The sequence below is a fragment of the Bos taurus genome, chromosome 16, assembly GCF_002263795.3.
Source record: "Bos taurus isolate L1 Dominette 01449 registration number 42190680 breed Hereford chromosome 16, ARS-UCD2.0, whole genome shotgun sequence".
NCBI lineage: Eukaryota > Metazoa > Chordata > Mammalia > Artiodactyla > Bovidae > Bos > Bos taurus.
In genome coordinates this window covers 2,925,025-3,067,183 of record NC_037343.1, presented here as the reverse complement: position 1 = coordinate 3,067,183, position 142,159 = coordinate 2,925,025, and the positions used below count along the sequence as shown (strand labels likewise).

General features: G+C 48.3%; 3 protein-coding genes and 1 long non-coding RNA gene across 11 annotated transcripts in view; 2 read left to right on the top strand and 2 right to left on the bottom strand.

Annotated features, from left to right (window-relative positions):
* The window catches only part of NUAK2 (NUAK family kinase 2), a 17,886-nt gene extending 16,178 nt beyond the window's left edge, over positions 1-1,708 (top strand). The window contains 1 exon segment of the mRNA NM_001372082.1: positions 1-1,708. This exon segment is cut by the window's left edge and continues 79 nt beyond it. Within this exon segment, the coding sequence (NP_001359011.1) occupies positions 1-681 (681 nt within the window). The 3' untranslated portion in view covers positions 682-1,708.
* Positions 1,709-22,668: 20,960 nt separating this feature from the next.
* Positions 22,669-60,513, bottom strand: TMCC2 (transmembrane and coiled-coil domain family 2). 4 transcript variants are annotated; one of them, XM_024976535.2, is made up of 6 exons: positions 59,846-59,934; positions 58,785-58,868; positions 48,008-48,520; positions 25,733-26,676; positions 24,256-24,391; positions 22,669-24,018 (listed from the first exon to the last, which is right to left on the bottom strand). In XM_024976535.2, exons 3-6 carry the CDS (start codon positions 48,491-48,493, stop codon positions 23,707-23,709), a joined length of 1,878 nt encoding a protein of 625 aa, XP_024832303.1. In that variant the 5' UTR covers positions 48,494-48,520; positions 58,785-58,868; positions 59,846-59,934; the 3' UTR covers positions 22,669-23,706.
* LOC132342435 (uncharacterized) lies at positions 53,641-58,773 on the bottom strand. Its single transcript, XR_009490806.1, has 2 exons — positions 57,599-58,773; positions 53,641-56,496 (listed from the first exon to the last, which is right to left on the bottom strand). It is a non-coding gene; the product is annotated as an uncharacterized lncRNA (long non-coding RNA).
* A 21,505-nt stretch (positions 60,514-82,018) lies between the features above and the next one.
* DSTYK (dual serine/threonine and tyrosine protein kinase) lies at positions 82,019-141,836 on the top strand. Of its 5 annotated transcripts, XR_009490761.1 has the most exons (14): positions 82,024-82,485; positions 102,251-102,636; positions 115,325-115,994; positions 119,719-119,951; positions 120,352-120,435; positions 121,090-121,266; positions 122,099-122,228; positions 122,575-122,731; positions 123,170-123,302; positions 124,916-125,029; positions 127,041-127,155; positions 128,536-128,670; positions 129,104-130,485; positions 131,396-131,826. XR_009490761.1 is itself a non-coding variant. In XM_059875443.1 (13 exons), exons 1-13 carry the CDS (start codon positions 82,221-82,223, stop codon positions 137,116-137,118), a joined length of 2,694 nt encoding a protein of 897 aa, XP_059731426.1. In that variant the 5' UTR covers positions 82,020-82,220; the 3' UTR covers positions 137,119-141,818.
* The last annotated feature ends 323 nt before the right edge of the window (positions 141,837-142,159 follow it).

Here is a 142,159-nt window from a genome sequence, read left to right as displayed (position 1 = left end):
AAGACGTCAAATCCCGCAGAGGGGGCGAGGCAGGGCCCTGAGCCCAGCCCCAGCCCCTCCAACCCGGGCCAGGCCGGCCCGCTGCTCCCCAAGAAAGGCATCCTCAAGAAGGCGCGCCAGCGGGAGTCCGGCTACTACTCCTCGCCTGAGCCCAGCGAGTCTGGGGAGCTCTTGGATGCCGGGGACGTGTTTGTGAGTGGGGATACGAATGCCGGGAACGTATCTGTGAGGGGGGATACCATGGAGCACGAGCCCCCTCCAGCCTCGGGGCGGCTGCCGCATCGCAAGGGCATTCTCAAACACAACGGCAAGTTCTCGCATGCGGCCCTGGAGCACACAGCGCCCACCACCTTCGGCTCTTTGGATGAACTGGCCTCCCCACACCCTCCAGCCAGGGCCAGCCGCCCCTCAGGGGCCGTGAGTGAGGATAGCATCCTGTCCTCTGAGTCCTTTGACCAGCTGGACTTGCCCGAACGGCTCCCTGAGCCCCCACTGCGGGGCTCTGTGTCTGTGGACAACCTCCTGGGGCTGGAGGCACCCCCGTCGGAGGGCCCCGGAAGCCGAGGCCTGAGGCGCTGGAGGCAGGACCTGCTGGGGACTAGCTGCTTTTCCCTGCTGGACTGCCCGGAGGGGACAGAGGACGGCCAGCAGGGACTGAGGGTCTGCTCGGAGCTCAGCTGAAGGGGGGTGCATTGCCCATGCGGGCAGGCTTTGAGATGCAGCTGGATGCACCCTGAGGGGGAGACTGCCTTCTTCCCTGCCTCCCAGGACCCGCATCCCAGCCCAGAAGGCTGAGGTGGCTTCAGTTGAGCCCTGGGGAGGGCTGGATGTGGGCAGTGGGCAAGTGAAGTGCGTTGAGGGTTCAATGTCTTCAGCCCCGTGGAACCAAGAAGGTAGCCCTAGAGGGGAAATGAGTAGAGAAGCAGCGAGGAAGGCCTGTGGCTGAGTCTAGGTTGCCTGTTAATTTCCAGGTTGCCTTGCCCATTGCCCCCTCTGAGGGGGTCGACGCCTTCTTCTTGAGAATGCCTTTGGCAGTTTGAGGCCACCCTTACCAGGACGAGGGGCGGCATCCCCCTGGAGGGTCTGGGCTGTTTAGTTCTTACCCCTGGACTTGTTAAACAAAGGCTGGCGCCGCAGCCACTGAGCCACGGAGGCCCAGCCAGGGTCGCTGCCGGGTGCCCACCCGTGTGCGGGCACAGGGTTGCCTGTGCCCTCCCCATAGTAGGGCTGCAGAGAGCTGGAAAGAGCACTCTATTAGTGCCTAGCTCCAGTAAAGAGTAAGTTTGTGTGTGATGCCATCCTGCCAAGGTGGGGCTAGAAGCTCTTCATTCACATACACATTCCCATCTCCACCAACTGTTGCAGGAAGGGGGACCCCTTCCAGGGCCCAAAACTGGGCTCTTGTCTAACACTCAGAAATGAATTGTCCGAGGAGACACATGCGCTGACAAAGCAAGAGATTTTATTGGGAAAGGGCACCCGGGTGGAGAGCAGGAGGGTAAGGGAACCCAGGAGAGCTGCTCTGCCACGTGGCTCGCAGTCTCGGGTTTTATGGTGATGGGGTTAGTTTCCGGGTTGCCCTTAGCCAATCATTCTGACTCAGAGTCCTTCCTGGGGGTGCATATCTTGTTCAGCCAAGGTGGATGCCAGAGAGAAGGATTCTGGGAGATGGTGGGACATGTGGTGTCTCCTTTTGACCTTTCCTGAATTCTGCCAGTTGGTGGAGGCTTATTAGTTCCGTGTTCCTTACCAGGATCTCCTATAAAACAACTCATGCAAATGGTTACTATGGTGCCTGGCCAGGGGGGGCGGTTTCAGTCAGTGTGCTTCCCCTAACAGAACCACTCAAACTGGAATGTGGCCCTCCCCGCCAGTTTTCCCTGGGGTGTCTTGGGAATGGTCTCCTAGAGTGTGCCCTTCCATACTTAGCTGAGCAGTAAGAGAACACAACCTCTGTTTCCTCAAAGATTCTCTCCCCTTTCCCATCCTCCAAACTTGGAAAGTGAGAGTGAAAATTGCTCAGTCACATCTGACTCATTGCAACCCCATGGACTGTAGCCCACCAGGCTGCAATTGCAGACAATTCCCAGTCCATGGAATTCTCCAGGAAAGAATACTGGAGTGGGTTGCCATTCCCTTCTCCAGGGGATTTTTCAGACTCAGGGATCAAATCCCACTCTCCAGCTTTGCAGGCAAATTCTTTACAGTCTGAGCCACCAGGGAAGCTTCACTTTACTGTCACTGTTTAATTCCTGCATCAGGAATTAGCAAAGGACACCCAGGGTCTGGATGAGAACGCCCACATCCCTCACTCACCAGAGGGTTTAGGAGGCTGCCTGTAGGCCCCGTTGCTGATCTGTTTTATCAGTGTTTTGTGGTCCTGCCCATCAAAGGGCATGGAGCCATGCACCAGGATGTAGAGAACGTCCTGGGACCAGCTGTCCCCCTGAGGGAGGGTCAGCCAGGAGGTCCTCATGCTGTAGGGCAAATGGAGTCGCTGCTATGAATCTAAAAGACTTGAAAAGGCTCAGGCTGCTAATGGACTTCATCTCAAGGGGCTCAGATTCCCCTGGACCCCACTTTGGACCTCAAGGACTCTGAACTTCTCCAGCCTCCAAGCTGCTCCTGCTATTGAGAATGGATGTATCTGTTTCTCCGGGCCTTTAGGGCCCTAGAAAGTTCTTATTTATTTTAATGTTTTCAGCTCTGTGTTTTTAAAAAAGCAAATCTTACTATTTTCAATAATGTGAATGCTGTGTTCTGGGGAATTCCACTGTGACATCTAAGTTCTGTGTACATGGAGGTATTATTGCAGTGCTTCCCTACTGATTAAAGGCGGGGGTGGGGATCTTTTGTAAATCTACATGTCCCACTGCACTATCTGGAGGGGGTCTCTGGCTCCCTCACTCCACGCCCTGATTCTGTCTACCTGATGGTCCCTCTTCCCTCCTGTGACTAGAAAGAACCACCCCATTAAAAATGAGAATGGTGATTGGAAAATAGCTTCAGTCATTCTGTTTGGGGAGTGGGACACAAATCTTTGAGTTTTCTCCTAACACACTTCCTTGGAGTCGCTGGGGTGAAAAATGGAGACCCTGCTTAATGAAAGCAAAACACACAATAAAAACCCGGCTCTTAGCTCCAAAAGTCTCCCGGCTATACCTCCATCAGCAGTTCTGCCCTTGTAAGCGCACAGAGGGGAGAGAGCCCTGGACTGAGCGTCCCAACTTGCCCTTTCTGCCTTTAGCACTGAAGAGCTGGGTTTGTCAAATTATAGAGCCCTTCCATTCCTCCCCATCCAGCTCTGTCCCCGGCTGCTTGAAGGCACCCCCGCCACCTTCATTCTCTCCTTCCAAAGAAATCCTTTTCCCTTTAGTGCAGGGCAGCTTCTCCTTTCTCTGCGCCCAACTGCCTGGCTCCCGGAGGATGTAAAGAATGCCTGGAATGCCCCCCTCATTGGCCAGCCCTCTCCACCCCCTGCAGAGCATTCCCCAGACGCCTGTTCCATTGAGAAACTCCCAGGCTCTGAGGGCCAGGATGAAAGGGAGGATAAGCACAAAGTGCAGGCCAGCAACCGGCTGGCTCCGGCTCCAAGCAGACTCCCTCCCCCATGCCTTACCCACCTCTGCTGTGCACAGGCCCCCAAACAGCCCCAGTCCTGGCCAGCTCCAGCTGCCCGCTCCGTGCACACCTGCTCTCCCGCCAGCGTGCAGTGCCTGCTGGCGTGGACCACCTGCCCTCTCCTCCCCTTTCTTGCTTGTGTGAAGCTGGCAAAGTTGCTGAGTCTGGGAAGGAAGTGAGGAGGCCAGGTAATGTGGGGTCAGGATGGGAGAGGAAGCAAACTGTTCAGGCTGCAAATGGGATACTTCAGTCTGATATCTTTGTTTGTGGTCCAAATGGATGCCAGAGCTCTGGGCCAAACTCTGGGTAGACACAGGAAAAGCTTAAGAGAAAATCATTACCCAAGAAGCAGAGAGTTCAGATGTGGAATCACTGTGTTCATTTATTCACTGACTCAGGAAAAAAGTGAAAGCTCTGTGAAAGACAGAGGTGATTGCTCTGTTGCTGGTGTGACACAGAAGATCGTAACCCTAAAGAGGATGCAGACTGAGCAGCAAGCCAGCATGTATTAAAAATAAAGTTCAGTAGAAAAATTGTCAGTTCAGATAATGGTGAAGGGGAAATGGGGGTGGTGGAAAAGAATAATTGCAATTTAGGAGGTAACGGGCTACCATTTAAGTGCTTATGTATCAAACACTTGGTGATGGTGGTTTAACCGCTAAGTCATGTCCAACTCTTGCGACCCCAGGGACTGTGGCCCACCAGGCTTCTCTGTCCATGGGATTCCCAGCAAGAATACTGCAGTGGGTTACCATTCCTACTCCATGGGATCTTCCTGACCCAGAGATCAAACAGTGTCTCCTGCATTGAAAGTGGATTCTTTACCACTGAACCAGCAGGTGAAAGTGAAAAGTGTTAGTTCACTCAGTCATGTCCCGTTCTTTGCGACACCAGGTTTTCCATGGGATTTCCCAGGCAAGAATACTAGAGTGGATTGCCACTTCCTCCTCCAGGGGATCTTTCCATCCCAGGGATAAAACCACATCTCTTGAAATCCAGGTCTGGGGGAATGCCAAATCTCAGCAGGAGTAGGCGATGTGGGATTTATTTAGTCTAGATAGGCTGTGGAGAGTTGGGAGAATACCAGTGTATATCAGTGAATGGAACTACAAATGTACAGGCCCCGCTCTTGTCTAGGCACAATGGAGGTAGCAGTTATTTCTGCCCCAAATGCCTTCCCCTTCCCTCGAAAGCCTCAAAAGGGAGCTGGAAAAGCAGAGGGTGAGTGAGAACAGGGAGAAGCTGGTGTGGGGAGCCGGGATCGGAGAAGGGACACCACAGCTCCAGCAGCACATCCTACCAGCACTGCTGGGGGTGGAAAGTCTAAGAAGGGGCTGTGGCTGTGAAAGTCGCTCAGTCATGTCCAACTCTCTGCAACCCCACGGACTATACAGTCCATGCAATTCTCCAGGACTGAGATCTTTTGTCCTCTTTGAGGTTTGTTTGCTTAATCTCTTTCAATCCAGGGGCTGGGAGGGGTGGGCAGGAGAGAGGAGGAGGCGGGCAGGCCGCTGGGGAAAGAGACTCTGAGGGGAAGAGAGTATCTATTACACCAGCCCCTACGGAGACCCAGGCTCTGGGGATGTGGATTCCATATTGCTGGGCCCTTCCCCTCACCTGCCAGATGCTTCATACCAAAAACATTCCAGAAAGTAGACTCAGAGAGATGACTCTGAGCCCCAGGGGGGAAGTCTGGGGCCCTAGGAATATTTAGTGCCACATCAGCGCTTCCGGAATGTGAATAACCCAGACAACCACCGGGGGGCAACTCTGGGAGACAGGAAAGGGCCTTCAGAAACCAGACCAGAAAGTCTTGGTCAGAATTCTCTCCACGCCCTCAGCCCTTCCCTGGGGCAAGTCCATCCAGGCTGTCCCTGGGTGGAAACCCCCTCGCTGGGGAGCATGGAAGCTCCACTTCATGCAGTGGGGAGACCCCCCCAACCCCGGCACATCAGGAGGAGCCGTCCGATCCCCCAGGGACCCCATTCAGTTGGGCTGCCTCGGACCCTTCTGGTGGGCTGGTGGGAAGGGGAAATGGCAATTCAGATGGGTGGGGAACAGCAGTCCTCTCATGAAATAGTGCCCACACTCCACCAGAGCTTCTGCTCAGTTCTGCCAGTCAGAACCTGGAGACTCACTGAGAGCCAGAGCGTGACTGAGCTGGGAAGGACCAGGACAAAGGGTTAGCTGAGCAGCCTCAGCATTTATAAGAGACTGGGGCTGGGGCAGGAAGCTAGGGAGCACTTAGATCTCCAGTGGAGATGAAGGGTATCAGGAGTCTGGAATTTCGGAAAGACATGTGAGTTGGAGATAAAGACAGGAGTTGTTAGGAAAGAATTTCTGCTTTGGGTGGAAAGTCAGCTTAGTTGATCTCTGAAGTCCCTGAGTTCTAAAGATTCCTGGATTTCATTGACTAGGAAGGACTTCCCAGGTGGCGCTAGTGGTAAAGAACCAGCCTGCCAATGCAGGAGATGTGAAAGACACGGGCTCCATCCCTGGGTCGGGAAGATTCCCTGGAGAAGGGCATGGAAACCAACTCCAGTATTCTTGCCTGGAAAATCCCCATGGACAAAGAAGCCTGGTGGCCTGTAGTCTGTGGGGTCGTGCAGGAACAGACGCAACTAAAGCAACTTAGCATGCACACACGCATTAGGAAAGCAGTTATTCTGTGGCTGATCAGTTTGTGAAAGCTCAACAGTGGAGGAGATGGTTATTGCTGAGTCAGGAAGGCAGTTTTGCCCGTATGCAACTGACTTTCTCCTCCTAAGGAAAACACAGGCTTCTTCCAGGGATGGAAGGAGAAGACTGCGGAGGATCGTCCTTTGTCTTCCTGTACAAGAGGGCTGTGCTAAGACCTCAAAACCATGCAGCCGTGAAACTTCATGACCGCACACCTTCTAAGGTTTTAGAGATTTTATAAGCACATTGGAAACGTCACTCTTGGGCCAGGGTTCTGCCTCTGACATTGGCAAAGGGGAGGGGAGTTGCCTTGTACAACCCAGGCCCCAGAGAACAAGCCAGCTCCCGGATTCCCAGTTCTCTTCCGCTGTTTCAGAACTTCCTGCTTCAGATCATGGGCAAGCTTCCACGCAGCCCGCATTTTAACAGGCCTGGTGAGTGGCTCTGATGACACCAGAGTTGGAGGACTGACTCCAAGTGAGGGCTTTTAACCTCTCTCTACAGAGCTGCTGCCTTTAGAGAAATGTCACGCCACTGGGCAGGCAGCTTCCTCTCTGGGTTGCAAGCTTCTTTATCTCTCTCCCTTTTATTCTGCCTGGTTTTGGCTCTAAAATCTTCCTTACTGATTGTGTTTCATAAGCAGGTGGCACTAGAGGTAAAGAACCAGCCGCCAGTGCAGGTTAGACATAAGAGACCCAGATTGGATCCCTGGGTTGGGAAGACCCCCTGGGGGAGGGCACAGCAACCCACTCCAGTGTTCTTGCCTGGAGGACCCCACGGACAGAGGCGCCTGGGGGGCTACAGTCCATGGGGTCGCACATAATCGGACACGACTGAAGCCACTGAGCACAGCACCCCATGCTTCTCAGGCTTTCCCCTCCTCACTCCAGCTAATCCCCTGACTCAATTTCACCCTTTCCCCTCTGGAGATGTTTAGGTTGAGTTGGGGGAATGAGTCATCCTAGAGTTGGGGAGGGGGCTTCAAGTCCATAAATGGGCAAAAACTTTGATTTCAGGTCTCACTCTCCAATTCCTACCCCCACAGGAATTCCCCAGAGAAAAGGAAGCTGTTGGGAGAGGGGAGTACCGGCTTTGACCAATGAAATTCTAGAAACAATAGCTTTTTAGGAGATAGGAGACTGACTCAGCTTCCCTAATAAACAGAAAAGCATAGTGGGATTTTCCCAGCCCGAGAGGCCAAAATCCCATTTCCGGGTGGAAGCGAGGGCCCAGCCGGTTCCACCTACTCCCTGCTCATCCCTGCTTTCCCTCCTTGGAGGACGCCAGCTCCCAGGGGTGCTGACCCAGCTCCCCAGCAGGGCTGACCACATGCCTCACCCAGCAGCAGGGGGAAGAGTGCAGTGACCTTTCAAGGTTCTCTGGCTGGATTCCGAATCCGCCTCCAGCCTGATCTGCAGTGTCTTCCTGGTCCTTTGGCTTCCTACTAAAGCAGGTCGGCCCCTGGCATGGAGCCCCACTTCTGCTGTAGGACCCCTGGCTTGGCTCTGTCTCTAAGCGCAGTGCTCTATGAATGGAGAAGCCGTGGGCTGGGTGGCACCTGGGGGGAGCTGGCTGGTTCCTCCTCAGAGTCTCACGTGGTGGCCAGGTCCCCTTTAAGATGCTTTTTCAATTCAGGGTCTGGGCCTCACGTGGCTGCTCAGACACCTTGCTAGCCACAGACCGAGGAGACTCAGGGCCAGACTTGCAAAAAATCTCCAGGAGATGAACAGACACAGCCAGAATGTCAGTTTGTTGGTTTGTAAACTGCTGTCAAACCAACTAGGCCTTTGGGTTGCTGATGAGCGTGTTCACCCTTTGCTTCCACATGAGGGGAAGCTGAGATTCAGAGGGAAGCTTACTCAGAGAACATGGAAACTGGGCAGAGAACACTGTGGCCATGAATGGCCTTCGTGGTGTGGCAGCCTCTCAGCCAGGACGCACCAGGTGGCTGGTTCAGGGTGCCCTCCCCCAGCAGACCTCTGGAGAGCCTCCCACACACACTGCCCCAGAGACAAGCTCCCTGGCTTAGCACATTCCTCCTGTAGGCAGAGCCCAGTGCAATCACTTAGACAGTCACTTTCCCAGGGCACTCACGTCAGCTCTGCTGCCCCGGGATATCACAGGATGACTCCTGAACGTGCTTTGTAAGCAACACCTCCCCAAAGAAAACGAAGGAGTGGGAGAAGGTGCTCAATAAATGTTTAATAAAGGGCCTCCACCTGCTCCCGTGGCCCCAGCCCCTTAGAAAAGGGGATCTGATAGTTACATCAGTGAAAACTCACCCCCTAATAAACCCATCAACACGTACCGAGACCTTACTTTGTTGTAGGCGCCATGGAAGACACAGAGGCAGTCAAGACAGGGCTCCCTCCCTCAAGGAATGTGTATATAATAAAGTTGAAGGCATAAAATAACACCCACAGGATGACCGTGAACAGCACAGATGTGAGCGTGCTAAGGCTGTGTGTCTGGTACAGGAAATGTGTCCAGGTTCCCCTGGACTTGGTTGTAATGGGACCACTCGTGTGGCTGAGGGGTAGACCCCTGGCTGTCTTGGGCCCCCAGGCTTTGGTCACTAGGTTGGTCAGAAAAGGAATAAACGCCCATAACTAAGGCTCATGGTGTTCCGGCCCCAAGGCAAGGTCTCCCTGAGTCCACTCAGCAGAAATGGGAGGGCCCAGCGGTCCTTCCCCACAGCCACTAGTCATGGCAGGAAACGAGGGTGAGGGCCAGAATGAGCAGCCGGCACTGGGCAAGGACAGCTCCCGCCTCGCCAGCCATGCGTGAGGGCGGGTTGGGGCATCGAACATGCTGGTCACTGACCATGTCCTGAGAAAGGCATCCACTGTTTCCTCCCTGCCTGGAGGAGTTTGCCTTCTTTAGTCTCTCAGAGCCTCAAGATGAAGCAGAATTGTCTCTCTCTAAGCCAGCTTGGTCTGCTTCACAGCTTGTGTGCCATTTGCTAGGTCCCGAGGTCCCGAGTCTTTCCAGGCCCATTTTTTTTCATCCCTGCTAGGGCACCAGGCAAGAGCCAGCCTCAGTCTCCTCCCACCCCCACCGCTTAGCTCAGAAATGAGAACCAGCTTGGAATCACATTCAACCACGTGTGTGCTGTGCCATACTGCACCCACCCCAGACGGAAGTCCAGTACTGGCCACCACTGAAGGAGCACCAGGTCTCCAGGGGTAGTCGGGGTCCCCTGGATCCCCAAGTCCTTTCACAGGATACGCAAGGTCAAACCGTTCTCATCATAATGTGAAAATGTCATTTGGCTTTTTGCTCTCATTCTGTCATGAGTGGACAGTGGAATCTTCCAGAAGCTTCACAGTGTGTGAATTATAGCAAACTGAATGTTGAGGAGGTACAAGAATCCAGTTCTGCACAATGTGGACATACTTAATACTATTGAACTGCACACTTAAGACAGTTAAGATGGTAAATTTTATGTATTTTATTACTGCAATTAAATTTTTTAATTAAAAAAATCTTTCTCTTTTTCATTTAACCAACCATTAAAAACATTTGCAAAAACGTAGAACAATGCTACTCTTCTAATTTTTTTGTTTTGAAAAATATAGCTTTTTTTGTAAAAAGTGTTTTGTATATATAAACGTGTAGTAAGTTATTATTACCATTGTTTTTTAGACTGTTTTTTTTTAATAAATTACTATTTTAAAATTTATGTTTTACTTGATAATATGGTAAACATCATTTCACCTAGATAAAAGCTCTTTGAGTGTCCTCAATGATTTTTTAGAGTGTAAAGAGACCAAAACATTAAAAACTGCTGCTCTACCAGTAAGGAGTATAGCAGGTAGGGTTGCCAGACAAAATACAGGATTCTCTTCTCAGTTAAGTTTGAATTTCAATTAAACAATGAATAATTCTGTAGTGTAATATTACCTAAAACATACTAAACTAAAAGAGTATGTATTATTTATCTGAAATTCAAATTTAAATGGGCATTCTGTATTTTTATTTGCTAATCTGTCAACCCTGACAGCAGGAACGATTTAGGTCAGGCTTAGAACTTGAATCAGATTTTGGGATCCTGACCCAGAAACAGATGGAGAATTTCTGACAACTTTTAACAAAAACGAATGGGCCTGAGGGCCCTAAATGCTTAAGGTTGGAGGTGCCAACCTGGAGGGCGTATGAGCAGCAAAGATCTTCCCTGGGCTGGCCTGAGGTTCACTCAGCCTCCAGGAGGAAACCCAGGCAGCTGGAGGATGAGCAAAAGCAAAGGAAAGTGAAACTCATCATCGTGTTGTTGTTAAAAGGAGGACGTGATACTGGCTGGGTGAAGGCTGGGTGGGGGCCGGCGAGGACTGAGGTCTCTGGAGGATGTCAAAAACAGGAGGCAGTGAGGTCACTTAGCTCTGCTAAAAATAGCTGTGGCTGCCATAGGGGTGAGTGCGGTCAGGCAGCCAGGGGTGAACCTTCGTGTCTGGGTGGGGCTGTGCAGAGGTGCAGCTGGGGTGGTTGGGGTGTCAGGCCAGGTGGCAGGAAAACCTAAGAGGCATATTTGGGGCTAGAAATAAATAGAAACAAAGAATTAGTCTCAGGAGCAGCCCAGGGGAGCAAGGCCCACCCCTCCAGCTAAGAGAATGAAGACCAGTCACAGGTTCCTCCTCCCATCAGCAGGGGGAAACTTTAAGAAGCTCTTTCCATAAAGAGAAGCAAGGGTACCCCAGAGATAAGACTAGCAGAGAGGTTAAGATGCTTTTTTTTTTAATGACCTTTAACTACGTAACTGAGCATCTACTGTGTACTTGGCATTGTATCCAGCCTCGAGGATCTCAATTTGGATAAAATGTGATTCCTGCCCTCCAGAGCAGTGGAGGAAGTCCAGTAGAGAAGACAGGCGTATAAAACCGACACGAATTTATGAATTCATTGTGCTAAGAGTCACCCACCCACTGCAAACCTGGGCCTCTGCCTCAGCAACCACCAGCCCAGGCCAGGCTACAACCCAGCTGAGGACAGAGAACCGCCCAGAGGCTTGCAGAGCAACGCTCCAAGTTCCAGACCCTTTCTCTCCCCACACATCTCTGCTGGTTGTTTGGAGCAAAGGAAAATAATCCTAGTTTGGGGAAAGACATAAAAATGACAGTTTTCTTTCTTGAACCTTCTCTCTCACCCCATGCCAGCCTGGGAAAAACTGTTAGACGCTTCTTGAGAGGGTTTCTAAAGGCCATTATTGGCCTCTGATTAAAGGGGCGTGTGTAAGCAGGGCTGGCCTTCTTTGACCCTGGAGGTTTCTAAACCTCCCAACCTGAAGTCACACAACAGGTCGAGACAAAAGACGGTTCCTTGCTTCTGGTGTCTAGCTTATTGAATAACATGGATTGATCCCCTGTTGCCAGGGGCCAGGGGAGATGCTGAGTCCAGAGCCCTGGCCTGCTGGGCACAGGCCATTACAGGGATCAGTTAGTGACCAGACAGTGCCTGAGGAGGGTGTGAACACAGGGCTGGAGCAAGCCCTGCATCACAGCCAAGGGGGGAAAGCTTCTTGGAGGGATTGAGCTGGGTGTTGCAGGCAGAGAAGTTTACTGGGTCAAGTAGAGGTGTTTTACAGGAGCCAGAATTCCTTGACAACTTAAAACTGACCTCAAATAGTTGTCTGGTGCCTATACGCAAACCTTAGTCCTTCAGGTATTCTCTGGGTCCTGACTCCCACTCTTTCCCGGGCCCATTTGATCTGCCCAGGTGTCCGCACCCCAGGGAAAGGCAGGGTCCAAAGGCTCTTTCCTGGTCCACTGGGTTCCTGGGGTTCAGGCTCTAGGCCTGGTTTCTGCCCTTGTCTCTCTTCTCCCTCAGGCCACAGCCTGGCACTGCTTTGCCAGAATGGAGGCTGTGAGAAGCACAGCTCAGCATGGAGGCAGCTGGGTGTGTCTTCCTGGAGCAGCGGTGGGAGCCCGCTGGACCCGTCAGGACCAGTCAGGACCAGTCTCCCCTGTGGCCAAATGCATCCATTCCTCTGTTGTGTTTTCCCTGCTGGCAGACAGACTGTGGGGGCTCTTCTGAGGCCCCGTGTGGGTAGGAGCGTGTTGACTCTGCCCAGATTGTCTACATGACCTTAGTCAAGTCCCTGGACCTTGGCATCCTATTTGTTCAATTGTAGTCTGTACTCTGGGCTTCCCAAGTGGTGCTAGTGGTAAAGAATCCGCCTGCCCATGCAGGAGACATGGGACGTGGGTTCGATCCCTGGGTAGGAATACCCCTGCAGGAGGAAATGGCAACCCATACAAGTATTCTTGCCTGGAGAATCCCATGGACGGAGGAGCCTGGTGGGCTATGGTCCATAGTGTCGCAAAGAATTGGACTTATGGAGAAGGCAATGGCATCCCACTCCAGTACTCTTGCCTGGAAAATCCCATGGATGGAGAAGTCTGGTGGGCTGCAGTCCATGGGATTGCTAAGAGTCGGACACGACTGAGCGACTTCCCTTTCACTTTTCACTTTCATGCATTGGAGAAGGAAATGGCAACTCACTCCAGTGTTCTTGCCTGGAGAATCCCAGGGACGGAGGAGCCTGGTGGGCTGCCGTCTCTGGGGTCGCACAGAGTCGGAGATGACTGAAGCAATTTAGCAGCAGCAGCAACAGAGGCAACTTAGCACGCAGTCTGTACTCTAGGGTCTGTCTGGTGCCATATGTGTGAACATGCTTTGTGAGCTATAAAGCACAGCACTGGTGTGAGAGTCTATTAACTTGTGGGAACCCTCAGACCCCACAGTTAGAACAGGAAGGCTACCTCAGAGTTTATTTTTCAGGCACCATCTTCCAGCTGGGGATTCCTAACCCGGGATCCAGATGTTCTTCAGGGAGTCCTGGTGTCATTTGCAGGGTGCATTTTCATTTCAGAAGGTACATTTTCTGGGAAGAGGGTGCCGAGTTTTTCATCAGACCCTCAAGAGAGTCCACAATGAAGACCTGTTGAGAGCCATTGCCTGAACCTGGGGCTTCATCCCTGCAGATACTCTGCCAGGGAACCCTGACCCAAGGAGGCAGAGGGGCCTCCAAATCGTTGGAGGCCACAGTCACACAGGCCGGGTGACCTGTGTACCCACTCAACATGGACATGGCTAAACAGCCACATGAGTCCAAAATCGCCAAAGAGGTGTGTGCTGACCCCAAGTTCAATGCAGACCAGCAAGACAACAGAGCTCATGGGCTCTACACCATGCCAAAATTTCGGAGGCAATGATTCTGTACTATTCTCTGTGCTGGCCTGATTTTGGCTGGAAAGCCAAGTCCCATTCTAGAGACCATGTTACAAGAAAAAAGCAGATAAATGGAAATGATTCCAGAGGACATAGGCCAAGGTATCAAAATGTTTTAAATCCAGTCTTCTAGGAGGAATGACTTTGGTTGAGAGCAAAGAGTTATAGAGTAGAGGAAGACTGGGAGTGGATATTAAATTCTTGAAATAGTATCTAGTGGATTCTATAGGGAGGCAGATAGAAACTCAGCAAAAGGGAAATGTTTTTTAACAGTGAGCTCAGTCCTTCAGGGAGTAGACAGACTGGAACTCTCCACTTATTTGGTCTGGCGGAAGGGAATAAATTGTGGGGTCCAAGCTCTATCCCAGAAGAAGAGACAATGACCACTCCTCCTCTGGGATTCAGGGAGAGTTGGTGTTGCCTTGTAGAGGCGAGAAGGGGCAGGGCAGGGAAGAGCAGGCCAGATATGGGACCCTGTGTCTGCTTTCACAAATGAATTCTTCTCTAACTGCCTGGATCCCCTGCAGTCGAATCCCTCCCTCCTCAAGCCTGATGTTCTGCAGAGGGCGGCACCCAGGGCTGGGTGAGGACAGAGGAAGGGACTAGGCTCCAGCCCCCTTGACAGACAGGCTGGGATGCTCTGGGCCAGGCCAGGGGTGGGGATGGAAGATGGCTCATTGGTGAGTCACCCATGGCTATTGTCTGCTCCCGTTCCCTCTGGGGGAGGGTGGCTGGGGCAGACGAGGCCTCTGGCCAGCTGGGCCTGTGAGGACAGGTCTCCCATGCCTGGCCTCACAGCTCCGGGGCCCCTCCTCACCCACCACCCAGCAGGGCAGGGCCCTGGACCGTGTTGAGGGGAGTGTGTCCACCTCCACCACTCTTCACTAAGGGCGGGGGTCACACAGGACAGCCCAGGGGTGCAGCCTGTGGGAGAAGCTGCCCGGCCCGTCTGGCACAGCCGAGGAAGCTGGCGGGCGTGCCCCCTCTCTGGTGGCTACACCTGAGCCTGCCCGGCGCGCCCTCTCCACCACACCCATCCCAAACCTCCTTCCAAACTTGCTCTCATCAAGCAGGCCTGTTGAGCGCCACGCCCCGCCGCAGGGCCCCAGGGGAGCCTGGGGTGAGCAACATAACCATGGGTTGGCCCCTCACCAGGGCCTGGTCTGCTCCGAGAGGCAGGCAGGCCTCCCACCTCCAGGCGAGTCTGGGTCCCTGAGGCCTCCTGGGGTTTGAGGTCGCAAAAGCGCAGAATGACGAGACAGTCACGATTGTTATATGTTCGGAGACACTGAGGCCCTCAGAGAGCAGATGCAAGCAGCAGGCTGCCCAGTCTGCTGCAGGGGGGACTGCTGTCCTCTGGGCCCGGCAGCCTCTGACCGGGGAAAAGCCAGAGGGGTGGGGCCGCCGTACAGCTCTGCTGCTGCCATCCTTGCTTCTTGGCTTCTCTGTGGGCCCATGTGAAGGTGCTCCAAGGGACAAAAGAGAGGGGTGGCCTGTGGGGACAGCAGCGTGGGCTCCAGAGCCAGACACACGCAGTCAGAACCCCGGTTCCTGCCACCTCCTACCAGCGGGAACTTGACCGCTGGTCTCATTGAGTTTCAGTTTCGTCACCTGCAAAATGACAACTGCTTAGCATCTCGAAATGCAGAATGTATTTCAGCACGCATCTAGCGTCTCACGGCGGAAAAGGCAATGGCACCCCATTCCAGTACTCTTGCCTGGAAAATCCCATGGGCGGAGGAGCCTGGTGGGCTGCGGTCCATGGGGTCGCTAAGAGTCGGACACGACTGAGCGACTTCACTTTCACTTTTCACTTTCATGCATTGGAGAAGGACATGGCAACCCACTCCAGTGTTCTTGCCTGGAGAATCCCAGGGACGGGGGAGCCTGGTGAGCTGCCGTCTATGGGGTCGCACCGAGTCGGACACGACTGAAGCGACTTAGCAGCAGCAGTAACAGTAGCGTCTCACAGAAACCCTTTGAGGTGAACGCTGTCTCCAACCTTCAGATGAGAAAACAGGCTCAGAGGTCACATCGGCCGTCAGGATCTTGGGAACCCCATGAGCGGTAAAGCTGGGACATCACCCACGACAGTCTGATCAGGGCCTGCGCTCTGGGCCGCCCCACTATTCTGTGCTTGTCCCCGCAGGATGGCTGGGAGAGATGACGGGTCAAGTGAGTGAAAGGCCGCAGCACCCCCGCCCCAGGCCCTGATGAGGTGTCGCAGGGCGCAGAGCTGGGTGAGGGAAGACGAGAGAGGGGCTGCCGGGTCCAAAGCAGGATCCACTGAAATGGCGCTGGGTCCAGGGCCCGCAGCACTTCCGGTTAGTGGGAGGGAGGCGCCGGAAGTCCGCTGGAGGCAAAGCCAACGCAATGGCTGCCCTGTGGTTAAAGCGGCCCCTCCGTGTTCCTGAGCCTGGGGCGGAGGAAAACCAGACTCGGGAACCACGTGTGCCAAGCTACCCCCAGGGCTTTCCTCCGGCAAGGGACATTTTTACTCTCTCTGCCCTCATACTGTTTGCAGTTTTTACACCAACTGTGCATTATTTGAATTTTCTTTTAAAGAAAGAATAAAGATGGGTGGATGGCATCTTCTGTTTTGGAGTTTTCTCCAATTTTCTACAACAAACACGTATTAATGATCTTCAGGAAATGCTATTTAAATGAGATTATACGTGTAGTGTCTAGAGCGGCACCCCTGCCATGATGGAAATGTGCCCCATCCATGCTGCCCAGTACGGCAGGCACTGTCTGCATGTGGCTCTCGAGACTGGAAATGTGGCCAGTGCAGCTGAGGAAATGAATTTTTAATTTTATCAAATCTTTATTAATTTACATTTAACTTAAATAGGGCTGGGCTTTTGAGGGTTCAGTAAGACAGACAGTGGATGATGCTGCTGGACTTTGGAAGTAAGCTTTCTGCCCTGTCCCCATCCGAACCCCTCCTGACAAGGGCCTTCTTCCCACCTTCCCTCTCCTCCCTGTCTGCAGTGCTTCCTCTAGTCAGGGTGGAGTCTGGACCCCCTCTGCGTCCCTCAACCACCTAACCTTCCTTCTCCAACCCTGTACAGAGTACAGGGGCTCCTCAGTCAGACCCTTCCAAGTGTCTGTGTCATCTGCAGTGAGAGCGCAGACTCAGCTGCACCTCACTGTGGCCATGTCAAGCAAGTCACTGCCCCCTTCTGGGCCTCAGTTTCCACATCTGTATAATGGGAGCATTGGCTAGAAATTTCATGAAGGCCTCACGGCCCTTCACTTAGCTGCTGAAGTCACAGGCTAGAATAACTGGGCATGGCCAGGAGTACTGGGCACTGCTGAGCAAGAGGGACTTAGGGGACAGAAAGGACTGTCTGGCTGGAAGGCTTCCAAGGCATGGGTGAAACGTTTGTGATGAAGGGTGTGTCATCAAGGGATGAGAACTTTGCTAACCCAGCCCTCCTCTGGCAGCTAGATGCTCTTTATATCATAGCTTCATTGTAGCAGTTCCCGAGCTCTATTGTCATTTACCTTGTTTTTACCTCCATCTTTCTGGATAGATTTTGAGATGTTCAAAGGGAAAGAGTTTGTCTAGTTCACCTCAATATCTTCCATCTCTGACATAAAGACCTTCGGTGAACAGATGAATACATCGTCTCTTTGGATCTTCCCTCGCCTTTTCCCTCTGGGGTTGGCAATAAGCTCTGTGCCTCAAAGGACTCAAGCTGGGGAAAAATAGAAAGTCAATGAAATTTGCAGAAAAAATTTTTTCCCTTTCTTCCTCCTTGAAAATGTTTTTTCCTCAATCTCTCAAACTCTAACCTTTTTTTCTCTGGCAGAGTAAATAAAGTGCTCTGAGGGATAAACTAATTCATACTAACATGTGAAGGGCTCAAGATTTACTCCTCCTAGGGGCACCTGCATTTGTACATGTAACAAGCAACACTTAAGCTGACTGTGGGTATCAGGTTTCAATTACAGGCAGTGGCATTGTCAGCAAGCCTGGGTTTGTCCTGGGGCTGCCGTTCACCAGCTGTGTCCATGAGTAAGTTCCCCTCACCCTTCTGAGGCTCAGTTTGCTATCTGTAAGTGGAGTCTTATGACATCTCTCTAGTCACCCTCTAGGGTTATGATGGAGATAAAATTAATCCATGCACACAAAAAGCATTGTGAGCTGTGAGTTCCTGGCTAAGAAAAGGGATTGATATTGCCATGGCTTTGGGCCAGGGTAGGGCCTCCCCACGCCCTCAAAATCATACCTGAGCAGATGACGGCTGTGCATGGAAGCCACCTCCTTTTTGATCTTATAGCTACCAAGCAGAGAAGAAAACCCTGGCACCTCTCTCATCTTTATCCCCACCGCCAGGGGAAGGTAAGAGGGAGGCCAGGAGAGACTTCAGGCCCAACCCGGCTCTCCCACGCACCCTCAGATGCCTCCCACGCACCCTGGGCATCAGCACTTAGGACCCCAGGGCTGGAGCACTAGTTTCCTGACTCCTGTCTGCCTGCGTTCCTGCTCACAGACCTCGCCCAACTCAACCCTCCCCTCCACCACTCGAGTCTGCTTCACAGAGACACATTCTAAATCTCCCAGACTCACCGGCCTTGTCAGTCTCTCCATCCTAAATTCTCCATTTGTGTGAAGATAGGGACCCTAAGGCCCAGAAAGTTTGCATGATATTCCCAGTACCACACAGCAGAGTTGAATGTGAGCCCCCGAGTTCCTAGTTTTCCAGATTGTCCCAGCTCTCCCTGCCTTATCTCCCCAAACTCCCCACGCCTTCCCTCTCACTTCCAAGCACAGACAACCCCTCTGAGACCCCCAAGCCTCAGAAGTTCTGGAGTGGGGTTCCCTTCCCCTCTTTCTGCTCCTTCTCCCTGGAGTGGCCTTAGAAGCCCCTTTCCCAGGTGGTCTGCCCTCTGGGATGAGGGCCGGGAGTATGACGCCTGAAACACGGCATATTCCTGCAAGCCTTCCGTGATGCCTCTGCCTCACCTGCGAAACCGGGACCTGACCGAAACCATCTGCTACAGGACACTCCCCCTGCTTGCCTCTCGCCTGGCGGGCGTTCTTGCCTTTTGCTTGTCCTGTGTTTGGAGAATCCTCTCCAAAGGTCCCCATCAGAGTAGAGCTCTCACTCCCTGGGCCTCCCCCACCCCCAGCTCTGCTGCAGCAGTTATCTCTTCCTGCCTCTGTGTGTGTGTGTGTGTGTGTGTGTGTATGCGTGTGTGTGTATGCGTGTCCCCACACTAGGCCGTGGGCTCCCTATGGATATGGACCCTATGTTGCTTTCCTTTTTGTCTCCAGTGCCTGGCACAGAGTAGGTGTTCAAAACTGCGCTTCTGAAATTTCACTGAACCCAAGGCTCAGGGAAACTGGGGGCCACCCACCTGGACTCCAGGCTGCCTGACTGTGATAGGAACTCCAAGACCAGTGAACGAAGAGGAAGGAACGGGAGCCCCACTCAGCCCCTTCTTTCTCAGCATGTGTGCTGCCGTTTTCCAGGTCTCTCCATCCCTGGCCTGGCCTGGCCTGGCCCTGCCTGGCTGAGAAGATGAGGAGGGAACCAGACTGAGATACACGACAGGTCTGTGCTGGTGACCTGTCTCTTGCATGAGTTTTTTTAAGGCCCAGTTTCGTGGGAAGTCCTCTCCTCCTCACCTCCATCTCAACTCTGAGTGCTAAGCCTGGGCTGGGCTCAACTCGAAAAAGAACAAAGGGACCCAAGAAAGCAGCACCAAGAGAATTCAGCCTTCCTTAGGAGCCCAGAGATCAGAGTGCCCAAACCAGCCGGAGAGCTAGATCTTTCTAAAGCCTTTACTCTAGTCTTACCAGCAGTACACTGAAATTGCTCTAAGAACAAGGCAATCAAAGAACTTTCTAGCTGGGAAGCTGGTGGGCCGCAAGGCAGCTCCCAGCTCCTTTGGGAGGTTGGCTCCAACGCTTCTGCCTGAGGGCCCCTGCTGTCCCTTCTCAAGCCCTGCCCAGGCCTGTCCCAGAGCAGGTCAGAGCCTTCCTTGGGGACCCCGGGTGGCCTGCTGCCCCAGGGAGACACCCAGAGCTTGTGGAATCTCCTGTGGAAGCAGAGCCAATCAGTGGGTGGCTCCCCAGAGGCAGGGTCATGGCCAGGGTGGCCCGTCCAGCACCCCTGGGCCCAGGACAGTTAGCCTTGGGAGGTGGGGCCCCAGGGATGGGCTGCGGGGGGGTGCACGCCTCGGGGAGGACCCATGTTGGGAAGCAGAGCTGGCGTCCACAGCCTGGACCGTCCTTGCAGGCGGCTGGATGACTCAGGTCCTGCCGGCAGGTCTGGATGTGCTGAGGCAAATCCAGCCTCCCCTCCCTCCCCTCTCCTGTCTCAGCACTCCAGGTAGAGGCCGGGCCTCCTCCTTCCTGCTCCACTGGGAGGGTGGCTGCAATGCGTCAGCCTGAAGGCCACCGCCGGTCACCTTTTCAAGCCCTGCCCCAGAGCAGGTCAGAGCCCTCCTCCGTGGGGGACCCCAGTTGGCCCAGCAGCACCCTGACATGCATCTGCCTCAGGGAGAGATTGGGAACCTGGAGGGTGGGCACCCACATTTCACATCTTCTCTGAGCCTCACAAGCACCCTGCCCCTTGGCCAGCCCCGGTGTCCTTATTTCAGACGAACGACAGAAGCCCACGACCTCATAGCTAGTGCTGAGTGGCTGAGCGTCCACTTAAACCTGGGCCTCCAGATGTGGATTCTCAAGTGCACACCAGGGCCCACGGTCTCGGGGAGGCAGGGCCTCCCACACTCAGAGGACCTGGGCCAGGCAGGCCTCACCTAGTCCTGTCTCAGGCTGGGGCCTGATTCCTTGGGACTGGATTTGTCTGTAGGTCTTAGGGTAAAGGTGTCTGGAATAAGCAGGTTCTCAGCTACCAGGGAAGGGGAGCCGTAAGCTCCCCTACTGGGCCTTCAGGAGTTGAAGTCCACGACCTCCTCAGTCACCCTCGGCCTCACTTGTATCTGTGGGGTCTGCTGTAGACGTCTCTTGAGCAGTTCTGCACTTGAATATCCCTTGACTTCAGAAAGGAGGAGGAGTCATAACTGCCTTGGGTTAGTCCTTTACCATGTTCTAGGCACCAGACTAAGGTCTTGACACACAGAATGTCTTCTCCCCTGCACCCCAAACCTGCGAGCCAGGTATCGTTTGCATTCCTATGGGCAGAGGAGGAGGCTAACGGAGACACCGGGGACCTGGTCTAACCTGAGTGGTGGTGCTGGATTTGAGTCCAGGTCTGCAGGCGCCAAAGCCCAGGCTCTTACACGGGGAAGCTGACCCTACCTGTGGGCCCTGCCACACGGATCCAGCAGGCGCCCTGGCTAAAGCTCCCCTCCTCCCCCACCTGGGGCTCCAGGTCTCTTCTCCCCACCCTGGAATCACCCTTGAGTAACCCTGCGTGGGGAGGGTTAGGTGGCGCCCTCTGCCTCCTACCGTCGGAGGCCTTTGGTCTTGGCCCAGGCTGCACCTGCTGCAGCTCCAGTCTCCACGCGGCTGGCACAGCAAACAGGCCAGCTCCAGGCCGGCCAGCTGCCCACCAAGTGCTGCTGGAGCCCTGGCCCCAGGCAGTTCTGCCCCCACCCTGGGTGGCCGAAGCCGCGGGAATATGCCAGCCAGGCCGAGCCCTCCGAACCCCAGTGTGGGGCTTGGGGCTGAGAGGACATGCGACCTGGGACAAAGGCTGCCTGCTGTTCTGCAGTCCAGAGAACAGCGGGCCCTGATTCAGCGTCTCATCCTGAGGCAGGTGGTTCAGACAACAGCAACTCATCCACTGTTTACAGAGCGCAGAGAGGCTCGGACATAAACACAGAAGGGCAGTGACTGTCAGAAGAAGGAAACTCAACTCCTGGTCAGGCTAGGCTTTACATGAAGGCCTTTGTCACAAAGAGGCCAACATAAGGCCCACCAGTTCCTCTTTTCTGCAGAAGATGGCTCTGTAGGTGGGTGCCGTCCCCCTCCCCAGGCTGTTTGCTGTGTGGCCTCAGGATCTGCTGAGAATGTCCCCCTTTCCCCCTCCCACTCTGTGTGGACTGCGGCTGGCAGTGACATTGAAGAACCAGTGCAGAGAAGGCGCCTGACCTTGGGGAGGAATGTGTGAAATGTTGGCAGCCACCCCCCACCTGGGGCCCAGGAATGCGGGTTCCTGGCCCAGCAGCCCGTGGCCACCAAGGGAGGTGCATGTGTGGCCGGAAGAGAAGGTGGGTGCGGGGCCCAGGAATGGCATTGTTGGAAGGCCCTGCAAGGTCACGGGGTGAGACTCCCGCCTGGTTACAGAAGGTGAAGCTGAGCCGTCTGGCTGCCCTCCTGGAGGTGCCAGCCCAGCACGCACTCTGATCCAATTAAGGGCGCAGTCCCTCACCCCTAAAGGCCCCTGAAGCCCACGGCCATGGGTACAGCTGTGACTTGACTTCTCAGACCTTCAGAACCAGATGTCAGAGCCCTTCATCCACCCATGTTACAGATGCAGAAACTGAGGCCCAGAGAGACAGGAACTGGCCACAGGAGCACTGACTATGAGCCAGGTCTTGGGGCGGGGGTGCTTTTGCTACACCCCTCCCACTTGCATGAAGCCGGGGGCGTCTCCTGCTCACAACAAGGGGACTCAGGTGGGCCCACCAAGCTCCCACAGGTTTCCAGATGGGAATCCAGCGCCTTCCATGGGTGCCCTTCCCTGTCAAGGCAGACACTGAGGGCTTGGCCTCTATGCTCCAGCTCCTGGTGAGCAGGGGAACCTCAGCTCTGGCTACACAGCATTAATAAGGCCAAGCCAACTCCAGCTGATGCTCCTCTCTGCAACTGAAACCCAAGGAAGTGCTGAGTAAGGACACCGCTGCCCTCTTGTGGCCATGCCTGGGCATGACTGCTGTCCTCCGGGCCTCCAGAGGCTTCTCTCTGATTCCCCTCCTCCTAGAAAGCAATGGGGGCCAGACAGGGTGGGCATCATCTCACCCGCCTATCACCAAGGCCAGCGCTTCAGCTGCAGAAAGCAAACGGGAAGGCTGGATCTGTCCGACGTCAGATCTGAGAGGAAGGAAGAAGGTCTCGGGCCCACAGGTGAGGCCTAGTCTGTGTTACCCAGAATGCTGGAATGTTGGGAGCAACTCGGTGGTTTCCATGGAAACAGCCTAATCGATCAACACTAGACAGGGTGGTTTGAAAATCTGGAGGATTTATTTCTCGGGAAGGTCCACAGCAACTGGCAGGCACTCCCCTCCCCTGTTCCCAGGAGGTTCTCGCTCCTCTGGTGAGAGATCCCCTCTCTTCTCAGAAGTGCCCCTGGGGAGACTGGGATGTGGAGAGAAACCACACACAACACTCCAGAGCCTTAAAAAATACAGCCACAACGACCTCCCCCACGCGAGGACACACATAGAAAATAAACACGTATAAAAGAGGCCAGCCCCACCCCAGCCAGGACCACCCAGAGCTAAATCGACGGAAGTGCCGACGGCCAAGACGCGGCCCTGGCTTCAGAGAGGGCACCCAGGAGGCGGGCAGGGGACCTCTCCCTGGAGCTCAGGACAAGGTGCCAAGGAACAAATAAATAAATAAATAAAGCCCTAAGAGTGTGGGCTGAGGCTTGGGGCCCCCGGGGGCGTCTTCCCTGAAGAGCAGATCCAGTGACCAGCAGAAAGAGAGAAGAGGGAAAACACCATCACAAAGCCGCACCCACCCGGCCTACAGAGCCGGCATCCTCAGATCCCAGAAGGGCCCCACCCAGGACCCAGCTCTGGAGGACGGAGGGGTGAGCTGGGGAGCCTCCTGGGCCAGGGAGGCCACCCGTGCTCCTGCCTTCATCCCGACCATCTCCACGAGCCGGGGCTAGAGCTGTCTCCAGCGTGGGCTCCCCACCAGGAAAGCTCTCTTCGGCCTTCCTGACCCCAGGCGTCTGCTGGGAGAAGTTCTGCTGTGACTGTAAACAGTCCATCCGGGTCCTTAGCTCCGCGTGGCCACAGGCATCTCCCCAACCTCCTGCGGGAGATACACTCAACGCTCCCTTCAGCCCAACAAGGAAAAGGCATCAGACAGAAGAAGCACACACAGAGAAGGGGGCAGAAGTCGCCAGGACAGACAGTTTGGGCAGGAGGTCAAACTGGACACGTGAAGACGCCCCACAGACTCAGGAGCCCCAGGGTCCCCCCTGGAGCAGCAGGGGCCAGTGGGGAGCTGGGGGGAGCACGGGGCCCTCAGCTGGGCAGCAGCACGTGCTCTAGGAGGTAGGTGAGGGAGTCCCAGTGCTTCCAGAGCAGAAGGAGGACGAGGGCCAGGAGGGCGGTACTGGAGACGCGCAGGCGGGTCTTCATGAGCGGTGTGATGAAGCTGGCGACGGTGGACACGAAGACCAGCAGCACGGCCATGAGCGCCAGGATCACGTTGATGAACTTGCCCAGCAGGGCCCGCGCGTTGGCGTTCTCCACGCCCTCCAGCTGCACCACCTGCTGCTGCTGCTGCTGGAGCTCCAGCTTGGTGACCCGGGTCAGGCAGGACTCCACGGCCTCCTGCAGGGGCACAGGGCGGGTGAGCTTAGGATGGGGAGACCTCCGGTCCGAACCCCACCTGCCCCTCGGGAGGTGACAATGCTCAGGGCGCACCCCTCCGGAGGGTGGTCAGCTGCAGCTAGGGGCCCTGGTCCTTTAATGCTTACTATTTGGAGAGGCTGAGGGGAAGTGGAAGTCTTGATTAAGGGGAAGGGGCGGAAGCAGCCCACTCCCAGCTTCCTCTCGGGGCCATAGTACCTGGATGTCCCGGGCCCTCTCGTAGGACTGGTAGGCCACTTTCTCCTCCATGCTGGCCAGCTCCTGCTTCAGGTTGGTCATCTCGTTCTGGTGAAGTTCGGTCAGGTCGTTGAGCTGTTCCTCCAGCCGCTCGTACCTGCAGGAGGGAAAACACATGACACCAGCCCTGGCTCCCCGTCTCCCAGCTCCTCCCCAGGGTCAAGGTCACTCATTCTCAACAATGACTCAGTCCACCCCGTGTGTCCAGCCCTGTCCGATTTTAACAGCAACAAGAAAGCGACTATGTACACAGCAGGCTTCCCAGGCGGCGCTAGTGGTAAAGAACCCGCCTGCCGGTGCGGGAGACATAAGAGACGTGGGTTCAACCCCTGGGTCGGGAAGATCCCCTGGAGAAGGAAATGGCAACCTACTCCTGTACTCTTGCCTGGAGAATCCCATGGACAGAGGAGCCTGGTACCCCGTAAGGTCGCAGAGTTGGGCACAACTGAAGTGACTTAGCACACACATGTATACACACAGCCCTTCTTAGAGGTGGGCTCTGTGGTAGGCACTTTATCCACATTGCCTCCTGGGGTCCTCCTCACAAATCTTCGGATAAGGACTAGCGCCATCTGCACGTTACAGACGAGAAGACTGAGGCCAGAGGCGCTGGGGACCGCCTGAGAGCACGGAGGTCACGGGAGGGGGTCGGGGCCTGACTGCCCACAGCCTGGGCCCTGGGCCTGGGCTAAGGTGCTCCCCTGGGGACAGGGACACAGACGCACAGTCCCTGTCCCAAAGGCACAGATATCAGAGGACGACTGTTACGTGGGGGTACTGAGTTTTCAGGCAGGTTTCTCCCCCCATTTTCCAAACCTTCTTCAAATATGTCAAGGAGGAAAAGTGCTCTATCTAAAGAGCAACTCTCCAAGGATCCCAAGGAACAAAAGCAGAGCCAGCAGAGGGAGGGGGTGGGGGCTCCAGCTGACCCCAGGCTGGCTCGGGAGCTCTGGCCTGATGTTCACACGGACCGGACCGCACCGGACACCTGCACAGGGCGCCGTCCTCACAAACCCTGTGAGCTGGGATTCGCGTTATTCCCACTTCACAGAGGAGGACCCCAGGTGCAGACAGCAAGTACTTTGTCCAAGGTAAAGAGTGGAAGAGTAGAGCTGGGATCCAAACCCAGGGAACCTGGCTCTGGGGTCAGTGCTCTTAGCCAGAGTCTCTCCAGATAAGAAGCTGGCCCCTGCCTCGGTTTCCCCTTTTGTACAACCACCATGTAATCAAGTAGGGATGCCACAACGCTTCTTCCAGAGGCCCCGTCATCCTATCTTCCAATCGCCCTGGAAGCGGGTGGAAGGCTCCTCGGGGGCCTCCTCCTGGCCCCTTCCAGCAGCCCAGGGCTCTGGGAGATGCTGCGTCTGCTTCCACCACCGAACCTGAAATTCGGCCCCTCTCACAGGCGGGGCGGGGCGGGGCGGGGCGGCGCACCCACCTGTAGCGCTCCTCCTGCAGGCACTGGGTCATGTAGGTGTAGTCCCTCTGCAGCTGCGCCTTCAGGTCCTCCATTGAGTCCTCTAGGTGTGACTGGCCCTCCTTGATCTCCCGCAGCTCTTCCAGCACAGCGTCCACGTTGCCAGGGGCCCCGTACAGCTGGCCGGATTTGGGGCTCCCCGGCGCGGCGGCGGCGGGCCCAGCCCCAGAGTTGCTGCCCGCACCCGCTGAGCTGGCGCTGGCGCTGGAGCACTCGTCGTCGCTGGCGTACTTGGGGCTGGACACGAGCGTGGCGCTGCCGCTCAGCGCCCGGGCCGCCTCCTCGGGCGGCCCGTCGTCCAGGGGGTCCTTCAGGTGCGCGATGTTGTCGGCGCTGCCGAACTTGTTCCGGATGAGGCTGGCGAACTCCCGGGGCTTGGATACCACGGCGGAGTGCGTAGCCTGCGAGAGGCCCGAGAGGCTGCCCTTGACGCCCTCCACCACGCCACCCCCGAAGCCGCTGATGCCCGCGCGCACGTTGGCGCCCACGTCCTTGAGGCCCTGCTGCATGTCCCGCAGCACGTCCTTGGGCTGCCGCGACGGCCCGTTCTGCTCGATCTCCCTCAGGCGCCGGCGGTAGTGCTCCAGCTTCTTGTGCAGCTGGGCGATGGTCTGCGCCGACTTCTGGTTCTTCTTCTCGAACACCTGCTTGATGCGAGACGCCTGCTGCTTGTCGGCGTTGTTGGCCAGCTTCAGGTACTCCGCCACGTTGTCGTCCCGCGCCTCCTGCTCAATCTTGATCTGCTCCGTGATCTTCAGGATCTTCTGGTGCAGGTGCTCGATGGCCGCCTTGGTCCGCTGGGGGTCCGGGGCCCCGTCTGGCACGTCCAAGCTGATGGGGCCATCGGCGTCACCATGGCCAGGGCCGCCGGCAAGGTTCAGGGCCAGGAAGTCCCCCTTGTCGACCTGGGGAGGAAGGCAAAGGAAGCTGCAGTCCATCAGGAAACCGAGGGAAGGGGGGCCCACAGGAGGCTCTCCTGGGTCCCCGGAGCCTCTGGACTTGGTTTCACTCTCTGGAAAATGGACGCAGGAGGAATAGGAAATTTTTAAGGAAGGAGTCCAAGAGAGTCCCAGCAGTGACAACAGAATCCCCTCCCGCTGTCATTTATGAAGGGCGTGCACACCTGCCCCCTGCCTGATCCCTACAATGTCCCTGCCATGCAGTTAGGCAGACCTGCGCCTCCTTTGGCGCAGAGAGTTCAAGCAAGTTGGCTGCGGATAAACAGCTACAGGAAGACAGAACCAGCAGCCCAGGATTCTTGCTGCCCCATCACATGGACCAAGCAGGCCTGAGGCTTCACCGTTATTCCAGGTTATTTCTCAAGGAGCAGACACACCGTTCCTCTGGACTCAAGTGTCCACAAGGCTCCTGCCTGGAGCAGGCCTCCCTCTCAGGCTGACCGGAGCCTCACTCGGGCCCCGAGCAGGCCTCCCTCTCAGGCTGACCGGAGCCTCACTTGGGAAGCACCCCCACTTTCCCATGTGGGCTTCCCGGGTGTGGCTCAGCAGGCCGCCCAGCTCTGCGGACACCTCTCCCCGTTCTGCCCTTACCTTGCTGCTCCCTGGAGTCGTCAGCAGCCTCTTGCGCTTCATGGTGGCGGGGGCGCCTGGGCCCGCCCTGTCCCGCAGGAGCAGACGAGGAGCACACCCCCCTGCCTGCCAGTGGGGTCTCAGGGGGCTCGGGTCCCAGAAGGCACCCACAGGGCGAGGGACGCGGGGCCCAGGCGAGGGGCCTGGGGACACCTGCCGCCCAGCGTGGAAGGAGCTGATTGGGCAGCAGGGAGCGGACAGTGCCTTTTCCTCTCCGGCAGGCGGGCTCCCTGGGTGCATCAGGGCAGCACAAAGAGAGGAGCCCAGAGACGGAGACAAGATGGGGAGGTGGAGCAAGGGGCAGGAAGGGGCACAGAGGATGGGCGAGGGGGAGACAGGCTGGAGGGAAACAGGCAGGCCTGGAGCCCCACTCTCCAGGGCCGGACCCCCCTCGGCCTGCTGCAGGACCTCGGTCCACAGCCGAGTCCCCAAGTGTCTTATCACCATGCAGCAACGGAAGCAGCAGGAAATGGCTCAACCCCATGTATTTTTACACACAGCACACCCCAGGACGGCGGCCGGGTCAGGTCGTTCGCTCTCTATGCGTATGTTGTGGTGGGGGCAGGATGAGGTATACGTGGGGGAAGGGGTTAAACACAGACAAAGCGGCCCCTTCAGCTCACGCAACGGAAGCAGCCCGTGCCAATTACAGGCAGAAGTCACTGGGCTCCATTTCTCGCAAGGTACAAAGTTATTGGAAAACACCATGCAAAACAACAGCCCTGCCAAACTCAGGAGCCAGGGGAGGGTGGCTCCCCTGTGGGCTTCCTCTCCAGCCTTTCCAGGTCATGGTACCACTGGGGATGCTGGGAACAATACCATCCCTTCCCATCCCTCCTAAAGTCGGGACTTTCCTCGTGTCCCCATGCCCTCTGCCAGGTGCTGGTATCTTCATGACTTTGTACACCAGACGAGCCCACACTGATCCCAAGGACCACTCACTGCATCACACGGACTTCAGACAGCATCCTGCAGTTAAACTCCTTCCACCTGTGCTGTTCCCTACAGTGATGGCAAACAGCCAGCCTCTGGACTTTCCTGATCCTCGGTCTTCCCCCCTGTAAAATGGGGACACTCGTATCTCTTCTCAGGCCTCTGGTGAGGGGCATGCCACGTGATGTCCAAGGGCACTTGGCATAGTGTGGGCACACAGAGGTACTCATCTGTGCTGGCTGGGTCTGGCAGCACAACTTTGTGTGGTAGAGGAAATGAAGTTAAATTATTTAAAAGATGATACCAAAAAACTCACTCATCATTGAAACTATGAGACAAAATTAAATTCTACATGCAACACAAGTTTTAATACTAACTCGTTATTGATTGGGGGATTTTTGCAGAAACTAATGCCTGTGCCTGGCAATTTGCTGCACAGTGATATTGAAACCTCTCTGGTCAATAACATTCAGGTAAAAAAGATGTTGAAAGTGTTAGTCACGCAGTTGTGTCCAACTCTTTGCAACCCCATGGACTGTAGCCTGCCAGGCTCCTCTGTCCATGGAATTCTTCAGGCAAGAATACTGGAGAGGGTAGCGATCCCCTTCTCCAGGGGATCTTCCTGACCCAGGGATCAAACCCAGGTCTCCTATATCGCAGGCAGATTCTTTACCACCTGAGCCACCAGGGAAGACAGCACAGGCAAAGCTATGGTTTTTCCAGTGGTCATGTATTGATGTGAGAGCTGGACCCTAAAGAAGGCTGAGTGCCAAAGAATTGATGCTTTTGAACTGTGGTGTTAGAGAAGATTCTTGAGAATCCCTTGGACTGCAAGGAGATCCAACCAGTTAATCCTAAAGGAAATCAGTTCTGAATATTCATTGGAAGGACTGATGCTGAAGCTGAAACTCCACTACTTTGGCCGCTTGACATGAAGAGCCGACTCATTAGAAAAGACCCTGATGCTGGGAAAGATTCAGGCCAGGAGGAGAAGGGGACAACAGAGGATGAGATGGTTGGATGGCATCACTGTCTCAATGGACATGAGTTTGAGAAAATTTCTGGGAGACAGTGAAGGACAGGGAAGCCTGGTGTGCTGCAGTCCATGGGATCGCAAAGAGTTGGACACGATGTAGCGACTTAACAACAGCCAAAGATGTATTCATACGTCTCTGGTCAAGAATGTGTTAAAGAATTTGACCCCTTTATAAGGCCACTTTCCAAAGGTGCTTTCCAAAGAGACTCAACACTTTTTCTCTCTTCCGCTCTCTTCACAGGAGAAAGAACAGCCAGAAACGATTGTGATCTGGCTGCCTCTCTGGCTGGTGCTCAGCTGGGCCCTGGGCTTGTCTTTATAAAGAGGAGCGCGTCAATCCACCCACTGGAGGAGTGTGGGAAGACCTAATGAGACAAGGACTCAAAAAGCCTGCGAAAAGCAGAAGTTCTTGGGATTACAAGGGAGTGTAAGACGGCAAATTCCCTGCCTGTCCTGGCTCCAGCCTGGCAGCTCTGAGCCTTTTACCCCTCAATCTGGCGGCTGTCTAGCTTACAAGTAGAAAAGCAGAGTTGAAATTGGCTGTGAAATCCCCGTGAATGAGAGGACAGACACTCCAGGAAACCAGCAGGGCTTGGTGGTGAGCTCCTCCTCACCAGCCGGCCCTCTTCTCTGCTGTGGGGCTCAGACTCAAGCCTGGGGGTCCTGCAGCAGGGCCCCAGCTCCCTCCTGCCCCTCCACTGAGGTCTACAATGCCTGCAGCCTCTGGTCACCTCAGGTTACAGAACACCCCACTTTCTTCCTCTGTCTCCCCCGAGGGAGGCAAGTAGGAAGTTCTCCACTCCCTCACGTCCCCCAAGCCGCAACACCCTTTTAGGACTAAAGAAAAACAGGGTCCCCAGGGAAAGAGAGCCAAGGAGGCTGCAGACAGACGGGCAGAGGCTCAGAGAAGGATTATGGTTTAACAAAGGAAGGAAAATTAGAGCGTTAGGAGGAAAAGATGAGAAAGCTGTTAAGAGGGCTGCAACAAGCAGCCCTGGAGGAGAATGAGATTTGCCCACAAAAAGTGAAGAAGAATGGCAACGAGACAGGATGCAGGACCCACTCAGGCCACTAGAAAGGGCACAAAGAATGCAAGCGGACACCGGCTTAGAGCGCTGGCTCTGTCCCCCACCAGCGGTTTGCCTTCGGATATGTCATTAACTTTCCTGGGACTCAGCTTTCTCGTCTAGGAAAAGAAGGGGTAATTCTACCCACATCGACAGATTGTCAGGGGAATGAAACGAGACTGTGAGGACAATGGCTGGGGCACAGCCTTGGGGCACAGAGACAAGCCGCAGGCAACTGACAACACACAGCCGCCAGGACAGCTGCAGTTTAAAAAGGGAGATAACCAGGCTTGCCGAGGATATGGGGAAATCAGAACCTTCGTACCATGCTGGTAGGAATGCAAAGTGGTGCATCCACTGTGGAACACAGTTTGGAGGTTCCTCAAAAAGTTAAACACAGACTTATCATATGACCCAGCAACTCCACTCCTAGCTACACCCGCAAGGAATTGAAGGTGGGTATTTAAACACACACTGGTGCACATGGGTTCCCAGAAGCACTGTTTACCATAGCCAGAGGCTGGTGGACACAAGTCAAACGTCCACTGATCACTGGTAAGCAAAACTCGTACAGTCACACCATGGAATATCACTTGATTGTACAAAGAATGAAGAAGGACTGACATACGCCACACCACGGATGAACCTCAGGAACACCAAGTAAAAGGAAATAGGCACTAAGGGTCATATTCCTTTTATATGAAATGTCCAGAATAGTTAAACTCTTCATGACAGAAGGCGGATCAACGGCTGCCAGGGGCTGGGGAAGGGAGAAATGGGGAGCGGCCGCTTAACGGGTCCGGGATTCCTCTGGGGATGATGAAAGGGCTCTGGCGCTGGACAGAGGGGACGGGGCGGCACAGCCTGGGTGTGCGAGGCCTGGTCCTAGCCTGCCGGCCTGCGCTGCAGGTCCAGCCCATGTCCTGTTACAGAGCGGGTGGCAGGAGGGCGTCAGGCTCCTTCCTCTTACAGCCACATTCTGAACATGGCAGAAGCTCTAACTCCCTCAAAAGAGGAGCAATCCAGATCACCGAGCTCCAGGTCGCTAGCAGGAGAAAACTCCCAGGGCCCACCGGCCCCGGAGCACGGCGCTGGGTGGGCTACACGGGCCCCAGCCCTCTGTCCAGGTCCAGCCACCGGCACCAAGGCCTCCTCTCCCCACTGTCCCATCTAAGAGGCCGGACGCTCTGCAGGTACCTGGCCCCACGATGAATCCCTGAGCGCCGTCGGGTACGGGGAAAGTTCTAAGAAGAGGTGAACCATAGAGGGTGAGCCTGCTTCTTCCATGACCCCTATCCACACAAGGCGGCCAGGAGGCTACCAGCAGGCAGTGGTGCTCCCTGCTCAGGGTGACCAACAGCCAGGGCTGAGGCCACAGACACCAAGGTCCCAGAACTGCTGATGAACATTCTGGAAGAGCCAAAGTGGGGGCACTGCCTGCGTCTGGGATACAACTCTCCCCACTCGTCTCCTTGCTCTGGTGAGACCCCTCCACACACCCCCGAGAGCACCCTCATACAAGGCTTCACAGCGCCTCAGACTCTCCTCCCTGCCCCCTTCCAGCAGCACCCAGTGAAGCCAGATCAGGCGCTCCGCCAGATTACAGGGCTCCCGGCCCAGGATCCCCGGGGCCTCCCAAGACCCCCAGCTCCTCCGGGGCCTGAGCTCACGTCCTCGGGTTAACCCCACTGGACACGGGTCTTCCTCCCACACGCTAGCCCAGCAGCCTGGGTCTCTGAGGCTCTCATGAAGCCCGTCCGTGCAGAGGGAAAGGGCACTAGCGTGTCAGGGGTCGGTTTCCCCAGCAACAGTACATCATGAACATTCTTCAGGATGGACCACATACGCAGTCACACCTGCAAGGCGTGCGTGCTCCACACCTGCGCTCCCAGGTTCCCAGGGCAGCACAGAGCTCCCCGCTGCGACGCCCCTTCTCTGGGGACAACAGCCCTGCCTACATTTACAGAGTGCTCCCGGCTTACAAAGGGGTCCCCAGAGCAGGCTGACACAGAAGTTGGGGCCTTCCTGTTCTAGCTCCCTGTTCAGGAATCGAAAAGCCAATGCTAAGGTCTCTTTTAGGGAAAAAAAGGGGGGAAAAGCATTGGGGCTCCTCTGCTTCCCTTTAGTAGGTCAGGGTGGCCCCGACATCCTGGGCCAGGTGGCCTGTGGTCCCCTTCCAGGGTGGAGAGCAATGGAGTCAGGCGTCCATCCCATCTTGTCCGTGGGTCTGGCCAGGCGGGCTGAGCCCACGCAGGGTACCACCTCTGGGCAAGGCCTGGGCAGCAGAGGCCAACAGCCCCGCAGGCAAGGGTAACGGGGCTGTGGGCCAGGGTGACTCAGCAGAGATGCCTCCATCTGCTGACTTCTGGCCCCGTGACTGTGATCTGAGCACCTTTCTCAGTAGAGCACGCGGATTCCTCTTCCACTGGCTCCCCGAGGGAAAGGGAGGGGAGTCAGGCTGGGGTGGAGAGGGGCAGTCATGGCCGGCTAACACCCCTCTGCCCAAACAGGCAGGTGCCCCTGTGATGAAGCTGGGAGGGAGGCAACCTGACGTCTCCCATCCCAACCTGACGCTCGGGCCAGAACGGGCTGGGAGGAGGACGCCAACACTGGGCCCTGAGTCGGCGGCTGGCCCGTTCTCCAGGATCAGCAAGCGTGGCTTGCGGGCTTTCTCCTGCTGCTAGGGACAGGCAGGCGTGTGAGGCCACTCACCCCAGCTCTGGAGCATAATGACCGCCAGCCCAAGCCAGTGGGGGAGGGCCGGGAAGGCAAGAGCGAGGAGGGGAGGGAACCACCTTCCGCTGGCGCCTGGGAGCCGAAGCGGCTCCACTCCCACGGGCAGGGAGGCCAGTGTTTCGATAAACGGGCACACGAGGAGGAGCGCACACACGCACCTGGGTCTGGAGAAGAGGAGGATGAAAAACTCCTGCAGTGAGGCCCCAGGGATTCGAGGGTGCGCGCCAAGGGGGGCTGGCTCCTGATGCAGTGCCCCGTCCTCCTGACACCCCGCCCTCAGCGGATTAACCAGGAGCTTTACCCTGCCGCCAGGGACTGCAGGGCCAAGTCCACACAGACGGGGAGACTCACTGCCTCCCCGTTCCGTGCAGTACCCACGGCCTCCAGGCAGCAGGCATTGAGGCTTTGATCAGCCTTCCCCAGCAGCCCACGGGCGCCTGCCCACCCTGGTCCTAGGGGCAACTCTGCCTGGCAGAATGTCATGGCTCTCACCCAGCCATGGGATGCCAGTCCTTTCCTTGAGGCCCACCCCCGGCTCTGGTCGGAACCACACCCTCAGCTTAGCGGCCTCCTTTCAGCACTGCTGAGCACAATGGCCTTCTGTCCAGCAGGCGGCCTGCGATCCCCTCTGCCTGCTCACCCCTTCCGCCTAATTTCACGGCGGCTCCTGTGGCCTGAGCGGAGTAACACACGCTGCTGGTTTCTGCAGGGCTCTGTGCCAGAGTCCCCTCCCCCAACCCCAGGGGCCTTCCAGCGTCCAGCGGCCCAAGCGTTGAGGCCTGCTGGTCAGCCTTGTCCCCCTCCCATCTTTCTCACACAGACACTAGAGGAAAGGGGCTGTACCCCGAGAGAATGTGGGGAACCCGACTCATCTGACAAACTGCGTCTCTCCCGCCCCTGCCCCTGCCAGGGCCTCACCTGTGTGGGCATTGCTTCCCACAGCCGGGCTGGCGACGGGGTGCCAGGGGCTCTGAGGGCCCAGCCTTCTGCAGGCAGTGCCAGGCCCCCAGGGTCACAGTCCCGGGGCAGCACTGGGCTGGCCAAGGGAAGCCGGGCTCTGCGAGCAGGTGTCCCGGAGCTCCCGGGCTCTGCACCCGCCATCTCCAGTCTGAGGCCAGGCCTGGGGATTAGGGGCGGATTGCTCAGGGACATCCCCCCCGCCCTGGGGCTCATGGCTGCTCCTTCCCATCTGGGAGGAGGAAGGGAGATCACAGAGCAGAGCGGGGGCACTGAGCTCTGATGAGGGGCCCCCTCCACACCGCCCATCCCGAGGCCAGCTGTTGCCACTCTGAGTCCAACGTGCAGGAGGACATCTGGGTGTGACCCACAGCAACTCCTGCCTGGAAGCAGGTTACACGAGCACGTGGTGACGCGGTTCCTGCATCTTTCACCCGCCCAGACGCATGCTCAGCCTCTCCCACCTCTCATGGGAGAGAGACCCTCTCATGGGTGCAGACGCTTCTCGCCCTCAGAAAGCCCTGACAAACAGGCACGGCACCACTGATTCCCTTCATCAGCCTCAGAATAGAAGTGCACCTCCTAGCCAGGCTTCCGGGATGGAGGCAAGCTCTTCAAAGCCATAAAGGCTGGAGCCTGGAAGGGACTCCCTGACAGATCCCAACATGGCCGGGTCAGCCTGAGGTCCTCTGCACCTCTCCCTGTGGCCCTGCCCACAGCTGAAGGCACCCTCACTCCCCAGACATCCTTCCTAATCAAGTGGCTGTCTGACTTTCTCTTCTCTGAGGTTCTAGACATCTACTTTCTGCGCTGGACACCACTGGATTCCGCTTCCCATTCCTCACCCCACCCCCCAGCAAAAGCACCCAAGATAAAAAGATGGATGGCAAACTCACAGCCTTCTCCTCTTCCTTGGACTTCATCTTGCCAGTCCCAGCAGGAAATCCAGCAAGCGGCCAGCAGAGGGGGCCAGAGATCCACAGGTGGGGCGCACACGCCGTGAGGAGGGCACGGGGTGGCCGGCGGGGTGCAGGGTCTGCTGGGTCCAAGGACAGCCTCCAACAGCAGGATCACCAGTCAGAGATGACGCAGATTCTGTGCCCACTGGGGGCTGACGAAAGACTTGGGGCTTAAATATGAAGGATCGGCATGGATCATGCTGACGGGGCGGTCCCCGGTTCAAGAAGGTGCACCCAGATAAGGGCCCAGTGCTATCTCCAGGCCCCAATGCCAGGGCCCTCAGCCAAAACACCAAGAGCATGAGTCCCCACACCCCGGGCTGGGGGAAACCTTACAAACATTTGTGGTGGCGATGACCTGGGGTCCGCGAAGACAGGAGCCCAGCGAGGGCACAGCACACAGGTCCCAGTTTGGGGGCCAGCTTAAGTGGGAGACCCAGGTTTGATCCCTGGGTCTGGAAGGTCCCCTCGAGGAGGGCATGGCAACCCATTCCAGTGTTCTTGCCCGGAGGATCCCATAGACAGAGAAGCCTGGTGGGCTACAGTCCATGGGGTTGCAAACAGTTGGACACAACTGAGCAACTAACACTTTACTTTTTTTTCCAAGCATGTGCGTCAGGGACACACGGGGTCAGGAACACCTTCAGCAGCTCCCCTCATCTGTAAATGACCTCCCGCCTACGGCACTCGATTTTCACTTCATGCTTCTCTGGTGGCTCAGACAGTAAAGCCTGCAGTGTGGGACACCCAGGTTCAATCCCTGGATCAGGAAGATCCTCTGGAGAAGGAAATGGCAGCCCACTCCAGTACTGTTGCCTGGAGAATCCCATGGAGAGAGGGGCCTGGCGGGTTACAGTCCATGGGGTCGCAGAGTCGGACACAACCCTCTTTCTTTCTTTGGGCACTGTGCGCTGCTCCTCTTGCATAAATGAGTCGTAATGCTCTGAGACAAGCAGGGGTCAGATCTTAACTATATCTGGCCCTTCACTGTGCCTAGCATAAGACGTGTGTATAAGGACCACCTAACCTACCCCACTGAGCAGAGATGGAAGGCATGCCATCTACTGCAGTCTGTCCGAGGTAGCCCCGGAGGCAGCCTGGACTTCTCAGTCAAGACGTCCCTCCTCTGCCCGCCTCCTTTCTAGGCTCTGCCAAGCTAGTCTTTGTAGCCTTTCCTTACAAGCGTAACAGTGGGAGGGAAAAAGAAGGCAGGAGCCCAGAGGCGAGGAGGGGGCTGAGTCAGCTGAGCAATGGGGCTCTCGCGACACTGTGCAATCTCACTCCCGGCTGCTGGTGTCAGAAAGGCTCAGAAACACCAGGAAGAAGTCCCTTCCAGGCCTCACTGCACCACCAGGAAGATCCTGAGTAGGCGTCTGGCATCCCCCTGATGGGAGGCTCAGCTTGCCTGCAGGGACACCTCACCCACCAGCACAATAACTGGAGAGCGAGAGAAAGGAGGGCGGAGCTCAGGGCAAGAGAAGAGACAAACAGGAGCCGGGGGCGTCTGCCAGGCAAGCCAGCCGGGCAAGGTTCCTTTTCCTCAAGTGTCGGTTCTTGTCCTTACGTGTCAAGGATGCAGAGCTTCCTGTTCTAGGGGTGAGGAGCAGAAGCCCAGGGCACCGCGACACGGTGGGGTCCCATACCAGCTATGGGACCTGGGTCAGGTCGGTACAGGTGAGACGCAGTGTCCACAACTGCACTGGGAGAGCAAGTGGAAGCGGGGCTTGGAAAGTCCCAGCAGGAGGGAATGTGTTGCAGGAAGACATCTGGCTCCCTGGGGGGCAGACCTGTCTTTCAGTGGCAAGGCCGAGGGTCAGGTCCGAAGGCCCGAGGTAAATCCGCACCCCGCAAACTCACTCCTGCTGTGCCCTCCACAAGCCCTGTTCGCACCTCTTCACAACAGCAAGAAGAGGTGGCAGCACCCATAAAGCAGCGGCTTGGAGAAAGAAGCCTCAGGGACGAGACCGGTGGTGTCAGGAGCCGGAGGAGAGGGTGGGTGAGCTGAGCCCTGAAGCCTCTGCAGCTGAATCTGTTTTCTTAGCTGCAAAACTGTACATACGACTGTTACCTCCCAGGGCTACACTGGGGATCAAAGGGGAACATGAGTAAAAATACCTGACGCATCTTACGTTTTACTGAAATACAGGAGTCCTGAGGCCCCTTCACACGAGTATGTACACACCCCCCCCACAGTCACTCTAGGAGGTGCGTGGAAGCGTGCACTTGGGACAGACGAAGCCAGAAAGTAGTTACACGTGGAGCAAAGCTGAGAGAGGGGCAGGCGGACATGGAAGAGTTGCACTAAAGCAACAGGCCCTGTGAAGACAGGAGCCCCAAGCATCGGTCCTTGCACAGAGAGGAGGTGCCCCGGGTACCTGCCACCAACTCCTGGACACCCTGCCACCTCCTCTCTGGCCTGGCAGAGACAGGCCCCATCTGAGCGGGGCAGGGCAGTCGCTGGCCCTTTGTAGGCGTGCCTGGCTCTCTCCACTTGCCCGCATTAGCCCCAGTCCTGAGGCCACTGATGGGCTCCCATCGTCCTGGAAGGGGCCGGCCTTCCTCTGCACGCCCCGCAGGCCTCAGCCCTCTCTTTCCCTGGGTCCCCTTTAGCTTCCACTTCCTCTCATTTTCACGCTGTGCCCCCTTTTTCCTTCCATTTTTTCTTCCTTTGCCCTTACTATTTGGAGAAGGCAATAGCACCCCACTCCAGTACTCTTGCCTGGAAAATCCCATGGACGGAGGAGCCTGGTAGGCTGCAGTCCATGGGGTTGCTAAGAGTCAGACACGACTGAGCGACTTCACTTTCACTTTTCACTTTCACGCATTGGAGAAGGAAATGGCAACCCACTCCAGTGTTCTTGCCTGGAGAATCCCAGGGACGGGGGAGCCTGGTGGGCTGCCATCTACGGGGTCGAACAGAGTCGGACACGACTGAAGCGACTTAGCAGCAGCAGCAGCAGCCCTTACTATTATTCTTCAGGTTCCCCACCCCCGCCACCCAACACACACATTTTAAACCTTATTTCAAATCTTCCTACTTAGTTTTCTTTCTCTTGGGGGAAAAAACACACACCACACACACATTCTGAAGGGTGGGAAACCTGAGAAGTCATAGGCTTTGGGAGCAAAGACAAATGCTGAAGAGCAGCTAAATTTAGTCATTTCAAATACCAGGTGAGGCCTTAAAAAAAAACTTCAGGCTTCAAATGTGCTGTGAAAATCTCCCAGTTAGGATTCCTCCATAACAGGCGAGCCGCTGCTCCAGGGTCACCTCTCAGAAACGAGGGGCAGGAAGTGGTCAGTCCTCAGCGGTCCCTCCCCTAACTCTCTTACAGCCAGCCAGTCAGTGCACTTTCTTAGAAACTCAAGCCACCCAGGCGCCCTGCTTCCTCCAGGGAACACACAGGAGAAACGGGCATCTTCTTCAGGGTGAACTGGAACAACCAACGTGGGTGCACTTCCCAGGAGCACGTGGAGAGGCTCAGCCACACGAGCTGGGAAAGCAGGCCCGGAAGGCCAGGGTGGACTGCTGCTGGGCACGCAGTCCACACCGCCTCGCAGCTGCTTCCAGGGAGGGGGGACCATCTCTTCCGCCCTCAGGCTCCCGGCCTGTCTAATGCCACGGACACTCATGTTACAGAGTCCTGCTCAGGCACGGTCACGAGCCAGATGCTGGGCAGTGGAGACGACCACACACCTAAGGTCACTTTTAGGAAAATCAGAATTGGTGCCAGGAAGGTAGGAAAAAGGGATGATTCCATGCCTCCTATGGCTGCTCGACTTCCCTGGGGGAGGCGATACCGGGGACAGGCCTGGAAGAAAGTGACCCAGAGAGGAAGCAGCCTCTCCTTTTGCGGGAGTTTTGAGGAAGCAGAGCGCCCTCCACCCCACCCTACTTGCCAAGAAAAATTTAGAATGACCCCTTTCTAGAAGCAGAGGGCTGAAACACAGAACTCTCGGGGCATCCTGTTGACTCAGGGCATCAGAGTTTACCACGAACTGACGGGAATTCAGGGAGAAATGTATGTGGAAGCAAAGCAGTCTGCAAACTGCAGCGTGTTCCCCAACGCAGTGCCAGTGCCAGGAGGGCTCAAAGGGACGCGTCAAAGGCCAGGGCTGGCATGGAGTGGGGGTGCCCACAAAGCCAGCAGACAGGCACAGTGCCCAGATTATATCTGCGTCTGAAGCCGCCTTCTCAGGCACTGAAGAAACCTTATATAATGAAGTTAACATTACAGAGCACTTTCCTTTCCAGGGCAGGGTTCGCCTTTCTGGCCACCCAAAGGAGGCCTTCTGGTTACAGTATCACCTAGGATCTGGTTTAGCTTCTGCGGAGCACGCTGAATTATTCACTAATTATGGATATTGGCCCAGCTCGGGGTCCCAGTGGTGGGGCACCTGAAGAGGCTGAAAAGGACGCAGCGAGCACACTTCCCAAATCTTTGGCCTGAAGGAAGGCCAAAGAGACGAAAGACGCAGGCGCAGCAGGCTCAAACTGTGGAGGACACGGGCATAGGGGCTGCAGCAGTGGAGGGGTAGGGAGGCAGAGAACAGTCGGGCCCGCCGCCTGTCACACCCCTGGGGCCTGTCACTGGAGAGGGAAGGAGGTCAGAGAAGGCTCCTGTTCCCCGGAACTTCGCCCCTGCCCCCAGCCCCCGCTGCAGCTTGGGGGAGCCCTGGGTTCCTCGGAGCCTGGAAGGAATGCAGTGCGGTGTGTGCAGCCTCCCTGCTCCCGTTTCAGGGTCCTCTGCCCTGCAGCACAGGTAGAAAGCCTAAACTGTGCCTTTGAAGAGCAAGAAGAGGAGGAGCAGGGATCAGGTAAACAATACTGTATTTCCATTGCCTCATCTGGCACCAGAGGGGACCAGGGTCAGGTTTCGCATCCCAGGGATGGGCTGGATTCACAGAGGAATGTGCCCGGTGGCGGGGGGAGACCCGGGCCAGCTCCTGTGACCCGGCCCACACCACCAGTGCCGGCTCCCCATCAGCGGGAGCCGAAGACACAGCCTCCTCTTGCTGCTGTCGTCAGCGCAGGCGTTGGGGGCTGACACCCAAGCCCTGGGCACACCGCCCCCTGGGCACTGGGCCGGGTGCAAGGGGCTGAGGCTCCTGAGGGGGAAGGTTGGGCCTGATGGGGCCTCTGGCCTGTGTCTGAGCTGGAAGCACCTCACCCCCCTGGGGCAGGGCTTGGAGTGCCATCTAGGCATTGCCAGGTAAGCTGGATGTTATCTAGCTTCACCTCCATACCCAGGGGGGATGCTGTATTTCCAGAAGCCAGAGCTAACCTGGGGAGCGCTGGGTACTTTCTATCTGGAAAGAGTCGTGGATGTCAGTGCAGAAAAGATGACTAAAGGCTAGTTCCAGAGGCCAGCAGCCTCCTGGGCCAACTGAGCCCCAAATCCTGCTCTAAAGAGGCTGCTGCTTACAACCTTTGCTGTCAGAGCGGGGAGTACGGGGCAGAGTCCTCTGTTTTCCTGACCCCTCTCTTGACTGCAGAGGACCCCTAAAGGGCACAGGGATTTCTAAAGGAAGAATGTCTCAACTCACCAGATACCACAAACACACTGGGAGATAGGGGCTTTTAATCACTGAGACTGGAGAAGGCAATGGCACCCCACTCCAACACTCTTGCCTGGAAAATCCCATGGATGGAGGAGCCTGGTAGGCTGCAGTCCATGGGGTCGCTAAGAGTCGGAAGCAACTGAACGACTTCACTTTCACTTTTCACTTTCATGCATTGGAGAAGGAAATGGCAACCCACTCCAGTGTTCTTGCCTGGAGAATCCCAGGGACTGGGGGGCCTGGTGGGCTGCCGTCTATGGGGTCGCACAGAGTTGGACACGACTGAAGTGACTTAGCAGCAGCATGGAGGCACCGGCCTGGGCCTGGCGAGTGGCCGGCAGCCAGAGGCCGCCAGGTTGGGCTGGGTGCCCCCCATCTGAGGAGCCTCCCCACACACAGAGGAAGCAAGGACGGAAGAGGAGGTGACAGAGAGGGCAGCCGTCCTCCCAGGCACCGGTGGTGAGCTCGGGCTGGCAGACCCCGCGTGCACACAGGGACTCTGACACGGCTCTGAAGGTGGACACTCTGGTGTGGACGGGCAGGCAGATGGTGCCCTCAGCCTCTCAGGGAACCTGGCCGCTCACACATGTCAGCAGACCTTGCCGACGAACAGGCCAGCCTCCCCGCGCTTGAGGGGCATATTCGGAAACCTCTCTCAGCAGAGCGGGCCCCACCCACCTCCGAACCGGCTCCCAGCCATAAATAAACCAGGCCCCTCGACGCCTGCCAAAATCTGTCTACTTGGCAGCAGCCTAGGCCTGAGGGCGGCCCCTCACTTGGCATTCCTGCCAGTAAACAGGGTTGCTTGTTTATGCCCCTTATTTACCATGGCAGAGCGGAAATTTTGTTGTTGGATAAATCTGGCCAGAGTGTACCAAACAGGCTGTCCAGAGCTCTGGTTTACACGATGGGCGGACCCCCCAGCCTTCCCATCTGGGACCTGGAGATAACACCTCGGTGAGGTCACGGCGAAGGTCCATGACGACATCATCTCCACGCCCTCCCCACAGCGCTGGGCCTCTCTCCCACCCCACCTGCCCTCAAAGCCAGGGGCCACAGACTGGCCTGTTGCTAAAGTTCTCCGGCCAATGGGCAATCTGTGCCAGTCTCCTAAGGCTCTGGACACCCTCTGTGAGCTTCAGACACCCACCCCCCAACCTGTGCCATGCCTCGTCCTTAGGGGGACCAGCCTCTCTGCACAGACAGGGCAGGATGACCAAGGCAAGGTCAGGGCCAGGCTGGCAGAGCCGGCTGTGAGCTATGAGCATGCCAGGCTCTCCCTCTCCAGAGACCCTCCCACCGCAGCACCCAGCTCAAGCCTTCCCTGAAGCAACAGCTACGGAGAGCTTCTGAACAGGGCCAAGAGGGAAGCAATGACCCAGCCCAACTTGGGAGAAAGGGAAAACAATCTCTGACCCCTTCGACGACGAATCCACTCTCTGGAAGTCTAGGAGCAGGTTATCAAGGCAGGACAGAAGAGCTGCTGGGCTTTCCTGACAGCGCACTACATTTTCTGAGAACTGCTGCTCAGCAAAAGAGAGACTGGGAAGAGGGCTGAGACTTCCCTGCCGAGGAACCAAGCGGCCTAACTACTGCCACTGCACGCACCACTGGTGGCTCCTGCTGAAACCGCCAGGGCCTGGATTTCCAGAGGTTAAGCCCACACGCAAACGGGAACCCGATGTCACTGCCTGCTCATCTGCCGGTGGCCCAGTGCACCAATGGCGATAACTTCACGTATCTGCTTTCTAGATTATAAGAGTGGTGATCTTGCTCAGTGTCACACCAATAGTAGAAAGCAGAATGGCGAGGCTGAGGTGATAATCTGTTTCTGTTTTGAAAGGGGAATCATTTAAGGCACAATCTTGAAGTGGATCTGGAGGCAAACCACACCAGGGCTGAGCTGCCTCCTGGGACTACAAACCCCTCTCTGTGCCTCTGCTGCACCCTGCCTTCCATGGGGCTCCAGGTGCCCCACTTTCCTAGGGAGGGGCTGGGCTGAGCCTCTCAGGACAGCTGAGGAACTGAAGCTGCCTCCAGGGTGTACGGGCAATTCAACCCCTGGCAGGGCCAGCTCTGGGCTGAAAGGCAGCTGCTGGTTTCTAAACAATGGCAAGGGGTGTGGGTAGTGGGGGAGGCTTATGAATTAAAAATAGATGCTAGTAATCACCAGGGAGCTTGCAGAGAGCATGTGGGGCTGTGTTTACTAGAGAGAGAAGAATCCCTTCTATTCACGCCCAGAGACCAGGGCGGGACTACCACCAGCTTCGCACACCAGCCAAGGGCCTCTGGGTTTGAGGGAGTTGGCTGACCACGCAGGGTTCACTGACGCCTGGAAGACCCCTTTCCACAGGACGTGAAGGCATCCTCGCTTCTCAGCATCCCCCAGGGCCACACCCATTCCTAGGGGACAGTACCGGGTCAGAAGGGATGTACACAGAAGGGGAAACAGCAACCAAGAGATAAAGTCACTGTCCTTGGGAGGAGGCAACCCGCTCACCACAGGTGTTGCATAAAAGGTCCCTGGCGGTATTAGAGACTTCAGATCTGTTTGGTCTAGTGGACGAGCTAGAAACACAGGATCTAGTCGCCTCTCTGCCACAGACTAGGCAGGTGCCCTTAGGCAAGCAGCCTCCTGATTCCTCTAGACCTCAGTCTGCTCATTTATAAAATGGAGATAACAGTACTGCTCTGGCAACTTCACAGAGATGTCATCAGGATTAATCAGGCAATGGAATGGGAAAGACTAGAGATCTCTCCAAGAAAATTAGAGATACCAAGGGAACATTTCATGCAAAGATGGGCACAATAAAGGACAGAAATGGTACAGATCTAACAGAAGCAGAAGATATTAGGAAGTGGTGGCGAGAATACACAGAAGAGCTATAAAAAAAGATCTTCGTGACCCAGATACCCACAATGGTGTGATCACTCACCTAGAGCCAGACATCCTGGAATGTGAAGTCAAGTGGGCCTGAGGAAGCATCACTACAAACAAAGCTAGTGGAGGTGATGGAATTCCAGTTGAGCTATTTCAAATCCTAAAAGATGATGCTGTGAAAGTGCTGCACTCAATAGACCAGAAAATTTGAAAAACTCAGCAGTGGCCACAGGACTGGAAAAGGTCAGTTTTCATTTCAATCCCAAAGAAAGGCAATTCCAAAGACAAACTACTGCACAACTGCACTCATTTTGCATGCTAGTAAAGTAATGCTCAAAATTCTCCAAGCCTGGCTTCAACAGTAAGTGAACCAAGAACTCCCAGCTATTCAAGCTGGTTTTAGAAAAGGCAGAGGAACCAGAGATCAAATTGCCAACATCCGCTGGATCATAGAAAAAGCAAGAGAATTCCAGAATTCTACTTCTGGTAGAATCTACTTCTGTTTCATTGACTACGCTAAAACCTCTGACTGTGTGGATCACAACAAACTGTGAAAAATTCTTATAGAGATGGGAATACCAGACCACCTTACCTGTCTCCTGCAAAACCTGTTTTCAAGTCAAGAAGCAACAGTTGGAACCAGACATGGAACAACAGACTAGTTCCAAATTGAGAAAGGGAGTACATCAAGGCTGTATATTGTCACCTTGCTTATTGAACTTATATGCAGAGTATATCACGAGAAATACCAGGCTGGATGAACCACAAGCTGGAATCAAGATTGCTGGGAGAAATATCAACAACTTCAGATATGCAGATGACATCACCCTTATGACAGAAAGCGAAGAGGAACTAAAGAACCTCTTGATGAAAGTGAAAGAGGAGAGTGAAAAAGCTGGCTTAAAACTCAGCATTCAAAAAACTAAGATCATGGCATCCAGTCCCATCACTTCATGAGAAATAGATGGGGAAACAATGGAAACGGTGACAGACTTCATTTTCTTGGGCTCCAAAATCACTGCAGATGGTGACTGCAGCCTTGAAATTAAAAGATGCCTGCTCCTTGGAAGAAAAGCTATGACCAATCTAGACAGCATATTCAAAAGCAGAGACATTACACTGCTAAGAAAGGTCTGTCTAGTCAAAGCTATGGTTTTTCCAGTAGTCATGTATGGATGTGAGAGTTGGACCCTAAAGAAGGCTGAGTGCCGAAGAATTGATGCTTTTGAACTGTAGTGTTCAAAAGAAGATTCTTGAGAGTCCCTTGGACTTCAAGGAGATCCAACCAGTCCATCTTAAAGGAAATCAGTCCTGAATATTCATTGGAAGTTCTGATGTTGAAGCTGAAACTCCAATACTTGGGCACTTGATGCCAAGAGTCAACTCATTAGGAAAGACCCTGATGCTGGGAAAGATTGAGGGCGGGAGGGGAAGGGGACGACAGAGGATGAGATGGTTGGATGGCATCACCAACTCAGTGAGCATGAGTTTGACCAAGCTCCAGGGGATGGTGAAGGACGGGGAAGCCTGGCGTGCTGTAGTCCATGGGGTCACAAAGAGCTGGACAGGGCTGAGCGACTGAAGAACACAGGTGGCGAAGCTTTGGAAAGATGAACCTTCTAAATAAGGATATAAAACAGTCACAGGAATAACCATTTTCCCCATTTCCACCCTGCACCTAGGGAACCACCCCCCAGTGAGCTCACCCAAGAGTCTGCAGTCATGTCTTCCACCAGCAACAAAGAACAGAACCCTGTCTGCCTCCTGGATATCTTGGGGGCAGTGTGAAGACCAAACATGAACCTCGTGGAAAAACTACCCAGCTGATGCCCTCCCGTCCCCCTAGCTCCCTGCATTCCCACTCAGCAAACAGCAACAAACTTTGCCAGCCTCCAAAAGTGCCCGCTGTGTACCCACTCCATCTGCTCAGACAGCTTCAGGACTACAATGCCCACGTTCTCTCTCCTCGTGAAACGGCTCCAGGACCAGAGACCCTGTTTTAGGATTGTTCTAAAGGTATCCACTGACTCAGCAGCAGCAAGAGGCGGGCCTGGTGGCTGCTGCAAATAAAATACTTGCTCACTGGGAATTCTGTAGCAGTCCAGTGGTTAGGGCACGGCACTTTCACTGCCAGAGCCCAGGTTCAAGCCCCGGTGGGGGAACTAAGATACTGTAAGCTGTGCTGCATGGCCAAAAATAACCCAAAACAAACAAAAAAAACTTGCTCATGAAGGGCTGAACAACTTGGTTCCTGCTGCTAGTTCCCTCTGGGTCTCCCTTCCTTCCACAAAGCCACGTTTTCCTTGCAGCCGACACATCCAGATCTCATTCTTGGCACAGACATCTCTGCAGTTGAAACTAAGCTTGCAGATGGTTCAGGGCCATCGTTTTAAATACTCTATATGCTGACAACCCCTAAACGTCTGTCTCCAGCCTGGGTCTCTTCCCAAGACTACAGACTCCAACATCTGACTGCTTATTTGGCATGTCCACATGGATGTTTAACAATCATCTCAAACGGAACGTGTCCAAAGACTAGCTCTGATTTCTGCCCCCACAGTCCCTCTAGCTGTGCTGGCCCAACTCAGCTAATGGCAATTTCTTCTTCTCAGCAACCAGGCCAAAACTTGTGAGCCCTCTCTGCCTGCTCCCTTTCTGCCCTGCCCCGCATCCTTCAGGAACCGTTGTTGTTTGATCTCTGAGGGGAGTCCAGAATCCAGCCCTCCCCCGACTCTCACCCTGCAGCAATCCCTGGCATCTCACCTCTGGGGGCTTCCAACAGCTTCCTAGGCTCCCTGCTCACAGCCTGGCCTCCACACAGCACCCAGATCCGTCTCCTTAAAGGGTGTCCCTCATCTGTCCAAAACCTAACGGCTTCCCATTTCACTGAGCAAAGAAGTCAAAAGCCTTTTTCCTGACCCACTAAAGTGATCTGTAGCCCTCCCTGTCCGTCTTTTAAAAACTAACACAAACCAGACTGCCTCAACCAATTCTGTCCTTTCTCCCCGCAGAAGAGCTGCCCCTCCACTTCTACCATCTCTGCAGTCTACTAAAACCAGTTTCTTGCCACAGTTATCAGTGACCCTCACTGCTTGATACCATCGACGTACGTGTTCAAATCCAGCTCTGACCTTTCACTCTCACCGCATTTCACTTTGTTGAAAACTTCCTCCCTCTGAAAACTCCTCTGTCATGCTTCGACATCATCCCTCCCCAGGTTCACTCCTACAGACCTGCTGCTGTCCCTTATACGTCAGCTCTCGGCCTCCATTGTCCTTAACACTTGCTTCAAAGTCTCATCCACACCCAGCTCAGTTCCATCTTTCACGTCCACCTTCTTGCCTAGTGCCATTGATGAGAACTGCCAGAGGCCCTCTGAGTTTGTCTCTGCCCTCCCATCCTCACGGATGCGGCCTAGGCTCCAGCAACAGCTCTGATAATGGTTTCTTTGACTCCATTCCTGCCCCTCTTCCTAACCTACTGTCTACACTGAGACCCAGTGGGGCCTCCTCTGGCCAGTTTCCTGCCTAACACCCTCTGACAACGTCACACTCCCCCAGGCTCCACATGGCAAGACCTGGTGTGATCTAACCTCTGCCTACCTGTCGGTCCCCAAAAGCGCTGGACACGCCAACTGCAGTGAATCCGAGGCAGTCCCCAGCAGCGGCCTGTTTCTCTGTACACTATACCCTTCCGGCCCCCACGCTTGCCCCCAGTCCTCTGGCTAAATTGTACTCCTTCTTCAAGATTCAGCTCAGTGGCTTCCTCCAGAAGGTCCTCCCCGACAAGTTCTCACATCCTCTGTCACACCCTCATCACCCCATTCTGCCTGCTCACCCGTCTGTCTCCCTTCTATTCAGTGAGGACAGCCCTACCCCCACTTATTCCCTCCAGCTCATTCATTCTTATAGCGCATAATAAGTATGCATGAAATACTTAGTATATGAATGAAAATGTGAACATAGAAATTCAGAAATATCCAACTAGATTTTCTCCCTTCCAAACAGCCCTTCGTGGATTCTTCCTCTGTCATCTTGGGCTGGCAATAATAAAAACTATACCACATCAGACTCTATTCCAAAAATGTGACATATTTAATATTTAATCCTATTTAATCCTAGAGCAATTTCACTACTATTATCTCTATTTTTAATTGAAAAAAACTAAAGTGCAAAAAAATTGACTTGACTCAGGCAGAAAGTGGCACAACCATGGTTGATGCTAGTCCAAACTGCCGCAGGTATTGTTTCTTGAGAGCACGCTCAAGGAAAACACACCAAAATTACTATCAGCCCGATCAAAAGATAATTTTGCAAAACTAAATTCCTAAGCAAACAAAAATCGGCTTTGGGGGGCTCGCCCCTTGCTTCTGGCTTGGTCCTCTCTCTGGCTCCTTCCATGAAACAGACAGCTCCCCAGAGGCGGTGTGCCGCACCCACCGGGCCAGGCCCCAGCTCAGGTCCTCGAGGCCTGAGGCCCCCTGCACGGCGGCCCCTGCCCGGAAGGCCAGCCTCACCTTGTCACCGAGACCCTCGGCCTCCTCCGCCAGGAGGGAGCCGCCGTCAGGGAGCAGCAGGGCCGTGTCGGTGGTGGAGGAGGAGCGGGGGCGGCCCTGGTGCTGGTGCAGGATGGCGGCCAGGCCGCTGTCCTGGGGGGTCTTGCGCAGCAGGTGGGGGCTGCCGCGCTGCGGCTCCAGGGAGCTGCTCTTGGCGCGCCGGCTGCCGCCCCCGCCGCCGCCATGCAGGCTGGCACCCCGCTTGATGGAGGGCCGCGCGCGGATCTGCTGCAGCACGCGGTTGAAGGCGGTGGGCCGGGCGGGCAGGTCGTGCAGGGACATGGCGTAGGACACGCGGTGCATCTCTGGGGAGCGCTCCTTCTCGTCCGGGGACTCGTGGTCGGACATGCCCTGCTGCTGCTGCTGGGGGTCCTGAGACGACGGGTGCTCCCTTTCCCGCGACCGGCGGCGGCTGTGGAAGAGGTGCTTCAGGCCGTGGCCAAACATGGAGCCCTCTGAGAGCTGCTGGATTTTCTGAAGGGAGAAGGACGAAGAACGCTGTGAGTGCAAAGCTGGTTGGGGGCAGAGGTAAGGGGTCTGTTCCTGGGATACTAGTGCAGCTCCTACAGCCACCTGAAACTGGAAGATCCCCGTGAACGGCTGCGGGAAGGGGGGAACCCACACCCACTCCTCTCCTTCCCACATATGTGTATCCCCATGGCTTCCCTCAGGACACTCCTAATCCACACATGGTTCAGGGTTCCTGGTCACAGTATCCTTGTGGCTACAGTCTGGGGCTCAGTGGCACATGCTGGCAGCACTTGGCTCATGAGTTTTATCCCTCTGGATGGATTCTCCCTCCACCCATGAGACCTCCTTCCTTCTAAATCAGATCCTTCCTCAGGATCCTCTTTTGGCCCAAAAGATGCCTCATTGCAATGCTCCTTGGGAAAATCAGGGTCATGCAATCAGATTATACTATGTAGCAGATATTGTTAATCACCTACCCAATATCTATTCTCCTTTCTTTCTTCCCAAATTGCATGGCCTTACTGCACCACACTAAAAATTCTTGCTTCGTCAGAGGCCCCAGGAGCCTGGGGTAGCTACATGACACAGTCTTGGCCAATGAAAAGCAGATGAGCTTTCTGGGGGAACTTTTGCTTTCCTAATAAAGGCTTTGTGCAGAAGAAGCCCTTCTTGCTTCTTCCCACCTGGAATGTGGAGGTAATGCCTGGATCGTGCTTTACCAACAGCCATCTTGGTAAAGCCCCCAGGGATATGCTTGGGAACCTGATGACCCCATGGAGTCACCAAACTGGGTGTGGATACCTACCCTGGGATTCTTGGTTCATGAAATAAACAAGTCTATCATTACCTATACAACTTTAGAATAAATTTCTCTTATTTATAGCCAATCTCATTTCTGACATAGCAATAAATTTTACTGAAGCTTCCAGGTTGATGAACACTTCCACATGCCAGGAGGGTAGCACATCCCAGTTCCAGGGCAACAGAAACTCCTGTACCCAAGACCCTTCCAAACATCTTCACTGGAGGTTGGTCGCTCAGGGCCTAACCTGTGCACTCAGGTTAATCGCACCCATGAAGTGTGCCTCTTCGTTTGGCTGTTCATTTGTATCCGGCATAATAACCTGGTAAATGTAAAAAAGCCCACAAACTACGTCTACAGGCACACCTTGAATTGCAGGCAGTAAAGTGACAACTTCCTCAGCACACACATCAGAACCAGCTGTCCACAGGCTGGAGCAGACCAAGGGGGCGCTGGAGCCCAGTGGTGCCCTGGCCCCAGGCTTTCACAGTCCTGCCCCTGAGGTGCTCCACCAGCTCTCCAGGCAGAACTGCTCAGAGAGGGGCAGTCTACGGCCTGGCCAGGGCGAGGCCACGTGTGGGATAACTCCAGACCACTGCTTCTGCATGGGGGCCGGCTCACGTGGTAGAGCCGACCCTCAGCAGAGAACTTCAGAGCCAGCAGGCGGAGGGCTGGGACTTGGAGGGCCAGCGGAACCCTTAACTCCTGAGAGGGGAACTCAGAACCAAGCAACCCGGGGCTCCGTGAGCTACAGGATGTCTTCATCTGTAAGGAACGGCCTTGGGAGGCAGCCTGTCAGCTAGGAAACCTTCCAAAGGATTACAAGTACTGGATTTTCTTTTTTTCTAGAAACAAACTTACAGAGGAGAAAACTTGAACCATGCAGACACCAAGAGAAAACCATCTTCAGATCTGTATTAGCCAACCCCACTCTAACTGTAGGCTACCCACACCAGTATTCCTGGGCTTCCCTTGTGGCTCAGCTGGTAAAGAATCTGCTTGCAATGCAGGAGACCTGGGTTTGATCCCTGGGTTGGGAAGATCCCCTGGAGAAAGGAAAAGCTACCCACTCCAGTATTCTGGCCAGAATTCCTTGGACTAGGAGCCTGGCAGGCTACAGTCCATGGGGTCGCAAAGAGTTCGACACAACTCAGCGACTTTCACTTTCACTCTGGTAGGGCTTCCCAGGTGGTTCAGCTGGTAAAGACTCCGCCTGCAATGCAGACCCCAGTTTGATTTCTGGGTTGGGAAGATACCCAGGAAGAGGGCACGGCAACCCACTCCAATCTTCCTGCCTGGAGAATTCCCATGGACAGAGGAGCCTGGTGGGCTGTAGTCCGTGTGATCGCAAAGAGCTGGACGCGACAGAGTGACTAAACACAGCGCAGCATCACCCTCACTGCTACTTGACACCTCAGCGTGCTTTGTGCAGATAGCTGCACTTACATCTGATGTCAGTAGCTACGCACACTACTGTGGATTTGTGTCAAAGTGGAGGATTTTCACTTTTCACCCTGTTTGAATAGTCCCACCATCCTCAAAGTAGGTGGGGCCTTTATAACACCCATTTTACAGACCAGATAAGTTTTATCACCACAGCTCACTGTGAACTTCTGGTTTACAGTTTTCAATATGCTCTTTCTCCTGCATGATCTCACTTGACTTTCCCAGAAACTAATAAAAGCGACAGCAGCAACATTTCCATTCTTAGGTGCGGAGATGAAGGTGACCACCACTGCTTCTTAAGAATTTAATCCTGGGGCCGCCCTGGAGGTGCTGAGTCTCTCCACGGAGCCGCCATCTCCAGGTCCAGCCCGGGGCAGAGTCGGCTCAGGTAAAACCACCACGTTCAAGGAAGGCCGGACTGAGGCGTGCATTCTGCCAGACTTGGAAACCGCCAGATCCTGCGGCCTCTGGACCAGAGACAGACCGGGACACCCTCCCCCTCCTTGGGCCCAGGCTGATACCAGACCTTCCTGCAGACATCACGGATGGGGCCAGCTGGCTCTGGCACTTGCCCAGCAACTTCTGCCAAGTGGTCACATTACATATTACAAACGGTCTTTCTAGCATTCTACTCCAGGCCTCTCCCTTCCCTCCCTGGCACTCCCAGCCTAGCTTCTCCAACGCTGAGGCCCCTCTTCCACATTGAGTCAGACACAGACTTCCTTCAAAAGACGGCACTAGACTTCCGAGGCACCTCCTCTCCCGGAGCCCCGGGAGGTAGGGGTGGGCGCTGGGGACAGCAGTCACCACTGTCTGCCATATTGCTCTGCATCCAAAATACCTCGGTCAGGCTATTCTAAACATCATACGACAGCATTTTTCAAGGTGCTTTCCGATGTGTGCTGTCCTTCTTGCCTGACACGAGTGTAAGCCTGGGAGGCAGGATGTGTCTCCATCTTATAGATGAAGAAACGTAAGCAGAGCACAGCTAAGCGGCTTGTTCCATTCCCGGAGAAGAGTCTCCAACTTCTACTCGAGTGAGCCTCCACTGGCTCACACACCGATTCCAAGACTAAAGCAGACACAGTATTTACACAGGTCCCAGAAGAGAATCGGAATCACTGACTCAATGGACATGAGTTTGAGCAAGATCTGGAGATGGTGAAGGACAGGGAAGCCTGGTGTGCTGCAGTTCATAGGGCCGCAAAGAGCTGGACACGACTTAGCAGCTGAACAACAACAATGGAACAGGCAGGATGAGAACAGGACAAAATGCCTGAGTCGTGGGGAGCTCAGTCCCCTGACCCGCGGCGGTGGATCTTCTCGTGTTACGTCGTAGGACGTGGGCAAGAGCTGTAACCAGTGTAGGTCTTCCTTGCCCACCCTGCCCTCCGTTCTGCAGGTCAAGGAGAGACAGGGTGACCCAAGGACCTTTGTCCCAGCAGCACGGAGGAGTGTGCTAAAGTCCATGGTGGGGAAGAAGAAAAAGAACAAAACAAAGAAGACAAAGAATGATGGGCAGAGGGAGGTGGCTCCGTACAAAGGGGTTTATCCTCACAAAGAGCAAGGCAAGAAAGCCGAGCGTTACACGCATGTGGGTGTCAGAGAGGAGATGGTTAAGGAGTTTTGACGTAACATGGTAAGTATTTAAAAAAAACAAAACAAAAAGCCCGGCACACACACATAACCAGCCACAAGTTTTGGAAATGAGGAAAACCATGGTGACTAGCTTGAGGGAACTCAGCCACCAACGCAGCAGAAAGCACCACCTGCTCTGACTAACAGGTTCCAGCTACTAAATGTCACTTGCTTCTCCACACTGACTCCTGCTTTTCCCCAGCTACCAGGAGCCATTTTGGTGGCCAAACGCAGCCATGTATTTATTAGGAGGAGAGAGCTGAGCTGCTTCGGAGTGAGAGGTGGGACACAAACAGCTATCCCAATCCACGAGAATGAGCACAAACTGTCCCACAACTGCCCAGAGGCCAGAAGGGAGGCAGAATGCAGAGCGCCCCAGGGCCAGGTGCCCACGCCTGCAGAGGGAAATGAGGGATGTTTGCTACCCTCCCCTGAATCATCTTTAAGGGCAGGAAGGGCCCCGCCTCCTTGGGGTGCCATCATCCTCTCAGGAAGAAAGGGTGGACTAAATGGTTTCCGAAAGATCCTTCCTGAGAAGGCTGTGGTCTCCGAACAGTTAGGCTTCATCTGTTCTCCTCCCTGGGTGTAGGTCCCCAAAAGGGGAAGTCTGCTCCAAAAGCTGCAAACACAGCTGCCTGAGATCAAGCAAAATGCTTTGGGGTGCAGTGACTTTGGTACCATCTGGTTAAAAACAGCCAAAAGAGGCTTCTAATTCTTCCAAGTCCCTGTGTTCTTAATAACTCCCATTAATGCTGAAAGGATCTTTAAAAGTGATGCTGACCTATAGCTAATTACCTCACCTGGCAGCTGACTGCATCTCCCCTCCTCCCAGCTGGGTTTGAAACGCCCTCTGCCCCACCACTGGTTCGGCGGGTAGGGTTCAGTGGGGTGACTGGGTCACCGTGAGTCTCAGCAAGCCTAGGTCGCCAACGTTCCTCTATTTATAGGGTCTCTATGGAAACAGGGCCAGCATTAAAGAGCTAATCACTGTAAAAACCCACAGAGTCCTACTCTCAAGATAAAAAGTGCACTGCAGAAGTCTCCGATTGCCCTTAAGAAGCAGTCACCCCAGGTCTGGCACTCATGGCCATAGTGATGGAGAAGAGTGAGTGGCTGCAACTGTCTCTCTTAAAAACACAGTGATGAAAGACTTTCGGAATCATTTTTTTCTCCCCCAGCAACCCAGCTGACATTAAAAAAAAAAAAAAAAAAGAACAGATTTCAACTTAGGGGCAAATGATTTTCCCATTCTCAATTTTATTTAAACTTCTTATTCCTTTATTGCTCAGAGAATTCTGGAGTCAATGCAAGTCAGGTCAAGTGACCTCATACAATGGGTCTTTAGGCAGAATTGGCTCAACATATACCAGCATAAAAGATTCTGATTAAAGTTATCTTCCTGGTATGCCCTCTCTCTGCCTCTTCTCGTCCTACCTACCCTTCACCACCCACCTCCCCTGCTGCATACAGTCCTCTGGTACCACGCCAGTCTAAAGAGATCTCACCACCCTGCTCTGAACTCCAGAGAGCTCGTTATCTACACCATTCATCTTGCCATTAATCACATTCTGCCTTGTGACACGGCTCTCTCAAACTGTTTTATCCAACTTTTCACTAGCCTCTGGATGGAATCCTCAATGAGTACATAGAGGGCAGGAGCTATATCATCTATTATCTCTGTGCCTCCAATGGTAGCGGGCAGAGACCTTCACACCAATATGGCCATTGAAAGTGAAAGTGTTAGTTGCTCAGTCATGTCTGACTCTTTGTAACCCCATGGACTGCAGCCTGCCAGGCTCCTCTGCCCATGGAATTCTCCAGGCAAGCATACTGTAGTGGACAGCCAATCCCTTCTCCAGGGGATCTTCCTGACCCAGGGATCGAACCCAGGTCTCCCGCATTGCAGGCAGATTCTTTATCATTTGAGCCCCGTCGCTGCTTAATAAATTTCTGAGCGGAAACTATGCACATCTACAAGATCATCTTAAAAAGGACATTTAATCCTTAGACAATTACCTTTTCCAAAGATTTAAAAGCTCAGCCGCACAACTTTTTCTCATGTCTAGCCCAGATCTCTCCTGCTGCAGTTTAAACCTCATCTCAGTCTGTCATCTCAGCAACTGCCAAGATCCAGCTTCCTGGGGAAAGATGAACAGAGACCCAGGAGCCTGGATGTGTTGACTATCCTCACAAATGGCTTAGGTCAAGGCCCATGTTCCCCCAGCCAGCTTTGTTTTCCAAGTGGACATCATTCAGCTAACCTGGCTGGACGCCTTTAGCCAATAGGTATGAAAAATCAAATATTATCTTTTTCATACAGTCACAAAACATACCTGTGATCCCTCAAACAGCTTTGTTAAGTTCTTAACATACAGAGAGGCTTAAGTGTTTGGTTGATAAAGGTGGACCCTACCAGTGTGGCCTCGTTCTAAGAATGTATTCATTCTTTACTATGAGAATTTCAAAGCCCATTTCTTAGAGGACAAATGAAGTCAGACATGAGTTTTGAGTTGGCCTCCAAGACCACCACTGAGAAGCCACCTGAGATTTTTTTTTCCCCAGCCCTGACACGTATTTTTTAAAACTTCAGCCTCCCAATTCAGGTTCTATCAGATGTTTCAATTCCTCGCTGAGGGAGAGATTCTTATTAATGGGATTGGCAGTGAAGACAATTAAATACACAAAAAATAGCACATTCTGTAGATGCCAAGCCTGCAAGACAGTTCTCACTGGGACAAGGGCAGCTGGGGATTCATCTAGAATGCAATATGCAGCAGAACAGACAGCTTCATTTGGCATGTGCTTTCCCACTGGCCACCAGTCCCTCCCGAGTCCATATCCAGAACGTCTCTGAAAATTCCTGAACGCAGTGGGGGTGGGGGAGGGGCAACCCCAGGCCCAAGGACCCTCCATGCTCCTCCCATTAGGTCCAGGTGGGACAAAAACAGACACCCTCTGCATTCTTCATCACCCTCCACTGAGCCTGACTACTCACAGGGCTGGGGAGCTGCATCTAGTCAGTGGCCTTACACGGGACCTGACACTTGCCCTCTCACGCAGAAAGTGCTCTCCTCTTCTTCGGTAATTAAAGTTCCACCCTTTACAACTTGCTCTAAGCACACCTCTTCTGATCAACTTCATGTTTCTGATTTCATCAGTGATGCTTGAAGCACCCTTAAACTTCGGTGTGCTTTGATGAGGACTTTCTTGCAAGTGTTTCAGCCTGTTTGCCTGGAGGCCGAGGCAGCACCTGCTGCCAAAGAACTGATTACCCATTTCCTTATTCTTGTCTCTACCTCGACTGTACCTCTCCAGATGAAACCTCTCCTAGGGTCCCGCTCCCACCTGAGACTGCAGAAATCGTCACGCTGGAACATGTCCCTTCTGCAGGACAGCTGGGGGCCCCCTGCTGCAGAAGGCCACAGAGAGCCCTGCCTACCGCCGGAACCCTTCCCCAGGCCCTAGAGCACAGGCATCTTTCCACCCCACCAGCATTCCCCGAAGCTGCTGATCTTCTCCGTTGAAAAAGTAGAGAAACTGAGGCCCATAAATTTCATCAAAACCCAGGGCCTTAAAAATCAACAAAAGAACAGAAAAATAAGCAGAAGCTTCTTGGGAATATACATGTTCCCCCTCTTGGGTAGCAGGTAGCTGGGGTATCTATTTTGCCCCTGTTATTTAAAGAGTACACATACTCTCAGACACTTTTACAAATATGGCATGTTTCACAATCTAAAACAGGCTTTCCCATGGAAGGTCAGTATCTGCTGCCCCGTGAAGCCTTCGCCAGCGGGCGCTCCGGGAGCGGCGAGGAACATGGTGCACCCATGCTCAGCACAGGCTGCGAGCCAGCAAGCACAGTCCTACGGGATTCAGCTGTGACTCCCTCAGCTCTTTGGTTCCGAATCGCTCTTCACTCCGAGCAGACAGGAAGACTAGTGAATGGTACAGATGAAGGCACCCAAGTGAGTCCTGAGTTAGAAGCACTTCGAACCAGGACTGGGATGATGCACTTCAGAGCACCCCCTTCTTCTTCTTGGAAAAAATATTAATACTGTTCAGAACTCTCTGGGGAAATGAATCGCAGAGGCATCTGTGAAAGGAAAAAGAAGCTCAGGGAAAGTCTAGGGGACGGTTTCTGGCCAGCATACCCAGAGCCTTCCTTTCAGGAGAGGCACAAGTCCTCCAGTTGCTCAGGGGTGGGAGAGATGGCAAGGCTGGCGATTTCCTCCCCTGCCCTCGGGCTTCTAAAAGGTCTCAGGGCAGAGCCAGCTGACTCTCGTGCTTAGCCACCCATCCCGGGCCTTAGCGACATCTACCACATGTTGTGTTTCTAACAGGAACATGTGCTCCATGTCCCTTTCTGCAGTTTTCCCCTGAGCTCCTCCCACTCCCGCTCTCACTAGCACTGGGTTTACTTGCTGGAAAATCTCAGTGTACTTTTGGTCAGCCAACACTGTCTGTAAGCAGCAATCTAGCGTGTCCTCCCAGCTAGTAAGGAAACTGGCAGGAGCAAAGGCCTGGATAATGACCACAAATGAATCCAAGACATGAACTCGAGTGGGTCAACGGAGTCCAAGCCACAAGCCAAGGGGGAAGGCGATGTGACTCTGAATTTTGGGGCTCCTGTTGCAGGAGTGTCTGGTGACATTGCCCCTGAAGGTCACATTAAGTGTGCAGAGTAGCTGAGAAGGCCTCCAAAGCACCTGCATAAGCTGCTTGTGGGGCAATGTACTTTTTAAGGCTATTTTTCAGTTAGAGTTTTAAAATTGCTGCTTAACTATTTTTCCTCCTCACTGGTCCTCCATGGCCCCCAATCTCAGATCCCAGGCCGCCACAGGAGAAGTCTACAGTGCAGTCCTCCAGGATGCTGAAGGACAAGAAGGGAGACCACCGGAGCCCCTGCTCTGGGGCTGCTCGACAAGCTTGGCTATCAGGGCACAAGTAGATCATTCTGTCCTCTCCTTTCGCCCAACTTCCACGAGGTGCTTCAGACAAAACCTTTTTTTTTTTTTCTCAAGATGATTTCCTCCACTGCAGCTAATCCATCACAACACCTAGAGCTATTACAAGAAAACAGCAGTGGACTAAGGGACCAAAAATTCCTGTTTCCAAAGTTTAAAATGAAAACAGAACTGCAGGTTGCTCCAGGCCAGACACAGGTAGGGGACAGGGGGTGTTAAAAAATCACTTACCCTATTCCAGTACCACCATCACATCTAAAACAAGTTAGCTTATACGCAGCGCTAGAGCCAAAGATAGGATTTTTCCGTTGCTGGAAAACTATGCCAGTGCTGGAAAACAAGTTTGGACAGACTTCAAAATTCCTAGTCCCTTTCCCCAGAAAAAGGCTCAGAAAAGTTGAGTGACTTGCCTGAGATCACACAGCAAATTAAACTGCGATAGCCCCCAAGTTCGTGTCTGTCTCTGAAGTCCCTACTTTGTAAACACGTGAAAAAGCAGATGGAGACAAACAGGAAAAGGCCCTGCTTGTCTCCCTGAGCTCCTACGGAGCAGGCAGCAGCTAGGTTTTCCCTGAGCTGCCAGCCTGGGTTCACATGGCTGTGGTCAGCTCAGAAATATGTTTTCTGATGGGGGTGGAGGACAACTTGGAAGGACAAGAAAAGGTGTGTCCTGATCTCAACTTTGGTTCAGGGACGGCCCGCATTTAATATCAAGTGTAGAGCTGTTGTTGCTGTGTCTGCCCCAACCAGAATCAGAGTGTCAACCACCACCCCCACCCCCACCCAAAAAGGAGAGAGAGAGTAAAAGAGGTAAGCGGGTGGAGATGAATGAGCTTCTTTCAACAGCTTTATCTACAGAGACAAAGACACTGCAGCCCCCACACCACAAGCCCACCTTCCCTCCTGAAGGCAGCGGGGGAAATGAACGGAGCCGGTGGTTTTCACTGCGGCCGGAGCTGAATCGTGGGGGAGTTTCCAAGGCTGCTTTTCACGGACTTGGGGTGAGGATCCCACCTCGCCAAGGAATCAGGGTGTGCTGGCCAGACCCATCTGGATCAGCCCAGAAGGAAGCTGAAGTTTGCAGCAGAAGGCTGCCCCCGCCCCACGTCAGCACTAAGGGCAGCCCTTTTGCTTCACCATCTCATTGAAAATAGGAACCACGGCTCCTGACCACTCAGGTGGGCTCAGAGGTGGCAGGCGGGCCAGGTACCAAGGACTCTCCCTGCACTGCCTACCCAGTGGAGCTCATCTTACACATAAAGCTAGCCCCGATCCTCTGAAAAAGGGCAGCAGCAAAATCAGAGGTTACGTTCAAATATCTGCCACCAATTTTTAAGATACACACATGGAGGCAGAAGTCATCTTACCTCTCCCCAAGAAACAGACAGGTAACACACACAGGTAAGGGCACACTCACCTGTGCTCTGACTTCCTGACTCTGTGCCGCTCACGCCAAACGAGGAATGTCATTGGTTTATTCTGGCGAGCTCCTTAGTGGCTGCTGCCATAGGAGACAGGCTTTATTTAACATAATGGAGTCCTTTTGCTCCTTCAGCCAAGACCTTGCACCCCCTCTGGAGAAAATCTCCCCAAGGCATCAATCTCCAAGGCATCTAAGTTCCTTCCTTGAGCTGACATCTCTCTCAGCCCGGCGGTGAGCTTGCTTGAGAAGCCTGAGCCTGCAATTCCTGTGGCAGCTCCAGCAAAGGTGCATTATTTATCACAGCTGCTGTTTTAGTTACTATAGAGACATATCCAGTACAGCTCAATAATTGTCTCCACAACCTCAGGCTGGAAAATAAGGACTCCCAGCTGCATGCGGCCGCCTCTTTCGGATCCTGGTTCTCCCTGCCGGCTCAGCATGTGTGCAACTTAAACCGAGGCCCCAAACCAGCGCAAGCACCAAGCACCCACCTGTCAGTTCTCCACCCTGGGGGCTGGTTTAGGAAACCAGCCCGGATCTCCAAGCACTAGCTTAACCTCTGGCTCCACCTAACGGCAGGAAGCCCACACTCCCCTTTCACAGATGGACAAACTGAGCTTCAATCCAGGAAGGTCCCAGGAGGGAACTAATTCAGCAAAGGAGCTAATGGTCCTTTGCTTGGGTTCCCACCCCTGTCATTTTTTTGCCCTTCCAAGGAGGGGAAGGGATGTCAACTTTTTAGTTAGCATTTCGGATTTCTCCAGCTCTTTGTCTGCGAATAGCGCTTCACACACATTATTCAAACAACCTCGGATGCGTGAGTCACTAGAACGTCTGCTGAATAATGAGGAACAAACACAGAGGCCTGAAATAAGCTGAAAGACAGAGGCACAAACGGTACCCGAGATCTAGCCCGGGGTCTGGCTGAACATCTGACCATCCTCTCTGACCTCTGTCTGGCTTCCCCATCACTTTTAGCCTGTTACAGCACTTCTGCGTGGGGCGGAGAAAGCTAAGTCGCCGGTTGGGCTCTCAAGGGGAGGGTCTGCGCTCACCTTTAAATCGGGAGGCTTGCTTCGGGGACCCGGGTTGGGCGCCGCGGCAGCGCCCGCATCCGAAGTTGGCCCGCCAGCAGAGTTAGCACCCGCGGCCTCCCCAGGCCGGATGTCCGCACCCGGCAGGTGGCAAGCAGCATCTTCCAGCCCGGCTCCATCCTCCTCGCCCTGCTGTTGCTGCAGCTCGTCCGATTTGCACCTCTTCATGGTGTAGATGGGTCGGCAAGGGGAATCTGTCCTTCCAGCGCGCCGTCCTGGAGGGAGACCGCACCCCCTCTTACACTCAGAAACGAGGCTCGGGGTCTAAATTATTAACGAGGAGGGGAGTCGAGCGGATCACAATCTCTTGAATTGAAAAAATAAACCTTTTCAAGGGAGGGTGAGGAAAGGGCGAGGAGCGGGGAGCCTTGGTTACAGCTTGGAATAGTTCATCGCCACCCGGGGAGAGAAGGCAGGTCACAGTCGAGGCTAGGCAGCAGGAGTCCTTGGGCAGTCATTGGAGCGGGAGGAGGAAGACGGCCCCCGGCCCCCAAACTTTCTGCTTCAGGGCACGCGCAGGGCTGAGGAGAACCGGGCGGCACCACGCATCCCTCCCGGCGGGCCGGGCTGCTGGGCGCGGCAGGCATGGGGCGGCCGGCCGGGCAGGTCCTCGTCTGCCGCCCTTGGCGGCGACTGCGGCCCCCCGCCCCGCCGCGGGCCCCCGGCCCGCACCTGCCGGCGGAGGAGCCCGCAGCGCGCCCCCGCCCCGCCCGCGCGCCCGGCCCCCGACCGCCGCACCGCCTGCTGCAAAGCCGCCGCCGCGGCCTGAGCCCGCGGCCAGCGTGCAACCTAGCCGGCCGGTGCGGCGGCCGGGCGGGGGGAGGCGAGGCGAGGAGGGCGTGACGACGGCCGCGGGCCAATAGGGAGCCCCGAGGGCCGGGGGGGCGTCGCGGCCGCGTCCTTGGGGTTGGTTGCACCGCGCGATCCCCCAGGAGCAATCGGGAGGGCTAGAGTGCTGCGTCTTAGCATTGCGGACAGCGGGCTGCGGAGTTGAGATCAGGGGCGTCGGGCCACCAAGGCGCGATTTTAGCAGAAGCACCCGAGGGACACTTCCAGGAAACACTGGACATGTCGGGGTGTCCCCCACCCACTCATTTTATTTGGCGGGGAGGAGGCGCCGTAGTGATGCTTATCATCACGCCTTTTTTGCTCTAACTTCGCACATTATAGCATCTCTTCGGTGAGGAAGACGCAGATCCTAAGACCCTTGATCTGAAACGCGGACAGATTGCTACCTTCAGAGCTGCAAATGCAAAGGGAAGGAAGAGAGCGGGTGTTCTGCCCCATCGCCTCCTCCCCTATTTTTCTGAAGAGTCTCAGCTTTGTGCTCAGAAATAAGAAAATATCTCATTTTTAACACAATAATGTATGTGAGAGTTTTTGCAAACTGTGAAGCAGCTTTTAAATAAGAAGGGGTTTTAATGGCAGGACATTGAAACATGGAAGAGAGGAAAGGAATTCAATCTTTTCCCCCCATAAATCTCAGCAAAACTGGGCTGAGTAATCTGGAGGCAGAAGAGAGCAAATACTGGGGTTACCAAGAGATGGAGCTGGGTAATAATAACAACCCCATCCGAGTAGCTACCTTGTGGTTACTGTGGATACCATGGGTTTTGCCCACCCAGCAGGCTAAATGAACAGTTCTGGAAGTAGGTCCCAGGACCAGCACATCAGCATCACCTAGAAACTTGATAGAAATGCAAATTATTGGACACCATCCAGACCTATTGAATCAGAAACAGTGGGTCCCAAGATCTGTTTCAACAAATCTTTCAGGTCATTCTGATGCATACTAACGTCTGAGGACCTCTGGCCTAGACCCTAGTGAAGGGGCCACTTAGTGTGTGAGTCACAGTGATCTCTAAAGCGTTCACAGTTTCCCAAGCTCTTTCACACCCATGGTACCATTCTAGCCTCACTTCACTTACCCTTTCAGTCCTGCTAGTCTGTGAGTTTCCTGACTGTTCTTTTTCCCATTCCAACCACTTGTTTTAATGCGTGTCCTAGAAGAGCCTAAGTTGTTTTTACTTCAGCCAAGCAGCTACTTTCTAAACAAGGCAGCTCCATTTTTAGAACACAGAAATTTAGAATGGGCTAGAAATGTAAAGCCCCCTCCACTTCCACTACTCAGTGTCAGGCACAACGTGGAAAACGAGGCCACAAGCCTCCAGCATTTTCAGTGGTGGGGGAAAAGCAGAATACCAGTGAAGTCTGTGGCAGGACACGGCAGAACCAGTCGGGGCCGATGACCCTGGTGCACGATGTCGCTGTCCTCTGATGGCTCACCCCAGGGAAGTGCAGGGGTCCCACAGACCCTGGACAAGTCTTGGGTGGCAAATGGTGAGTGCATATGGATGTACGTTCATGACCTGACTCTAGGCCGAAGAAAAGTGGAGGCTGTCAGTGTGAAGCTTTAAGGAAGCAGAGACCATTATCATCCTGAATTACATCTCCTTTCCATACTAGGTTGAAGCTGACTTTGAATTTTATATTTATATTTTCATGTACACATAGCATGATACCCAGATTTCCTGTTTGTGCCCATATTTTCCGAGGAGTGATGCAGGTCAATATAAAAGTGGTGTGTTTCATGAAATCAGCCAATACTTTACATTCCCTTTTGGGGAGACAGTGTTGAGAGGTTAAGAGCTCAGACTCTGCAGCCAGTCTGCTTGCGGACAAATCCTCGCTCTGCTATCCACTGACCGTGGGATTGGAGGCAAATTGTCTAACCTCCTTAAGCCCCAGTTTCCTCATTTAGAAGTGGGGATACCAACCTTATAGGGTGTTGGGTAACATAGGGTGTTATATATATAACATATATAAAGCACTTAAACATTGCCTGGCAGAGTGAGGGCCATGGCTTTAAACAGAAATGTCATCCAGCTTCAAAAGTTGAACATTCCACTCCAGTGATTCTATCCTTGGGAGTTCAAATGTGTCTCACCCATTTCTGACTTACATTGAGTGTCATATTATGCTGCCAAAGAAGTTTTGGTGAGAAGTTGTGTAAAGAGCTGTGTGACATGCAACCACCAGTTTGAAGACGATGACAAATTTTCATTAGCCACAGTCAATTATTGAGTACCTAAAATAAAGAGAACTTGAAAATACTTGGATTGAAATTTTATTTAAAGGACTAGATTATTCTATTAAAGGTTTCTTGGGAAAATGTAGGCACATACTATATTTTGATGTTCACGATAAGATAAAAATGTGTAAGTTTACAATACAAGAGATTATATTCAGTATGTAGGAGTAGCATTTTACAGTTTACTTTGGTTCCACTGGTTAATTATAAATAAATAACATGATGTGGTGGGAAGAACACTTGTCTTGGCATTAGAAAATTCATGTAAGAATTCTGGTTCTGTTACTCTCTGCATGTTTTGGGGCAACCAAATCCCTTAACCTCTCTTATCCTTGGTTGTCTCTTCTGTAAACAGGGGCTAATAATATCTATCCTCACATGGTTATTGTAAGGATTAAACTGAAAACGCTTGTTGAAAAACGAGCGTGAAAACACTTGACACACAGTATGTGCTCAGCGAGCCTGAATGAAACAAAAATAATTAACAAACTCGTCTAAACCCACTGTCCGCCTCATGGAAGAGGTGGGATTATCCCACTAAGCTTAATGCTTCTTGTGAAAGGAAATCCCAATTAGGCTGCTGAAAGGGAACACTCCTGGTAATAGCAAATTTGCTAAAGTAGTAAGTGTATAAACAAGGAGGATAAAGAGTAGGCTTGTAGAATCCTGTTTTCCTTGTCAACAGCCAGTTCATTTACCTTGAAAATGATGAAGCCTTAAGTGTTGAAGATAAGGTGTCAAGATCAACAGGTAAGCATAAAGTTGTTTCTTTTTGTAAATGCAATTAATCCTAAGAAATAAAAGACTTCTCTTTTCCCAATAGCAAGAGGCAGGAAATTGTTTCCTATTCTGTGGGAATTCATAAAAAAATGTTTAAACATCAAGTGGGTTGTCAGAGAGCTATTTTAAGATTTAGCATACTAACTAGAGTGCTTTGCTTAGAAGGTAAAAAGTACTCTCTTCAGACACTAAATGTAATAATTTTAATCACTGTATCTTGATACCAACATCATTACAAGTATTCGTTTGTTATTGTAATTTTCTTCCCTTTCTTTTGGAGATTTTCACTTACACTCAGTGCTCTCACTAAAAGAAACTGGGTTCTGTTGGCAAAGGAGGTGTAAACTATGCAAATAACCATCAGGGAGATTGGCTGAATAGTTGCTGATGTCACAGTCCCACCACCTAAGTACGTGCTTTTATTGGCTATTGTAAGAGGCAGGCAGGCCTGGGAAGGCTCTGCATCACTTGTGAATTGGAGAAAGCTCTTAGGTCTAAACTAAATTTTATTCTGTTTTTTTTTAGTTAAAATGTGCTCAGAAGCATTTTCCAATATGTTTTTACATTTTCCCATGTTATTCCATATGGTATTACTTCAACATATCTCTGTATGTCTAAGTAAACATTTTAAATGATTGTTTACCATTCTATCAAGTGACTATATCATGGTTTATTTAACCTCTATCCACCTTATTCTCAGCTATTCATTTCAGTTTTTTGCCTTCAGGTATAAAACTGTAATTACCGTTTTTATTGAGAAACTGTGTTTATTGTTTCCTCCATTGCACAGAACCTCTGATACCTAACTAGCAATGCTTTAAAGGAGTAAACAAGTCTGGTTTGTTACTTTTGTAACCATTTTCCTCCCGGCTTTCCTAAGACGTACATGGGAAATCCAAAGTCTATCTCATCCCTGGGAGTAGTGAATCTCCTATCTGTGATACAAAAAGGTGACCTTCTAATTTCGGGTCGGATGCATATTCTTCACTCTGGGTGATTGTTGCTTCTTAGTAATGGGAGAACAGTCACAAGAATCACGGCCAGAACAGAGGAGGTTTGTGAAGCATGAACTTAAACCCTGATTGTCCTGCTCTGTGTGAGAGCCCGGGGCTGGAAAAATGGCTGCTTTGTGTCCTTTCCCATCCCCAGAGGGAATCCATACAAATCCCTGGACAATCTGTTACTTAAAGCTGAAAATGCTAGACCTTAAAATATCAGAAAGAAAGAAGAGAAAAGAAAGAGAAAATATCAGCTTTGCTCGGAGAGTATCAGTTGTTTATTATTTTACATCTGAAGATAAGTATCTGTGGCAGGTCCATCTATTGTTCTATGTGGTACTTTTAAATATAACAGTCAGAGCAAGCAGAAAGAACCATAGGGGTTAGGCATTTTGCTCGGAACCCTATGAATTCTCTCTTAATCTGCATGTCCAGTCCGCGAGGTGAGTGTTACTCACCCTACAAATGAGAAAACAGGCTCACAGAAATTATAGCACTTTCATAGGCCTGAGACCTACACTTTGCTGTGTTTGGCTCCAAACCTAAAAGCCTGATAGTCTTTTCCTAACTGTAATTTTGAGCCATTCTTGGGGTTAAGAATTTGTCAGTGATTATTAAGCTATAGTCAGATGCATCTCCATTCATTCAAATATATTTATGAAATAAATATAATTTATAAAGGCTTTGCAAGATGCTTGTGGGAGATAGAGAACAAAAAAGACATTGGTCCCTGCCTTTGGACTTAAAATCCAGTTGGGGAAATGAGACACAAATGAAATGTAAAACAACCACCTAAGATTTAAGCGGAGAAGGCAGTGGCACCCCACTCCTGTACTCTTGCCTGGAAAATCCCATGGACGGAGGAGCCTGGTGGGCTGCAGTCCATGGGGTCGCTAAGAGTCGGACACAACTGAGCGACTTCATTTTCTCTTTTCACTTTCATGCATTGGAGAAGGAAATAGCAACCCACTCCAGTGTTCTTGCCTGGAGAATCCCAGAGACGGGGGAACCTGGTGGGCTGCCGTCTATGGGGTCACACAGAGTCGGACACGACTGAAGTGACTTAGCATAGCATAGCATAAGATTTAAGTGATAACGTCTGTCAATATTCCTAGGGGGAGATAATTAAGTGTCACAGTCCCGAGAGAGAGAGAGATCTCCATAAGGGGTTTAGATGACTCCAAGTAAGAGTCATTCATCCATGAGTATTAAAAGGATAAAATGTCACTTTAGGATGATTCTGAAGCCTTTAAGTAGGTGAGAACTGTATAAATCTTCCTGAATATAGAATCACTCACTATTTGGATCTATTTAATTTTATATCTGCATGTTTTCGAGTTTTTATGGCATATTAGTGATGGGAAAAACTTTTTTTTCCCCTCTCTCTTTATTGCCTGAGACCACAGAGCAGTGTTTCTCAAAGTATGGCTTACGTACTACCAGAAACATAAATTACCTTCAAATTGAGTGGCACATGTCGATTCCTGTGCCCCATCCTAAACTAATGGAAACAGAATTTCTGGGGTGGAGCCTGAAAACTGCACTTTAACCAAATAACCTAGATGGTTCTTATGCTCACTAAGTTTGAGAACCACAGATGTAGGGGAAGACTTAGTTGACACACTTATTGATAGATTTGTGAATTAGTAGTAGCTCTGGTTCGATTCTTGGGTCAGGAAGATCTCCTGGATAAGGGATAGGCTACCCACTCCAGTATTCTTGCCTGGAAAATCCCCATGGACAGAGGAGCCTGGCAGGCTTCAGTCCATGGGGTGGCAAAAGTAGGACACGACTGAGTGACTAAGCACAGCACAGCACCTTTTTATCAAGCATTTTATGTTTGGCATACACTCCCACTTAGTCTGTAAGACAAACTTTGTATATAAGTATCGTAATCTCCATTTTACAGAAGAGGAAAGTGAAGCTCAAAGAGAATTAAAGATTTGCCCTAGGTCACCTGGCTAGAAAGAGCTAGCTAGACCAGTTCTGCTTGTCTTCAGTGTTTATGCTTTTCCCACAATGCCTGCTGTGCCTTGTGCCTTGGGATTGAATGCCTATTATATGTCATATAATTTCAGGCTAAATCTTTTAGTACCTTCCCGTGGCTGGTACTCTAGTCATGTAAGATAACTAGGATTCAGAGATATTAATATATATCCCAAAATTACCTTCCACCAGTTGGAATGGAGCTGCTTATTCTAGTATGAACATGAAATTGCAAGTTGATCAGTCGTGTCCAACTCTTTGCGACCCCATGGACTATAGCCCGCCAGGCTCCTCTGTCCATGGGATTGTCCAGGCAAGAATACTGGAGTGGGTTGCCATTTCCTTCTCCAGGGGATCTTCTCGACCCAAGGATCAAACGCCGGCCTCCTGTACTGAAGGCGGATTCTTTACCCTCTGAGCCACCAGGGGAGCCTGGTGGCTTTTCCTCAATTTTCTCATATGACTTTCCCTCAATTTTACTTCCTCCTGAAATTCCTAAAACATTTTCCACCTGCTACTGGGGCCTCCTTTCTCTGGTGTTATTCATCCCGACCCTTTGCAGCTAGTTCGGAATAGAAAACCGTTAAGTGAAGTCCAGGCTTGTTTCTAACAGCTACCACACCTCTTCCCAACACAGAAATGAAGAGCTCAGTCTGCCTGAATCAAGATGGAAATGTCAGCTGCTTGAAATATCTTCTGCTGATCTTGTGACTACAAAGAGAAAAAGACAACTTAATCAAGGAAACCTTTCCTGGGAACGGGGAGTCACATTATCTCACGTGAGATCTTATTCAAGAGTATTCATGCTTATGCTATGAAGTGTTTTCAGGGAGTCTAATACACCCCTAGGGCACATCTAAGCAGATAGAGGGACAAAGGGTTGTTTTCATTGGTAAATCTCCCAGGCTCTCCTTAAACCTCTCACAGGGCGCTGGGAAAGAAGACAGTATATTTGTGTCTCTTTTGCTGTCTCGCATACAGGGTTATGGTATGGGGAGGGAGTTGGGAGGGGGGTTCAGGATTGGGAACACGTGTACAATTGTGGCAGATTCATGTTGAGGTATGGCAAAACCAATACAATATTGTAAAGTAATTAGCCTCTAATTAAAATAAACAAATTTAAATTTAAAAAAAAAGAAGACAGTACTCTCTTTCAAGATGCAATGACGTGGCATAATTCAGTAATATAGAGCTAGAGCCATATAAATGTCTGTACTCTCCAGTAAAACCATCCTGGGAATTATCCTGGGAAATAATTCAAAAGAAAAGAGGCAACATCACAACAACAAAAAAATGTTTGTAACAATGAAAAACCCGAAACCAGCTAAGTGCCCAAGAATAGGGAGTGGATGAGTAACAGTGGTGTAAAAGTACAATGGAATGTCAGGCTGTTCTTAAAAGACGTAAATATGGAGAATATCTAGACACAAAAAGGCTTCTTTAAATAATACAAAAGGAAAGCATTAGAAAGCAAATTGTGTTGAGCTAGAATAAGGGTTTTGGAGTCATATGAATGTGTTTGAACTTAGATAAATCACTTAACCAGAGTCTCAATTTCTTCATCTATAAAATAGGGTTAGAAATATATAACTTTCCAGGGTTGTCATAAGAATTAAAGATGATATCAACTAAATGATAAAATTTGGATAAAGCCTGTGTAAGGATAGAAGGGGAGTGCTAAGAAATAATCCTAAATTTTATGCCAAGATTTGAGACTATTGAAAATTTATTTGAAATGAATTATTTTTTATATTTTAAAGTTAAAACTATTTTTCTTTTATTCCTTCTCACCCTTAAAAAAATGTCATACTCCTTATGTAGGAGATGTGTGTCCATGTCATCTGAAAACCTGCTTATGGATCAGTTCAGTTCAGTTGCTCAGTCGTGTCTGACTCTTTGCAACCCCATGAACCGCAGCACGCCAGGCCTCCCTGTCCATCACCAACTCCTGGAGTTTACCCAAACCCATGTCCATTGAATTGGTGATGCTATCCAACCATCTCATCTTCTGTCGTCCCCTTCTCCTGCCCTCAATCTTTCCCAGAATCAGGGTCTTTTCCAATGAGTCAGCTCTTAGCATCAGGTGACCAAAGTATTGGAGTTTCAGCTTTAGCATCAGTCCTTCCAATGAACACCCAGGACCGATCTCCTTTAGGATGGACTGGTTGGATCTCCTTGCAGTCCAAGGGATTCTCAAGAGTCTTCTCCAACACCATAGTTCAAAAGCATCAGTTCTTCGGTGCTCAGCTTTCTTTATGGTCCAACTCTCACATCCATACATGACCACTGGAAAAACCATAGCCTTGACTAGACAGACCTTTGTTGGCAAAGTAATGTCTCTGCTTTTCAATATGCTATCTAGGTTGGTCATAACTTTCCTTCCAAGGAGTAAATGTCTTTTAATTTCATGGCTGCAATCACCATCTGCAGTGATTTTGGAGCCCAGAAAAATAAAGTCAGCCATTGTTTCCACTGTTTCCCCATCTACTTGCCATGAAGTGATGGGACTGGATGCCATGATCTTCGTTTTCTGAACGTTGAGCTTTAAGCCAACTTTTTCACTCTCCTCTTTCACTTTCATCAACTCTAGTTCTTCTTCACTTTCTGCCATAAGGGTGGTGTCATCTGCATATCTGAGGTTATTGATATTTCACCCGGCAATCTTGATTCCAGCTTGTGCTTCCTCCAGCCCAGCATTTTTCTCACGATGTACTCTGAATATAAGTTAAATAAGCAGGGTGACAATATACAGCCTTGACGTACTCCTTTCCCTATTTGGAACCAGTCTGTTGTTCCATGTCCAGTTCTAACTGTTGTTTCCTGACCTGCATACAGGTTTCTGAAGAGGCAGGTCAGGTGGTCTGGTATTCCCATCTCTTTCAGAATTTTCCACAGTTTATTGTGATCCACATAGTCAAAGGCTTTGGCAAAGTCAATAAACAGAAATAGATGTTTTTCTGGAACTCTCTTGCTTTTTCGATCCATTGGATGTTGGCAATTTGATCTTTGGTTCCTCTGCCTTTTCTAAAACCAATTTGAACATCTGGAAGTTCACGGTTCACGTTTTGCTGAAGCCTGGGTTGGAGAATTTTGACCATTACTTTACTAGCGTGTGAGATGAGTGCAATTGTGTGGTAGTTTGAGCATTCTTTGGCATTGCCTTTCTTTGGGATTGGAATGATAACTGACCTTTTCCAGTCCTGTGGCCACTGCTGAGTTTTCCGGATTTGCTGACATATTGAGTGCAGCACTTTCACTGAGCCGTATTTTGAGAAGGGTTCTAGATCAGAACTTCTGAAATCAGCTCCAGGGAAATGACAGGAGCCGTAAACACTGACACGCAGGAAAGTTGCTCAGCTAGGTTCAAGACCTACTTTCCAGGTACTTAGAGATCTGTGTGAGGATTGTTGGATAGTGCTCCCTCTTTCCACTACAGTTTGAGGATGGGGAATGTTCTCATGACCAGAATGACATCCATTCACCTTTGCTCCAGCATCCTAACCCTCACCTCCATTAAACCACCTCCCTGCAGAGCTTGATTCATGAGAAATGGGGTAGGCAGGAGGATGATATGAAATATTTTCTTCTGGCTAAAATATATAGAGCATGTTTTTTTGGGGGGAAGCATATTCTTTATGTCAAGCATTGTATTTGGCATATATTAATAGATACATACTAAGCCAGTTGGAATATGTTTTGGAACTCAGGTTTCAGAATCTTCCAGAAACCCTCCACGAAGATAACATAGACAAAGGAAAGGGTATTATTGATAGGTTTTCAATTCTCCATCTTTCTTCATGCAGATCAGCCCAGAAAGATAAAAATACAACATGTTACAAGGTCGTAGGCTGGGCAAGCAAAGAAATTAACCAAAAAGGAGTTCCACCAGAATGGCAGGTAACATAGTGAAAAAAGCATCAAAAACATTTAGATATGGAAAAGCATTACCAATCTTCCGGTCTTATTGATGATAAATGAATTGCAGCAAAACAATGTTCAGGGCTTCTTCTGGAAAGCTTTGAGTCAGTTACTCTAAAAAACTTCTGGAAACTTTGTTCTTCTACTCGGCAGTAAAACAGATGACCTCCGTTTGGGCTTATACTAAATTTCTTTTAATTGATTGTTTTTCCTTCCATGCTCTGCACCCTAACAGCCAGGAATGCCACTGATGAAATATTTAGCATTGGAATGATACTTGATGTATAATTAAATAGAATGCATTTAGCAATTCAGTTTTATAGACCTTTAATCTTCAAGTTAATGAAACTTCATGTAGAGAATCTCTAAGTAAAATCAAAATATTCTTGGAAATACACGATTTTTCTTGGAAAAATATATAAACCTGAATGTATTTACTGTAGGTAGGAGAGAAACATTTATTAAGCATTCTTAATAAATGTTAAGAATTAAGCAGGTAAAGTACTAACTGCTTTATACATTCTCATTTCTTCTTCCCAATTCTGTGAGATAAGCATTAGTAACTGAGACTCCAAGAAGTTAAGTGATTCCAAACCACAGAGCAGCAGAGTAAATCACAAAGTTAATCATAGCTCAGACCAGAACTCAGGTCAGATTCTGACTCCTGTGCTTTTTCCTTAATTTTTACATTTCATTTCCAAAGCATTTTCTCTTCCTGTGAAGAGGGGATGGACTCACTCCATCCTCCCCAAACAGAGTGATGTTAAGCACAATCAGAGCACTCTCCCTTTTACAAGGCACAGATACAGGAGTAAAGCCCAGCTTGTGACGGTCATCGTCATCTCCATTATCTGTTACTGAATACCTTCTGTGTGCCAGGCTCTGTACTAAGCATTTTAAATACTTTTCCCCCCATTTCAATTCTCATTATAACCTTATAAGGTGGTCATAATTATTATCCCACTTGATGACTGAAAACAAAGATGCAGAGGAGCCAATAACTTGTCCAAGATTATGCAGTAGCAAGTCAGGACTAGAATTTAGGTTTGTAAAGATGATCACACAATTGATAAATAGCAGTTGTCATTTATAAATACTTATGTGTTAGATACTGGTTGTTGTTGTTTGGCTGCCCTGGGTCCTCGCTGTGGCGTGCGGGCTTTCTCTAGCTGTGGCACACGGGCTTCTCTTGTTCTGCAGCACAGGCTCTAGCGTGCAGGCTCAGTAGCTGTGGCATGTGGGCTTAGCTGCCCGACCAGGGATTGGACTCATGTCCCCTGCATTGGAAGATGGATTCTTAACCACTGGACCACAAGGGAAGCCCCCAGAAACTGCTTTTTAAAAAGACTTTTTATTTCTACATACTTAGAGATTTATAATTGCATTGTTCTTTTTAATGCTCACAAGAACCCTATGAAGAAGGTACCATTATTCCCATCTTACGGATGAGGAACTAAGACTTATAGAAAATAAGTAATGTCTCCAACGGCATACAAATGGGACAGGGTAGAGCTAGGATTTGAACGCAAGTATCTTTGGCTGCAGTTCTATTTTCTTAATCCTGAGGCTTTGCTGATTCCTGGTCTGTCTCTGTGCACCTTTTCTACTCAAAGTGTGGTCCACAGGCCGGCAGCACTGGCATCACCTGGGAGATTGTCATAAAGGTGGAACCCCAAACCCACCCCAGATGTCCTGAATCAGATGTGTATTTTAATAAGATGCCCACATGTGTCTTGTGCACATTGAAGTTTGGGAAGACTGCTCTGCAACACACCAGCAATGTACAAGATAAGCAGAGAAGGTAGCAAGATTGTCTAGAACAGGGATTCTCAAACAGGTTCCCTTGGAACTCAGTTTTGAACTAAATGGAGATATGTTCTACTGCTCAACTTGATAATGGTAATCTTTCCCCTAATTCATAGATAAAATTAAGTTAACAAATTGTATTTTCTCACCTTCCATAATCCTTCCTCTCTTCTTTGGAGTCAAATATCACTTGCCTTTTAGTAACTTTAGAAGATGACAACAGTTGAACAAGCAGTAAATACCTAGGGAAAACTCACAAACATTGTTTGTTGTATTTTTTTCTTTAATTTTTAGGTGTTTTAAAAAAACACCTACAAAAATATTTATTTATTTATGGCTGTCCTGGGTCTTCGTTGCTGTGCGCAGGCTTTCCCTAGTTGCAAAGAAGGGGGCTACTCTCTAGTTTCAGTGCATGGGCGGTGGCTTCGCTTGCTGTGGAGCAGAGGCTCTAGGGCACGAGGGCTTCAGTAGTTGTGGCCCATCGGCTTACTTGCTCCGCAGCATGTAGGATCTCCCCAGAGCAGGGGTCAAATCCACGTGCCCTGCATTGGCAGGCGGATTCTCCATCACGGACCACCAGGGAAGCCCTGTGGGTTTTTTAATTCTTGGACTTGTGATGGTGATTTTATGTTGAATAGTTGAGAATAGTCACATCTTCTCTTAGTAAACTTGTTCCAAATTCACATTACAGAATTCAATATTAATGTCTGTTGGTGTTGCACAAAAAGCACTGATTTCCACCTATATGAACATGAGGATCAGGTCTGGGATCTCTCTAGCAATCATCTAACCTATGATTAAAACTCAACATTCAGAAAACTAAGATCATGGCATCCGGCCCCATCACTTCATGGCCACAGAGAAAACTCGCCACAGAAAAGTTAGAAAAAGTAACATGTGCTGTGCTGTGCTTAGTCAATCAGTCGGGTCTGACTCTTTGTGACCCCATGGACTACAGGCCACAAGGCTTCTTTGTCCATGGGGATTCTCCAGGCAAGAATACTGGAGTGGGTTGCCATGCCCTCCTCCAGGGGATCGTCCCGACCCAGGGATCAAACCCAGGTCTCCTGCATTGCGGGCAGACTCTTAAAACTGAACCACCAGGGAAGCCCAACATTTCTTATCTATTCCTCTTCTTCCCAAGAGGATCAATATTAATAGATACAAACATAAGCTACTGGTTCTTTCTGGATAGAAATATGCATGGTTTTAAAACATGTTCTCTTTTGAGTTTTTCTGGATATTCAAAAATATCTACAGTGAACATCCAGCAAATATTTAATGAACATTTACTAAGTGACAGGCACTGTTTTAGGTGCTGGGACACAGCAATAAGCAAGCCAGATAAAAATCTCTCTTCTGGATTGGTGGTTGTCAAAAGCTGAGGTGAGGATGAGGATGCCATAAACTTCCAGTTATAAAATAGTCATGGGCATGTAATGTACAGCATGTCAACTAGAGTTAATGATACTGTAACTGCATATTTGAAAGTTGCTAAGAGAGTAAATCTTAAAAAGTTCTCATAAGAAAAAAACCTTTATGTATGGTATGTATGTTGACTTATTGTGGTGATCATTTTGCAATATATACAAATATCAAATCATTGTGTTGTATACCCAAAACTAATATAATTGTTGTTCAGTTGGTTAGTTGTGTCCAACTCTTTCAGACCTCATGGACTGCAGCACGCCAGGCTTCCCTATCTTTCACCATCTCCCAGAGCTTGCTCAAACTCATGTCCATTGAGTTGGTGATGCCATTCAACCATCTCATCCTCTGTCATCCCCTTCTCTTCCTGCCCTCAATCTTTCTCAGCATCAGGGTCTTTTCCAATGAGTCTGTTCTTCCCATTAGGTGACCAAAGTATTGGAGCTTCAGCCTCAGCATCAGTCCCTCCAATGAATATTCAGGGTTGATTTCCTTTAGGATTGACTGGTTTGATCTCCTTGATGTCCAAGGGACTCTCAAGAGTCTTCTCCAACACCACAGTTCAAAAAGCATCAATTCTTTGGTACTCAGCCTCCTTTATGGTCCAACTCTCACATCTGTACATGACTACTGGAAAAACCATAGCTTTAACTATATGGACCTTTGTCAACAAAGTAATGTCTCTGGTTTTTATATGCTGTGTAGGTTTGTCATAGCTTTCTTCCAAGGAGCAAGCGTCTTTAGTTTCATGGCTGTAGTCACCATCTGTAGTGATTTTGGGGCCCCAAAATATAAAGTCTGTCACTGTTTCCATTGTTTCTCCATCTATTTGCCATGAAGTGATGGGACCGGATGCCATGATCTTAGTTTTCTGAATGTTGAGTTTTAAACCAGCTTTTTCACTCTCCTCTTTCACTTTCATCAAGAGGCTTAGTCCCTCTTTGCTTTCTGCCATCAGGGTGGTGTCATCTGCATATCTGAGGTTATTGATATTTCTCCCAGAAATCTTGATTCCAGCTTGTGCTTCACCCAGCCTGGTATTTCTCATGATGTACTCTGCATTGAAGTTAAATAAGCAGGGTGATAATATACAGCCACGACGTACTCCTTTCCCAATTTTGAACCAGTCTGTTGTTCCATGTCCAGTTTTAACTGTCGTTTCTTGACCTGCATACACTTTTCTCAGGAGGCAGGTAAGGTGGTCTGGTATTCCCATCTCTTGAAGAATTTTCCACAGTTTATTGTGATCCACACAGTTAAAGCTTTAGCGTAGTCAATGAAGCAGAAGTAGATGTTTTTCTGGAATTCTCTTGCTTTATCTATGATCCAGTGGATGTTGGCAATTTGATCTCTGGTTCCTCTGCCTTTTCTAAATCCAGCTTGAACATCTGGAGGTTCTCAGTTCACGTACTGTGAAACTAATATAATGTTGTATGTCAATTATACCTTAATAAAACCAGAATCTTGGTCCTGATAGCAGTATCTTTGGGCCTTTCCTCTTGGGCTGCTCAGATTCCTGAAGAAGACACTGCATGTTTCCTCTCTGAAGAATAAACATAACCAGAGATCCAGGAACTAAACGGAGGAGGAGAGTTGGGAATCTTCACATCCAAAATCCATTAGTTCATTTAATCTCCATTTTTATACAGAGATCTCTGAGTCAGCCCTCTCTGGAGAATAAGTACTTCGCTCTTCTGAGGAGTGGGGTCAGGGGGACAGTTGAACAAAGGGAAGGTGACTTGGAGATCTGACTGCTCTTAAACAGCTTCCAGACTCCTTTTTTAAATCCCTGCCCAGGGTACAACCTGTACATGGCAGCCCTATTGTCCTCTACCCCCACAGCAGCTAGTGGAGGTGGGGGGACCTACTGTTACCAGCTCCTGAGACTTGAGGTATTCTGCAGTATAGAGCAGGTTGGGTCTCAGCTTTTCCCACTTTGGGTTTCAGATTCAGGTTTTTCCAGGCTAGTAACTTTATTAACGCTTGTCCATTTGCTTTTCAGCTTCTACTTTGTTTTCTGGTTTTGCTACTGGCTCCTCTCATTATTGCAGGCTTATGATTTGAAAAAATTCCATTACTATCATTTTAGTTGTGTTCTAGGAGGGAACAAAAGTAGATCTGTGTATTTATTTTCATTAAGTGTTTAACACTCATAACTTTCAGGAAACACTGTCCTATACTAACATAAACCCTCTCTAGTTATCATTCAACCGTTATTCTCTCCCATTTGTCCTTAGATATTTGAAAAAAATATTTTTTTACTTGTAGATGATTGTAATTTAGAAAGAGTTCACGGTCATTTACATCCTTTAAAGTTTTAAATAGCAGGAAACCGATCTTCCCTGGTGGCTCAGTGGTAACGAATCTGCCTGCCAATGCGGGAGACACAGGTTCAATCCCTGATTACGGAAGATCCTACACGCTGTGGAACAGCTAAGCCAGTGCACCACAACTGCTGAGCTTGTGCTCTGGAGCCCAGCAGCTGCAACCACTGAGACCATGTGCTGTAACTGCTGAAAGCCCGAACTCCCTAGAGCCTGTGCTCTGCACCAAGAGAAACCTCCGCAGTGAGAAGCCCGCACACCACAACTAGACACTAGCCCCCTTGCTGCAACTGGAGAAAAGCCTGCGAAGCGAAGAAGACCCAGCGCTGCCAAAAATAGATAAATAAATAGCAGGAAACAATTGACCACTTTCCCCGGCAGATCAAAAATGGAGATGAGAATATAGATATTAAAAATTACGTATCTAAAACGTTAGTTACTGCTGCATTGTTCATAATATCAAAAGACTGCACACAGCCTAAAGGTTCATCGACAGAGGACGTGTTAAATAAAACATCATAATCCGTATCTTTTTTTTTTCTCCAATATTGGCTATATTCTGTGTGCTGTACAAAATACTCCTATAGCTTATTTTTCTTAAGATTTTTTGGCTGTGCTAGGTTTCCCTGCTGCTCACAGGCTTTCTCTGGTTGCGCTGTGCAGACTTACTGTGACAGCCTCTCTGTTGCACAGCACAGGGTCTAGGGTGATGGCCTTCCGTAGTTGTGCCTGTGGGTTCCACTGCCCCAAGGCACGTGAGATCTTCCCAGACCAGGGATCGAACCATCGTCTCTTGCATTGCGAGGAGGATTCTTAACCACTGGACCGCCAGGGAAGCCCAAGGCAGATCTTTATGTTCTGGTGTGGAAAATTCTGTAAGGGTGGAATAGACTAAGTATGTGAAAGTGAAAGTGTTAGTTGCTCAGTCCTGTCTGGCTCTTTGAAACCCCAAGGACTGTAGCCCACCAGGCTCCTCTGTCCATGGAATTATCCAGACAAGAATCCTGGAGTAGGTAGTCATTCCCTTTTCTAGGGGATCTTCCCAACCCAGGGATCAAACCTGGGCCTTCTGCATTGCAGGCAGATTCTTTACCATTTGAACCACCAGGGAAGTCCAGAGAATAAGTATACTTTGCCATAGCTGGAATTTTAAAAATATATTTATATAGTATCTACATTTGCAACAGTAGTTACCTCTCGGGAGACGAACTAAGTGACTGGGAGAAAGGCAGTAGAAAGACTTAGTTTTCCCTTTCATACCTTTTGCACTATTTGCATTTTGCACCACAGTCCTAAACTACTTACTTTAGAAATAAATAAAGAACTAATGAATAGTTTTTAAAAGGATATGCTCTATGACCTTTACCTGACAGAATGCCCCTCCTTGATTACTTCTATCTAGCCACATTTCACTCTTTCTTCAAGATGTTAATTCCCAATTCCCTTTTTGGACAACTCCAGCTCAACTACTCTTTCATAGGATCTCCTTTGCTAGAAATTATTGTATGTGGCAAATTACCACATATTGGTTTGTTACAGCACTTCTTCTTTTAAGTAGTATCAGCCATTTTATATTAAACTTTCCATTTTGTATTTTCATTTCTGTTTCACTGAGCCTTTTAGGGATTGCATGGGGATCTTCAAAAATAAAGAATGACCAGTGGAGATTATGTGAGCAAGTAAAAGGGAGGGAGAACATGAGAAGGAATGGGAATATCCTCCTTAGGGGCAGACTTCACATGCATTTACCAAGTAGAGATTCATGTGAAGCAGTGCCCCTTTTCCTACAATGCTAAGAGCCCCTGATGGAGTGGCCATCATGGTCAACAAGAGAGTCCGAAATGCAGTACTTGGATGCAATCTTAAAAACGACAGAATGATCTCTGTTCGTTTCCAAAGCGAACCATTCAATATCACAGTAATCCAAGTCTATGCCCCAACCAGTAACGCTGAAGAAGCTGAAGTTGAACGGTTCTATGAAGACCTACAAGACCTTTTAGAACTAACACCCAAAAAAGATGTTCTTTTCATTACAGGGGACTGGAATGAAAAAGTAGGAAGTCAAGAAACACCTGGGGTAACAGGCAAATTTGGGCTTGGAATATGGAATGAAGCAGGGTAAAGGCTAATAGAGTTTTGCCAAGAGAACGCACTGGTCATAGCAAACACCCTCTTCCAACAACACAAGAGAAGACTCTACACATGGACATCACCAGAAGGTCAACACCAAAATCAGACTGATTATATTCTTTGCAGCCAAAGATGGAGAAGCTCTATACAGTCAGCAAAAACAAGACCGGGAGCTGACTGTGGCTCAGATCATGAACTCCTTATTGCCAAATTCAGACTTAAATTGAAGAAAGTAGGGAAAACCACTAGACCATTCAGGTATGATCTAAATCAAATTCCTTATGATTATACAGAGAAAGTGAGAAATAGATTTAACGGACTAGATCAGATAGATAGAGTACCTGATAACTATGGACAGAGATTCGTGACATTGTACAGGGGACAGGGATCAAGACCATCCCCAGGTCTTGATGCAAAAAAAGCAAAATGGCTGCCTGGGGAGGCCTTACAAATAGCTGTGAAGAGAAGAGAAGAGAAGCGAAAAGCAAAGGAGAAAAGGAAAGATATAAGCATCTGAATGCAGAGTTCCAAACAATAGCAAGGAGAGATAAGAAAGCCTTCCTCAGTGATCAATGCAAAGAAATAGAGGAAAACAACAGAATGGGAAAGACTAGAGATCTCTTCAAGAAAATTAGAGATACCAAGGGAACATTTCATGCAAAGATGGGCTTGATAAAGGACAAAAATGGTATGGACCTAACAGAAGCAGAAGATATTAAGAAGAGGTGGCAAGAATACACAGGAGAACTGTACAAAAAAGAACTTCATGACCCAGATAATAATGATGGTGTGATCACTCAGCTAGAGCCAGACATCCTGGAATGTGAAGTCAAATGGGCCTTAGAAAGCATCACTATGAACAAAGCTAGTGGAGGTGATGAAATTCCAGTTGAGCTATTTCAAATCCTGGAAGATGATGCTGTGAAAGTGCTGCACTCAACATGCCAGCAAATCTGGAAAACTCAGCAGTGGCCACAGGACTGGAAAAGGTCAGTTTTCATTCCAATCCCAAAGAAAGGCAATGCCAAAGAATGCTCAAACTACCGCACAATTGCACTCATCTCACACACTAGTAAAGTAATGCTCAAAATTCTCCAACCCAGGCTTCAGCAATATGTGAACCGTGAACTTCCAGATGTTCAAGCTGGTTTTAGAAAAGGCAGAGGAACCAGAGATCAAATTGCCAACATCCACTGGATCGAAAAAGCAAGAGAGTTCCAGAAAAACATCTATTTCTGCTTCATTGACTATGCCAAAGCCTTTGACTGTGTGGATCACAATGAACTGTGGAAAATTCTGAAAGAGATGGGAATACCAGACCTCCTGATCTGCCTCTTGAGAAACCTATATGCAGGTCAGGAAGCAACAGTTAGAACTGGTAATGGAACAACAGACTGGTTCCAAATAGGAAGAGGAGTACTTCAAGGCTATATATTGTCACCCTGCTTATTTAACTTATATGCAGAGTACATCGTGAGATATGCTGGGCTAGAAGAAGCACAAGTTGGATTTATGATTGCTGGGAGAAATATCAATAAACTCAGATATGCAGATGACACCACCCTTATGGCAGAAAGTAAAAAGGAACTAAAAAGCCTCTTGATGAAAGTGAAAGAGGAGAGTGAAAAAGTTGGCTTAAAGCTCAGCATTCAGAAAATGAAGATCATGGCATCTGGTCCCACCACTTCATGGGAAATAGATGGGGAAACAGTGGAAACAGTGTCAGCCTTTATTTTTTTGGGCTCCAAAAACACTGCAGATGGTGATTGCAGCCATGAAGTTAAAAGATGCTTACTCCTTGGAAGGAAAGTCATGACCAACCTAGATAGCATATTGAAAAGCAGAGACATTACTTTGCCAACAAAGGTCCGTCTGGTCAAGGCTATGGTTTTTCCAGTGGTCATGTATGGATGTGAAAGTTGGACTGTAAAGAAAGCTGATCGCTGAAGAATTGATGCTTTTGAACTGTGGTGTTGGAGAAGACTCTTGAGAGTCCCTTGGACTGCAAGAAGATCCAACCAATCCATTCTAAAGGAGATCAGCCCTGGGATTTCTTTGGAAGGAATGATGCTGAAGCTGAAGCTCCAGTGCTTTGGCCACCTCATGCGAAGAGCTGACTCATTGGAAAAAACTCAGATTCTGGGAGGGATTGGGGGCAGGAGGAGAAGGGGACGACGGAGGATGAGATGGCTGGATGGCATCACCGACTCGATGGACAAGAGTTTGGATGAACTCCGGGAGTTGGTGATGGACAGGGAGGCCTGGCGTGCTGTGATTCATGGGGTCGCAAAGAGTCAGACACGACTGAGCGACTGAACTGAATTGAAGAGCCCCTGATTGAAAAGTGAAACTCGCTCAGTTGTGTCAACTCTTTGCAGCCCCATGAACTACACAGTCCATGGAGTGGGTAGCCTATCTCTTCTTGGGGGATTTTCCTGACCCAGGAATTGAACCAGGGTCTCCTGCATTGCAGGAAGATTCTTTACTAACTGACTATCAGGGAAGCCCCAAAACTCCTGATTTCGGTAAAGCCTTCCCATTTCACATGGACTTCATCCAATTATCACAACATCACTTAGTGACAAGTGCTAAGAGCACTTATACAAGGAACGAGAGGTTGGGAGACAAAAGCTAACATTTTTGAAGCAAAACTCACGAAATTTTAGAGGGCATAAAGATCGACTACCCCAAATTCTTACTTCATTGATCTCAAGGTAAGGCATTGGGGAAGTTCAGACTCAGTCTCAAGTCACCTCTTAAATTTAGTTGAGGACCTACACTATCCAGACTGTCTAAAAAGATTCCTGGCCTGGATAGAATATTGGGGCTTTACACAGCAGGAAAGATAGGAGGGATCCGTGTCTGGAGAAGAGGAGAAAAAAAGCAGGAAGAGAAAAAGAGGTGGCTGTCAAGTTCTGTGTTCTTCCTAATTGTGTCCTAAGCTCCATGACAGTCTGTGTCATTAGAATTCTAGTCTTCCATATTAGCAGAAGGCAAGTTAAGATAATCAGAACTGGGTCCATATTAGCAGAAGCCAAGTTAAGATAATCAAAACTGGGTTGGAAGGCTACTAACCTCAACTTCCCCTAACCCGGCTCCATCTCTCTACTTCAACAGACCAAGTGAACTTCAGCTTATGGCTCTTTAACGACCCATACACACACACACCACCACCGCCGCCCCCAACTTTCTACCCCTGGAAAAGGAAAGTCAAAAGGAGAATGCAATGCAAATATAGGAGTTTTCCTATTTCCATGAAATTTTCAGCCGGTTCCCCAGTATCTACTGTACGGGAAAGCGAGAGCCATTTAGGGTATAGTACTAGCCTCAGTCTTGTTTCCTTCCTTTCCTTTGCTATTACAATCTTTCGCTCTGATTTCAGTAAGGCACTCCCCTTCTGCAGGAGTTCTGGTTCTGCAGAAGCTGTCTCACTCCAGAGACACTTTTGTAGGAAGGAGGAACATGTTTTTAAACCAGGAAGAGCGTGAGAACTCTGGGTGAGACTGGGGTAGAGTTATACAGGGTGTGTGTGGGTGTGTGGGTGTGTATGTGTGTGGGGGGGTCGCCTCCACAGTCTCCAGGTTTTGGAGTTCGGCCCTGGCGCAGACTACAAGTCCCAGAAACCCCCGCAGTGACCCGGTGCGCCACCGATCCTTCCCCTCACTCTTCCAGACAGTTGAGATAAAGGTTCCATTCAGGGCCCGCTGCGGGTTGGTTTGTTTTGAACGGCGGTGACGGAGGCTGGGAGCCCGGCCGACTGCAGGCGGGGGCGTCAGGAGGCGGATTCCAGCCGTCTTAAGCACGGGGGCGCGGGAGGAGGGGAGCCGGGCCTGAGGGCCGGGAACCGAACGGCGGAGACAGAGCAGGCTGAGGCGATGGAGGGCGACGGGGTGCCGTGGGGCAGCGAGCCGGAGTCGGGTCCCGGCCCGGGAGGCGGCGGAGTGATCCGCGAGCTGTGCCGGGGCTTTGGTCGCTACCGCCGCTACCTGGGGCGCCTGCGGCAGAACCTGCGCGACACGCAGAAGTTCTTCCGCGACCTCAGGGGCTCGCAGCCCCGCGGCTGTCCCTCCTCCCCTGCGGAGGGCGGCGAGGCCGGGCGCGGCCCTGCCGGCGATGTCGCCGCGACCGGGCTGCCGGCGGGTAAGGAGGGCAAGCGGTGACAGAGACGGGGCCGGAGAGGCGAGCCCGGGGGGCGGGCCGCGCCCCTGCCCCAGAGAAACAGGCCCGGGAAGAGGCGGAAAGTGGGAGGAGGGCGGCGTGGCCGGGCCGGGGCCCGGCGGACCGGCTCTCTGAGGTGCCGTGGGAAGGCGTCTCGGGTGGGGGAGGGGGCGCCGGGGACCGGCCGGCGGGGCCGGGGGCGAGGGGTGCCCGAGGCGGGGTTTCAGGAGCGGGCTCGGAGGGACCGGCGGCCGGGGCGGGAGCTGGGGGCCCCCGTTTGGAGGCTGCAGAGGTGGCGCCTAGGAAAGTTACTCTAAGTTCGGAGGTAAGCAGTTGTGCTTAGAGTCCCAGTTCAGGGATGGTGGAGTGGGCGGGGGGGCGGGGGGGTGGATGCAGGATGGGCGGTAGGCAGGGACCCTCAGTACCCAAGGAGGCCAGGGGACTGTAGTGGAGGTTGTGTGTGTCCGCTGTGTGTGCGCGTATGTGTGCATGCTTGATTTTGTATGTGAAATATACATCAATCATGAGGCAACTCTGAAGAAGTAAGGAATATAACTCTAAATGAGGCTGGAATCGCTAAAAGGATATCTTATGTCTGCCACGGTATTTCCAGAGATGGCGGCTTGCGCTTATGGTAAAGTTAGAGAGGGGAAGGATCTCTCTCTTTTTTTTTGTCTTGAAACTTGACTTGATTCTCTCTGGCATGTGTTAGAGACCTTAAAGCACTTAAAATCGTGCAGCGTCTTTGATCTTGCCTAATTTCTTGCTTCCTCTTAAACTGCTCTTAGTGGGAACAGGAGGGTTTGTTAACCACTTGGTCTAATTAGGAAATAACAGGTTGGATGGGAGAAAGGACTGGCGTCCCATGTATTTAGATATATTGGGATAACACAGCAAAGAGTCAGTGGATTTCATTCAGTGATTCTCCAGCGAAAATGTGTGCTAAAACTAAAGTAAAAAACATCTATCCCACAGATTGATTGAGTAGGTCTAGTGGGTGGGTCCTAAGAATCTAAACGCAAGCCATCCCAAAGGGATTCTGATGCAGGTGGGCCACAAACACTTTCAGAAACACTGATTTAGAGGCTGACAGCAAATTTGAATATCAGGTGTAGAATGCGTTGAGTTCTTAAACTCTTCAGAGTTTCTGTGTCAGGCCCTGTGTTTCCAAAGTTGCATGTTTAATATCCTAAATTTGTCTGAGACTCCAAAAATGGTGATAAAAATCAGATTCTGATTAATGATATTTCACGTAATTGGCCTGAATGTAGATAAAAGCTTTTATTTATCTCATAGGATACGTGGGAGGAGAGGGATGACTAGCTTTTCTGAAGTTGTGGTTTTGACATCTGCCCATCGATTTGCTGTGGTAAAATGGACGCATAAAGGGGATTGATTTCTGTGAAGCTATTAAAAAACTGATTTGGGTGAGAAGGGCCGATGTTTTCAGAGATGAGCCCCAGAATGGGTACTTTCACCCTCTTCCTCAGCAGTGCTTGCCAGAAACTTTCCCTGCTCAGTTTTTCTTTTATCTTAAAAAACCCTCTATTGCTGTAATTTTACAGCAACTGTTTATTTTAGAATTACTATTGAAAAAAAAGAGTAGATTCACCTCAGAGAGATGGAGGTTTTCAAGGCACATTGGTTGGCTCTTGTTTTCATTCTTTAAACGCCAACTTAAGAAATGCAAATGCACCTTTGTATTTTGCCTCGTTGGCTTTTCTAGTTGACTGCATCATGAACTCATCTTTGCGTATTTAACTCTGTACACCCTCTGGAGTCTGTTCATCCAAAGTAAAAAGTAGGGAAGCGTACAGATGACAGGACAGGGAGCCTTTTGACTTTGTTCCATAAAGTGCTTCCATTAGTTTAGAGTGGAGAGTTTTATCTTTGGAGGTGAAAAGGAGAAAGTAGAGAGGTGGCACCTACTATGTATATTTTGGGGGATCTGATTTTCCCTGCTGTTTAAATGATTGTGTTAGAAAGTAGAAGCCATTCCTTAAACGACAACTAGTTCTTGTTCTCTCCCTTTACAGACCATCTCTTTACAAGGTCATGTTCGTTCAAAGATTCTCCACTTTCTTCTGATTAATAGGAACTTGAAATGTCAAGGAAAGGAACACTCCTTGCTTAACCTCATAAACCTCCTGAAAGTTTTAATTGTTTCTGAATGGAAGTGTCTTCTGGGTTGGAATGTAGTATGGTATTTGAGCAATTGAAGATCAGAGACTAAATTTTCGTTATTTCACTTTTAATCACAAAAGAGATGGGGAGAACCCCCCAAATAATTCTTCCTTCTTAATTTTGACAGTTTTTAATTCACTGGGGCAGTGTAAAGAGCATATAACGTATATATACTTGATGTTTTAGAAGTTGAAAAGTAGGTAGAATAAAACTGAAATGAGAGTTGCTTAGCCTGTACAGGAAAAACTGAATTATAAATTGCTTTGATTCAGTTCCTCCTTTAAAAAAAAAAAAGCTTTCTTTTTTGTTTATTTGTTTTTGACTGCACTGGGTCTTCATGGTGATGCCCGGGCCTCTGGTTGCGGCGGCTTCTTGTGTTGTGGAGCACGGGCTCTAGGGCACTCGGACTTCAGTGGTTGCGGCACCTGGGCTCGGTTGTGATGCACGGGCTTAGTTGTCCCATGGCAGGTGGAGTCTTTCCAGGCCAGGAATTGAACCCTAGCATTGGCAGGTGGATTCTTAACCACTGGGCCAACAGGGAAGTCCCAGCTCCTCTTTTCTTCCCAAATCATTGGCCTTCTTTTCACTTAACTATGGGGGCTGAGAGCCTGTCTGTTGATTTAGCTCTGTAACAGGGGGTTCAAAGGTAGTGAGATAAAGGCTTTGAGCACTTCTGAAGATAGGCAGAGTGGAGTATTACAAAGTAGCAGAGGGAGAAGTATTTTTCTTATTTTCTGGTCCAGCAGAGTTCCAAGCTATTGCAGTGTATCATAAACCTCTGGATTTTAAGAAGTTGCAATGACTCGAATATATTTAGTTGGAATGCTCTAGTCTGTGCTATATCCTTTCCTCCTGGTTCTGGTCCTTACTGAGTGACCTTATTGTGATTTGCCACAATGTTCTCATCTGAACATGGGGATTATAATAATAGTAGTTGCCTCTGGGGTTGTTGGGAGTTAATATATGTGCTTAGAACAGTACCTGGGAAGGTGCTGTGTAAGTATTAGCTATTAAAGATGGGCACAATAAGGGAGAGAAATGGTATGGACCTAACAGAAGCAGAAGATACTAAGAAGAGGTGGCAAGGATACACAGAAGAACTATTCAAAAAAAATCTTCATGACACAGATAACCACGATGGTGTGATCACCCACCTAGAGCCAGATATCCTGGAATGTGAAGTCAAGTGGGCCTTAGGAAGCATCACTACGAACAAAGCTAGTGGAGGTGATGGAATTCCAGTTGAGCTCTTTCAAATCCTGAAGGATGATGCTGTGAAAGTGCTGCACTCAATATGCCAGCAAATTTGGAAAACTCAGCAGTGGCCACAGGACTGGAAAAGGTCAGTTTTCATTCCAGTCCCAAAGAAACGCAGTGCCAAAGAATGTTCGAACTACCGCACAGTTGCACTCATCTCACACACTAGTAAAGTAATGCTTAAAATTCTCCAAGCCAGACTTTAACAGTACATGAACTGTGATCTTCCAGATGTTTAAGCTGGATTTAGAAAAGTCAGAGGAACCAGAGATCAAATTGCCAATATTTTTTGGATCATAGAAACAGCAAAAGAGTTCCAGAAAAACATCTGCTTTATTGGTTATGGCCAAAACCTTTGACTCTGCAGTTCACAACAAACTATGGAAAATTCTTAAAGAGATGGGAATACCTGCCTCCTGAGAAATCTGTATGCAGGTCAAGAAGCAACAGTTAGAACTGGACATGGAACAATAGACTGATTCCAGATTGGGAAATAAGTATGTCGAGGCTCTATATTGTCATCCTGTTTGTTTAACTTATATGCAGAGTACATCATGAGAAACGCTGGGCTGGAGGAAGCACAAGCTGGAATCAAGATTGCTGAGAGAAATATTAATAACCTCATATATACACAGATGACAGCACCCTTATGACAGAAAGTGAAGAGAAACTAAAGAGCGTCTTCATGAAAGTGAAAGAGGAGAGTGAAAAAACTGGCTTAAAACTCAACATTCAGAAAACTAAGATTATGGCATCCAGTCCCATCACTCCATGGAAAATAGATGGGGAAACAATGGAAACAGTGACAGACTTTATTTTCTTGGGCTCCAAAATCACTGCAGATGGTGAGTGCAGCCATGAAATTAAAAGACACTTGCTCCTTGGAAGAAAAGCAATGACCAACCTAGACAGCATATTAAAAAGCAGAGACATTACTTTGCCGACAAAGGTACGTCTAGTCAAAGCTATGGTTTTTCCGATAGTAATGTATAGACGTGAAAGTTGGACCATAAAGGCTCAGCACCAAAGAATTGATGCTTTTGAACTGTGGTGCTGGAGAAGACTCTTGAGAGTCCCTTGGACAGCAAGGAGACCCAACCAGTCAGTCCTAAAGGAAATCAGTCCTGAATATTCATTGAAAGGACTGATGCTGAAGCTGAAACTCCAGTACTTTGGCCACCTGATGCAAAGAACTGACTCATTGGAAAAGACCCTGATGCTGGGAAAGATTGAAGGCAGAAGGATAAAGGGACGACAGAGGATGAGATGGTTGGATGGCATCAGTGACTCAATGGACATGAGTTTGAGCAAGCTCTGGGAGTTTGTGCTGGACAGGGAAGCCTGGCGTGGTGCAGTCCATGGGATCACAAAGAGTCAGACAAGACTGAGCAACCGAAGTGAACTGATTATTAGTCAATAAACATTTGAGTATCTGGTATGGGAGATAAAGAGTCTAATAAAAACATTGACCTTGGCTTTGGATTAGTGGAGATCAGTCTTCCCATTCTATATTTTTCTGTTAAGAAGGATAAAAATTATAATTATCAATACTGTGCACCTGTTTGTTTATGTTGAATGAGGACAAAAAGGACTAAGAAAATCTGAACTTGTTCCTCTAGAAAGGTATAATCTTATCACAACCATGTGCAACATATAAAGTGGAAAAATAGCAGAAAGCTAAAGTTAGATTATAAGCCTTTTAAGTGAGTTACAATTCTTAGGCTGTTATAGCTTTTTGCCTTTGGTTCGTGAACAGCTTTGTTTCTGTAGCATCGTTCACCCTCCTTTGGTCACATCTGATGTAAACTGGCTGCCACAATTGAAAGAGAAAAGCATAGTGTACCTATTGATTTAAGAAAAGCTTTTCTTAAGAAACAAAGTTGTTTGTAGTAATTTGTATTGATCTATTTGGAAGAGCTGCCTCAGCATTTCAACATAAGCTTAGCAGAGGTGGTGCTGTAAATGTGATTCTTAGTTATATTACCTTAAATGAAGAAAACCCCATTTCCCCAAGTATATCTAAAACTTTCGCTTTCTTTGTTTTCTTCTGGCATGGAGGCAATATATAGTAGTCAAAAGTTTCAACCATGGTGGTTTTTTGGTTTAACCAATGGGGGAAAAGAAAGAGTAGTCAACTGGGACTTCCCTGGTGGTCCAGTGGTTGGGCTTCCTCTATTTCATTGCAGGGGGTAGGGGTTAGATCCCTGGTTGGGAACTAAGATCCCGTATGCTATGTGGCAGCACCGAAAAAAAAAAAAAGGTAGTCAAAAGCAAGCACAGGCATTTGAATCAGATCTGAGTTCCTCTTCTAGTTCAGCCTTTTATTAACTGTGGGACTTAGGGCAAATTACTCCATGGATGGAGGAGCCTGGTGGGCTACAGTCCATGGGGTCACGAAGAGTCAGACACGACTGAGCGACTGAGCGACTTTATTAACTGTGGGACTTAGGGCAAATTACTTAACCTATTACGGGCTTCCCTGGTGGCTCAGATGGTAAAGAATCTGTCTGAAATGTGGGAGACATGGGTTCCTGGGTCGGGAAGATCCCCTGGAGAAGAAAATGGCAACCCACTCCAGTATCCTTGCCTGGAGAATTCCCATGGACAGAGGAGCCCGGTGGGCGCTACAGTCCATGGGGTGGAAAAGAGTGGGACATGACTGAGTGACTAAGCATAGCACTTAACCTATTGGATTCTTGGTTTCTTCATATGTCACATGGGAGTAATACAGAATGCCACATCTATTTGAAACATCCAGAACAAGAAAATTTGTAAAGACAGAAAGTAGATTAATGATTTTGCCAGGGGATGAGGAGTAACTGCTAATGGGTATGGGATTACTTCCTAGGGAATAAAAATGTTTTGGAATTAGATAGTGGTCATGATTGTACAACTTTGTTAATGTGCTAGAATTTTATGGTATGTAAATTTTATCTAAATAAGCAAATAGAATGGGAATGATAATGTCTACCTCACAAAGTTGTGACATTTAGAGATCATATAAAGCACATGGCACAGGCGTATAGTTAGCACTAAACACGCGATGTTTGAGTGTGTGTGTGTGTGTATGTACGTACTTGGTGAACATTAGATTAGGAAGTTGACACATGGGGACTGAGGGGAGAATAAGAGGAACAGCAGGAAAGAATGAGGGACAGAACAGTTTTGAGCTGAAGCCAGATTTAGGCCCAGGTCTCTAAGCTCTCAGTTCAGTTCTGCAGCTCCCCTCTTGTTCTTTCCTGCTCTGCCCATGAGACTATAAAATGCACCCTTGCATAGGAGAGATTTTGTTACAAGTGAGTCATAACCCAGGCTCTGTAGCTTGCCATGAAACGGTATTTTACTTCAGTGGGAGATTTTATCTGATTGAGTATAGTGTGACATTACCTACTTAAGCTTCTTATTCCAGTTTCCAGTTCCTTTTCCCCTTCCTAATCTTCTTTGCTAGGATAATCTATTTTCCATGGAATGGGGTAGCCCACTACTAAAAAGGCTTGGATAATTCTGCCTGCTCTTGAAAGAAAAGATATTATTACCTTTAAGATGGTTATCATTTGCAACATGCTTAGTTTAGTCTTAAAAGTCATTTCTGATTTCAGTATGGTTAGTTCTTCAGCCTTGTGAGTAGCATTTAAATAAAGAATGGGTTTAAAATAAAAATTAGTTCTGGTTTTAAAATTTTATTTTGCTCTGTCCACTTTCCAGCATCAGCATTTCTTTCTCCATGCCTCTCTGTCTCACTAGGTTAAGGCAACAAAGAATCTTCCTGCAATAAATGCACTTCTCTAAAGCAGTCTTTTGAAAATAGAGCCTCAAAAAATATGTATTGAAGTAAATTTCACCTTAAACCTATTGCTCAGTTCCTATAGGCTCTAGACATATAGATCATGCTTGTATTTATTTATTTGTATAATAACTATGAATATATTTGTCTTATCTCACCTGTTACATTGTGAATTCTTAATGGTAAAGATGTGTTTAAAAAAAAAAAAAAAGATGTGTTTTATTCATCTTTATTGTATCCCTGCAATGCCTACCGTAGTACATAACAGACAAATTAGTATCTGTTAAATCGTTTCCATGTCTGGTAGATTATTGGAATGATGTGTTTTTCCACTTCAGAAGGACATTTTTCCTCCATGAAAGATACACTATTTTGTATATTTGCTCACATTTTCCTGTCTGGTCCCTAAAAAAGAGCAATAATAAGCATTTGATAGATGAGTAGTTAGGCTAGAGCTGCCAGTATCCCAAAGAATGAGTTTCATGTCCCAAATAATTAGTTGCATGCAATATCAGAGCTTCACCATGATATAGGAAATAAATCCTTAGTATTCATTCCCTCGGCAAATCTATATTAATGCCTAACTCGGTACTGGGTTCAGGACACTCAATAGTGAAGCACCGTCCAAGTAACTGATATTTTTATTTTTAAGTTGAGGTTATGAAAGAAAGAAGGGTTAGCGTTTCATTGTGTATCCTCTGAAGGATTTCTTACACATTGGGATTTCCCGCTTAACCATTAGTCTTTGAGGGCATAAGGATAATGCATATGAGAAGTTCTAAGATTAAATGGTATTGACAAAAACAGGAGTTGAGATGCTTCACTAACTTTGTGACAGTACAGGAGAATTAACCCCAGTGTATCTTTGATGGAATAACTATAATTGTCTTGTTTGCATGGTTCAGAAGAAGAATGCATTCATGAAGGTTGTGGTTAGAGTGTCTTTCATCTTCATCAGAGCTTACTCACAGGGGAACCAATGTGAAGAGTGTGAGGTGTGTGGGTGGATGTGGTTTTTTCTCTAACAGTTTTAAGATCTGAGGTGAACTCGCTGTTTACTTTTTGTAGGAAAATAGTTCACGTCTAGGGATGGTCCAGGGAATTTGAAAGGCATCATTCATATTAAAATAACAAGAGTGTAGAGTCCTTGAGAAAGATACAGCTTTTCCTTTATGACTCTCAGATGTCTGGAGTCTCCTGTAGGATTTTTAGTCTAAGCATAGGCCACCCCATGCTTGAAAATTGACTGCATTCTTTGCCAAGTGGGGAGTCTGGTAATCTTAGGGATCCTGGAACTTGATACTTTAATAGGACAGATGTAGCAGTGATTGAGATAAGTGCTCCCTTGCTTAAATCAGCCTCTATGAGGAAGTCTCCTCCTAATATTCCTCCAAAAGATTGAAGGCAGGAGGAAAAGGGGGCGACAGAGGATGAGATGTTTGGATGTCATCACCAACTCAGCATGAGTTTGAGAAAGCTCCGGGAGTTGGTGATGGACAGGGGAGCCTGGCGTGCTGCAGTCCATGGGGTCGCAAAGAGTCGGACACAACTGAGCGACTGGACTGCGCTGAAGATTCCTCCAAAGGCCACACGAAAACTCCATGAAGGAAGGTTGGTCAAAGCATGGGGACTCCGAATTCGCCGTGGGCCCCTGGTTGAATTGCGCGTGATGTGCGGTGCCTTCTTTTGTGGTGTTTAGTAGGCAATGTGAGTGGTTTGGATGTATCACCAGCCTGGGGGTGCCATGTGGCTGTGGGAACCTTTTGACCACAAGCCTTTGAAGTTGGGCTTAATAATGTGTTTCTGTTCCCTGGGGTGGTGTTCTCTGGGCAGGAAGATGGGGAGTAGAACTTGAGGGATTGTTTTGTTTTTCACTTGTTTTATATAAGGCATCAAAACTATCCCAAAGAATAATGAAGCTTATGTATTCATAAAAGCCTTTGATTGTTTAAAAAAAAAAAAACTCTTAAAAAATGCTTTTATCACTTTTATTTTACTCAGATATAAAAAAAGGTCTAATTTTAGCTTCATCAGATTAAAACTTGAGTGTGTTATTTATGCCAGACAGTTTTTACCCTTTCTGGGTCATATAATGGAAGAGAATTACATTTCCCAGGATTGTTTTGGTGAGGCCAAATTTTCCAAACTAGAGAGACTTAAGGCCATATCATAAGAGCAAGTAGGTAGTGAGACTAATTTGAGTAAAAGCTTTGTGTTTATTCAAATTAGAGGGAGAGTAACTGAACCAATATGGAGTTTACTTTTTAGGAATAGTCTATATGATACACTCTACCAGTAACTTTTAATGGGAGCTTCCCTGGTGGCTCAAGATGGTAGAGAATTTGTCTGCAATGCAGGAGACCCAGGTTTGATCCCTGGGTTGGGAGATCCTCTGGAGAAGAGAATGGTACCCTCTGCAGTATTCTCGCCTGGAGAATTCCATGAACAGAGGAGCCTGGTGGGCTTCAGTCCATGGGGTCACAGAGAGTCAGACACGACTGAGCAACGAACACATATGTAACTGTTAGTATTACGGAAATACGTAGGGGCAAGGAAGGAAGGAAGAGCATGGGGGAGCAGCTAGTAGGAGAGAAACCATTCTTTTGACATGTAAGAACTCCCCTGGGAAGACCTATTTCAGTTTCTCCTGATTGAAGAATTGTGCTCCTCTTCTGGCTCTTACTCCATGAAGAGAAGTGGAGAAGTTCTGCTACTGCAACTTGGAGACATGGCTTGTTAGTCTAAGATAAAAGTAGTCTGTTGGCATATGATACCAAGGAGGCCGGAGCTGCACTGGAGGTGTGTTCCCTACTGCTGAGTAATCAGAAGGCCACTGCAGGCAGTGCAAGCTGGAGCTGCCTCTGGAGGCTTCTAGTTCAGTTAACTGGGTGGTTATAGGTTACTTTCATCAAAGTGGGCTTCCCTGGTAGCTCAGATGGTAGAGTGTCTGCCTGCAGTGCGGGAGACCTGGGTTCGATCCCCAGGTCAGGAACATCCCCTGGAAAAGGAAATGGCAACCCACTCCAGTACTCTTGCCTGGAAAATTCCATGGATGGAGGAGCCTGGTAGGTTACAGTCCATGGAGTCGCAAAGAGTCGGACACGACTGAGCAACTTCGGTGGTTCATCAGAGTATCCTGTCCTGGAGTGGGTATTTTGTCTGCCCCTGCTTGGTCTTAAAGACTCGGGTTCTAAATCTGATCCTGAACTTAGATACTTACTTAGATGAGAGCCTTGGACTTCCCAGACTCACAACTGGCATCAGTAAACCATCCCTGGGAGATTGTGGAGACAGGAAGTAATGTACAGGGCAGAAGTGGGGACAGTGAGGAAACTTCTTGTTTCAAGTCTGCTGTTTCTGTATATAATGGACTTTCTCCTGCTGGGTTTTTTTTGACGAGTAGAATTCTGTCTCTCAATCTCTTTTCTCTGAGATCCAGACCTGGATATATTTTGCTGGTTATCCTTTTGGCTTATTTTTTTAATTATTTTGGAATAATTTCAAGTTTATGTAAATGTCACCAGAACTACTACAAAGAGCTCTCATACCCTTGCCATGCAGGCTCCCCAGTTGTTAAGATTTTACTGCATTTGCCCCATCACCCAGTCTCTCTCTGTCTATTATATGTATATATTTTTGTGAACCTTGTGAAAATGAGCTCTTGATAGGTAGATAGCTCTTATCTCCTCTGAACACTTCCAGTGTACATTTCTCCCAAAGAAGGACATGCTTTTACATATTAGCATTTGCTATTGTTCAGCTGTTTGGTTGTGTCCCACTCTTTGCGACCCCATGGACTGAAGCACTCCAAGCTTCCCTGTCCTTCAGTATTTCCCAGAGTTTGCTCAAACTCACGTCCATTGAGTCGATAAAGCTATCCAACCGTCTCATCTTCTCTCACCCTCTTCTCTTGCCTCAATCTTTCCCAGCATCAGGGTCTTTTCCAGTGAGTAGGCTTTTCACATCAGGTGGCCAAAGTTTTGGAGCTTCAGCTTCAGCATCAGTCCTTCCAATGAATATTCAGGATTAATTTCCTTTAGGATTGACTGGGTTTGATCTCCTTGCTGTCCAAGGAACTCTCAAGAGTCTTCTCCAATGCAATTCAAAAGCATCAGTTCTTCAGCACTCAGCCTTCTTTATGGTCCAACTTTCACATCCGTACATGACAACTGGAAAAACCATAGCTTTGATTATAGGGACCTTTGTCAGCAAAGTGATATCTCTGCTTTTTAATACTCTTTCTAGGTTTGTTACAGCTTTCCTTCCAAGAAGCAAGTGTCCTTTAATTTCATGGCTGCAGTGATTTTGGAGCTCATGAAAAAATCTTGCATTTTTTCCCCACCTATTTGCTATGAAGTGATGGAACCAGATGCCATGATCTTTGCTTTTTGAATGTTGAGTTTTAAGCCAGCTTTTTCACTCTCCTCTTTCACCTTCGTCAAGAGGCTCTTTAGTTCCTCTTCAGTTTCTGCCATTAGAGTGGTATCATATGCATATTTGAGGTTGTTGATATTTCTCCCAGCTTATCTTGATTCCAGTTTGTGATTCATCGAACCTGGCATTTTGCATGATGTACTCTGCCTATAAGTTAAATAAGCAGAGTGACAATATACAGCCTTGTCGTACTCCTTTCCTAATTTTGAACAAGTCCTTCCTTCCATGTCCTATTCTAACTATTGGTTCCTGACCAGCGTACAGGTTTCTCAGGAAACAGATAAGGTGGTCTGGTATTCCCATCTCTTCAAGAATTTTCCACAGTTTGTTGTGATCCACATAGTCAGAGGCTTTCACTGTGATCCAACGAATGTTGGCAATTTGATCTCTGGTTCCTCTGCCTTTTCTAAATCCAGCTTATATGTCTGGAAGTTTTCGGTTCACGTGCTGCTGAAGCCTAACTTGAAGGATTTTGAGCATAACCTTGTATTTCAGCCTGCAGCTCCCTAAATCAGGAAATCAACAATGAGTCAGTAGTACCATTCAGGGTACAGACCCCATTTAAGTTTTGCCAACTTTTCCAATAATCTCGTTTTCTTTTTTTTTATGTTCAAAAAGTTGGATTTTCTTTTATTTTCATAAATGTGTTAATTTTTATTTTTTTTCCCTTTTTTATTTTTTTATTAAATTTATTTATTTTAATTGGAGGTTAATTACTTTACAATATTGGATTGGTTTTGCCATACATCAACATGAATCCGCCACAGGTGTACACGTGCTCCCCTTCCTGAACCCCCCTCCCACCTCCCTCCCCGTACCATCCCTCTGGGTCATCCCAGTGCACCAGCCCCGAGCATCCTGTATTCTGCATCGAACCTGGACTGGTGATTCGTTTCTTATATGATATTATACATGTTTCAATGCCATTCTCCCAAATTGTCCCACCCTCTCTCTCTCCCACAGAGTCCAAAAGACTGTTCTATACATCTGTGTCTCTTTTGCTGTCTCACATACAGAGTTATCATTACCATCTTTCTAAATTCCATATATATGTGTTAGTATACTGTATTGGTGTTTTTCTTTCTGGCTTACTTCACTCTGTATAATCGGCTCCAGTTTCATTTTTCTTTTTCTTTTTTATCCAGGATCCTGTCCAGGAGCACGTTGCATTTAGCTGTTAATGTCTCTTCAGACTCACTGTGGACAGTCTTTTGGCCTTCCCTGGTATTTATATCTTTGACAGGTTTAAAGAGCAGGCTTTACATTCTATGGGGTGACCCTTAGCCTGGATTGAGCTGTTCCGTGAGTAAACTCAGGTCACGAGCTCTCAGCAGGATCAGGCACAGAAATGATGTGATGTATAGTCATTACCCAGGGGTGCATGATGTCTATCATCCACCGTTTTTAGATGTTAAACTTGATATCTGGTCATGTCAGTGCCCTTTACATTTCTTTATCTTCAAGTCACTGTTCTTCCTTCTCCAGTTGCTTAGTCTTTTGTGGGAAGGTGTTCTAAGATTTCAGTGATAATCTTGCTCCTGAAGGTGCCTCCTACTACTGGACCTGGCGTCCATTGACAACCCACTTGCCTCAGTTGAAGGAAATGGCAGTCCATGCCAGTACTCTTGCCTGGAAAGTTCCATGGACAGAGGAGCCTGTTGGGCTCCAGTCTGTGGGGTTGCAAAGAGTGGACACGACCGAGCCCAGGCCGTACACCCCTGCCTCAGTGGTGGTGTTTGACATGTTTAACATGACCTGGCCTGTGTTTCCTCTGTGTGTCTTAGTGTTTGGGATGGAAGAGCTTTCCTTTGCCACTGTTTGTTTATTGTTTATACCAATGTGGACTTCTGAAATTTTTCAATGGACTTTAATTTCTTATTATTATTTAACAAATGTTTTCATGCGTAAATTGTCCCCAGTCTGGTCAGTAAGCCCTGCTTTGGGCTGGTTCCTGTGTCTCTGTAACACATTCCCACCATTGGATCATTCTTAGTGGTTCGTAGCTGAGAGATGCTGCCTTCCCTCAGTGAAGTGTGGGGTTGGCTTCCTAGGGAGCTGCTTCTGCCTCTGCATCCCATGAATCACAGTTCCAGCTGCCTTTCTGCTCCCTCTGCAGCGTGGCCAGCCTCAGGAGCACTTTCTCCTGGAATGGAGCTTGTCAGCAGGCTGCTGAGTGCGCTCTCTGGGCTTCGTGTAGCTCCCAGGAGATCCAAGTCTTCGGCCGGGCGGTGGGGGGTGTTGCGTCCCTCTCAGTCTGTTTTTAATTGGGGTCCTGCAGCTACTAAGTTGTGTTTGACCCCACATAGGGAGAAAGTGTGGTGTAGGGGAGGGGTGTAGCGGGGAAGGAATTTCTCCTCTACCCTCTTATCTCCACCTGGGCCTAAGAATTAAACTGACATTAAACAGATAAGCAGGAGAAGAGCGTAAATACACTGTTAAATCTTATCTGTAGGTGGGAGTCCTCAGAAAAAAATGAAGACCCAAAGAAGCAGAGTTGTGCTTTTATATACTGAAATTGGACAAAGAGAAGTAAATTACGAGAGGTGACAAGACAAAGGGGCTTGGGCTAGGGCAGTTAATGGTGGGAAAGTAACTAGGAAGACACTGGTTAGTTTAACAAGACTTATTTGTACAGACTTTTCTTGACCTCGACTCCGATAATAAGAATGTTGCTTTCCTCTGTTATAGGGAGGACATCTTCCCAGTGAGGATTTTATTTCTGGCTTTCAGGAAGATAAAAGGGAGGTCAGAGTGCCCTTCTCATACCTGCTGTTTGTTCGGTGCCTTTAGCTCAAAATCATCCTTATGCGAAAGAGGCCTTTTGGGGGATGGTATATTCTGCCACCCTTCACAGACATTGTTTACCATGAGGTATTCACCTGGCCCCCTGAGACCTAAAAACAGCTCCTGCTCCGTCCTAAATAAATAGAGAAACATGGCTCCTTTTTTGTTCTGTTTTGCCTTTTAAGTTACTGCTTCCTCTTCTGTAAATGAGGATAGTAACAGTTTGTCTCTGGTAGGATTATGAGCATTAAATGAGCTGAGGCAAATAAAATGATGTACTTAGAAAGGGCTCAGTAAATATTGTGGGGGAGGAAAAATAATTTTCCCTCTACCCTTCTAGATTTTTGTCTTTTATAAAAAGACAGACTAATGAGGGGAAAACGACAGATGTGTACACATAGGAGCTACCCAGGAAAAACTAAGTAACTCCGAAATGGCGCAGGCCAATACCTGAAATACCGTCTCTAGCTAAAGATGAAGCACGCTGGGGTGGGGTGAGGTGAGGTGGGGGAGTCAGTTATCGGTGGTTATCAGGAAAAGCACACTAAACAGGGGTAAGGTTGTTAGGCAGTTTAAAGTGGTTGCCTTCTGCATTGATAAGAGTTTCTAGACATTTCGAGTCTTCCTCCTATTCGTGAAACTGGAGGAATATACCCCTACAAATGGGAGATTTCCCTTTTAAGTATAAATGTCTCTTAGAAAAAGTAACTTCTCAGTTTTCGGAGCTTAACCTGTGTCTGCTAGTTCTTAAAAATAACCTCAAAGTAGTATGTCAAAGAGGCATATTTTGGGATGATATGTTTTGTTCCCCTTCATTATCTGATACAGATAAACAAAATGCATTGCTGCTTAGCTGCTCCTTCTTGTATTTGAAACATTTGTTAACCAAGATAATCTGTATTTAAGAATCATAAAGGGAAAAAAAATGTTCTGGCTTTTAAGACAATTTGCTTTGAATTTTCCTGCAGTCAGAGTCGGCAGGGTTAATGTGTTCCAGCTGAGAGGCCGTGCTGTTACCTTCTGGCAGTCCCATATGCAGATGCCGTTGTATTAATTACAGTAGAAAACATGATTAACTCAAAAGTCCTTAACTGTCAGTGAAGCAGCTGCTTTAGCTCTGAAGCAGGTTTTCTTCCTCCTTCCTCCTGTCGTTCTCCCGTTTTTCATCTCTTTTTTAGAGAACTGCTGAGACTGCCCAGGAGGCCCTCAGAGCCCCCGGCTTGCTCCGTCACCTTTTGATCTGCAGCTGTAGCAGTCCAGGGGAGCTCTCCTAATTAACTTCACGTCTCGTTGAAAAACAACCAGACAACTGCCTGGCCCCCTCAGTTATTTTTCTTTCAACAGTTAAAACCTGATGGAATCCTGGAATTTTGGAACTGGAAAGGATGTTAAAGATGATCTAATCCAGCTCCCTAGTTCACAGATGAGAAATCCGAGGCCGAGAGAAACAAGTGGATTGCCAGAGTCACAGGGCCAGTCGGCGGTGAGGCCCCGGGTCAGAGCGCCGCCCCGCCGGTGCTCTGCCCACCACCCTGCTATGCTCCACGCTCACCAGACCATTTGCCAAGGGGAGCGAGGAGTGGAACCCTCTAGTTTCAGCTTCATTTTTCTCCATGCTCTCGTTCAAATCTTGTAGACACATTGAAGAGCAATGAAAAAAACTAAAGATTAGTGGGAGAAGTGAAGAGCTTGGATAATGATATATTGAAAACCAGATGGAGATATCCATATTGAAGACCTTTTCTCTGTCTAGTAAGTTGCACACACAACCCTAGCAAAGCACCTGGAAACGAAAATTCGAACTGGACTCACTGTCAGCCCCCTCTCCCATTGCACTGGCCGACGGTTGTTTGACTCCAGCGAGTTTATTTATAGTGACCGTTTCTGTCACTGCAGAGATGGAGGTGTGATACTTTGGGTCAGATGAATAATGGGTGTGTCTGCTGTGGTTTTGGCCAGTGCCACATGGTTTACTGGTTTTCCTATAGTCTCCGAGGTGTTGAGATCTCTCCCTTTGGTCCTGAAAAATGGTTGGTTAGTTTTCGTTCTCTGTTACCCACTCACCTGGCAGCAGCAGTAGTCACAAAACTCATTTAGACTCACTGTTGTTACTATGGACCAGCTTTTCTTGTGGGCCCTATGAAGGGTGTTGCTATGAGCTTACTTGGACAGCCACCTGAGCTCTGACTGGAGAGAAAGGAAGTAAGGTGAGAGCGGATCTAGCAGGAGCCCTCGTGCTCAGGCAGAGCCTGGGGGGTAAATCCTGCAGCTGAATGGGGAAGTCCTGTTCTGCTGTCCGCCTCTGCTCTCCATGTTGAGATGAAGGGCGTTTTTAGGAATGACGCTTGCTCCTATACTATTCATGGTCCTGGACTGTTCATCATATTACTGGATTTTTCTGAGTACTTAGTAGAGCCACTTACAGTTTTCTGTAGACAGTTCTCAATGAGCAAACAAATAACAAAACATTTTTTCGTCATTGCGTTGGGTATTGAGGATACAGAGAGAAATACGATGGTTCTTCCTGCCTTTGGTAATTATAAACGTATGACTAGAATAGTCTGAAGAGGTGAGCAAGATTTGCCGTCCCAAAATGTGTCTCTTTGGTATGAGAATTAGTTCAGGCTTGGCTGTTTTAAAGAAACAAAAAGCTCAGCAAGAGTTGTTACCTTCCTCACCTTAACTGCCTAAATGAATTTGTATAGAGGGCCTATCACCGGAGCTAGCTACAGTGTAGTATGAACTCGGTGTCAAAATCTTCTCTATGTCGGGTTGTTTCTGGATGGCCCAGCAAACATTTGTTTACCAAACATTTACTCTTCTGTGAATTGCCTTGTTTCTCTTTGAAGACCCAGCCCCCTGCCCCCTCTCTTTGTTCCAGGATAACGTATGTATCTCATTTAACCTGTCTTTTGAAACTCTCGTGTTCAGATTCCTCATGTGTGTGTAATTAAATTTAAATTTCATTTTCTACTGTTAATCTTTTTCATGTCAATTTAATTCTTAGCCCCAGCCAGAGGAAACTAAAAGGGTAGAGGAAAATTGTTTTTCCTCCTTGACAACTGTAGTAAATTCTGTTTAGTTGTCAGTGAGGTACGGAGGGACTCAGGACTCCCTACTTGCTGAGTTGTCACACACGCAAGGGTCTGTGTCCCCTTGCTTTTAGTTTGTAAGTCAGAAATTAGACCAGTTGTCTGGTGTTTTTCCCTTGTGCTTAATAAATGCCTTGCATAGAGTTGGGCCCTCAGTTAATGTTTTGCTTCTCATCTCTCCCAGGAGAATAGATTTCCGTGTTTCAGTGTCTCGTATTGCTGGTGTGCTGGTGTGCGCTGGTGTGCTTCTGCTGACCAGGTGACGTACTTAACAGGCAGACATGAAAGGAAGAGCGTAATGAAACGCGTAAAGGGGTCTGAGTGAAAGCCAGCTTCTTTAAATCTTTTGCTGCCATTTGTTGGAGAGAAGATTTAAAATAGTTTGTAGCAGGATAGGTAGAGTTGAGGGGCTTCCCTGGTGGCTCAGTCAATAAAGAGACCACTTGCAATGCAGGAAACCTGGGTTTGATCCCTGTGTTGGGAAGATCCCTTGGAGAAGGGATAGGCTACCCACTCCAGTATTCTTGGGCTTCCCTGGTGACTCAGATGGTAAAGAATCTTCCTGCAATGTGGGAGGCCTGGGTTCGATCCCTGGGTTGGGAAGATCCCCTGGATGAGGGCATGGCAGCCCCCTCCAGTATTCTTGCCTGGAGAATCCCATGGACAGAGGAGCCTGGCGGGCTGCAGTCCATGGGGTTGTAGAGTTGGACACGACTGAAGGGACGCATGCAGGTAGAGCCAGAGTGGGACAACCTTTTAAATGAATCTGGCCTCTCTTGTTTCAATTACATAAAATAAATAGCTTAAGAATGGTTTAATGCAGCTCATGGTTACATGACTAAAGCAAATACTGTTTCAGTTGGTGCCACCCTAAATTTTAATGAAGATATATGTATTTAAATGGCTTCAAATACAGATCGGCTTTCTAACAGCCTAAGAACTGTGTGTCTGTGCCTTTCTGAACAAACACGAAGTTGCCTGAATCTTAGACTTGGGCAGGCACTGTCACTGAACAAGTTGGGGAGTGATTGAGTTTGGAATCGGAGAGTTCCAGTCAACAAATTTCTGGTTCCTTTTCCCAATTAGAAGTTCTCATGCTTTAGGAAGCCTTTTTTTTTCTCTTGAGTATTATATGATCTGTTTTGTGGAAGCTTGCAGTATAGATGAGTGTATCCTGGAAAGATATTTCTGAGATAGATCAAATCTTCCTTGATTTGCTTGGATTTTATCCTAACAGGTAGTCCTTTCCCCTTTGTCTTACTTGGGGTCTTGTCTTCCATAAACCGAAAGAATATGATTTGATTAGAGATACTGATCTTAATTAAGCATTCAGTGTTTTAAGAAAACAAATGACTTGGAGCTGGGATGCTGTTACCAGCTATCAGAGAAATGAACCGGAAAAGATTCTATGCTTATGCACACTCAAATAACATTTTATTTCAATGTATGTGTGTTAAAAGACTACACACATTTAGTTACAATAAAATATGTTATAAATAAGGAAAATAAACTGCATGTGGTAGAGTCATTTTAAAGAACCTTTCTGTGTTCGAGTATTAGGTTTTGTGTCACAAGGAAGGTTTTTATTTTGATTTGTGTTCAGTCCTTGCGGGCTTCCGAGGTAGCGCAGTGGTAAAGAATCACCCTCTCAGTGCAGGAGACACAGGAGATGTGGGTTCTATCCCTGGGTTGGAAAGATCCCCTGGAGTAGGAAATGGCGACCCACTCTGGTATTCTTGCCTGGAAAAGTCCATGGCTGAGGAGCCTGACAAGCTACAGTCCATGGTGTCGCAAAGAGTTGTACGTGTCTGAGCATTAACGCACGCGTTCAGTCCTTGGACTCACGTCCCAGTAGCATAGTCTTTTCTGGTTTTGTCAGTTTAATGTCCTTTGATTGAGTCCTTGTAAACTCCTTAGGCTGTCCCTCCACTGATTGAAACCGGGTCAGGAAGGGGAGATTAGGTCACTGCCACGAAATTTCTGGAAAGAAAGAACTGCTCCGGGGGTGAGCCAGAGAGGGGACTCCTGTGTGATATTTGAGAAACTTTTCCTTACTGGGATGTTTTTCTGGTATCTCCTTCCACCAAGAGCTTCCTAGAAGTTTCTTTTCTAGGAGGCTGCCATCTAATGGGATCTCTGTGTCAGTCTCTGTCTGCCCCTCCTCACTCTTCTCTCTGTACTCCTTTCTCCTTCCACCCCCGTCCCTGCCCAGGCCAGCTGAGCTGCATTTCCTTCCCACCCAAGGAAGAGAAGCGCCTCCAGCAGATGGTGGACTGCCTGCCCTGCATCTTGATCCTCGGCCAGGACTGCAGTGTCAAGTGCCAGCTGCTGAACCTGCTCTTGGGGGTGCAGGTGCTTCCCACCAACAAGCTGGGCGGTGAGAACTGTAAGCTTCGGCGCCTCCGCTTCACCTATGGGACTCAGACTCGGGTCAGCCTGGCGCTCCCTGACCGGTACGAACTAGTGCACACGCTGGCTGCTCACCAGGGCACCTGGGAGACCGTCCCTGAGGAGGACCTAGAGGCGCGGGAGGACAGTGAGGATGCTGCCCGCGTTCTAGCCGAACTGGAGGTGACGATGCGCCATGCTCTCTTACAGGTACCGGTCTCGTCCTTACACGGGTGCACTCGTAGGCACCAGTTTCATTGTACCTGAGCTTTCTCAGAAAGTAGTTTGGCAGTGTGTACTGTGGGCTCTGAGCATCAGCAGATAGAGTCAAAGGAACGTGATCTAGGAAGTTGAAAACCAGACAAGGCTGTAGCAGTGCCCATCCCTGCCTCTACTGCTGTGCTGCAAGGCCCTGAGCAGTTTGTCTAATCCCTTTCTAAAACTGAAGAATATGATACTTACATCTCAGCCTGCCTTTACAGAGAGAGGATCAGGGTTAGAAATCCTTTTTCATTTCTTAGCAGGAAGGCGTGGCTAGAATTGTCTCTAGCCATCCCTTTCTAAAAGGAACATATGATTGACATTCTTACGGAATTGAAAACAAGTGAAGAACTTATGAGTTTTTTCTTAGATTTGCCATCAGTTCAGAGAAGGCAGTGGCACCCCACTCCAGTACTCTTGCCTGGAAAATCCCATGGACGGAGGAGCCTGGTAGGCTGCAGTCCATGGGGTCGCTAAGAGTCAGACACGACTGAGCGACTTCACTTTGACTTTTCACTTTCATGCACTGGAGAAGGAAATGGCAACCCATTCCAGTGTTCTTGCCTGGGGAATCCCAGGGACGGGGGAGCCTGGTGGGCTGCTGTCTATGGGGTCGCACAGAGTCAGACATGACTGAAGCGACTTGGCAGCAGCAGCAGCAGCAGCCGTCATTTACTAAGTGAGCCAGGTCACGTCTCCTACTTTCTAAGGGACTTCAGAACATGAGGACAGATCTGGCTCAAATAGAGAGATCCTGTCAACTGAAGAATATGTCTGTTTCTCTCTTGAAGTAAACTCCCGAAGAGGACACAGGTCTTGTGGCATTTCCTAAAAGATAATATTATCTGTCTGGTATTTATAGCTCTACCTAGGAAGGACTTGTCTCATGTGCAAGACTTCCTTTGCTACTGTATAGCTAGGACTAGACTATTTATTAGACCAAAAGGTGACAGGCACAGCATGTGAATGTGTCAGGAGCATGGGGTTGGGCAGAGAAGGTGCCTATGTCAAGGATCAGAAGCTGGCAGGAATAAAAGAAGCAGACATTCTCAGAGAGTTTGTCACCTTGATTAGCTGTGCCAGGAAGGAGGGGCTCGTTTGGCAGGACTTGGAGAACACTTTCTTCTTCGCTTCACCTACTCCTGTTCTGGAAGGTTTGGTCTCTCAGTCAGTGCAGTGAGGCCTTTGATTGTGGCTTTGGCTTGTGATTCTCTGGAGGTAGAAACTGTCATCTCATTTCTTTCCAGAGTCCAGTTGTCTTTTATCTCAATAAATGCTAGAGGGATTTAGTATACAAACCAGCATTTTCTCTCAGCTCAGTTTCACTGGTGGCTTTCCTCTGTGTTCAGACCGAGAGCGTGCACTTCTTAGCTCCAAGACAATGCGAGAGTTCTCGAATGACTCTGGCTGTGACCCTTGTTTATTGACTGAGCCTGCTCAGTTGACTCATAAGCTTTGTAAGTGTATGATCCAAGCACAGTCTATAGTATTCTGTTCTGGTCTAGTTACTTCAGTTTCCAAGAGCTCAGTGGTTTTCAAACTTTTTTAGATTTTAATTCATGCTCAGAAATAGCATTTTATTATTAGGACCGAGTTCATATATACATGTGTGCATTTGGAATAAAGTTCCATGAAACAGTACTTTAACTTCTTGCAAAATACACTGATATTTTCTTCTCTATTCTATTTGACTTCATTTTTTTGAAAAATGATAGCAACCCACTAAATTGTTGATCTGACAATGTATTCTGACCTACAGCTTAAAAAACACTGTTAAATAGCTGAAATGACTGCTCTTGGTTGGGTGGTGATTTTTCCTGTTCTTGAGTTTTAAAAACAGTCTTGGAATGTGAACAAAGCCATCTGTAGGACAGGTGCAGTATTTGATTGATTTCTCTGTGTTCCTTCATTTTGTTGGTTTTGATTTTTAGTGCTCATTTACTTTTGTCCCATGAGCTAAGCTAATAAAGTCACAGAAAAGAAAGTGAGAGCTATTTCCCAAGTGTGTGTATGTGAGTCGCTCAGTCATGTCTGTGTGTGTGTGTGAGTCTCTCAGTCATGTCTGTGTGTGTGTGTGTGTGTGTGTGTGTGTGAGTAGCTCAGTCACGTCTGACTCTTTATGACCCCATAGATTGTAGCCTGCAAGGCTCCTCTGCCCATGAGATTCTCGAGGCAAGAATACTGGAGTGGGTTGCCATTTCCTTCTCCAGGGGATCTTCCCGACCCAGGAATCTAACCCTGGTCTCCTGCATTACAGGCAGATCTTCTACCATCTGAGCCACCAGGGAAGCCATGAGCGCATGTCTTACTGGTGAGAGTTCTCAGCGATGCTCAAGGAATACAGTGTTGTTGTTTAGTCGTTCAGTTGTGTCCAATTCTGGGACCCCATGGGCTATACCACGAGGCTCCTCTGTCCATGGAATTTCCCAGGCGAGAATACTGGAGTGAGTTCCCATTTCCTTCTCCAGGGGATCTTCCCGACCCAGAGATTGAATCCCCATCTCCTGCATTGGCAGGCAGATTCTTTACCACTGAGCCACGAGGGAAACCCCCATGTATATATAGTAAGCACTCAAACTGAGTTAACAATTAAGAAGGCTACTTGGCTGGGAGGGAAGTTAAGATACCTAACCAGTTTTCTCTGCACGGTTGAAATATGTATAGATTCTCTTTCATGAGAAATATCCTTCTCTTTTCTTCAAGAATTTTCTAGCCTCCCGTGTTCTGTTTCATGTGGTTTGTGAGGCTTCTATAGTAATGTTTCTTTGGGTCTGCTTTATACGGCAGTGATTTTGATGTGGAAACAGCCACGGACCCCCACATTTCTAACTTTAGAACCCCCTGATGGTGAGCCTCAGAGGGGCCTTAGCCTCTGCAGCCTCAGGCTCTGCTCTGCCACTGTCGTCAGACTCCTGTCTCCATTGGCTTACTGCTGGGAGCATTTCCTAAGCTACCTTGAAGATTTTTCTTGCCAGTGAGAAAGATCTTTTTTTTAGCTCCAGTTATATTTAGAACTAGAGAATTAGCTCTAAACAGCCCTTCAATTTGGTTCCTAAAAGGGGTCGTAAAGAAAGGAAACGTTTAGCTAAAGGAAACCAAGATTGAATTAGGGGAAATGTGATGTTCATTTTTAACTGTCAAATTACTAAAGCAGAATTTCCCCTTACTCTCTTACACAATGGTCATTCTTCTAATATGTTACTTTAAAGTCCTCATAAATTAGCCATTTTCAATTTGTTTCAGAGTAGGGCAACTCACATGGACCCCATACCACATGGTACCCACATGGAATACTACAGTATTCCCAGTTTTTTAGCTCTGGGTCCCCTGAGATTCTCAGTTCATAATTCAATAATAGAGGAATACTGTCAAACCATTAGTTCCTGAAACCTCATTTAGTGTCAAAACATGGTCATTTTCCAGTTGGCAGTACATTTCACCCTTCTCCATGTTCACTAGTTTTGTCTTCATGTACATCCTTCCCATCCTAACCTTCGCCCTCTTTCTGGTGTATATCTCAGCTCCTTCTCTTTTTTGTTCCATTTACAAGTCCAGTGGCACACAGTCGTCTGCCTTAGAATTGCCTCAGTCTGATGTATGTGAGTCTAGATATGTTATTCCCTATGAAGGAATAAAAGGAAATGGAGGTGGTTACGCTTCCTCGGCCTGAGATGGGATTCCTGCAGCCCAGCGGCGGCATCTTATCTCTGACGGCCATTGCGCAGCCCTCAGCGCTCCGCTCTCACCAGTCGCCCGTGTGTCGCTGCTGGGTGTCCTGGCCCCGCGGAAAAACACGCTGTCACGTGGCCGCGGGGCTGTCACGCGTCCTGGTGCCTGGCTCCTGGTGATGTGTGGGAAGGGGTACTTCAGGGAACTGAAGTACACTGATGTTTCCAAGAAAGGTCTAATGACTTGCAAATAAACTTATTTTTTTTCTTTGCTACTTGGAACTCTAATGAGTTGAAATAGTTAAATTTTCTCTTTATAACCCTCAGTAGCCATCAATGGAAGTAATCTATTTGTCATTTCATAGTGACATTGATATTTTTACTTTTTAATCTTTAAAAATTAAACGCTTTTTATTTGGTATATAATTTTTTAGTTGATTCACAGTGTTGTACAGCAAAGTGATTCAGTCTTATATGTATGTATGTATGTGTCTGTCTGTATATATGTTCTTTTTCAAAGTCTTTTCCATTATGGTTTTCTGCAGAATGTTGAATGTAGTTCTCGGTGCTATACGGTAGAAGCCTCTTGTTTCTCTGTTTTACATGTAGTAGTTTGTGTCTGCTAATCCCAAACTCTCACTTAGTTTATTCCTCCTCACCCACTTTCCTCTTTGGTGACCAGAAGTTTGTTTTCTTTATCTGTGAATGTTTGTGTTTCATAAATAAGTTTATCTGTATCATATCTTAGATTCCACATATAAGTGACATCGTAAGGCATTTATCTTTCTGGTTTCTTTCACTTGGTGTGATGCTCTCTAGCTCCATCCATGTCGCTGCCAACGGCACTATTCCATTCGTTTTTATGGCTGAGGAGAAGTGGACGTTGTGTATGTGCACCGCATCTTTATCCATTCCTCTGTGGATGGACGCTTGGGTTGCTCCCGTGTCTTGGCTATTGTAAATAGTGCTACTGTGAACATTAGGGTGCCTGTGTCTTTTCAAATCAGAGTTTTCTCTGGACATATGCCCAGCAGTGGGACTGCTGAATCATAGGGCAACTCTATTTTTGGTTTTTTAAGGAACTTCCATACTGTTCTCCATAGTGGCTATACTAATTTACATTCCTACCAAGAGTGCAGGAGGCTTCTGCACACCCTCTTCACCATTTGTTATTTGTAGTTTTTAATGCTGGCCCTTCTGACTGGTGTGCGATGGTACCTCACTGTAGTTGTATTCTGCTGTTGTGATCTATTTTTTAAAAAATTGTATTGGCGTATAGGTGATGTGCAGTGTTGTGTTAGTTTCGGAGTACAGCAAAGTGAATCAGTTACACGTGTAACCATCCTTCTTTAGGTTCTCTTCCCACATAGGTCCTGACAGAGTGCTGTAACGCGTGACAGTAGGTCCTTATTAGCCCTCTCTCACATACAGTAGTGTGCGTGTCAGTCGCAGTCCCTCAGTTTATCCCTCCCCCTCTTCTCCTCTCTGGTAATCCTAAATTTGTTTTCTACATCTGTGACTCCATTTCTGTTCTCTAAATACGTTTATTTGCACCATTTTTGTTTAGATTCCACACATAAGCAATATATATGATACTTGTCTTTCCCTACCTGACTTTTTCACTCAGTATGACAACCTCTAGGTCCATCCGTGTCGCTGCAGATGGTAACGTTTTGTTCTTTCTTATGGCTGAGTGATACTCGACTGTATAAGTGTACCATATCTTCTTTATCCGTTCCTCTGTCATCTCCTTATAGTTTTGATTTGCACTTCTATAATAATTAGCGACGTTGAGCATCTTTTCACATGTCTATTGGCCATCTATATCTCTTCTTTGGAGAAACCTGTATTTACGTCTTCTCATTTTTTGATTGGGTCGTTTGTGTTTTTGGTTATTGAGTTATGTGAGCTATATGTGTATTTTGGAAATTAAACCCTTGTCAGTCACATCATTTGCAAATACTGTCTCTCAGTCTGTATATTGTCTTTTCATTTTGATTGTTGATTATTCATATTGATTATTCTTTTCATTTTGCTGTGGAAAAGCTTATAGGTTTGATTAGGCCCCATTTGTTTATTTTTGCTTTTATTTCTATTGCCTTGGGATTCTGACTCATGAGCTTTCCGGACACTACTTTGCTGAAGAGACAGTCTTTCTCCATTGTGTATCTTGCTTCCTTTGTTGGAGATTAATTGACCATAGGTGTGTGGGTCTGTTTCTAAGCTCTCTGTTCTGTCCATACAGACACTGTTTTTTTTTTTTTTTTAATTTCTCAGCAGTTAATACTTTCACAACCCCAAATCAAAGTAAAAATGACAAGTTTATGCAAAATTTAAACCCCCAAATTCATTAAACATTGTTGCTAGAAAACTGTCTTCTTTCAAGTTTTGTTTAATTTTTGGCATTTGTTTCGGTGCCTTATGAAAATAAATTTGTTAAGTGTTGCTTACTTTTAAGTTAGATGCTATGTCTTCTCTGGAATGTATCTCGATTGAAAGGTAAACCTTATGAAAGAAGTTTGGGTGATAGTCTTTTACCTGACAGTAAGCGGATACTTTTGGAAAAGAGAGTATATGGAATTAGGTCAAAGATGGCCATTTCCAAGGGAAAAATAACAAGGTTGGAGTAATATGTATAAGAGAAATAAAGAATGGTATTCTAAAAATATATATTAAAATAAAGAAACCATTATTTTATGGGGCAAAAAGAAAAGGGAACTAAAAGTAATGTGTTAAAAAAGGATTTGGGAAGTTCAGGCAAATGCTGAATATAAGTTCCTTCTAGGCAGTAATTCTATGTTCTTTGAATTCAGCATCTCTCTGCCTTCCCCTAACACACACTAACATATGTAGTGAAATATAACCAATACATTGCTCTTTGCTAACAAACCTGGTAATAACTTACTATAGGTTAATTTACCTATTAAGGATATGTATGCTTTAAAGGCACGATTCTTTTTAAAATCCCATGCTCGCTGTAGTAGCCTTGATCCCTCTTAAAAAGACTAGCTTAAAGGGCTATTTTCTCAATTCACCACCACTTGTTCACTTTTGGCCTTCCAAGGTTAGCTCTTTGGGAGAAAATCTGGCAGAGATTATGGTCTTAATCATCCTTTTTTGAGCAGAGCAGGGCTTTTTACTTGTTGCCAACATATACTTTTAACACAGAAAGCTAGGACTGTTAGAGTCCCTGAAATGATCTTGTCCATCCTTTATTCTTCTCTCAGAACTTCTCTAACACCAGGCCAGACAATTCCTGACACAGTGGACCTCAGTCACTGTTTATACACGGTCTTTGTAGTCAGGTGAGCCTGGATTTACATCCTGGCTTGGTTACTTAACTGTGTGACTGTGGTCCTAGGGCATCCCCCATTTGTAAAACAGAAGTAATAATCCATGTGTTTTAGGGCTGGTATGAGGCTTAAATGAGAGGCTAGGTGTAAAGCATCTAGCACAGTGTCTGGCCCATAGTAAGCCTCCCTTTGAAAGAATTGAGAGGAGGACTTCGTCCTCTCTCAGCCACCCATCTGTTCCCTGACAGCCATCCATACTGGAACTCCTTCCATTGTGAGACTTAAGTCCTTCTGGTTCCTACTTACTTAGACTTATTATTGTGCTCCATTCAGAAGCAAAGTTCTTCATAATTATTATGAAGTACTTTTGTAATAAAATGAAAGAAGAGAGAGATGTTATAAAGGTAAAAAAAAAATACAGAAGTTAAAGTTATAAAGTTAAAAGGTAACTTTTAACTTTCTTCAGACATTTCTTTCTTCTCCATTCTTCTGTTGTCTTTCTTGATGAGTCTAGTAAATGGTGAGAGAATTCACATTCCTAATTTTGTATCTGTGGACACCTGGATGTTTGAATATCCACACAGTAGGAGGCTATTCAGTACCTTCTTGTCAACTTGTGTGTTATCTGATTCATCACAATATGAAATCAGATAGTTTTGATCCTGGAGGGCTTCATGCTTGTGAGTTGAGATGCAGATCTAAAGCCTTTGCTTTAATGTGTTTGGGATCATAAACACACTTCGGCTTTTAGCATGATGGTCTCATGCTTTCTGTGGCTAGTTGAGGGCTTTGGTTGGGATTATGGTTTTTCTCAAGTCTTGTTCTGATCTGTAAGTTACCACTCCCTACTTTTACTGACTAGGGAGATGAGCTAGTATCCATTTTATGTGGACTACTAGGGTGAAGCCCTGGGTTGGCACAGCTGCTTGTGGCCTATTATATTCTAGAAAGCAGCTTAGTCACAGCTCCCCACTGGAGAGTGTTCAGATCAAGAGTCAGGGTATTTTCTGCAGTGTAACAGGGAGAGGGGTATGCATGGACTGTGTGTGCTCAGTGGTGTGACTCTCTGCAATACCATGGAGGGGTGTATTTGCCTTACTGTATAATTGATGTTTAAGAGGGGTAGTGATTTCAGAGAACTGTACACAAATGAGGAAGAATCAACCCTGAGTAAAATGGGGAAAACCTCCTATTGTTCTGTGATAGTGGGCATGGGAGGAGAATTGATGGTGATGGTTGATAGAATATGGAGACAGGGACTGGCGTCCGGGATGTGTCCGTTGTTATGCAAGGGGTAGGACCTAGTTATGTGCTGCTTTTCTGTGTGATGGAATGAGGTTGCAGAGCTGTAGGCAAAGACACTCATGACCTATCTGAGCGTATGATCGTCTTCTGTTTGAACTGTTGGTTAAGACGACCATCCTTAGCTATCGCTGAGGGTGTAATGTACTGTGAGCCATAGCGTAAGAGTCCTCACCAGTCAGAGCCAGTATTCTTAGGAAGTGGTCAGGCTTCAGTGACTGAACCATTTCTTCTTGGCACTTATGATAGTGTAATTTTATATTAAAACACCAAGGAGGAAAATCCTGGTGTTTGCAGAGTAGCAGTTTGCTTTTTTATTATATTCTCTTAGTCTTGCCAAGAGAATTGATGGTAATATATTGGCTTCTGTAGATTCCACAGATTTGTGCAGATATATTATACAAGAGACATCTCTTTAGGAATTTTCTGCAACTCAAAATGGGAATTATGGCATATTCTTCTGATTCCTTGGATTCTTCTTCCTTGACTGATTTCAGAGCAAAATGCTTCCTCACTGCTTCATTCTTAGAGTAGACGCAAACAGCAGTTCCAGATAAATGTGTGAGATATGGGTTAAAAAATAGACAGTTTTACATATGATGATTGAAAATGGTTTTGAGCAAATAGTAAAGGCATCATTCATTCATCCAGTAATTACACATTTATTTATTGAATGCTCAGTAAGTGCAAACACTGTTCTAAGTGCCAGGAAGGAGTACAGTCTTCCATGAAATAGTCTGAGGTCAGTCTTCCCTCGCAGGTGGCCGTAATATATGGGCCAAGAACAGGGCTCATCCTCTCTTGAATTTTTTTCACTCCCTGTCTCCAGGAGACAGTGTGGCTTCCCTTTTTGTTTATAACCGTCAGGCATGAGTCATCTCTTTGCCGTGAGTATTGCAGAATCATGTATCACATTCCAGTCTAGTTTGTACTGCTGCCAGGGTCTCAGCAGCAGCTCTTTTTGCCTGTCTTCCAACAGTCAAGATAGTCAGAACAGTGAGACCTGCTACACAAATTAATTAACTGGGGAATGGAGAAGAGAGAGCACGGTACTTGTTTTCTATATGTTTTTGTTTGTACAAGATATATTTAGGAGTAGATACCTTCTTTCTAAGTGCCAATGCACCAGGCAGTATCTACCATCTGAGTTCATTTTAGGGGGATTGTTAAAGCTTGATGTATAGCTGACGTATAGTATTATATAAGTTACAGGTAGAAAACGTAGTGGTTCACAATTCTTAAAGGTTATATTCCATTTATAGTTATTTATAAAATACGGGCTATATTCCCTGAAGCTTATTTATTTTATGCACAGCAGTTTGTGCCTCATAATCCCCTACCCCGATCTTTCCCATCTCTCCTTCCTTGTCCGCACTGGTAACCACTAGTTTTTTCTCTGTACCTGTGTGTTTCCTTTTCGTTACAATCACTAGCTTGGTTTATTTCTTGGATTCCACATGTACGTGAGATCGTACAGTGTTTGTCTTTCTGTGTCCGTTTCACTTGGCACAGTGCCCTCCAGGTCCATCCACGTTGCTGCAGATGCCAGATTTCATTCTTCTTATGGCTGAGGAGGAGTCCACTGTATGTGTATGTGTGCGTGTGTGTGTTATAGATGAAAATGTTAGTTGCTTAGTCATCTGACGCTTTGTGACCCCATAAACTGTAGCCCACCAGGTTCCTCCGTCCATGTCATTCTCCGGGCAAGAATACTGGAGTAGGTAGCCATTCCCTTCTCCAGGGGGTCTTCCAGTCCCATGGATCAGATTTTCTTACCATCTGAACCACCAGGGAAGTATAGGTAGGGGTGTGTGTGTGTGTGTGTATACATATATATACCACATCTTCTCTATCCACTGAATCCTGTTTTTTTTTTTTTTTTTCAAAAATGAATTTGCATTTGTGAGCAAATAAAGTCAGCTCTCCTTTACAAAGGATGTTGGTTCTACAAGTGGACTTGGCGGCTTTGGCTGACGGTTCTGTTGCACACTTAAAATGGTCCTTTGAGAAAAACCTGGAAATTCACTTCAAAATTTTAAGAAAATCCATCAAATAAACAAGCAGCAAAATTCTTCCTGAAAACTTTCTAAACAATACTTACTTTGGTTTAAATATTTAGACTTTTTTCTCTTAATATTTCTCTAATAAGTTTGATTCATTTATATCTTTAAAAAGATATATTTAAGACAGAAGCCATTTAAAAAAATTTTTAAAGCCACTGTCACCTATAATTATCTTGTTATAACTTTTCATTTCTTGAAATTCTCTTCTAGTCTGTAATTACTATATGTAATTAGAATGTTGCATTTAAGCGATTGCATGCTATACTGTGGACCTTAAATGTCCTTATGTACCCTCTTTTTTGAATGTGCCTCATGAAACGATTCATACTCCAGCACTGTGACTCAGGGCAGTGAGAGGCGGCTTGTTTCAAGTAGCAGAGTGAGTGTCAGATTAGTCTTCCAATCAGAAAACATTCCATGCAGTTTGAGGCACAGGTGAATCGCAGATTTCTTCTTGGCCTAGGCTTGGCTAGAAAGCTAGTAGATTTATACAGTGTTTGCTCAAATTACAAATGATGAGATGCTAAAAGCACTTTTAGTTTTAGGGAGTTCAAAGTGGCCAGCCAAATGAAAGCTCTGTGGCCTACCTGAGAATAAAATTTATGAATTCTTTGTTGAGGAAGAAGGTGAGACCTTTGTGCTTTGGTGGAAGTAAGAGCTTGCTGTCTCTCACTCTCTGTTCTTTAGTACAGGCACACGTACACACACACACACACACACACTTACACATAGTACAAGAAGCAATAAGCTGGCATTTCCCAGCCCTTTCTCCATTGTCTGGAGAAGGAGATAAAAAAGGAAAACTCTTTAAAACATTTTAGAATTCTGCAAAGGATTGATTTTGAGTCTGCAGACTTCAGGGTTGGTGTGCCTGCAGTGGTAATATGGGCACGAGTCTCTAGATCAGTGCTTAGGTCTGGAGTGCCAGGCAAAGTAGGCAGTTTCAGAGGTTTAGAGGAGCAAAATTTATTTCCCTCCATATTCCCATATGGATGGAAATGTATGCTCTTAAGTGAGTCGAGATCCTTAGTGAAGAAGTAGAATGATAAGCAGAAACTACTAGCTAGGGAAATGACCTGTTTAGGAGTTGGGTGTATCAGTGATGATTGGCTTCAAACATAGTTAACAATCAGAAAAATAGGGGTTTGCTTAAGCAAGACAGAGGTTAATATATTTTTCCCTTATATAAGTCCAAAGCTAGGCAGTTGAGAGCTGGTGTGGCAGCTCTGTAGTCATCAGAGATCCAAGCTCCCGATTTCTTTTTGCTTCCTCATCCTCAGGCTGGCTTCTACTCTCAGGATTGCCTAGGGACTGTAGGATGACCACTGCTGCTCTGTCTGTCACACCTGTGCTCCAGGCAAGAAGGGCAGGGCCAAAGGGTGTACTTGCTAGCAGATTCAACCCTTTGAAGAGCTTTCTGTTGTCCTACCTATTATTGGCTGCCCCGTCTATGAAAGACATTGCCTTCCCAATGATGCAGAAGTTAAATATTGGGTAGGCAGACCTTAGTCTCTGCCGGACCAACTGATCATGAGCGTAAAGGTATTCCTGAGACCTAGATGGCTGAGACCGTGGGATGTTTGCCAACTCTTAAGATAGGATGGTAATGTTTGACACATCTAACCTTTAGTTTGCTGCTTGATTGATTGATTCAACAGTGTTAAGGACTTACTCTATACCAGGCACTGGGCTTACAGGAGTGAAAAAGATAGACATGTTCCCTCTCTCGGAAGAGTTTATGGGCTAATTGGGAAAAAAACAACTTGTTTTTAAATAAGTAAATTATAAGTATATAAGTGTATTGACCATTAAGAGAAGCAGAAGTAGCGAGTGCTCCCCTAATAGGGATTTCCTATTAGGAGAGACTCCAGAAGGGTATGACACAGTGTATACACTGAGATTTAAAGGATGCATGGGAGTTAGAAAGTTGAGGATGAGTCAGGTTAGAAAGAGGGGGAGGAATGTTCCAGGCAGATCCACTCCCAGTCTAAGAGTTCTTCACAGAGGGAATCAGCGGGAGTTTCCAAAGCAACAAAAGGGATTCCAGGTTCTTTTTTAATCTAAATGGCTGAAAGGACTGCCATCCTTCCTACTTACTTGTTTTTTCACTCTCTCTCGATGAGTGCCTGCCTGCTTAGGTGGCACCAGGGAGTGTTGCTAACCGAGGAAGGAGGGGGACAAGTGATTAGGGCATATACTGAAGCCCAGTTGCCCCATCATAGGTCTGGATTTTGGTCTCAGTGTGGGACTCTGGGGAGGCAAGGACTGGTTCTGACCCTGAAGTGCTGATATGACCCCCTTCCCCTTCCAGGAAGTGGACATTGTGGTAGCACCGTGCCAAGGCCTCCGGCCCACAGTGGATGTTCTGAGTGACTTGGTGAATGATTTCTTGCCTGTGATAACCTATGCGCTCCACAAAGATGAACTCTCTGAGAGGGATGAGCAAGAGCTTCAGGAAATCCGAAAGTATTTCTCCTTTCCCATATTCTTTTTCAAAGTGCCGAAGCTGGGCTCGGAGATAATTGACTCCTCCACTGAAAGAATGGAGAGTGAAAGATCGCCACTTCATCGACAGCTGACTGACCTGGGCTATCTGAGCAGCAGCCTCTGTAACTGTGGGGCCCCCGGCCAGGACACCAAAGCTCAGAGCATGTTGGTGGAGCAAAGTGAGAAGCTGAGACACTTGAACACGTTTTCTCACCAGGTGCTGCAGACTCGCCTGGTGGACGCAGCCAAGGCCCTGAACCTGGTGCACTGCCGCTGCCTCGACATCTTCATTAACCAGGCTTTTGACATGCAGCGGGACCTGCAGATTACGCCCAAACGTCTGGAATACACTCGAAAAAAGGAGAATGAGCTGTACGAATCATTGATGAATATTGCCAACCGGAAGCAAGAGGAAATGAAGGACATGATCGTTGAGACTCTTAACACCATGAAGGAGGAACTTCTGGATGATGCTGCCAACATGGAGTTCAAAGGTGGGTCTTAGAGCTTGGTAGGGTGCAGGAACTGGGGCATCCTCGAACCCTTTCCAGGTGGCGTAGAGTACGTCAATTCTGAAGCCCAAAGGTACCTACCCCGATGGGGCTCATTAGCAGCAGCCTACCTGAAATCATTGAGCGAAGTTGGCCTCTCTTCTTCTGAGAGGCCTTCTTGGAAAAGTCTGCCATCATTCCTTCCTATTTGATAAATTCATCCCAATACTGCTCTTTAGTCTCCAGTTCCTATTTGTATCCCCTTGCCTTTTTAAGACTGGAGAAGAGGTGCTTGAAGAATGTCAGAGTCATGCTTTAATCCTGACTCCTTTGTCATGGCCCATGCTGCTTTGTTGGTTCTTTTTTGTGTGTCATGGTCTCATGTTCTTTTCAGGGTGCTCCTGAGACCTAACTCAGAAGGATTTCCCAAAGTAGCGGTTTTAGCTTTTCTGGCATTCCTATACTTCATGAGTGACTGTTAACAAAACTGGGCCAAATGCTTAGTCAGGTCTTTTGGTATCTGAGGTCTGGGTGCTACTGACTTTGTATAGTGACTCCTGTGTGAACATTAGCTCTCAGTTCAGTTCAGTCGCTCAGTCACGTCCAACTCTTTGCAACCCCATGGACTACAGCACACCAGGCCTCCCTGTCCAGCACCAACTCCCGGAGCTTTCTCAAACTCATGTCCATTGAGTCAGTGATGCCATCCACCCATCTCATCCTCTGCCATCCCCTCTCCTCCTGCCTTCAGTCTTTCCCAGCATCAGGGTCATTGCCAGTGAGTCAGCTCTTCACATCAAGTAGTCAATATATTGGAGCTTCAACTTCAGCATTAGTCCTTCCAATGAATATTCAGGACTGATTTCCTTTAGGATTGACTAGTTGGATCTCCTTGCAGTCCAAGGGACTCTCAAGAATCTTCTCCAACACCACAGTTCAAAAGCATCAATTCTTTGATGCTAAGCTTTCTTTATAGTCCAACTCACATCCATACATGACTACTGAAAAAAAACCATAGCTTTGACTAGACGGACCTTTGCCGACACAGTAATGTCTCTGCTTTTTAATATGCTGTCTAGATAGATCATAGCTTTTTTTCCAAGGAGCAAGCGTCTTTTAATTTCATGGCTCCAGTCACCATCTGCAGTGATTTTGGAGCCCAAGAAAATAAAGTCTGTCACTGTTTCCCCATCTATTTGCCATGAAGTGATGGGACCGGATGCCATGATCTTAGTTTTTTGGATGTTGAGTTTTAAGCCAGCTTTTTCACTCTCCTCTTTCACTTTCATCAAGAGGCTCTTTAGTTTCTCTTTACTTCCTGTCATAAGGGTGATATCATCTGCATATCTGAGGCTATTGATATTCTCCCGGCAGTCTTGATTCCAGCTTGTGCTTCATCCAGCCTGGTGTTTCTCATGATGTACCCTGCATATAAGTTAAATAAATAGGGTGACAGTATACAGCCTTGATGTACTCCTTTCCCAATTTGAAACCAGTCTGTTGTTCCATGTCCAGTTCTAACTGTTGCTTCTTGACCTGTATACAGATTTCTCGGGAGGCAGGTCAGGTGGTCTGGTATTCCCATGTCTTTCAGAATTTTCCAGTGTGTTGTGATCCACACAGTCACAGGCTTTGGCATAATCAATAAAGCAGAAGTAGATGTTTTTCTGGAACTCTCTTGCTTATTCTGTGATCCAAAGGATGTTGGCAATTAGATCTCTGGTTCCTCTGCCTTTTTAAATCCAGCTTGAACATCTGGAAGTTCTCAGTTCATGTACTGTTGAAGCCTGGCTTGGAGAATTTTGAGCATTGCTTTGCTAGCGTGTGAGATGAGTGCAGTTGTATGGTAGTTTGAACATTCTTTGGCATTGCCTTTCTTTGGGACTGGAATGAAAATTGACCTTTTATAGTCCTGTGGCCACTGCTGAGTTTTCCAAATTTGCTGGCATATTGAGTGCAGCACTTTAACAGCACCATCTTTTCGGACTTGAAGTAGCTCAACTGGAATTCCATCACCTCCACTAGCTTTGTTCATAGTGATGCTTCCTAAGGCCTTGATTTTGCACTCCAGGATGTCTGGCTCTAGGTGAGTAATCACACCATCGTGATTATCTGGGTCATGAAGATCTTTTTTGAATAGTTCTTCTGTGTATTCTTGCCACCTCTTCTTAATATCTTCTGCTTCTATTAGGTCCATACCATTTCTGTCCTTTATTGTGCCCATCTTTGTATGAGAGGTTCCTTTGGTAGCTCTGATTTTCTTAAAGAGATCTCTAGTCTTTCCCATTCTGTTGTTTTCCTCATTTCTTTTCATTGATCACTGAGGAAGGCTTTCTTATCTCTCCTTGCTGTTTTTGGAACTCTGCATTCAGATGGGTAGGTATATCTTTCCTTTTCTCCTTTGCCTTTGCTTCTTTTCTTTTCTCAGATATTTGTAAGGCCTCCTCAGACAACCATTTTGCCTTTTGCATTTCTTTTTCTTGGAGATGGTCTTGATCACTGCCTCCTGTACAATGTCATGAACTTCCATCCATAGTTCTTAATGTAGTAGAACAGCCTCCATAGGTGGGTTCTGCTTATTACCATTTTCTAAGGCTCAGATCGGAGAAGGCAATGGCAACCCACTCCAGTACTCTTGCCTGGAAAATCCCATGGATGGAGGAGCCTGGTGGGCTGCAGTCCGTGGGGTTGCTAGGAGTCGGACACAACTGAGCAACTTCACTTTCACCTTTCACTTTCACTCATTGGAGAAGGAAATGGCAACCCACTCCAGTGTTCTTGCCTGGAGAATCCCAGGGACGGGGGAGCCTGGTGGGCTGCCGTCTCTGGGGTCTCACAGAGTTGGACATGACTGAAGCGACTTAGCAGCAGCAACAAGGCTCAGATAGCTTCAGTAATTTGCTCAAGGTCACACAGATACTAAGTAGTAGAGGCAGAACTTGAATCTAGACAGTCTGATTCCTGAGCTCATGCTCACAATTTCCACACTTACTTCGTCTTTATCTATTCCCAGTTATTGATGTTACCATCTTCCTGGGAACCAGCTTCAAAACCTTAGCATGGGGACTTCCCTGGCAGTCCAGACGTTCAGACTCTGCACTTCCAATGCAAGGATGCACATTTGTATCCTTGAGGCAATGACAGCATTCCAGTTTTACTTTTTATTTCTCTAGTAATTGATTAGAATTGAATTGTTGACTCTTGGATTTTTCTCATTAATTTGCTCGGAAGTGTGAAATATTACAAAGATTAGAGGCTTTGGAATTCATGAGCTTTGCGTTCAAATGCTAGGTATATTATTCCCTAACTCCAGCATCCCCTCCCAGTGCCCAGTTTATTCTTTTTTTGGAGCTTTTTCCTGATGTATCAAATATAACCAGTGATACCCTTCTGACGTGTTGTTAGGGTTAGATTAGATTAGATATGTAAAATACTTCCTGTGCATTTCAGATAGCCTGCACTCAGTGAGTGTTGTTCCTTCCCTTCTGTAAATGTGGTGTAAGAGCTGACAGGATCAGGAGGTTCATTCTGTACAACAGGTGCTCCTTCAGGACTCTTAGATGCCTGAAATGGTTGAGGATCGAGTGGCCCCGCATGCTGAGAGTCCGAGGTAGTCAGCCATGTGTGTTTTGTAGCCATCAGCATGCTAGCTCCTTGGGTCCGACTTTATTCAGTGTACCTGCCCATTCCCCTCACAACCAACTAGCTTTTTGCTGTGCCTTCATAGATGTCATTGTCCCTGAGAATGGAGAACCAGTGGGCACCAGAGAGATCAAATGCTGCATCCGACAGATCCAGGAGCTCATCATTTCCCGGCTTAATCAAGCAGTGGCTAACAAGCTGATCAGCTCCGTGGATTACCTACGTGAGAGCTTCGTTGGAACCCTGGAACGGTGTCTGCAGAGCCTGGAGAAGTCTCAGGATGTCTCAGTTCACATCACCAGTAATTATCTCAAACAGGTACTCAGAGGGTAGTTAAGAGCTGGCCACAGATAACACATGAAACGGAATCCACCCACGAGCCCAGCGTCAAGTTAGCCAAGAATTTCCCTTTCAGTCTTTTTGCCAGTCCAGTTTGAATTTTGTTTTCCTGTCTCATGACCACTGTCTGTGGGAGGCGCTTGTGAACTGTCAGGTTGCAGTTCAGCCAATGAGCAAGATGATGAAGATGAAGTAGAGGGGTCCCACTGGTCACAAAACAGATGATCGCCCTGCCTTGACTCTGCACATACATTGAGGGGTGGATTTGGCAACCTTGAAACTGGACCATGTTCTTGAAATAAATATCATTTGTTGCATTTTTAAATTATCCACTTTACTCAGGGCATATTGACTTTCTTATTGTGTCTTCTTTTTTCAGATCTTAAATGCTGCCTATCATGTTGAAGTCACATTTCACTCAGGGTCCTCAGTTACAAGGATGCTGTGGGAGCAAATCAAACAGGTAGAGGTTTTTTAGGGAAAGATTTTTCAGCCCCTAATTGGCTCAAATGAATCTTGGTCGCTCCAACAGGAACTAATGTCTAGGATGTCTGTCCTAGACAAACTGATATCTGTCAATATGGGTGGCCGTTTGTCCTGATTTCCCTGCCTGGGGAAGTTCTGATTTATGCCTGTTCTGAAATAATTATTAACAGTGTCCCCTTTAACTCTTAGAAGTGATGTATCTAAGTGATATTTTATGGAGCCATAAAGCTCTACTTCTCTAGCTGTTTCATGTTCTTTTCCCCAACCTAAGTGTTTTCTCAGAACCAGGCTTTGTTACCAAAGACCATGAGTAGAATTTATTTTCTGGTCTTCAGTCGGGTTCTTATATTGAATTATTTGCTGACTTTAGAAAGGGATTTACCAGGCACCCCCAGTACTGACTGTAATGTATTGAGGATTCGTGAACATGCATTCCAAGCCTAGTGTTCTTTGATGCCTTCCGTTGGACTGAGCCCCGATTTTGAGGTAGGTGAAATTGGAGAGGAGTGTTGGACCTCATACAGCTCTTGTCTTAAGATCCTGGCCTGCTGAATGGGTAATCCAGCAAGGAAGGGGTTCTAGCGGTTCCGGTCTCCACCCCTCAGTGCTCTCACTACCCCTGTCCTGACAGATCATCCAGCGCATCACTTGGGTGAGCCCACCTGCCATCACACTGGAGTGGAAGAGGAAGGTGGCCCAGGAAGCCATCGAGAGCCTCAGTGCCTCCAAGCTGGCCAAAAGCATTTGCAGCCAGTTCAGGACTCGGCTCAACAGTTCTCACGAGGCCTTTGCAGCTTCCTTGCGGCAGGTGAGTCTGTCGGAAAGGGAATGCAACCGGATCAAGCAGAGAGGAGCCTCATCCGCTGTGGAGTGCTTTATCTACTGCCCTCCATATAATTGTTTAAAAAATCATCAGTATATTTTCCTTCTGTTGTGTTAGAGGATAATACTAAGTTACAGGGTGTTTCATCAATAAATGTTTCATGTGGATGTTTTTCTAACTCTAGAGAGAATGGAGAAAACTCAGAGGAATGAAAATCAAGGGGTAGGAATTTTATATGAGTTTATATAGTATTTTAGGAATGAGTGACAAAAAGGGATGGCATTTCAGCTTCCATGTGTGTGCTTAGTCACTCAGTCACGTCTGACTCTTTGCAATCCCATGGACTGCAGCCTGCCAGGCTCCATGGGGATTCTCCAGGCAAGAATACTGGAGTGGGTAACCGTGCCCTCCTTCAGAGGATCTTCTCAACCCAGGGATCAAAGCCAGGTCTCCTGCACCACAGGCAGATTCTTTACTGTCTGAGCCGCCAGGGAAGCCCCCAGCTTTCATAGTAGTTTGCAGTTACGTGACATTTGCTTGTGCCTTTGGAGGGTGGGGGTGGTGTGGGTGTGTGCAGTTGCATATGTGTACATGTTTGTGGAGGGGAGGGTGGGTAGTTGTGATTATACATCCAGGAGGAAAAAATTACTACTTAATGAGTGCTCAGTACCTGCCAACCCCTGAGTTGCGTTACATGCATCTTACTTAATTCTCACAGTTACCCTCATGAGGTAGATACTGTTATCCCTGTAATAGGTGAGGAAGCCAAAGCTGGGGACCTGATAAGCCATATTTCTTTCTTCTTTTTCTGTCCCAGCTGGAAGCTGGCCACTCAGGCCGGTTGGAGAAAACTGAAGATCTATGGCTGAAGGTTCGGAAAGATCATGCTCCCCGCCTGGCACGCCTTTCGCTGGAAAGCCGTTCTCTACAGGATGTCTTACTGCATCGTGAGTCCTTACTTTTTCCTGGAAATTGGAGGGGGCTTCTGGATATCTAATATCTTCACACCCAACCTCGGAGAATGCCACTGTCTAAAGCTTGCAAAGCTGTCTAAACATCTACTATTTTTGAGTTTCTGATGAAGTCTGCTTGGTCCTGCTGTTTATATAGTTCCAATAACACAACCGAAGTTTATTTAAATTAAAGCAGTTAGGTTACTACTTTACAAAACACCCACATTTCTTCCCCTGGCATAGTTATGACTTCTTGCTTCCAGGCAGGTCCGCGTCTGAATCTCAAGAGTCGGTTGCCCAGCATGTTCACACCCTTGCTGCCTTATCTCTTGCCTTACAGGTAAACCTAAACTGGGGCAGGAGCTGGGCCGGGGCCAGTACGGCGTGGTGTACCTGTGTGACAGCTGGGGGGGGCACTTCCCTTGTGCCCTCAAGTCGGTTGTCCCTCCAGATGAGAAGCACTGGAATGACCTCGCTTTGGAGTTCCACTACATGAGGTAGGTTCTGGTCTCCGTCAGCTTTGTGGGGAGCAATTCTTCTAGAGAAGAACCTAGAAACCTCGTATAAATTTTGTACCAAGAGATACAGTGTGCCCTGTCTCTCCATTCCACGTCTCACAATGTTGTAGACCAGTATTTCAGGGTCAGGTCCAGAAATGTGCTCTCTTCAAGGCCTTTACTCCTTTCCCTGCCCTTTCCCCCCATCCTAATTCTTAGACACATCCTCATATTTGCCTTTCTTCCTTAGTCCTCAAAGCCTGTCCCCTTTCAGATTCCATAATTCTCTGTCCTTGTTAGAGAGGCCATTCTCTTTGCCCTCTCTCTGTCCTGAGGGCCATTACTCTGGGCCTGGACTAAGCATGGTCCCCCGTGGTGACGTGCTACTCGAGGATAGCACCTAGATGCTCTAGCCCAGGCCTCTGTGCTCCTCACCAGGTCTCTGCCAAAGCATGAGCGCTTGGTGGATCTGCACGGCTCCGTCATCGACTACAGCTACGGCGGTGGCTCCAGCATTGCCGTGCTGCTCATCATGGAGCGGCTGCACCGGGACCTCTACACGGGACTGAAGGTGAGGGGCCAACAGGGGGTGGCCAGTTGGCAGCCAGGTTCATGGGCTCCTTTCTGGCCTTTCCTCCCTTCTTCCTGATTCAGAGCCTCTAGCTCTCATAAGACATTTTTGGAGTAATCAAACTTTATTACCTTCAGTTCCAAAACCCTAAAAAATGTCTCAGAAGTTGTTTTTTGGCCCCATTTTATATCTAGAATATTGCAATTCACTACTTTTACCTATTGTGGTAATAGTAAAAATCTAGACTACACAGAGGAGCAGAAAAGCTTCCTATAACGCTACTATTCTTTCTTTTTTTTGTTCTCTGTGAATTAAACCAGTTTTTTTGGTCAACAAATATTTATTAGTGGTTACTTTGTACAAGGCCTCGTATTAAGCAACATAAGAGGATATCAAAAAACATATATATATATAATTGGAAAAAAAAAATATATATATATATATTTTGGCCAGGACTTTAAAAAAAATTGGTCAGTGATCATTTCATGAACAGGTGGCATTTGAGTTTGATAATACCCTAGTGGGTAAAATTTGGGCAGATGTTGGAAAGAAGAAGTTATACCAGGGGAAGAAATAGGCTAGTGCCCAGGACGTGGGAAGGACACTATGACTGTGTGGAGCAGGTGGCTCATTTGGGAAATAGAGGGGAAACGACATGCAAGGAAGTGCTGGGAGCAAATTATAGAAGACCAGAACTGTGAAGAAGTTCATAAAATTCAAATCCTCTTGTAGACAGTGAGAAGCAAAAGATTTTGAACGAAGGTAAAATGTTCTCAGTTGAATGCTGAGTTCCCCTCAACTAAAACAGCCCCCAGCAGGGAAATAGGGAGGTTTCTTTTGTTTGTCCTTTACACAAGCTAGAAAAGCTAACCCCAGAGTGTCTGGTAGGTTTCTTCTGACAGGTGCCTCTTTTCCCAGTTTATATGGAAGCTTTCAGAAGTAAGACAGAAGAATCTTCAGAAATGCTTACAGGAGCCAAGAGAAATCAATAAAATGAAGCAAAGGACTCTCCAAGTGGCGGCTTCTTCATTTCATGGGAGTTAGGCTCAGCACCTTGAGGTGCTTTTCCATAAGTGGGTTAGAGAACCATATATGGGCTTCTGGATAAGTGGTATAACATTCTCCAGAATTCAGAAGACCCTAAATTGGAACTTTGCTACAAGTAACATGAATGACTTTGGCATTTGAATCCATAAAACCAAACCTGGACTAACCATGCCTACAAAGCAACAGAAGTAAATCTGCCTGAGAGTCCTAGAAATACTCAGCCTGAGTCTCTAAGGCAGTTCTAGAGTTGATTCAGGTTAGAGATGAGCTCATGCCTTCGGGTGTTTGGTTGTGGCTCTCCTGGTCGCCTTTGGGGCTCGTCCGGCTGCCTGAGTGCTGCCTCCAGGAGGCTTGCTCTGGCCCTTGCAGCTTGCCTTTCCTTGCTTCTCCCTTGTCTCCCTCTCCTGCCTGCCTTCCTCTTCCCTTGTTCTCATCCACTTCTCTGCTCGTGTGCCCTTGTGTGCACAGTCTCTCAGTACCTCACAGAGGAACTCTCAGTTGGTATAAGCGAGTTGGGTTGAGGAGTCGTCCTCTTGGTGACACGTAAACCCTTTTGTCTCCCCAAGGCTGGGCTGGCCCTGGAGACCCGTTTGCAGATAGCCCTAGATGTTGTGGAGGGAATCCGCTTCCTGCACAGCCAGGGACTTGTCCACCGTGATGTCAAACTGAAAAATGTGCTGGTACGTAAGAGCTGCTTTCCCCAGGGTAACTCCCTGTCTCTGCGTGTAAGTGACCTTTGGAAGGAGGTACACATACATCAGGGCTTCCCTAGCGGCTCAGATAGCAAAGAATCTGCCTGCAACGGAGGAGACTCGTGTCTAGGAGACGAGCCCTAGGTCGGGAAGACCCTCTAGAGGAGGGAATGGCTATCCACTCCAGTATTCTTGCCTGGAGAATTCCACGGACAGAGGAGCCTGGCTAGCTACAGTCCATAGGGTCTCAAAGAGTCGGACATGACTGAGTGGCTAATACTTTCACATATAAATATAAATTTGTTCACAGGAAAAGACTGGGGTGAGAGTAGAACAGTTCACAGAAGAATAGATGGATGGTATCTTGGACTTGCAGCGTAGGGAAGAATTGCATCATAGGTCTAGCTTATATTGCTTAAGGTTTTTTCTCCTAACCCTCGTGAGAAAATTTAAACTTACAGAGAAGCTAAAAAAGTGGTATGATGAAGACCCACACACTGCTCATCCAGATTCATGTTCTCCCCCCCAGTGTAGGCTGTCTTTGTCTCTGTCTCTCTCTCTCTTCACCTGCATATGCACACACATTTTTTTACTAAACTATATGAGAGTAAGTTGTAGATAAAGGTCTGCATCTAGGGAATTCCCTGGTGATTCGTGGCTAAGACTCTGTGCTCCCGATGTAGTAGGCACAGGTTCGATCCCTGGTCAGGGAACTAGATTCACGTAGTTGCAACTAAAGACCCTGCATGCCACAACAAAGATGGAAGCTCCCAAGTGCCGCAGCCAAGGCCGGGAGCAGCTAAATTAATTTAAAACAAACTTTGCTTCCAAATACTTCAGCTTGTATCTCTAAGGAAAAGACATTCTTCCACATAATTAAAATGCCATTATCGGGGCTTCCTTGCAGCTCAGTGGTAAAGAATCCACCTGCCAATGCAGGAGACACAAGAGGAGTGGATTTGATCCCTGGGTTGGGAAGATCCCCTGGAGAAGGAAATGGCAACCCACTCCAATATTCTTGCCTGGGAAATTCCATGGACAGAGGAGCCTGGCGGGCTGCAGCCCATGGGGTCAGAAAGAGCTGGACAGGACTGAGCACAGCACGGCTACAGTTACATAAAGATTTATAACGTTGTGTTAGTTTCTGGCATTAGCAAAGTGATTCCGTTCTACATATCTGTATTCTTTTATCATATTTTTACCAATTCTATGCCATTACAAGATACGGAATATAGTTCCCTGTGCTATAAACATTGTCGATTGTCTGTTTTATATGTATAGTTTGTGTCTAGTAATCCAAAACTCCTAGTTTATCCCTCTGCCACCCCTTTCCCCTTTGATAGCCATAAGGTTGTTTTCCATGTCTGTGAGTCTGCTTCTGTTTTGTAAATAAGTTCATTTGTATAATTTTTAGACCCCACATAGAAGTGGCATCATATATTTGTCTCTCTGTCTGACTGACTTCTCTTCTTTTGATAATCTTTAGGTCCATCCATGTCACTGCACATGGCATCATTTCGTTCTTTTTTGTGGCTAGGTTATATTCCATTATATATACATGCAGTTGCTTCTTTATTCCTCTGAGACATAGATTTCCTTAGGAAAGGAAACTTGAGGGTGTCAGAAAAGCCCTCAGCTGACCAAAGGAGCTCAGCCTTCTTACTTACCAACTTTCTGCCCTGGGTTCTGGAGGTCAGAGGAGAATAATCAGGAACTGAAATACTTTCCTTATGTCCTTCACTTACTCATTCTTCCACGATTTGCTAAGCTCCTGATGCGTGCCAGGCACTATGTATGTGCCGGGGACGCAAAGATGAAAAAGACAGTCCTTGCGCCAGGTTGCTTACGGTTTAGGGAAAGAAGGAATGGGAGTGGATCTGGAGGCAGAGCTGATGAAGTGCTGCTCTGAGGTAGATGCCTACTTCTGAGCTTGGGTATGTAGTTGAGCACTGTGTGCAGGACCAGGCATAGGGTGACTGTCATCCTGCTTCATCGGCAGTTGGACAAGCAGAACCGTGCCAAGATCACGGACTTAGGATTCTGCAAGCCAGAGGCCATGATGTCAGGCAGCATTGTGGGGACGCCAATCCATATGGCCCCTGAGCTTTTCACAGGTAAGCCGGAGGGCGGGGAGTGGGTTTGGGCAGAGCTCTGTATTTTAACCAAGTGCTACCCTTCGGACTAAGTAATACCCACAAGTACTACTGGCAGTTCTGGTACAGGCAGGGGAGGAACCAGAACAGGAGAAACCCAAGACAAGTAGGGAGAAAAGGAAGAGGTACAGGAGCAAGAAAGACAGTTATAAATGGGGGGCACCAGCTGTCTTCTGGCTGTCTCTCTGGGCTGTTAGTGCCGTAATTGCCATAGTCAACCAATTATTTAATCAGAAAGTATTGATAGAGTGAAGTCAGAAATAGAAAAATATTATATATTAACACATATATTGCAGAATCTGGAAAAATGATACTGATGAACCTATTTGAAGGGCAGGAATAGAGATGCAGATGAAGAGAATGGACTTGTGGACACAGCAGGGAAGGAGAGGGTGGAACAAATTAAGAGAGTTTCACTGACATATGTACACTGCCATGTGTAAAATAGATGGCTAGTAGGAAGCTGCTCGGGCTTCCCTGGTGGCTCAGTGGTGAAGAATCCGCCTCCCAGTGCAGAAGAGTCGAGTTTGCTGCCTGGGTCGGGGAGATCCCCTGAAGAAGGAAATGGCAGCCCACTCCAATATTCTTGCCTGGAGAATCGCATGGAGCCTGACGTGCTACATTCCATGGGGTCGCAGAGTCGGCCACGGCTGGGCGGCAGCGTTAGGATTGGGAGCTGGCTGGACACACTAACTGTAGTGTACTCACAGTAGCTAGTAGTCGTGTACTAACTGTAGTCTTACGCACATCGCAAAGAAGTAGACAGCCATCATTTTTCTTTCCCTGACTTAAAAAAAATTTCTATTCCCACTTCTATTATTTGATCTTGGCTACTTCATATTTAAAGTCCTTTGATCGTTTCTACTGCAGTTCATCCTACTGTTGTAAACGTAATCTTTCTAAAATATTTTCTTCATGTTCCCTCCTGCTCTAGAGCATAAATGACCCCTTCCACCCACCCAGTCCAGACTACCTGACTTTAAATATCTTCATGTTCTGGTTCCAACCTATTTACCCACCTGTGTTTTCCAATTTTATTTCCCTAATACGACCTTTCAGGATTAATCTTCTTGACAGTCCCATTAAAATTAAAGGCCTGTTTTCCTTCTCCTTTGTCAAGTTCTAGTCTTGGTTCTCTTAATCTTTGGCCTTCCCAGTGCCATAATTGTTTATACTATAAAATGGGCATTATAAATGTGTCCTTTCTAACAGGGTTGTTATAAGAGATAATGGATAGTGAAGGCTTTAGAAAAAAGTGTGAAAAGGCCTCCACTGATGGAGGTGAGAGTGATGCTGTTGATTCCATCCCTGCTCACTACTTGTCACACTTTCTTGCTGCAGGGAAGTATGATAATTCCGTGGATGTCTACGCTTTTGGCATTCTCTTCTGGTATATCTGCTCAGGCTCTGTCAAGCTCCCTGAGGCATTTGAGAGGTGTGCCAGCAAAGACCATCTCTGGAACAATGTGCGGAGAGGTAAGAGCCACGAGCCCTGCTTTACCGACTCCCCTGGCGGGAGCACGCTGAGACCCCCTGCTCCCGCAGCACCTCCCATCCCCCGCTCTGGCCACTCCACAGCAGGACCTCATACACGTTTAAACCATCGTGGAATCCAGAAAAGACATTTAAGTCCAACCTTTCCTTCCAGGCAGCATGGTTCTGAATTCTCAGAAGGCTTTTTTTCTTTAAAATGTCTAATTCTTCAACTTCCTATGCCGGTATATTCCAGTTTTTCATCACTGTTACTATTAAGTTCTAACCTAGATAAATGCAGCTGAAGCCAAAACTTATTGCATCGTTTAACATCCTGAGCCCACACTGGGCAGTCGGCCTCGGGCTGATCATGCCTGTTCGTTGTGTCGGTCCCTTCTCGCTGCCTCTGGTCTTATGTCGATGCTCCGTTCTCTAGGGGCCCGTCCAGAACGCCTTCCTGTGTTTGATGAGGAGTGCTGGCAGCTGATGGAAGCCTGTTGGGATGGTGACCCCTCTCAGAGACCTCTCTTGGGCATTGTCCAGCCCATGCTCCAGGGCATCATGGACCGGCTATGCAAGTCACATTCTGAGAGGCCAAACAGAGGACTCGATGATTCTACTTGACAGCAGAGACCTTTCTGTTTCACTCTTTATTTTTTTTTCCTTCCCCTCACCTTTTGGCTATGGGTAGAATTTGACATTTATTCATTACAGAGAGCTCCCAAGGGGACTGATGCTTGCTGGGAAACTTGAGACCCACCCAGGCTAAGATGACTCCCAGATAGTGAAGAGTTGGATGGCTGCTTAGGCATATCCAGCAGTCCCCTGTACCCAAGCTATTTCTTTAGCCAAGAAAAAAAATCAGTATAAATCTCTTCTTATGAAATTTCAAGAAAAGTCGTACACAGTTCCCTTTTCCAGACTCTTTTAGCTCCAGCTGTAATGGGGACTCTGTGCTTCCATTGTGGAGCCCACATTCCCAACATTCTTAGAAGCCTTAGTAGTCCACACTCCTATCTACACATGGGAGGCTAGGGTTTTCTCTACCCAGAGCCGCTTTTCAGTTTACCCTCTGTGGCCTAGTTTGCTCTCAGACATTAGTTTGCTAGCAGATGCCCCATGTCTCTTGCCTGAGTAGGAAGAAGCAGGGGAGGGGCTAATGCTTAGTAAGGAGATGAGTGGTTACAGTTCATTTTTTTAAAAAGTATCAAGAAAAGGTGCAAAATATTCCTGAAAGTCTCCAGGCCAGCCACAGTCCAGATGTAGATATTTGGAAGTGTTATTTAAACACTCAGCAGGCTGAGTACAGGAATACATATGTATAACATGTGTTTATACTTTGCTTTTGTTTAATAACAGTGTCCACTAATTTTGGGTTCTTTATTCCTTGGCACCCATTATTTAAGTGATGGAATGCCATGAAATGTACTGTATTGTATATTACTTGGGAAGACACTAGATATTCAAAGAAGTCTGGCAGTTCTTGGGCTGTAGAGGGCTCCACAAGACCAAAGTCTTGAAGATTTTACCTCCTAGCTTTGGTTGTGCTCCCACGTGATGTGGTGAGATTGTGGCTGGGGTAGGAGGAAGGGTGGAGAGAAGAATTACCCTTACTATCTTCCCTCCTTCTTACCACCTGAATTAGGGAGATTCACCTCAGCCTGAAATTGATCACCTGGCCACTTTTAATGTGCTTGAAGTCTGGGCCCTTCTGTTGCTTCAGAACTGGCTGAGGAACCTTCCTGCTGAGCAGTCAGGAGACACAGTGGGGCCTGGGGCTCCAGAGTCGCTGCTGTGGCCGAGGGAGCTGGCAGCAAGGTTGGTCTGGGCAGACTGAGGGACGCACGTTGGGGTGGATTTCCCTAGACATGCCCTAGTTCCCTGGATCCTCTGCAGAGAGGGGCTCATTGAGCAAAAGCCTTTCACTTCTCTGGAAAGGAGGGCTGTGCTGGTTCTTCCCAGACCAAAGAAGTCATTTGTGACTCCCATCAGTTTTAAAGGGACAGAGCCTAGGCAGCAGCTTCTCCTAATTTTTAACACTAAAAAGAGTGAAAGGGAAGGCTGTAGTACTGCCACAGATAGAAACGCGGGACCGTACAACTCTCAGCTCCTACCTGTCAGCTCTCCGTTGCATTTTTGGTGGTTTTCTTTTTTTTTTTTTTTTTTTTTGCATTTTTGCTTGAGCTGCCAAAGAGGCATCGAGAAAGTTTTTCCCTGATCAGAGAAGTGGTTTGGGGTAGCAGGGCTGCGAAGTGATAACTGCACTGAACGACACTTTATTTTTTGGCTTATTATTTAGCACTGAGAAGCCAAGGGGGTTGGTGATTGTAATAGCACTTTGGGGAGTAGACTCCCCCTGGCCTTGCTTTGGAGAGAAGGCATGCGTGGTATTCCATCTGACTAGTCAGGAAGTTCGTACTGCATCAGAGTGGGATAAATGGCCCTCCAAGAGTCCATTGCCAAAAGAGTAGTTGCTTTCTTTGAGTTTTCAAAGCTTGATTTTTGGATTTGCTGGATCAAATACCCCACTTTTTCTTTAAAAGAAAAAAAGAGGGTTTATCCTTCTAAGTATGAGGGTGGGGTGGGTTAGGACTAGTGGGTGTTTAAGTGGGTTAGGTGGGAGCAACCTTGAGAAACTTGTATGGCAAACTCCCTTGGGGATTTTAAATAGCACTACTGTTCTTAAAAGGGTTTTATTTTTAACTTTATCTGCTTTGTTAACATCCAGTCCAGCTGAGCTGATGGAAAACAGACTGTGTGTGAACACCTGACATTGGAAACCGGTCTGGATAGCTTGTTGTCTTTTGTCTTTACGTAATGTTTTTGTGTGTTTGTTTTAAAGGACTAATGTTTATTATTACAGTGTTAAATAAAAGTGTAATATACTAAGTATGTAGAATAAAAGTGCAATAACAAGAGAAAATTACTCAGACACAAACTGCAGTTCTTACACTCTCTCCCCTCTTGTGCTCCCTGTCTCTATCCATAATATTTTTACAGCAGGACAGTGTTAATTGTGTATATTTTTAAGCCATACAACTATGGGTTAAGTCTTCATTTAGTGTAATTTTGAATGGCTGGACTTGGTTTTATAGCGTGTGCTTCTGGGATGCACACACACCAGATGTGCTGTATAATAAAGATCATATTAACATTTTAGGTTTACATCTATTTGGCTTTTGTTTTCCCTTCCCTTGCTATGTCTACCGGATGCTCCCTATTCCATTCCATTTCCACTGGGCTCCTAGAGGTCTCTCAGTTTGCCATAAAGATTGACCGAACATGTTACTCTTCCCCATGGATCACTCCCAGTCCCTGGGCACTTGACATGACTAGAGGGGAGGGCCCGGGAAGGGGAGGTAGGACAGCAGAGGAGAAGGGGGAAAAGTGAAGTGGCAGCAGTTTATTTTTCAGAGCCTCTCCTGGGTTCACACCCTTTGCACCAGCCTCTCTTTAGCAGGAACTTGCAACATTCTAAACTTGTGCACAAGCCTGGCTACTCTTTATTACACTCTTGAGACATTTTGGGCATGGAATACAAATATGGGCCTCTCTGCATTTGGAATATTTGAACTTATTTTTAGGCTCAAGCTGCTCTTCAGATTTGCTTCCTTGGCAGTGCCCAATGGACACCATCATAGGCCTCTACCAGCAAGCAGCAATCTCTGTAACCACCAGGGGCTATCAGCATGGAGCATGCCCTCTCCCAGGGGCAGGTGTGTGTTGTGTTTTGTTTTGGATTACAACATCAGACTCCATGGCTTCTTCACTTTTTGCTGTAACTGCTTATGGTTTGTTGTTCAGTCACTAAGTGATGTCCAGCTCTTTGCAACCCCAAGAACTGCAGCACGCCAGGCTCCTCTGTCCTCTACTATCCCCTGGGGTTTACTCAGATTCATGTCCATTAAGTCGGTGATGCTATCTGCTGCCCCCTTTTCCTTTTCCTTCAATCTTTCCCAGCATCAGGGTCTTTTCCAGCAAGTTGGCTTTTTTCATTAGGTGGCCAAAGTATTGCAGCTTCAGCTTCAGCATCACTCCTTCAGATAAATATTCAGGGTTGATTTCCTTTAGGATTGACTGGTTTGTTCTCCTTGCTGTCCACGGGATTCTCAAGAGTCTTCTCCAGCATCACAATTCAAAAACATCAATTCTTTGGCACTCAGCCTTCTTTAGGTCCAACTCTTACATTCATACATGACTACTGGAAAAACCATAGCTTTGACTCTACAGACCTTTACTGGCAAGGTGATGTCTCTGCTTTTTAATACACTGCCTTTGTTTGTCACAGCTTTACTTCCCAGGAGCAAGCGTCTTGTAATTTCATGGCTGCAGTCACCATCTGCAGTGATTTTGGAGCCCAAGAAAATAAAGTCTGTCACTGTTTCTATTGTTTGCCCATCTATTTGCCATGAAGTGATGGGACTAGATGTCATGATCTTATTTTTTTGAATGTTGAGTTTTAAACCAGCCTTTTTACTCCCCTCTTTTCACCCTTATCAGGAGGCTCTTTAGTTCTTCTTCACTTTCTGCCATTAGAGTGTTATCATCTGCATATCTGAGGTTGTTGTTATTTCTCCCAGAAATCTTGATTCTAGCTTGTGATTCATCCAGCCTGGCATTTTGAATGATGTACTCCGTATATAAGTTAAATAAGCAGGGTCACAATAAACAGCCTTGTCATATTCCTTTCCCAATTTTTAATTAGTCGGTTGTACCATGTCTGGTTCTAATTGTTGCTTCTTGAACTGCATACAGATTTCTCAGGAGACGGTAAGGTGGTCTGGTACTCCCATCTCTCTAATTATTCCACAGCATAGTCAATGATGCTGAAGCAGATGTTTTTCAGGAATTCCCTTCTTTTTCTATGATCCAGCAAATGTTGGCAATTTGATCTCTGGTTCTTCTGCTTCTTCGAAACCCAGCTTGTACATCTGGAAGTTCTTGGTTCACGTACTGCTGAAGCCTAGCTTGAAGGATTTTGAGCATAACTTTACTAGCATGTGAAATGAACACAATTGTACAATAGTTTGAACATTCTTTGGCATTGCCCTGCTTTGGGATTGGAATGAAAACTGACCTTTTCCAATCCTGTGGCCACTGCTGAGTTTACCAAATTTGCTGGCATATTGAGTGCATCACTTTCACAGCATTGTCTTTAGGATTTTAAATAGCTCAGCTGGCATTCTGACACCTCCACTAGCTTTGTTTGTAATGATGCTTCTTAAGGCCCGCTTGACCTCACACTCCAGGATGCCCAGCTCTAGGTGAATGACCTAGACCTTTTTTGTACAGTTCTTCTGTGTATTCTTGCCACCTTTTCTTAATCTCTTCTGCTTCTATTCAGTCCTTACTGTTTCTACCCTTTATCATGCTCATCCTTGCATGAAATGTTCCCTTAATATCTCCCAATTTTCTTGGAGAGAACCCTAGTCTTTCCCATTCCATTGTTTTCCTCTGTTTCTTTGCATTGCTCATTTAGGTAAACCTTATCTCTCCTTGCTCTTCTCTGGAGCTCTGCATTCAGTAGGGTGTATCTTTCCCTTTCTCCCATGCCTTTTGCTTCTCTTCTTTCCTCAGCTATTTACAAAGCTTCCTCAGACAACCACTTTGCCTTTTTGCATTTCTTTTTCTTTGGGATGGTTCTGGACCATAACATTGCCTCCTGTACAATGTTATGAACCTCTGTCCACAGTTCTTCAGGCACTCTGTCTACCAGATCTAATCCCTTGAATCTATTCATCATCTCCACTGTATAATCATAAGGAATTTGATTTAGGTCATTCCTAAATGGCCTAATGGTTTTCCTTACTTTCTTCAATTTAAGCCTGAATTTTTCAATAAGGAGCTCATGATCTGAGCCACAGTCAGCTCCAGGTCTTGTTTTTGCTGATTTATAGAGCTTCTCCATCTTCAGCTGTAAAAAACATAATCAACGTGATTTCAAATTGACTATCTGGTGATGTCCATGTGTAAAGTCATCTCTTTAAGTTGTTGGAAAAGGGTATTTGCTAAGACCAACATGTTCTCTGGACAAAACTCTGTTAGCCTTTGCTCTGCTTCATTTTTCTGTACTCCAGCATCAAACTTGCCTGTTATTCTGGGTATCTGTTTATGACTTCCTACTTTTGCATTCCAATCCCATATAATGAAAAGGACATCTTTTTTTTTGGTGTTAGTTCTACAAGTTCGTGTAGATCTTCATAGAACTGGTCAACTTCAGCTTTTTTGGCATGACTGGTTGGGGCAGAGACTTGGATTACTGTGATGTTGAATGGTTTGCCTTAGAAATGAGATCATCCTGTTATTTTTGAGGTTGCACCCAAGTACTGTATTTTGGACTCTTGTTAACTGTGAAGGCTACTTCATTTCTTCTAAGGGATTCTTGCCCACAGTAGTAGGTATGATGATCATCTGAATTAAGTTCGACCATCCTGTCCATTTTAGTTCACCAATTCCTAAGATGTCAGTGTTCAATCTTGCCTTCTCCTGTTTAACCACATCCAACTCATGGACCTAAAGTTACAGGTTCCTATGCAATATTGGTCTTTACAGCATCCTATTTTCCTTTCACCACCAGACACATCCACAGCTGATGCGTTGTTTCTACTTTGCCCAAATGCTTCATTCTTTCTGGAGCTATTAGTGTTTGCCCTCTGCTTTTCCTGAGTAGGGGCTTCCCTGGTGGCTCAGTTGGTAAAGAATCTGCCTATAATGCAGGAGACTGGGTTTGATCCCTGGGTCAAGAAGATCCTCTGGAGAAGGAAATGGCAACCCACTCTAGTATCCTTGCCTAGGAAATCCATGGACAGCAGAGCCTAGCTGACTACAGTCCATGGGGTCCCAAGAGTTGGACATGACTTAGCAAGTAAACCACCACCACCCACTTCCCCAGTTACATACTGGACACCTTCCAACCGATGCAGGGGTGGGGGGAAGCTCATCTTCTGGTGTCTTTTTATACTGTTTATGGGGTTCTCGTGGCAAGAATACTGGAGTGGGTTGCCATTTCCTTCTCATTTTGTATCACATTTTGTCCGAACTCTTCACCGTGACCCATCCATCTGGGGTGGCCCTGCGTAGCATGGCTTATAGCATCATTGAATTATGTAAGCCTCTTTGCTATGACAAGGCTGTGACCCATGAAGGGGTGTGTATTTATTGCATTATTATTTGTAATACTAAAAAGTTGGAGGCAGTGTTAATGTATGACAACAGGGGATGATTAAATTCTGGTTCTTACACCATGGATTGCTATGCAGCCACTAAAAGGAATGGTGTAAATTTCTCTGTACTCACAAGGGAAGATGTTTATACTATATCCTATAAAAAATATACATAAGAATATATTTAGTGTGACTTCTTTTTTTGGTAAAACCTCTTCCATTCTCCCATAACTCCAAATTATCTAGAGATCTAGTCCATCTCTGTATATGTACACAGAGAAAAGTTTGTAAGGACATATATCAAAATGGTAACAGCGGCTTTCCTAGGACAGAACATCCAACGTCTAGTGGATTGAATTTCTGTTATTGTTCATCTACTATGAACATCTATTTTTATCGTCATTTTAGAAAATGAATGAAATGGCTAATTTAGGAAAAAGGAAATATGTGTTGGAAAGACATCAGAGGCTCACAAAATCAATAGGAAACCATAAATTCAGACTCATTGAATCAGCCAGTCGGAACCGGAGCAAATTTTCATGGTGGCTGTGAAGAACGGTTTCAGTCCTGATGCGTGTGCTGCCAGGGAGGGTGTTCTCAGCTGGCCCAGCACAGCCCCAGGCCCGTGTCTTCTCTGTACTGGCTCTGGGTTGGAAGACTCCTCCAGATCCCACGGTAGGAGCCCGGAGCCTCGATCTGCCTGCTCACCAAAACCACATTCAGTGGAGAAGATGTGATTCCTGAAAGGTAATCAAAGAACTGCTAGAAAAGGAACACAGACTCAGGACAGGCTCAAGGTGACAAGTGCCTGCCGTGGGTCATCTCTTGGGCTGCTTGATGTTTATATCCACCCTTCTGGCACTCCTGGGTGGCAAGGTCAGGGAAGGAGGTTTATAGATTGGAGCCTGTGCATGGAGGGGAAACAGCCAGGTTTCCAGGAGGTTCATTTTTCAACCTCTGGGCTTGCTTTCATTGTAAGAAGACCTCCTTGGTTTTTATTCCAATTTCCTTGTTTTCTTAGCAAGGCTTCTCAATGAGATTAACCATAAAAACACTCAAGCATCCAGCAATGGGCTATAGGCTTTTAAAAAAAATCAAAGTGTAGTTGATTTACAGTTGCATTAGTTTCTGGTGTTGAGAAGTATTTCAGTTATACATACACATATTCTTTTTTATATTCTTTTCCATTACAGTTTATTACAAGAGATTGGATATAGGTGACTTCACTGGTAGCGTGGTGGCGAAGACTCCATGTTCCCTATGCAAGTGGCCCGGGTTTGATTGCTGATCAAGGAGCTCAGATCCCACATCCTGAAACTAAAGACCCTGCACACCACAGCAAAGACAAAATCCTGTGCCACAGTAAGACCAGCACAGCCGAATAAATGAATAAGTAAGAAATAGTTTCAGTTCAGTTCAGTCGCTCAGTCGTGTCCAACTCTTTCAGCACGCCAGGCCTCCCTGTCCATCACCAACTCCCGGAGTCCACCCAAACCCATGTCCATGATGGGTGATGGCATCCAACCATCTCATCCTCTGTCGTCCCCTTCTCCTCCTGCCCTCAATCTTTCCCAGCATCAGGGTCTAAGATATTAAATATAGCTCCCTACGTTATATAGTAGGACCTTGTTTACTTATTTTATATATAGTAGTTTGTATCTGCTCAGATGGGCTCCAAAATCACTGTGGATGGTGACTGCAGCCATGAAATTAAAGACGTTTGCTTCTTGGAAGAAAAGTTATGACAAATCTAGACAGTGTATTAAAAAGCAGAGACATCACTTTGCCAACAAAGGTCTATATAGTCAAAGCTATAGTTTTTCCAGTAGTCATGTACAGATGTGGAAGTTGAACCATAAAGAAGGCCTAGCATCAAAGAATTGATGCTTTTCAACCGTGGTGTTGGAGAAGACTCATGAGAGTCCCTTGGACTGCAAGGAGATCCAACCAGTCAATCCTAAAGGAAATTAACCCTGAATATTCGATGGAAGGACTATTGCTGAAGCTGAAGCCCCAGTACTTTGGCCCCTGATGGTAAAGAGCCATCTCATTGGAAAAGACCCTGATGCTGGGAAAGACTGAAGGCAAAAGAAGAGGGCAGCAGAGGATGAGACGGTTCCATACTGACACGTAGAGAAACGATGCAGAGTTAGTCTGAGACATTCTACTGACCAGGATTTGCTTACAGTTTTTAAAAATTATTATTAGATACCTGCAAAAAGTCATATTTACAAGCATCCTTGTAAATTTGTGGACCAGAACATTCCCATGGTCTTGAGGCCCCTCTGGGCTCTTCCCAGATGCCAGTCCTGATTGTGCTTCTCATTCTCTTGCTTTAAAAAAATTTTTTCCCAGATACACCCTGAGTAATACATAACTTGGTTTTACGTGTTCTTGAGCTTTACAAAAATGGTGTTACCTGTATTTAACCTTCTGTAGCTTTTTATTTTCACTCGCAAGCCTCTGATTTCACCCAAGCTAATCTGCTGTCACTGTAGCACATCCGTCTTTACTGCAGTGCATCCTTCTGACGTGCACACGTACTGCAGCTGAGCCGTTTGCTTTTTCTCAGAGAGCCGCCTTTTGGTTTGGTTGTTTCCCCATTGTATCTCTGTTTTCTGTTTCATTAATTTCTGCTCGTCTTAATTGTCTTTTTTGTTCTCCTTTTTAGGGTTTTTCTATTATCCATCCCCCATCTTCTTAAGTTGGATGCTTAGCTTATGAATTTTCAACTTTTCTTCTTTTCTAATGTAAGCATTTATGTTCAGAATCTCCCTTTAAATACAAACTATTGCTGTATCCCATAAATTTTAATCTGTAACATTTTTGTCATCATTCAGTTTTAACTGTTTTCTAATTGCCATTGTGATTTCTTCTTTGCCCCAAGTTTTACAGAGGCATGTTTTTAAGTTTCTGACTATGAGGATAAATTCCTTCTTTGTTAATGATTTATAGCAATTACATTGTGGGCAGAGAGCATGGTCCATGTGATGCCAGTTTTAAAAAAGTTGTGGGAACTTACTCTATGACTAGCTCATGGTGAATTTTTAATAAGTGTTTGTTGTGAGCACGAAAGTAGTCGGTATTTCTGTTGCTGTTTATTGGCCCGCTGATGGAGGCCGTTCCCCTCTAGCCTGTGAGCAGCTGCGGGCACCGCTGCTCTGTGCCGCTCATGTGGGGTGCATGGCAGGGATTGCACCGAGTGCTTCCTCGCCCCTCCACATCCACTCTTACCTCTCCACCCAGCTCTGTGGGCCACACCTTTTTCTCTGGGGTTTCCCATTGGGTTCAGCTGTACCAGTGGGAGTTTGGAGGGTGGCAGGAGACAGAGATTGGGGGATTTTTCACCGTAGCTCACTTCAGCTGGGCTGGGTTGGCAAAGGCTGTCCACTTCCCGAAGTCACAGCTCCTGTGTGAGGGCTCTCGTCGGGAGCTACAGCTCTGGCAGTGTACCTTCCACTAGCCATGCTTCCCGTTTCCCCATCCCGCTAGGTGCGTCCCACTGCTGTTAATCTTAGGACGCTTTGCTAATTTCCCCAAGTCCTGCTTACATTTTAAATAGCCTCTTCATTAAACTTCAGTCCCCCCTTTTGAGTATACCATCTCTTTCCTGACGGCATCATGACTGATTAGTAGCATAATTAATATTTGTTGAATAAATTATGTGAAAACATGCACAACTTTGCACAATGCAAGAGAGAAAGAACTTGGTTTTGGGGAACTGAGAGTTCAGTGAGGCTGAAGAATAGAGTGCAAGGGGGCCACTGGAAGGAAATAAGACTAGAAAGATTGGCAGAGACCAGATCACAAAGGACCCTGTAGGCCATGAGTTATGTTCCTATAGGTCTAGTTCCCTGAGACCTCTGGGGTCAATATTTATCTATAGAAAGCTACTGGGGAGATCTCTAGACCCCTTAGGATCAATACCTTAAAGACGCAAAGGAAGCAAGAGCAAACAGAGGAGAATGCAAGTTCAGTGAAGCTGCAAAGGCAGCCCCAGCCTATCCATGGGAGCTGTGGACCTTAGAGTACTTCAGAAGTGTCTACCTGGAGAGTGCAGGGCAGGAGCCTACAGCCTCTGCCACTTTAAATGTCACAGCACTCAGGAGAGGCTGGAGCTGTGAGCTGGTAGACCTTGAGGCCTGTGTTCTCAGCACAGAGTTACACCTTTTTCTCCTTCAGCTTCTGGTGCCAGAACCAGATCTGGTCATGCTTCATCATTTAGCATCATGAAGACCTAGAAAGGGTACTGAGAAGCTGGGGAAAATATCTTTGCTGTTTCCTCTTTTCTTTCCTAAGAGAGGTGATCCCTGGGCAGTAGCCCAGGAGACTTTCAGAGACAGACTTGGAGTTGGAAAGACTTTCTAAAGCACCCCATTTAAGCCCCTCTCTTACACCAGAGGATGCTGCAATCCCAAGAGGAAAGGGTGCCACACAGCTAGTTAGAGACCAGTACAAGACTAACACCCATGTCCCTGACCCCCAGGCCAGTTTTCCTTTCTTAATTATTCCCAGTGGCCCTCTGAGCTGAAAGGAGACTGGGAGATGGGCTCCTTCATCTCTTCCAGCCATGCGGTCTGGCATAACCCCACATATGGGACCCCTATCCAACGCCTGGTACTAAGCAGGTGTCTGTGGTATATGATATCATCAACCCCATGGGCCTGGGATGCTGGGATGTGAGAACAACTTAAGTAAAAGAGCTTGCTGAACCAGATGCTGAGATGAAGGGTGCAGGCCAGGGCAGGTAAGGATGGAGGCAGCCTGAGGATGTCATCAAGCACTCACGAACTGGGGGTTGGGGACTGGGGCCCCAGCTGGGCCAGGGTTTCCCTGAGAGGTAACTTCTCCCCTCCCCAGACAGGGGAGGAGGATCTTTGGCTGGACAACACGGCAAGCTAGATCCAGAAGAGCCAACTACAGCAGGAAGAGAAGGGCCTGGCAGAGCAGAGAAGGGCAGCTGCAGAAGGTATCCATTTGTCTTCGGTGGGCCTGGTGAGCTAAGCAAGGTTGGAGACCATCTCAGAAGGTAAAGCTGACCCAAGGAGCTGGAAGATTTTTGCCATTTGTTGCTTTCAGTTGTCAGCTGTTGGCTCCAGGTCCTGGACTTCTTGAGCTTATTATATTCAGGAGAGCTCTGTGTGCTGTCTTGGTGTGTGTGGTCCTAACAGATGTTTCTGAGTAATGGAGAAGGACCTGTCAGTCATAGACCTGTTCAGTGGGCCAAGCCACTGGATGAGAGGGACAAAGATTTTCATGGCAGCTTCTGGACAGAGGAAAAGTGTGGGCAGAGGCTAGGTGGATGCTGTCCCTGGTGCTGGAACCCTGGAGGGAAGGAGATTGGGATAGCTGTGCACCTACCCGTCAAGCCCGTGACTGCCTTCCCTCCCTCGTGAACCTGTACTATGTCCAGACTTGCAGGGCCTGACCATGGAACCTACCCGTATGTCCTTTGAAAACAGGATCCTGATCCTCATGCACAAGGACAAGGTGGGAGGAGGGAGGTGACTGGTGTAGCGCTGTAATTAAGCGGCAAGTCTGAGCGGTCACTACCTCTTTCCCTTCCCTACACTGTGAAGTTGGTAGGCAGAAAGGGCAGACCGCCAACACCATGGGAAAATGAGAGCATGGGTGACCGAGCTGCGACACTGCAGGGCAGGGGTGGGCAGATGGGCTGGGAGCTCAAGCCACTCACTCTCAGCAGGCTCAGTGGGACGGTAAGGCGCAGGCTTTCTGAGAGATGCTCAGCCCAGTGTCTCACCCTCCCTGGGCACACAACAAGGAACTCGAGCAAGAGGACTGCACTCTCCACGGGTCCAGGCTGAGTGGCCCCGTGCCCCAGCGTGTCGAGTATCTTACTGTCCAGAAAACATGCATTTCCTGGTGAGGAGCCCCCAGCTGCCTGCCCACATCCTAGGATTGGGAGGACATACCCATCTCCTTGGAGAAGGCAATGGCACCCCACTCCAGTACTCTTGCCTGGAAAATCCCATGGACAGAGGAGCCTGGTAGGCTGCAGTCCATGGGGTCACTAAGAGTCGGACACGACTGAGTGACTTCACTTTCACTTTTCACTTTCATGCATTGGAGAAGGATATGGCAACCCACTCCAGTGTTCTTGCCTGGAGAATCCCAGGGACAGAGGAGCCTGGTAGGAGGCCATCTGTGGGGTCGCACAGAGTCGGACACGACTGAAGCGACTTAGCAGCAGCGGCACCCATCTCCTTGGGGCTTCCCAGGTGGCACTAGAGGTAAAGAACCTGTCTGCCAATGCAGAAGACATGAGAGACATGGGTCAGATCCCTGTGTTGGGAAGGTCCCCTGGAGGT

Coding starts and splice junctions, on each gene's coding strand:
- TMCC2 (XM_024976535.2), bottom strand. CDS start 48,493: ATGTTTGGCCACGGCCTGAAGCACCTCTTCCACAGCCGCCGCCGGTCG. Junction 24,392..25,732: donor CTGCAGGAGGAGCGCTACAG/GTGGGTGCGCCG, acceptor TCCCTCCTGCAG/GTACGAGCGGCTGGAGGAAC. Junction 24,019..24,255: donor AGAGGGCCCGGGACATCCAG/GTACTATGGCCC, acceptor GTGCCCCTGCAG/GAGGCCGTGGAGTCCTGCCT.
- DSTYK (XM_059875443.1), top strand. CDS start 82,221: ATGGAGGGCGACGGGGTGCCGTGGGGCAGCGAGCCGGAGTCGGGTCCC. Junction 82,486..102,250: donor CGCGACCGGGCTGCCGGCGG/GTAAGGAGGGCA, acceptor GTCCCTGCCCAG/GCCAGCTGAGCTGCATTTCC. Junction 128,671..137,023: donor CTGGAACAATGTGCGGAGAG/GTAAGAGCCACG, acceptor TTTCCATTACAG/TTTATTACAAGAGATTGGAT.